The following is a 144,179-nucleotide window of genomic DNA, read 5'->3' on the forward strand; positions in this document are numbered from 1 at the left end:
TCTTTGACTGATCTATTTTGAAGTCTTTCAAAAACATGTCAAGGTGTGCGTTCTTTGAAAGTATCATCAGGCGTCTTGATCTATTTCTACATATCTTGATGCCCAATATGTAAGCAGCTTTATCCAGGTATTCCTTTGAAAATCACTCTTCAAACAACTGTTTATGCTTTCCAGAAATTCTACATCATTTCGAATCAACAATATGTCATCCACATATACTTATCAGAAATGTTGTAGTGCTCCCACTCACTTTCTTGTAAATACAAGTTTCTAGCAAACATTGTATAAACCTAAAAGCTTTGATCACTCCATCAAAACATATATTCCGATTCCGAGATGCTTGCTCTAGTCCATAGAAGGATTGCTGGAGCCAGCATACCTTTTAGCATCCTTAGGATTGACAAAACCTTTTATTGTATCACATACAACTTTTCTTACGAAAACTGGTAAGAAAACTTGTTTTGACATCCATCTGTAAGATTTCATAATCGAAAAATACAGCTAATGCTAACATGATTCCGATGGACTTAAGATCGCTACGGGTGAGAAATTCTCATCGTAGTCAACTCCTTGAAATTGTGAAAAGACTCTTTCCCACAAGTCGAGCTTCATAGACGGTAACATTACCGCCCACGTCCATCTTCTTCTTAAAGATCCATTTATCTCAATGGCTTGCTGATCATCGGGCAAGTCCACCAAAGTCCATACTTTGTTCTGAAATATGGATCCTATCTCGGATTTCATGGCTTCTAACCATTTGACGGAATACGGGCCCACCATCGCTTCTCCATAGCTGGTAGGTTCATTGTTGTCTAACAACATGATATCTAAGAGAGAATTACCGTACCACTCAGGTGTAGTACATATCCTTGTCGACCTACGAGGTTCGATAGCAACTTGATCCGAAGCTTCATGATCACTATCATTAACTTCCTATTCAACAGACGTAGGTGCCACAGAAAACATCTTTCTGTGTTGCATCACTTTCTGGTTGAAATAAAGGTTCGACAACCTCATCAAGTTCTATCTTCCTCCCACTCAATTCTTTCGAGAGAAACTCCTTCTCGAGAAAGGACTCGTTCTTAGCGACAAACAATTTGCCCTCGGATCTGTGATAGAAGGTGTACCCAAGTATCACCTTTGGGTATCCTATGAAGATGTGTTTGTCCGCTTTGGGTTCGAGCTTCTCCGGCTGAAGCCTTAAGCATCGCAGCCCCAAACATTAAGAAGTGACAACTTTGGTTTCTTGCCAAACCAATGTTCACACGACGTCATTTCAACGGACTTAAATGGTGTCCTATCTAAAGTGAATGCAGCTGTCTCTAACACATAACCTCAAAATGAAAACGGTAGATTGGTAAGAGACATCATAGATCGCACCGTATCTCATAGGGTTCGATTACGACGTCCGGACACACCATTACCTTGTGGTGTTCCAGGTGGCTTCAACTGTGAAACAATTCCACAATGTCTTAAGTGATTGCCAAACTCATAACTCAGAAAATCCCCTTTTGATCAGATCGTAGGAACATGATCTTATTGTTATGATGATTCTTAACTTCACTCTGAAATCGCTTGAACTTTTCAAACGTTTCAGACTTGTGCTTCATTAAGTAGATATACCTATATCTACCCAAATCGTCAGTGAAGATGAGAAAATAGCGATATCCACCGCACGCTTCAATTCTCATTGGATCACACGCATCAGCATGCATGATTTCCAACAAGTCACTTGTCCGTTTGATTGTACCTGAAAACGGGGTCTTAGTCATCCTGCCCATGAGGCATGGCTCGGATGTGTCAAGTGATTCAAAAATCAAGTGACTCCGAGCATCCATCGACATGGAGTTTCTTCATGCATCTTACGCCAATATGACCTAAGCGGCAGTGCCACGAGAAAGTGGTACTATCATTATTAACTCTACATCTTTTGGCATGAACATGTGTATTACCACGACCGAGATTCAATGAACCATTCACATAGGGTGCATGACCATGAAAGGTATCATTCATCTAAACAGAATAACCATTATTCTCTAACTTAAATGAATGACCGTATTGCAATGAACATGATCTAATCATATTCATGCTCAACGTAGACACCTGATAACATTTATCTATGTTCAATACTAATCCCGAAGGCAGATGGAGCGTGCGATGGTGATCTCATCAACTTTGGAAACACTTCCAACACACATCGTCACCTTGCCCTTAGCTAGTCTCCATTTAGTCCGTAGCTTTTGCTTCAAGTCACCAATAATAGTAACTAAACCGGTTCCAATACCCAGGTGCTACCAGGAGTACTAGTGAGGTACACATTAATAACACGTATATACTTTGAAGTTGCCAGCCTTCTAATCTACCATGCATTTGGGGTAATTCCGCTACCAGTGACCGTTCCCCTTACAATAGAAGCACCTAGTCTCGGGTTTGGGTTCAACCTTGGGTTCCTTCACTGGAGCGGCAACTGGTTTGCCATCCATGAAGTTTCCCTTCTAGCCCTTGCCCTTCTTGAAACCAGTGGTCTTGTTAAACCATCAACACTTGATGCTCCTTCTTGATTTCTACCTTTTGCGGTCTTAAGCACCACGAACAGCTCCGGGATCAACTCCATCCCTTGCATGTCATAGTTCATCACGAAGATCTAGTAGCTTAGTGATAGTGGCTAGAGAACTCTATCAATCACTATCTTATCTGGAAGTTTAACTCCCACTTGATTTAAGTGATTGTAGCACCCAGACATTCTGAGCACATGCTCACTAGCTGAGCTATTCTCCTCCATCTTGTTGGCAAAAGAACTTGTCAGAGGTCTCACACCTCTCAACACGGGCATGAGCCTGAAATCCCAATTTCAGCTCTTGGAACATCTCATATGTTCTATGGTGTTCAAAACGTCATTGGAATCCCGATTCTAAGCCGTAAAGTATGGTGCACTAAACTATCAAGTAGTCATCAGGATGTGTCTGTCAGGTGTTCACAACATCCACAGGCGACGTTGTAGGGGTTTGCACATTGAGCGGTGCATCAAAGACGTAAGCCTTCTGTGTAGCAGTGAGGACACTCCTCGGACTATGGACCTAGTCCGCATCATTGCTTACGATATCTTTCAACTTAATCTTTCTCTAGGAACATATTGAAACAGGGAGCTACAACGTGAGCTATTTATCTACAACATATTTGCAAATATAATTTAGACTATGTTCATGATAATTGAGTTCATTTACTGAACTCCCACTCAGATAGACATCCCTCTAGTCATCTAAGTGAAACATGATCCGAGTCAACTAGGTCGTGTCCGATCATCACGTGAGACGAACTAGTCAACATCGGTGAACATCTTCATGTTGATCGTATCTTCTATACGACTCATGCTCGACCTTTCGGTCTTCCGTGTTCCGAGGCCATGTCTGTACATGCTAGGCTCATCAAGTCAACCTAAGTGTATTGCGTGTGTAAATCTGGCTTACACTCGTTGTATTCGAACGTTAGAATCTATCACACCCGATCATCACGTGGTGCTTCGAAACGACGAACCTTCGCAACGGTGCACAGTTAGGGGGAACACTTTTCTTGAAATTTTAGTGAGGGATCATCTTATTTAAGCTACCGTCATTCTAAGCAAATAAGATGTAAAACATGATAAACATCACATGCAATCAAATAGTGACATGATATGGCCAATATCATTTTGCTCCATTTGATCTCCATCTTCGGGGCTCCATGATCATCGTTGTCACCGGCATGACACCATGATCTCCATCATCATGATCTCCATCATCGTGTCTTCTTGAAGTTGTCTCGTCATCTATTACTTCTACTACTATGGCTAATGCTTTAGCAATAAAGTAAAGTAATTACATGACGTTTATGTTGACACGCAGGTCATAAATAAATTAAGACAACTCCTATGGCTCCTGCCGGTTGTCATACTCATCGACATGCAAGTCATGATTCCTATTACAAGAACATGATCAATCTCATACATCACATATATCATTCATCACATCCTTTTGGCCATATCACATCACACGACATATGCTGCAAAAACAAGTTAGACATCCTCTAATTGTTGTTGCAAGTTTCTATGTGGCTGCTATAGGTTTCTAGCAAGAACGTTTCTTACCTGCGCCAAAACCACAACGTGATATGCCAATTTCTATTTACCCTTCATATGGACCCTTTTCATCGAATCCGATCCGACTAAAGTGGGAGAGACAGACACCCGCTAGCCACCTTATGCAACTAGTGCATGTCAGTCGGTGGAACCAGTCTCACGTAAGCGTACGTGTAAGGTCAGTCCGGGCCGCTTCATCCCACGATGCCGCCGAATCAAGATAAGACTAGTAACTGCAAGTAAATTGACAAAATCGACGCCCACAACTGCTTTGTGTTCTACTCATGCATAGAAACTACGCATAGACCTAGCTCATGATGCCATTGTTGGGGATCGTAGCAGAAATTCAAAATTTTCTAAGCATCACCAAGATCAATCAATGGAGTAATCTAGCAACGAGGGGAAGGGGAGTGCATCTACATACCCTTGTAGATCGCTAAGCGGAAGCGTTGCAAGCACGCGGATGAAGGAGTTGTACTCGTAGCGATTCAGATCGCGGTTGATTTCGATCTAAGCGCCGAACCACGGCGCCTCCGTGTTCAACACACATGCAGCCCGGTGATGTCTCCTACGCCTTGATCCAGCAAGGGGAGAAGGAGAGGTTGGGGAAGACTCCGTCCAGCAGCAGCACGATGGCATGGTGGTGGTGGAGGAGCGCGGAACTCCAACAGGGCTTCGCCAAGCACTATGAGAGACGAGGAGGGAGAGAGGTAGGGCCGCACCAACAGAGAAGAACTTCATCTATTGGGCTGCCCCTTTGCCTCCACTATATATAGGGGAGAGGGAGGTCTGCGCCCCCACCTAAGGTTTCCTCCCTAGGGGTGGCGGCAACCCTAGATCCCATCTTGGGTGGCGGCCACAAGGGGGAGAGGGGGAGGCGCACCTGAGTTGGGCCTTAGGGCCCATCTGCCCTAGGGTTTGCCCCCCTCCCCTCTTGGAGGCGCCTTGGGCCTTGGTGGGAGGCGCCCCAGCCCACCTAGGGGCTGGACCCTTCCCACTATTGGCCCATGTAGGCCTCCGGGGCTGGTGGCCCCACCTGGTGGTCCCCCGGACCCCTCCGGTGGTCCCGGTACACTACCGGTGATGCCCGGAACACTTCCAGTGGCCAAAACCATAATTCCTATATATCAATCTTTACCTCCGGACCATTCCATAACTCCTGGTGACATCCGGGATCTCGTCCGGGACTCCGAACAACATTCGGTAACCACGTACATACTTTCCCTATAACCCTAGCATCATCGAACCTTAAGTGTGTAGACCCTACGGGTTCGGGAGTCATGCAGACATGGCCGAGACAACTCTCCAGTCAATAACCAATAGAGGGATCTGGATACCGATGTTGGCTCCCACATGCTCCATGATGATCTCATCGGATGAACCACGATGTCAAGGATTTAATCAATCCTGTATACAATTCCCTTTGTCTATCGGTACGATACTTGCCCAAGATTCGATCTTCGGTATCCTGATACCTTGTTCAATCTCGTTACCGGCAAGTCTCTTTACTCGTTCCGTAACACATCATCCCATGATCAACTCCTTGATCACATTGTGCACATTATGATGATGTCCTACCGAGTGGGCCCAGAGATACCTCTCCATTTACACGGAGTGACAAATCCCGGTCTTGATTCCTGCCAACCCAACAGACACTTTCGGAGATACTTGTAGTGAACCTTTATAGCCACCCAGTTACGTTATGACGTTTGGCACACCCAAAGCACTCCTACGGTATCCGGGAGTTGCACAATCTCATGGTCTAAGGAAATGATACTTGACATTAGAAAAGCTTTAGCAAATGAACTACACGATCTTGTGCTAGGCTTAGGATTGGGTCTTGTCCATCAAATCATTCTTCTAATGATGTGATCCCATTATCAACGACATCCAATGTCCATGGTCAGGAAACCGTAACCATCTATTGATCAACGAGCTAGTCAACTAGAGGCTTACTAGGGACATGGTGTTGTCTATGTATCCACACATGTATCTGAGTTTCCTATCAATACAATTCTAGCATGGATAATAAACGATTATCATGAACAAGGAAATATAATAATAACCAATTTATTATTGCCTCTAGGGCATATTTCCAACAAAGTTATCCTGACAAAAGGTGGTCTTCACCTGCCAAAGGCTTTGGTGGTGACACCGTCATGGGCTCCGCGATAACCTCCGTCCTGCCGTCCTGCTGGTCTTGGTCTCGTTGCACCGATATGGAAACCTTTGCCTGATGCCTCGGGACTCCTAGCCTGTGCCTACCTCTTTAGCACCAAAGAGGCAATATGTACTCTGCACGCTGGCACTCGCCTGGCGCCCGCCTGGCCTTGGTCGTCATGGCTCATGTCACGGAAACCTCACGAGGTGCCCCTCGCCTTGATCTCTCCGCTCCTCGTTAGCCAGCCTAGTGAGGCTTCCCCTGAGGAGGTCTTGTGTCGTCCGCCTCGAGAGGCTTGGCCCCTTGCGAGGGTCTTGAGTATTTGGTGATGAAGATGGGTCGTACCAGGCCACTGGTGGAGCCATGCCCTGGGCCCTAGGCAGGCAAGTCTGGGTACCCCCATTCCGAGGATGCTGACAATATATTCTAACTTTATGTTAACGACACCTATTTTTATATTTTAGTTTTCCGATATCTTGCAAATCTATCCTCTTCATAGTCACAACATAGTTCTATTTCTCGTTTCTAGATGGAAGCAAACGTTCGGTGTACGTAGAGCTGTATCAGTGGCGGATAGGACTTGAGAGAATATTGATCTTACCTTTAGCTCCACGTGGGTTCGACACTCCATACTTATCACTTCCACATTTGAAAATTGCTACGATGATTCCTTGCACTTGGGGATTATCAAGCTCTTTTCTGGCGTCGTTGCCGAGGAGCAATAGCGTGGGGTTGATATTCTCGTGTGTGCTTGTTTGCTTTCTTCATGAAGTAGATTTTGTTTCTATTTTTTTTGTTTTGTTTTGTTGTGGGTGAAACAAAGAGACAAAATTTAAAGAATGCAAAATACAAAAAACATCACTTGCCTCTTTTGCCTAAAAACTTCTTTTCGGAAAGAGAAGTGATTGGAAGGTTATGCATTGGAGAAGTGATGGTCGACCTTGAACACTTGTGTTCATGCTCATGGGAACAATGTAGAATTTTTCATGGAATTTTCTCAGAAATAATTATCCCCTTGTAGGTATCCATTGTATTAAAAAAATAATGTACCAAGTTTTGCCTTTGGGATGATTAGATTGCTTGTTTGCTATGTCTGGTGCAAAAACAGAAACTTTGGCTATAGTGCTTGAATTTACATTTTTTACTAGAAAGTCAAAAGTTTCTGAAATTTTTACACAGTACTGCTATACAATTTTTTTAGTTTTTACTAATTATTTGGAATTTTGGGGCTAACATAAGTATACGAAGTATCTAGATTACTTCAGACTGTCCTGTTTTTGAAAGATTTTGTTTTCTATGTGTTGTTTACTTATTTTGATGAATCTGTGGGTAGTATTGGGGGGTATGAACCATGGTGAAATTGGAATACAGTAGATATAATGCTAATATGAAATTGGAATGAGTTTGCAATAGTACCTAAAGGTAGCGATTTGCTTTATTATACTAACGGATCTCACAAGGGTTTTGTTAAGTTTTGTGTGGATGAAGTGTTTGAAGAACGAGGAGTTACCAATATGAGAATAATAAGGAGAAGCGAGAGTTCAAGATTGGGGATGACCAAGTCACCCCAAGTAAATATTTCAAGGATGCTCAAGCATCTAAGCTTGGGTATGCCCCGGTTGGCAAAATATCTTTTCTTTTTCAACAATTATCGGTATACCTAGGTTTTTGTTTCGTTCACATGATATGTGTATTTGTGTTTTTATTTTCCTTTATTCACCATGCTAGTATGAGCTAGTCCTTCATTTTTTTATAGAATTCTCTTTGTGCTTCACATAAATCTTTTGAGCATGGCTTTATAGAATGCTCTTTGTGCTTCACTTAAATCTTTTGAGTATGGATTTATAGAATGCTTCATGTGCTTCACTTATACATTTTGAGCTTGGATATTGGTCAACTTGTATTAATTTTAGAATGATCTATGAACTTCACTTATATCTTTTAGAGTATGAATAAAATTATCACCGAAATTGGGCTTGGAAGAGTATCATTAGAATATCATGGCTAGCTCAAAGGCATTAAAGAAAAGCGCTTGTTGGGAGACAACCCAATATTTACCCCTATTGTTTTTGCGTGTTCACATGATTAAGCTACTGCAGTAATCATGTTTCATAGTTTTTGTTTCAATAAAGTGCCAAGTAAAGCCTTTGGGATAGTGCTGGTGATAGTTGACATTATTCTGTGCAAAAACAGAAACTTTTTCGCCAAGTAACAGAATTATTAAAAATCACTGGAGCGTCGAAAAATTCTGAAATTTTTACAGTTGATGGATATAAAAATTTCCTAAGTTTTCCTAATTTTTCAGAATTTTTTGAGTAATAGAAGTATGGTTGTTGTTCAGATCATTACAGACTATTCTGTTTCTCATAGACTCTGTTTTCAATGCATAGTTTGCTTGTTTTATAGTTTCTATGGCTTATATTGCTCAATATAAGTTGTAGAAATGATATGTCGCAGTAGGAATTGTGTGAGAACAATTATGAATCTTATCTTGACAGTACCAAAGTGAATGATCTGTCTTTATCGTACTAACCCATCTCACGAAGTTTCATTAAGTTTTGTGTGATTGAAGTTTTCATGTTTTTGGTGAGATATCGATATGAGGAGAATAAGGAGTGGAAAGACCCTAAGATTGGGGATGCCCAAGGCACTCCAAGGTAATATTCAAGGAAGACTCAAGCACATAAGCTTGGGGATGCCCCACAAGGCATCCCCTCTTTTGTCTTCAAAACTATCGGTATACCTTACTCGGAGCTATATTTTTATTCGTCACATGATATGTGTTTTCCTTGGAGCATATTTTCAATTTACTTGTTGTTTGAATAAAATCATTGGATCTGAAATTTTAAATGAGAGAGAATCCTCCCATGGTTATTTAACTATTTGACTACTCATTGATCTTCACATATATATTTCTGGAGTAGTTTTGTCATTAACTCTCGTGCTTCACGTATATCCTATGAGTAAATGGTTGAATGAATTGAATATCATAAATCTGAAATTATATATGTTTCATATGCTTATCCCGTGGGGAGTAATGACTTCACATATAAGAAGTATAGGTGGTAAAATTTATTTAAAGTTAGCAAACACAACATTGGTCACTTGAACAATTCATGAAAGAATATTGAAGGAAGAGAGATTTCACATATAAATATACTGTGCTGGACATCTTATACAATTGTGAGCCCCATTTATTATTTTAAAACTTGAGCAAATTAGTTGAAGTAGTACAAGGAAGACAACGTAATGAGTTATGTTCAGGTATATTTGTATAGAAGTTATATTGTTATGCATCCTCCAACATGTGGTGCTTGCTTAGGATCCTTTGCTAGCCAAAAATTTGTACTAAGTAGAGATACTAATTGTGCATCCAAAACCCTTAACCCAGTTTCTTGCCATGAGTGTCCACCATATCTACCTATGGATTGAATAAGATCCTTCAAGTAAGTTGTCATCGGTGCAAAAAGCAGTAAAATTTTCTCCTAAATATGTATGATCTTTTATTGTAAGGGAAAGTAAGCATTGTACGAACATGTGATGGTAAAGAAATAAAAGCGATGGAGGTTGCTATCACAAAGGGCAATACAATGTTATGTTCCTTTGCATTAAGGGTTTGCACATCCAAAAATAAAAAGCACATGACAACCTCTGCTTCCTTCTATGAAGGGCATATCTTTTACTTTCATGTATTTACTTTTATGCAAGAGTAGATAGTATTCCTTCTTAGTTCAACCTCAATTACTCTTTAGTTGGCAAGCATCATATGGCGGGGAAAGATCTGACCATATATGGCCATTCAAATATATCTGAACATGAATTATTATTCTTGACAATTATCTATATGATAAATAAGTTGGGAGGCGAAACATTGAGCCCCTATCTTTCTCTGTGTTCGACGGATGCTATTTGTTCTAAAAATATGCGTTGAATGTTAGCAATCATGGAAGACTATATGATAGTTGAGTATGTGGAATTTGCTAAATCAAAGCTCTTACAAAGAGCCTTCCTAAAAATAAGATGAATTACAATTGTTTGGTGACTGAAAGCATAGTTTGTTAGTTTTCAAGAAACTTCATGGTCTATACTTTAACATGTGAATAGCTTGTTACATGGTCATGAGAAGTTTTATGAGATGAGCTACTATTTATGATATATAACTATGCTAGAAAAAGTGTTTGGAATGATCATTGATCAAATTTATGCACTATGCTAGCATTCACACTTCATAAATTATTTCTTTTATCATTTACCTACTCAAGGACGAGCAGGAATTAAGCTTTGGGATGCTGATACGTCTCCAATGCATCTATAATTTATGAAGTATTCATGCCATGTTTACAACAATTTTATATGGTTTTGGTGTTATTTGATTAGAACTAACCCGGACTGACGTTGTTTTCAGCAGAACTACCGTCACTACAAAAAAACCACTTCCATGATGATACGTGTTTGTCACAGTAGGTCATGTTTTTTGTCATGCATGTACATCCATGAGGATTTTATGACAGAATCAAGATAGTCATACCTGTGTTGTCGTAGAAGTGTTCCATGACAATACCAAAATTATGATCATTGAAGTGTCCACTTCCATGACGATAAATGCCGCGTCATGGAAGTGCTTTCATCAAGGGTAACCGACATGTGGCATCCAGCGTAATGGGTCGCCGTTAAGCTATCCCGTCCGGTTTTGGATTCGATAACCCGCTAACAGCCACGACCAAAGGCGATTTTCCACGTGTAAAATTCTCATTGGCCGACGGAACCATGTGTCAGCTCCGCGTTGGCACATATGTCACTAATCCAATGGGCGAGATGCGCCTATGATACGTTGACGCGTGGACCGGCCCAAAAGTGACCCGTAAATATTAAATGGGCCGGCCTAGTTAAAGGTCCACAAGATATTGCAGACCATAATGGGCCGGCCCAGCTAAATGCCCACAAGATTTTGCAGACCATAATGGGCCGTCCCAGCTAAAGGCCCACAAGATTTTGAAGACACTAGTGGGCCGGCCTGTTAACAGGCTGCAATGTTTTGGGCCAAATGCGGGCCCATATTTGATCTTGTCCATTAATAGCCTGCCACAATCTGGGCCCACTAAGAGTCCATCACTACTGCAGGATGCTGCTAACGCGACACTACGTTCAGAGACCCATCGACGAAACTGTGTGTGATGCAATAATCGCAAACGGTAGTGTAAAAACCGTCAAAAAGGTGCAAAACGTTTATGATGGTGGATGATTCAAACACGGTTCAGATTTTAGTTGCGTGTGCAATGCAGGGCATATGGTTCAGTTCAATTAACTGTTTGCGATGAGGAGGATCAAAAGAAACAGGCATCCAGATGAAGGTGTGTGCGATATATACATCATACAGTTCACTCAGATGAACTGTTTGTGATTAGGCAACACAAAAGAAACGGTCAGCCAGATCAAGGTATGTGCGATATACGGTATGCGGTTCAGTTGGATGAACTGTTTGCTTTGAGCCTAGAGAACAGAAACAATTAAACATACCAAGATGTGTGTGATACGCGGCAAACAGGTCTGTAATCGGAAATGTGTGGGAAGACCTATAACAACACAAACGATTCCTGTTAACAAGCCGTATCTGTTGTGAGCAAATGATTACTGGTATACAATTGTGAGTGATTGGTGAAAACATCACCGACGGGTTCCATTGTTTAGTCCATGTGCGATGTGATTTTCTTTCTCCGCACAACATATATACTTAAAAAGACAGCATTACATTGCATAACCAAATTAAGCATACAATTACCCAAGTGACTAGACACATAACATTTCCACACACCAAAGAAAGCAATGACATGCATACTAAACTAGTAGAAACGAGGATCTAATCATCTACTTATTGTTGCGACGACGCCTGCCAAAGCTCTGCTTCCGGCTGGATCCCTGGCCGTTTTGGGGAAGGAGGCACTTCCTCATGACAACGATCCACATGTACATGTCGTAGTTCGTGTACGCCTCCTTGGCCGCGTACACGACGTGAGCTTTGTTGAGTATCTCCATCCAGGACGAGTGCCAGGCACGCTTGTCCTTGTTACAGGAATCCTTCATGTCTCTATAGTAGGGGTCGATGATGGCCTCGACTAGGTGAACCAGTGAGTTATTATCATTGTCCTTCCCCCCCCCCCAGATCTTGTATTGGCCATGGATGTCAACAAGATTCTGGCAGGCGATGCCTGAATTCTCGAGCACCTTTACATCATTGGTGATGTCCACCATAGCGAACATGTAGTGGGGGCTGTTAGGCCTTGTGGCCAGGCGGTAGTGGTATACGAGGACGTGGTGGCGCATGCACATCTGGGCGACGGTGACCTTGGGACGAGACCTGGCACGAGCGTGTGTGTACTCGCGGTCGAACCTGGCCACCTTGTACTTCTCCTCGGCAAGCAACAGCTCCATGATGTGGATGGAGTGCTCCACCCAAACTGGGTCCTTGGCGTACACCACCGAGAGGTTCGTGAAGCTTCTGTGCATGTCCACCACCGCATGCATGGTGAACAGCTGCTCATCATTGGCCTTCGCTCGGAGTGCCATTGGAGCCGCGTAGGATACCCTCTAAGAATTTCTCGTGGTGGGTGTGCTTCTTACCATGTTGGGGCGCGATCGAAAGGCTGAAGAGACACAAGTGTTAAATGGTCGCTGTAATAAATGGGGGCTAGCCATCCTATAATCTTCACGTCTTGTCACGACGTTCATAGCGGAGGATTCCAGTGCATGCTTGACAATACCACACCACACACGTTTCGTTTGACCACGTGTCGGTGTCAAAACCGGCCGATCTCGGGTAGGGGGTCCCGAACTATGCGTCTAGGCCAGATGGTAACAGGAGACAGGGGACACTTTGTTTTACCCAGGTTTGGGCCCTCTCGATGGAGGTACAACCCTACTCCTGCTTGATTAATATTGAAGATATGGGTAGTACAAGAGTAGATCTACCACGAGATCAAGGAGGATAAACCCTAGAAGCTAGCCTATGGTATGATTGTGTATGGAGTTGATCCTCTACGGACTACAACCCTCCGGTTTATATAGACACCGGATAGGGTTAGTGTTACACAGAGTCGGTTACAATGGTAGGAGATCTTAAATATCACATCACCAAGCTTGCCTTCCACGCCAAGGAAAGTCCCATCCGGACACGGGACGAAGTCTTCAATCTTATATCTTCATAATCCAGGAGTCCGACTGAAGGTATAGTCCGGCTACCCGAACACCCCCTAATCCAGGACTCCCTCAGTAGCCCCCGAACCAGGCTTCAATGACGACGAGTCCGGCGCGTAAATTGTTCGGCATTGCAAGGCGGGTTCTTCTCCAAATCTTGTGTACCTGTAGGAATAATGTCCTATTCTTGTAATGTAGTGCTCCTCGGCTTCCATGCCCAATAATGGCCGTCTCCTACGTGTAAAGCAGATGCGAAAAGCCGGGGCGTTTTTACATTCACACCCCTAGTCGTATAAACGAGCCGCTTATTTAACGGGATGGGGATTTAGTTCCAAACCACATCTCCTCCTTTCCGCGAGTGATCATCATAGCGCTTCCAGCAAAGGTCTATTCCAGCATGACCAGCCATCGTAGCTCCTCCCCTCGCCCCTCCAGTCCCAAACCCGGGGACTAGGAGAGCTGTACCATCCCGCATAGCAAGTTAGCGTCACTTCAAGCCCAGGGATTCCTTCCCCAGGCATGCATGGTCCCGGTCCGAGCCGGTCTTGCCACCTATAATGGCGGAAAACAAGCGGAGAGCACCCCCAATACTTCTAGGGGAGAGCGGGTGTGCCTCGTCTCCTATCTATTAAGGGGACTGGGATTTCCAATTCACCCATTTCTCCGCGGGCTTCTGGAGTTTTACGGCCTCCAACTGCACAATCTCACGCCCGCCTCCGTGTTGCATATTGCGGGTTTCGTCGCCCTTTGCGAGCTATTTTTAGGCGTTGAGGCTCATTTCGCACTGTGGAAGAGGTTATTCTGCCTGGTGCCCCATTCTCAAAAGGGGTCCATATACCAAGTGGGCGGAGCCGAAGTATGGCGCATCGCCGGGACTGGATACCTATCCGGAACCCCAAAGGAAGCGTCCGAGGACTGGCCTTCGGAATGGTTTTACATAGATGACGTCCCGCTACCGGACCCTATCCAGGTCGGTCTCCCTGAGTTCAACAGTGCTCCATTGAAGAAACGCTTGAGCTGGCGTGCGCGGAGCTCTCAGAGAGAAAGTGACAGAGACGTCCTTTACCTGATGGGCCGGATAAGACTGTTGGCTCATTCCGGACTAACCATGTTTGGAGTCATGGCCGCATGCATTATGCGGGGGGTGCAGCCGCTTCAATACATAGGCCACCCAATGTGGGAATTCAACAGGGAGGATGACACCACCCGTTATGGTCGTAAAGGGCTGGCCTCGGCTGCCGCTCTAGAAAAGATCTTATCCTCTTTGTACAAGGGAGAAAAGGAGAAATTCCTCCGCCTCAATCCGCGGGCCGGATTCAGTATGAACGATCCTCCAAGTTGGGTAAGTGAACAATTGCTCTTGCCCGTTTGTTTTACACTCCCGTGGTTAGATAGGTAGTCTAACGACTTCAATGCAGGAACTGCGACAGGAGGTAAAAAATATCAGTAGCCGCCCTCCACAGCCCGAGGACCTAGAACGGTCCCTCCATCCGGACTCCGAAGAGGATCCGGACATATCGGTGGAGCTTATCGACGGGGTGTTCTATCAGCTAAGCAAGGACAATACCTTGGTAGCCATCACGGCTGATTACCCAGGGTTAATCCCGGCCTCCCAGGTGACGGAAACCGGAGTCCCATTCGCTTGAGAGGGATTACACTCTCATGTATTTCGGTGTTTTTGACGGCAACCGCGTTTTGCGGGGGAGATTTCCACGGCAGGAGGCCGAACCTGCAACGGCTAGCCAACGAGGGGCCGCAGAGCCCCGTAGGGCAAAAAGGAATGAAGTCCGGACTGAAATGCCGGCGCAAAGGTATAGTGTACCCTCTGCTTCCCTGGAGTTATTCTGTCAGGGTCATATTAACGTTCGTGCTATCTTCAGGACGAAGAGACCTCGCCGGACTACATCCGGAGAGGTTGCCAATCGCGCCTCCACCAGCCAGGCTCCAACGTCTGGCCAGGAAGCGGAGGCGAGTACAAGGCGCGCACCGGATGCTCCTCCGATAGAGGATGCGGACAGGCTGTCCGCCACGAATTCAGAAGTGGAGAGTGCCATGAACCACAGGCGTCGCCGAACAACTCTACGCGACGGTTGTTTCTCCCAAGAGGCTTTAGATGCCTTTAATTCGGGAGATGCGTACCTCCGTGCCGCTCAAAATGGTTTGGCCAGAGCTACGGGGCAGTATGTGAAAGACATACGTGTAAGAAAATTTTGGTTAAATATATACATATGCCAGTAGCCCCCGAGACTTGAAACAGTTAGAGCAACTGAATTAAGGATCATTTAATATGCAGGTTCCTACAGAGAAGAATATTGTACTGTCCCAGGAGCTGGAGAAGTGCAAGGCCCAACTAGAGGCCGCACTAGCCGTAGCAGGGGAGCCCCGAGAGACCCCCTCAAGTAAAATACACTTTGAAAGATTAGTATTGTGCGGTGTGGGTGCAAATCTGACAAGTTAAATTGCATATGGCGCCGGACTCGATCCGGACAAGCAACAACTCTTACGCCAGCTAAAGGCTGGTGAGAGTATGTTGACAAGGGTGAGGCGAGAGAAGAATGATCTTCGGGATGCCAACACCAAGCTGGATGTCGAACTTAAAGATGTTCGTGGCCAGCTGTCGGACTCCACGAAGAAGAATCAGTGGCTTCGACGCGGCATTTTTAGTAAGTGCTTGAACAAACTTTTTAAAAAAAGTTCGGCGAGGAAGTCAATTAACAGAATAATGTCTATAGGTATGCTCACAGGTCGTCCTGCAGAGGAGATGCCCGGTTCTACGGGTGACCTTCTTCCCAAACTCATGCAACTGCACGAGCGAATTCGGCAAGCGATGCGAGGTGTTGCCCAAGCCTTATGGCCTGCCCACTCCGTGCCCGAGAGCCTTGGAGAGCTTGCGGAGAAGCTGAAGTGAGTTCGGCGGCGCTTCCGGTTGTGGAAGATATCGGCCTGCCGACAAGGCGCTCGGGAAGCCTGGGCCATGGTGAAGACCCGTTTTATGAAGTCTGACCTGAACCACATGGCCGAGGTCGGACCAGTGGGGCCTGACGGGAAGGAGATCCATGTGAGCTTAGTGTACGACCAAGTAGAGTTGGCCGCAAAGTATTCCCAGTAGGACTATAAATTAGACAGCCTATTAGATGGTATAGAAGAGGAATACAATCAGTCATAATGACTATGCAATTTTGAATTGACATGTGTAATGCCTTCTAACCAGATTGTAGATCGTTTGTCATTGCCGACCTTTTCGCTTCAACCTCGAGACCTGGCGGTCTGGAGTGTGTCCGAATACCATAGTGGTTATATAAGAACCGTGGTATGCGTGGAGACCAGGCGTAGGGGTCATTAGTGCTTTATCAGACAAGTGCCCAATTAGTTATGTTATATTACATGGTTAGTAAGAAACATCTTCCAGAGAGAATAGTTTCGCTAGGGGTTCCTTTCGCTGGGAGGCATGCCCTAAAGTGCATGTCCAGACTGCGTAAAAAGACGCAGAAAAAGCATCTGGGGGCGCATAAAATGGGTAAAAGGATCATCTTTTATCTCACCGACCGAATATTCCCTTAAGAACGCTAGCTTTCGGCTTCACCCAGTCTGAGGTACACATCCGGCTGACCCGGCAGTAACAATCGCAGAGGTGCTCCCTTTACCACCTAGCCGAACAATCGGGAACGTAGGGGTAAGCACATCAGCCAGGCAACCTAGCTTGGCCAAAACTTAAGTCATATCGATGCATATAATGGTGAAGAAAAAGGTACATGCAGAAGTTTGACGCATGTGTTGGGCATGAAGCCCATATAAATAAGCTTCTGTTAAAGAAGCCCCCAGGTTCAATGAGCGCGAGTGGCGCATCACTTAGATGAGCCTTTAAGGGCGATAAAAGAAAAGAGGGGAAGGAGAGAAATGTAAGACAGAAAAATGCAAAAACTGGACAGAGGAAGGAGACGAACACAAAGTCCGGTGCTAGGCGTAGAATCTTCGGAGACGGGCGACGTTCCATGGGTTCGGCTCGAGTCGGTTATCCGACGCATCTCGCAGGCGGTACGCCCCGCCAGTCAGGACTTGGTCGATTATGAATGGACCTTCCCACTTGGGCTTGAGTTTGTCCTTTTTCTTGTCCGGCAGGCGTAGAACTAGTTCGCCGACATTGTAATTTTTGGCCCGTACTTCTCTTCTTTGATATCTTCGAGCCTGTTGTTGATAGAATGTGGAACGGGCTTTTGCCACGTCGCGCTCCTCCTCCAAAGCGTCCAAACTGTCCTGCCGATCGAGCTCGGCTTCTCTTTCTTCGTACATGCGCACTCGAGGTGAGTCATGAATTATGTCGCAGGGCAGAACTGCCTCTGCACCGTACACCATGAAGAATGGTGTGTATCCGGTGGTGCGATTCGGCGTGGTCTGCAGCCCCCAGAGTACGGAGTAGAGCTCCTCTACCCAGTGCGTATTAGATTCCTTAAGGGACCGCACTAGTCTGGGTTTAATGCCGCTCATGATGAGACCATTTGCACATTCGACCTGGCCGTTGGTTTGTGGGTGATAGACGGAAGCATAATCGAGCTTAATGCCCATGTTTTTGCACCAGAGTTTTACCTCATCGGCGGTAAAGTTTGTACCGTTATCGGTTATGATGCTGTGGGGGACGCCATAACGGTGTACAACCCCGGATATTAAGTCTATCACAGGTCCAGATTCAGCCGTTTTAACAGGCTTGGCTTCTATCCATTTGGTGAATTTGTCCACCATGACCAGTAAATATTTCTTTCTATCGGTCCCGCCTTTAAGGGGTCCGACCATGTCAAGCCCCCAGACCGCAAAAGGCCAGGTGATTGGTATAGTTTGGAGTGCGGTGGGTGGCATATGGCTTTGGTTGGCAAAAAGTTGGCAACCAGCGCATCGTTGGACTAAGTCCTGAGCGTCTGCCCGGGCCGTCGGCCAATAAAAGCCTGTACGGAAAGCCTTGCTAACAAGGGACCGAGCGGCAGCGTGGTGACCACCGAGTCCGGCATGAATTTCAGCCAGAAGGTTCCGCCCTTCCTCTTCGGAGATGCACCTTTGAAGAACTCCGGTAGTGCTTTTCTTATAAAGCTCTCCCTCATGGACTCTGTAGGCTTTAGATCACCGCACTATGCAGCGGGCCATGTTTTGGTCCTCCGGGAGTTCCTGCCTAGCAAGGTAGGCTAGGAATGGTTCCGTCCATGGGGCGATGACCGCCATTATTACGTGGGCTGAAGGTGTAATTTCATTGGCAGAGCCTCCAATTGTGTCAGATTGTTCGGCGTCGAGTGGTGCGGCTATGTCCGGGCTGTTATTTGCGGGCTCCCCCTCCCATGCTACAGATGGCTTGAACAATCTTTCCAAAAAGATGTTGGGGGGGGGGGCTACATCGCGTTTTGCTCCGATGCATGCCAGGACGTCCGCTGGTTGATTGTTTTCTCGGGCTATATGGTGAAACTCCAGCCCTTCGAACCGAGCTGACATTTTTAGGACGGCGTTTCGGTAAGCTGCCATTTTTGGGTCCTTGGCGTCGAAGTCGCCATGTATTTGGGATATCGCGAGGTTTGAATCCCCGCGTACCTCTAGGCGTTGAATGCCCATGGATACTTCCATCCGGAGGCCATGTAGAAGGGCCTCGTATTCGGCTGCGTTGTTGGAGTCCGTGTACATAATTTGTAGTACGTATTAGACTGTGTCTCCTGTGGGGGACGTCAACACGACATCAGCCCTCAGTCCGGCCAACATTTTCGAGCCGTCGAAATGCATGATCCAGTTTGAGTATGTGCCGTACTCTTTAGGGAGTTCGGCCTCCGTCCATTCTGCGACGAAGTCGGCCAAAACTTGCGATTTGGTAGCTCGCCGTGGCTTATAGGTTATATCGAACGGGAGGAGCTCGATGGCCCATTTCGCGATCTGGCCCGTTGCATCGCGATTGTTAATAATATCGTTAAGTGGTACTTCCGAGGCTACTGTTATGGAACACTCTTGAAAGTAGTGTTGTAGCTTTCGAGATGCCATGAATACCGTGTATGCAATTTTTTGATAATGCGGGTACCGTGATTTGCATGGAGTGAGGACAGTGGACACGTAGTAGACCGGTCTTTGAAGGGGGAATTTGTGTCCGTCCATTTCCCGCTCGACAACGAGCACCGCGCTGACAACTTGATGTGTTGCTGCAATGTACAATAACATTGGTTCGCCGGTGTTTGGCGCGGCCAGGACTGGGTTTTTTGCCAATGTGGCTTTTATTTCATAGAGTCCGGCCGTGGCGGCATCCGTCCACTCGAAGTGTTCGGTGCGCCGAAGGAGGCGATAAAGGGGCAGTGCCTTTTCTCCCAAGCGGGAGATGAAGCGGCTTAGAGCCGCCACGCATCCGGTTAATTTATGTATTTGTTTGAGGTCCTTTGGGATATCCAATTGTGACAAAGCTCAGATCTTGGCTGGATTTGCTTCAATTCCTCTACCGGATACAATGAAGCCCAAGAGCTTTCCGGCTGGAACGCCGAAGACGCATTTTTCCGGGTTGAGCTTGATGTCGTATTTTCGGAGGTTATCGAATGTGAGCCTCAAGTCGTCTACTAGAGATTCGACATATCTTGATTTGATGACCACATCATCCACATATGCCTCCACTGTTTTGCCGATCTGACTTGCCAGACATGTCTGGATCATGCGCTGATATGTTGCGCTGGCGTTTTTTAGCCCGAAGGGCATTGTGTTGAAGCAGAATGGGCCGTATGGTGTGATGAATGCTGTTGCAGCTTGGTCTGGTTTTGCCATCTTGATTTGATGGTAACCGGAGTATGCGTCGAGGAAACACAATGAATCGTGTCCTGTGGTGGCATCGATAATTTGATCGATACGGGGGAGTGGGAAGGGATCCTTTGGGCAAGCCTTGTTAAGGTCTTTAAAGTCGACGCACAGGCGCCAGGATTTGTCTTTCTTTGGTACCATCACCAGGTTTGCTAGCCAGTCCGGATGTTTTATGTCTCTAACGAATCCGTCCTCCAATAGCTTGGCTAGCTCTTCTCCCATAGCCTGTCTCTTAGGTTCGGAAAAACGCCGAAGGGCTTGTTTGACAGGTTTGAATCCTGTTAGGATATTTAAGCTGTGTTCGGCCAGCCTGCGTGGGATGGCATGTCTGAAGGGTGCCAGGCGAAAATGTCCCAATTCTCTCGTAGGAACTCTCGCAGTGCGGCGTCTACATCAGGGTTCAGTCGTGCCCCGATGGAAGCTGTTTTATTGGGGTCCGTTGGATGGACCTGGAATTTGACTATTTCGTCGGCTGGCTTGAAGGATGTGGATTTGGATCTTTTGTCGAGTATCACATCATCCCTGTTAACCGTGGAGCGCAGCGTAGTCAGTTCCTCGGCCGCAAAGGCTTCGGATAGTGCCTCGAGGGCTAATGCGGCCGTCTTGTTTTCGGGGCGGAGTGCTATGTCCGGATCACTAGCTAGAGTGATAATTCCATTCAGCCCGGGCATCTTAAGCTTCATGTACCCGTAATGGGGTATCGCTTGGAAGATTGTGAATGCTTCCCACCCTAGTAAGGCGTGATGCCCGCTTTTAAATGGGGCCACCTGAAATGTGACTTCTTCGGACCTGTAATTATCCGTGTGCCGAACACCACATCTAGAGTGATTTTTCCTGTGCAGCACGCTTCTTGACTGGGGATTATTCCTCTAAAGGTTGTGCTGCTTCGCTCGACGCGGTTCTAGTCTATTTCCATTTTTTGAAGGGTTTCCTCATAAATGAGGTTCAGTCCGCCGCCTCCATCCATGAGCACCTTGATGAGGTGAAAGCCGTCCACTATGGGACTGAGGACCAATGCGGCTGGTGCTCGGGCTGTTCGGAATATAGGTTCATCACTTGCATTGAAAGTGATAGCAGTGTCGCTCCATGGATTTATTGTTGCAACTTGATAGACTTCGGCGAGGCTGCGGAGTGTTCTTTTTCGCATATTGTTTGATGTGAAAGTCTCGAAGACTATGAGAACGGTACTGATGTCCTCGGGCTGGCTTTCTGCGGCCTACCGATTTAAGAGGTCCTCGCCAATTTTGGCTACCTGCGGGAGTATCCAACACGCTCTAAGGCTGTGAGTTGGTGTGGCGTCCTCTGTACTGTGAATTCTATAGGGTCCATCAAGCCACCTTTCCAGTACGGTTCCATGCCCTGTAGAGGATTTTGGTTTTTTGTTATTTACTCCGGATGTCTTATGATGATGCACCCTCTTAGTTCGGATGGGATTATTATTCAAGGTCGGATTGTCCCAAAATTTTATTTCGGTTTTCCAGGCTCTTTCCATCGCATAGTACTTTTGTACTATGAGCGCCAAGTCAGTGAAGCGCGTAATATCACGGCGACTTATGGCGTTATGGATTCCCTCGTCCGTGCAATTACTACAAAAGATTGATATTGTGTCTCCCTCGCGGCAATCTTTTATCATGTTCATAACCAGGAGGAATCTGGCCCAGTAATGATGTACTGTTTCGTCGGGCCTCTGCCTGACTTGGGAGAGATCGCTTATATTCGGGTGGGTGGGTGTTGTTGAATCTGAGACTTCACCCGATCCAAGATTCGGAGGCCGAAGAGTTCCCGAACTCTGAAGTTCGGATTCCTGGATGTTGTCCAGCGAGTCTGGCCCGTTGCCTGATCCTAAGCTCAGGTCTTGAGTTACATCCTCCTCTCCGCGGGTATCCGGCTTGGAGGGGTCGGGAATTCGGACGTAGCTGGTCCTTAAAATAGATGAAGGGTCGCCGCACTGCGCCTCTACCACGGCAACGTGGTGGGTGACTTGGGGAGAGTTAATTTCTCTTAGATCGGGTTTAAGCCCAACCTAGTCGTAATCCGTAGCGACCCCCAGGGCGGCGATGCGATCCAGGAGCCCGTTTACGGAAGAGAGCTCCATTGGATCTAGCTGCTCGACGAGCTCTGAGCTGACGTGTAGGTTGCTTTTGCTGACCCGAGAGGTCACCGTCGGCGCAACAGCCGAACAGGCGGTCATGAGGAAACCACCTAGCCAGAGGGTGTGGCCGACAGCCAAGGCTTCCTTAGCAACGGCACCGTCTTTGAAGACGGGAGAAGGCATCCTTCCTGATTGTGACAGCACAGAGGAACTCTCAATGAAAGCACCAATGTCGGTGTCAAAACCGGCGGATCTCGGGTAGGGGGTCCCGAACTGTGCGTCTAGGCTGGATGGTAACAGGAGACAGGGGACACTTTGTTTAACCCAGGTTTGGGCCCTCTCGATGGAGGTACAACCCTACTCCTGCTTGATTAATATTGAAGATATGGGTAGTACAAGAGTAGATCTACCACGAGATCAAGGAGGCTAAACCCTAGAAGCTAGCCTATGGTATGATTGTGTATGGAGTTGATCCTCTACGGACTACAACCCTTCGGTTTATATAGACATCGGATAGGGTTAGGTTTACACAGAGTCGGTTACAATGGTAGGAGATCTTGAATATCGCATCGCCAAGCTTGCCTTCCACGCCAAGGAAAGTCCCATCCGGACACGGGACGAAGTCTTCAATCTTATATCTTCATAGTCCAGGAGTCCGGCTGAAGGTATAGTCCGGCTACCCGAACACCCCCTAATCCAGGACTCCCTCACCAAGCGTGGGCTCGAAGAGGCGCCAAATGTATCGTCGGTGATCCTGTTCCCACGCTACCGTGCAGTTTACCATGCTAGCTTCTTGCCTGAGTAGTTTGGCCATGCCTCGGATAGAAGAGGGACAAATCATGGGCGTTTATTGGAAAAAAGCTTTGTAAAAACGAAGTGTGTGGAAGGACTTTAGTCATAATTTTACTCGTGGGTGATGATGTCAGAGTTACATAGAAGGGTGATGATGGACACTCGAGTGTGATAATTAATTCTGCGCTCTACAGGGCACAGGGTTGAACAAACCAACTGTGTGCAATAATATCAAAAATCGCAGTCGAGTTAGTTATACAGATCGTGTGATGTGAGACCGACAAGGTAAACATATTTGAGAATGGTTAATAAAATCTAAGACCATTGCATATTAAGGTCAAAATAGTGCTACCAATATACGAGTCTCATACGATGCCATTTCAACGATTGTACCACAAAAGCTCGAATTATTACAAGGTTCAAATTCCAGAGTTATATGGCTCAATTTCAAAGATTACAAGGTTCAAACTAATATTAGAAATGAAATTCAGCTCATCAGGTGCAAACGCTAGCGCTGATCCACTGAACATCGATATCAGAGAGGTTCAAACTAATATTACCACTTATAAGTCTGGTTTCGAAACCTCATAATTTTTGCAAAGGGGTCAGCCACTAAGAAGTCATGTATGGGCTGACACGATGACTTCCGATTACTCTGTCATCTGAAGTTCCAAATAGAAATTCAACATTTTTGGAGCCTATTCCATTCTGCTGCATGCGCGGGTATTGATCAACAAACCATTCATTTTTGCGAAATAAATGTAGGGCAAACCTCATTACATTCAGCACCTTTGCTCTCAAAACAAAGAACCTGGCGGATATAATCTCCGGTAAGGTCCCTCGATAGGAGTTCAAAGTAATTTCTGAGATATGTAGATCTAGGCATTCGATGTAATTGTTATATTGTATCACATTATCCACCACTGGGCCTAATCTTATCTGCAAAAGAAGAAAATGTGTTAGTGCGTACATGCAGTTTTGAACACTACTAAAGACCTATTTGGTTTGCAGGATTTGTAAAATGCACTAACATGCCATCTTCGATCTGACATGATTAACATGGGCATTTGATTACATTCTAAGAAAAATGTAGCCTTCTTCACAAGAGGTTGGAGTGCCTGAAAAGTTCCCTAAGAAAACTAGTACACATGAATCCAAATGAGAAATGCTTATGGATTGTAACCATATGGATCAAGCAACGAATATGGGGGGGACATGTATGTACTAAAATCCTCCAAAAGAATTCGTCATAAATCGTAGAACATTGTCATTGTAAACTTGGAAAAAGGTGTTACAAATTGAACTCCCTTATGGTTAACATTTAACAGGAAAGGAACATCACCTCGATATATATCTTCTCCAGGCACGGAAAGCATCTCAGGAAACTGACAACTTGCTCCAGGTTGGGGTTGATAGATTCTAGTGCCAAGACCTTCACTATGCGCAGTTTCGTGGTAAAGCTTGTCGGAATCATTTTCTGGATGAGAGACGAACAAACATCTTCAAAATTAGAAATAATGTTAATTTGTAGAAGGAGGGGTAGAAGGCGGCTGTTGTACCTGAATGGGTGTAGATCCAATAACAAGTTTGGAGTATTTGTCAGACAAGTAGCCTACCAGTGTCAATTTCGGCGCAGAAATGACATTGATTCTTGTTGGACCTTCTTGATCAACTACAAGTAATATCTCAAGTGCAGATGTGTCCTCAGTGACAATACCGTGGTACACATCTTTTGATGTCTTCCTGGTGCACCAGCAACACACATAAATAGTCCGGAGAGTCATGGAGGTGATGTGGAAGCTACTCAACCCATTGATTGCCTGAAGACAAAGGTACTCGAGTGCATTACAGCCACGGAGTAGGCGCTCCATGTCACCGTTTGGGAGGCAGACGGCGACGAGCTTGAGGTGCTTAAATCATCGTAGAATAAGAGCGGGCGCGTCACTAATGGGGGGATGGCAGTTCCTGAACTTGGCGACGCGCAGCATGGGTGCGAGGCGGAGCACGGACATTAGTAGCGAGCGCATACGCCCATCATCAAAAGTGAGCTCCTTGAGCTTATCTAGGGCGGGGGATCGGAACCAGTCGTCAATCTTGGCTCGGTCCTTGCCGTTGGAATGGAACTTGCCCATTCTAAGGCCTCTGGTTGGGCCAAGGTGATTGCCGAGGATCTTGGAGAATGCATCCAAGCTTTTGTGGTAGCCATGGCAGAGCTCATGGGTGTCGATGAGGTCGAGAGGGCTGGAGTTTCATAGGGGGCGCCACCGCCGGGAAAGGACGGTTGTCCGCGCCCCATATTTGACTGGGTGGAGGGAGATGATGATTGTCAACATATCATCTGGAATGTTACTGACGAAGGCTGGGCCTGCTGGAGTCGCTTGCGGTTCTTGCTCGCCTCGCCTCTGCTTGTTGGCAGCCCCATTTTCCACCTCCGGAGTCTCCTTGTCAGCAATGCTTTCTGATAGAAGTGGGAGTACAGGGAATATTTAGTTAAAATAGGGCAACAGAAAAGTGTATTGGTAACTAGAATTTATTAGGTAGGAATATAGTAAGAAAATGGAATAACACTTGGTTGCTTAAATACTACACAATTCATTTGATATTGTTGGGTAAGCAACATGCGGATACTTGAAAAGAAAACTTACTTCAAACAAAGTCTGGATGGATGATATCATGGGGGAAGTTAGCATATATCTCATGACCAGGCCCTTTTATGTGCAGTGCAATTATAATGCCAACTTTCAGTACATAGAACTTACAAATTTATTTCCTAAGGCCAATGACAAAATAGGAGTCACCACATTCATCAAGTCTTATAGTAGCAATGATTGTAAATCCATGGTTTGTCTTCAGTATGACTTCCCTGCAGTCTTGTTTTATGTAAAGGGAAAGATTGTGCACTACAGATTTTGTTGCATAGCAAGTGATGCACTACAGAAAATGGTAGGATTGTTAAAGAAAATATGGTACATGCAAATATGGGCTCAAATTGAAAGAACTCCACAACAGTTGAAATCGAAGGACAAAAATTTATAATTAAACAGATAGGGTAAACATGATGTCATGGAAATATGAGACTGATTGAAAGAACAATACATCATTAATTTTCCTAATATAGAAAGAAGAGTAGAAAATCCCCTTTAATGTATATGGTGCATGTGGCACCTTTTATCCAAATGTAGCAATATTTAGAATATGTTTTGGAAAGTAGGCCATGCCAACCGATTTAAGGTAAGATTGAACATATCGCATGCATCCTCAAGTCATCTAGTACGGTGAGATCGAATGTCTGGCGGAGGAAGTAAGGTCCTGAAGTGTCCGCACACTAGACACTCTATGAACAGAAGAAAACCATCAAATCAGCTCGAATAAAAATGAATTCACGGCGATTTTGGCCGGCTGATTAAAGAAGGCAGATGAACTGGGATAAGAGATGAGATAATATCTCATTAAATTAGTTAGCTTGTTGTCCATGAGAAAGAACCCTCAGTACAGAAGATTCCCCAACTGATCGGAGCTGGGTCGACTGCGAGCAGCGTCAAGAAACTCGATGGCGGCAAGCAGAAGTGGAGAAATGCGGTGGGCTTTACCGGTATCATGGCGGGGGCAGGCGTCGAGCTGACGCGGAGGAGCTTGTGCAGGTGTGAATTGGGACAGGAGGGGGTGGCGGGCGGGGTGAGGGTTTTTGTGATGTGGGGGTGGTGAGGGTTTTATTTTTTATTTTTTGAATTGGGTGGTGAGGGTTTTTTGTCTTACAAAGAATTTTGGAGGTGACAGTTTGCTAGAGCAAACCGTGTGTGATTGACGCAACAGGGAAAATGAAAGTCATTGCACACGACTCCAATTTTGGGAACGTGTGTGATCGACGTACTACCACCGTCCTGGTTTATTGGTCCCCTTTGTAATTTTTACCAAATTTTGACCAAATATTTAACTAAGAAATGTTTATGCATGTCACCAAAAATTATATCATTGAACACTATGATCAAATACCCATCCAACGATATAATTTTTGCTGACCTGCACTAACATTTTGTCAGTTAAACCTTTGGTCCAAATTTAACACAAATTACAAAGGGGACCTATAAACCAAGACGGAGGTAGATTCCATCAACCGAACTGATTGCATCCATATCCCGCGGTTAGACATAAGTAAACATAGATTAAACATACTCAGACATAGATAATAAGCGTACACGTACACAAGCATAGTTCAACCATAAGTACATAGTTCAACCATCATTAAGCATATTCAAACATACATAGTTCGATCCCACATCTCATCTCACATGTCGGCACGATCCTGAAGCTACTCCAGGTACTCGGCGTACGCACCGTGCTCCACCCTACGAGAATACTTCTGCTTGAAGGAGCCAACGGCCCATCCTCTTGCATGCGCCAGTACACTTAGATACATGTCATGAAGATTGTGGTTGCAAAATGGTCATCGATAGCCGCCATTCCAGGTCCTAATATGCCTGTTATGCACTCCCGCATAAAGCTCCCTCGGGATTTGCCACTTGTATCTCCTCTGGCCATCTTCATACTCGATGTCCACATCGTCAGACAACACCTATACAAATAGTAAAGCAAATTTGGCATCAGATCAATGTGAAGTAGAATTAGGAATTTATGGCTATTTATTTATACATATCCAGATATTGTGGTTCGATTTTTAAGCATTGTCGTCTATGTACAGACCAATCTTGAAGAAAATAATGGCACAAACATATGTAGGTTATTCAAAATCAATTTTCATGTCCTGGCTAGGAATTATTAGCAAGAACACTCACCCTAGTTGGATTAGTAGCAGAAATCATTTGCACATATGAAACAACTAATCACTTACCACTTGTACCATTCAAACAATCAATACACTACACGGATCTAATGAAACTTACTCAGATTTCATGGATTGGGAGAACATGACCATAGGATTTTATCAGATTCGGGATTCTGGCAATCCCTTGCGGCTCGAAATTTGGGGTGCGCACGAATATCTCTCTCTTCCTAGCTCGCTCCCGCGATGATCTCAAGGCCTAGCTCGCCGAACCCAAGGAACAAGAGACACGAGGGTTTATACTGGTTCAGGCCACCGTTATAGTGTAATACCCTACTCCAGTTTGGTGTGATGGATTGCCTCGTGGGCTAAGGATGAACCAATACAGTGGATGAATAGCCTCCTGAGGAGAGGTGTTCTTGCGCTCGATGAGCCGGTGAGATGGCCTTGCTGGAGTGGATCCGATCCGAGATGAGCTGATCCTTGACTACGATGGTGGCTAGTCCTATTTATAGAGGCCCTGGTCCTCTTCCCAAATGTTAGGCGGGAAGGGATCCCACAATCACCAATTTTGAAGGGAGACAACTAGTACAAGTTATCCTGACAAGAGGTGGTCTTCGCCTGCCAAAGGCTCTGATGGTGATGCAGCTGTGGGCTCCGCGGTCACCTCCGTCCTACCGTCCTGCTAGTCTTGGTCTTGTTGGACCGATATGGAAACCTTTGCCTGATGCCTCGGGACTCCTCGCCTGCGCCTACCTCTTTATCAGCAAAGAGGAAACTGGCACTCTGTGCTCAATGGTGCCCGCCTGGCTTCGGTCGTCACGGCTTACATCAGGCGAACCTTGCGAGGTCCCCCTGCCTTGACATCTCCGCTCCTCGGGAGCCAGCCTAGCGAGGTTTCCCCTGAGGAGGTCTTGTGTCGTCTGCCTCATGAGCCTTGGCCCCTCGTGAGGGCCTTGAGTGGTTGCTAATGAAGATGGGCCATACCGGGCCGCCGGTAGAGCCACGCCATGGGCCGCAAGCAGGCAAGTCTGGGTACCCCCGTTCCCAGGACACCGATAGTAACCCCAGGGCCCAAGGCGCGCTCGGACTTGGCTTCGAGGTGAAGCCGAAGGGCAAGTACGATGCGCCAGGGGCCCCAAGCGCCTGCGGCCTTGATTGACGCATGGAGATTGACAGGATGTGAGCGTCTCCGCTTCCCCATGCCACCTTGATATCCGCCTGGCTAGGTGTCCACCGTTGTCTACACAGCCCCACTTCATTGCTGGCAGCGCACTCCCTACTCCTCCGTCTTCCCGAAAGTAACGGTCTTGTCCTCCAACCCAACCAGGATCCCATCCTCTCCACCACCATGGCGCCAAGCCAGAAGAAGAAGGGAAGGAAGAAGCCGTAGGCTTCGGCCGAAGTACCGCCGGCCTTCGAGCCCGCCATCGAGCGGTCGGAGGTGCTCAACCAGGAGGCGATGGACAAGGATCGCCTAGCAATCGCCGCCGAATCCAATGAGTGGGGGAAGACGGTGGCTTGGCCCACATCCCGCGCTGCGGTCGACAGGACAGCCACCGAGATCCCTATTCATCTTCATGCCCTCTGGGCTGGCCTGATTCCCCCTTTCTCCGCCTTCTTCTATTTCGTGTTTTCTCACTACCAAATCAATATGCTGCACATGGATCCTGAGTCCATCGTCCTTATTGCCGTCTTCGCCTTTGTCTGCGAGCCCATGGTGGGCATTGCTCCTTCCGTGGCCTTACTTCGCCACTTCATCTCATTGCATCTGACTGACCCTCGAAAGTGCTCTCGAAGATTGAGCTTCCACGCCATGGCTGCAATGGCCAGCCCGGGGATTGACTTTGAGCTTTCATTGTTTGTGAGCGGGTTCCGGAGGCGATGGGTGTTCGTGGACGCCGGCGTGCTTAGCCCCCTACTCTTGCTTCCGACGGCACCAACTGCTCCCAGCTCTGGCTGGGGGCACGAGAAGCTCGCTGACCCGCGTCTTGCCCATGTCTGGTGCCAGCTGACTAGGCTGAAGGATCTCAGCATGATGGCGCCCATGGTGGTGAAGGAATTCATCCGGCGCCGCATTGCTCCGGTCCAGCACCATTCTCGTCCAATGTGGACCTTCTCTGGCAGCAAGGACCGCATAAGGCTTCACGAGCCCGGGCTTCCTCTTGAGGTGCAACAAACTATGCTTGAGCTCCTGACGGGTGACCCATCGCCAGCCAATATGCTGGAGGAGGGCTGCCTCTTGCACTACTGCTCGAACAAGGTGGAATTCATGAGGCAGATGCCCCCCTTCGATGAATGGGGACTACGCCTGGTTGGCCTTGAAGGGCCTCGTGAGATCCCCGTCTTCGTGGCCCCCTTGCCCGCTGCCAGCATGGTGCTCGTCCTAGAAGTGGGTGCAGGGGGGCGGTCGCTGTCGAACACTGGCGGCGTGGCTGCTGAGGAACCGGCGTCGCTCAGGGCTCCTGATGCGTCGTCCCCTCGGGATCGAGAGAGTCGTCCTGAGGAAGCGGCCAGGGGGAGGACGCAATCTGATACTCCTGAGGCTGAAGCCCCCGAGGCCCTGGCGAGTCGCCATGAGGCAGGGTCCAAGCACTCCATGCAGCCCAGCATTCCTGAGGTCGCCTTCTCAGGAGCCACATGAGCCGCGCCCGACACTGGTGACCGCACCCAGGGCTTCGGCCAGCTCCGACCGAACTTTGAAGCGCTCCGCAAGAGGAAGGGGTCTCCAAGCTGCAGCGGCGATGCCTTCCAGCGATTCAAGCAGAGGAAGTGCATTGACATAGAAGAGTGGGTACCTTATCTATAACATTTCTTAGGCGCTGCTTCTCCTCCTGGCCGCAGTTCCTTAGGGTCCCTTCTGCTAAGGCGACGAAATCTCCTGAGAAGCGACCTCTCCCTACTTTGGGCCCTCTGCTGACCCGGAGCGCCTCATGCCGGCCTGCCGCGCATGGCGCGAGGCCTACCGCGGAGGTGGATGTGCTGGCCTGGCATCATGACCTTGTGCTCTTGTTGTTCCTCCTTCGTAGTCCTTCCTGGGGTGCGGACAGTGTGCCAAGGGCCCCACCACTGGTCATTGCCTGCGGCTGGGCGACCTCGGCACTAGCCTCACCTTCGAGCAACGAGGCCCCGCCCCGCCGGGCCTCCGCCGAGGCCTGAAGGGTGGCCGGAAAGGCGCCAGCCTACAGCCCCCTGATGGGAGCAAGCGAGGCACTTCGAACTTCTCCAACAACCCCTGGTGCGGAGGACGGACCTGGCCACACGTTCAAGCTTGCGCGCAAGCGCGGCGCCGTCTATTATGAGATCCTCCGGGAGGCAATGGGCGCGCTGAGCCGGCTCGGGGAAGAGCTCATGGATGTTGATACTTGTCTTGAAACCGAAGGCCTTCGGCTGGCAGACGAATGGCATCAGCTGAAGGTGGCCATCGACTTCGGGCGTCTCAAGCGCAAACGCCGAGGCATCCCTTGCTACCTCGCGCGAGGCCAGCGCTTGAGCCTTGGAGGAGGCCAGGGAGGCCGACCACCACCATGAGGCCATAGAGAAGCGCGAAGGGGAGCTCCGGCTTTGAACGCCTCCCTGGAGCAGCAAGTTGAGGCGCGCAGGCCTGCCTTGGCGTCGACGAAGGGGGTGCCTTCCGAAGAGGAGGAGATCTTGAAGCGTGAGGAGGCACTAATGCTGGAGGCCATGGAGCGCAGCCTCGAGCTTGAACAGTTCAAGACGAGGGAGCGCCAGGTCGCCTAGGCGGAGGATGCCACCAGCATGCGCGAGGTCAGGATCCAGGAGGAAGTTGACCATAGGGTGGCGGAGGCTCGTGAAGATCTTGCCAACAGACACGACCTAAAGCTGAAGCTCGAGGAAGCCGAAGCTGAGGGCAGAACCACCGCCCAAAGCACAAGGCTGGATGAAGCGAAGCAGCACGAGAAGGCCGATGCGGCAGCCCTGATCTCTGTCCAGGCCGAGTTGGCCTCCGCCAGTGCGGAACTGCTCCCGCTTCAGCGGCGGGTTACCGATGTTGAGTCCCTCGTGCAGCAGACCAGGCAGGAAGCGCTCCGTCGGCAGACGTTATAGCATGAGTACACTCCCATGCTCTGGGCCCTCAGGGTGAGGGCCAACAGGTGCTGGGCGCCATCTATGACGAACACGCCCCTCATCCCCACGTAGAAGATTATGCCAGCCATCTCTGCTTCTTTACCGACGTCGTGACACGCCTGGAGGACCGAGCCGAGAGGGTTGGCAAGCTTGTTGAAGAAAAGAGCTGAGGCCTCCTCGGGCATGCATTTTCCCATATTTTCAGTCATCTCCAAAACAACGATCCCCACATCGATTTCAACACCGCCATCGCTACAGTGCCTGGAGCTATCCGGGACAACCTGGCGCGCTGGGTGGATGATAATGTGGATGCTTCGGTCAGGGCTTTCGCTTCCGAGGACGACGCAGTGGTGGTCGTGGCGGATGAAGGCAGCGCGGTTGATGATGGTGAAGACGATGCCAGCGACAGCGCCAGCAGCGTGTCTGGGAGCGATTCGGAAGATGTTGCGAGTGACATGTCCAATTGAGCCCGTGCTCCTTTGCTTTGAACCTGCACGGAAAAGCTTGGGCACGGCCCCTCAAGGTGTAAGAGCATTTTGGGGATGGGGGGCCCCTCATGTAATCAGACTACTGTTTTATTCCTTAAGCCAGAAGTGAAACGTGCCTTTGTGAGCCCACGAGTTCCTCCGCAGGCTTGCTGTTGTAACTTACCTCAGTCCAGGCAGGCCTCGAACTGGTCTTGTAGTTGCTGATATGCATTTCTCCCAAGGGAGTCCTCTGCGGGCTCTCGAGGGGAGTCCTTCGCGGGCTCGCAAGGTTTTGATCTTCTGAGGGGCCTACTACTCCGTCCGAGAGGGCCTCGCGAGAAACAAACACCAGACCATGGCAGGGTGTGTGTGTAGCGCGCGCATGCCACGCCAGCCCCCGCTCGTGAGGTGTTCGCAAGGGAAGGGGTAATAGGCGCGAGCCTCGAAACAAGGCACTGAACCAGAAAACTCAGAAAATCAACACGAACGAGAAAAGACGCCCCCGTACTTGCCAACGAAAATACGACTTCAAGTTCAAATCCAAAAGGCGGCAAACCGAGCTACAGAAAAGGGGTTGAAAACAAATGGTCGCATCCGGCACCTAGCTAGTCTTCTTGCATTCCCACCAGCGCGGAGCTAAGTGCTTTCACTGGCTATGAGCATAGTCATTGGGGGACAGTGTCGATGGCCAGCGCGGAGCATGGTGCTTCCACTAAGACGTGGGTGGGAGCCCCCGAGGCCCGAGGGTGGCACTCAGAGACTCCGGGGCGTGTACAGCCCCACTCATTATTACGTGAGAGTGTCACGAGCGGAGACCTTCACAGGAGTGAGCCTTACTTCCTATCACCGGGCGAGGGCCCAGCCCTGCGCCACCCTCAACCACCATCGAGGCGTTCGGAAAATAGGACGAGACGAAGGGGCAAAGAGGATGCTGGCGGCGCCCTTGGCGACCACGGGTCCTCTATCAGGGGAAAAGGCTTGCCGGCGCTTCCCTCGGCAGATGGCCTACCTCCGTGCAGCACCTTGCTCTGTGTGGAACGGGGGAGGGCCTGGCTCCGGCCCTCTCCCGTGCAGCCCCCAGAGCACCACTCCTGCCGCTGGCTGGGCCACTACCCTGAGGTCTCTAACTACTACCGCAGCATAGTTCTCCTACAGTTCGGGGTTAGCATAAGCTTGCTCCTGAGATATTGACCGTACCCCGCCATCGTCATCGCTGAAGGGGTCAGCGCAGCCTCTGGGCGGCTCCTGGAAGACCTGCCCCTCGGGCCCTCCAGCCTCCCATCCCGGTCTGGGGAACGGATTGGGGCCTTTCCCCGGCAAGTATTCCGGGTTCACCATGCGGGGCACGTAGGCGTCCGTGACCACCTCACTAGAACCGCCGCCCAGGTGCCCCATGCCTTCAGCCGCCAATCGCGGTGCTTGGCCCTGGTGGCTGTTGTGTGTTATCCTGGCGTGTCCTCACGGTGGGCCGTCGGCGCTTGTCCCTCCAAGCAATGGCATGGTCACGGCAGGATGGCCCATGCCAGGACCCGCGCCGGCATCGTCGGATCTCCCTGATGCCCCAGGGGTGCGCGGGCTCGCTCGTACTTCGCGGGCGCTTCCGTCACAACCTGGGGTGTGGTCAAGGAGCAGAAGGGCGGCGCACCCCTGCAGGCGGCGTCCAGTAGTTCGGTGACTCGCTCCAGTAGTGCATCACGGCCGCTCTCTGCCAGCCTACACCACAGCAGCTCCTATGCCACGATGAGCGCGGCTCTCATGTTCGCCTGCTCCCGTCGGGTATGTGGTGCCGCTGCCGTAGCGTAACCTGAGGATCGCGCGGCTGTGCACGTGTGCCGCGGCGCGAGGGCGGCGGGCACCAGCCCGCTCTGCCCGCGTTCGCAAGTGTTCGGCAGTGCGCGGGCCTCCTAGAGCGCGGAGTTGAGGTCTTCTAGAGCAGATCGTGGCGCCCGGGCAGGCTAGGCCGCCCAGTGGTTGGCTTGGGTCCTCGAACCGTCAGACATTGGAGTCGCGGGGCAACGGCGGGTGGGTCAACGAAGAAGAAGCTTCGGCGCACCCCTACCCAGCGCGACAATCTCAAGGCCTAGCTTGCCGAATCCAAGGAACAAGAGACACAATGGTTTATACTGGTTCGGGCCACCGTTGTGGTGTAATACCCTACTCAAGTGTGGTGTGGTAGATTTCCTCGTGGGCTATGGATTTACCAATACAGTGGATGAACAGCCTCCTGAGGAGAGGTGTTCTTGCGCTCGATGAGCTGGTGAGATGGCCTTGGTGGAGTGGATCTGATCCAAGATGAGTCGATCCTTGACTATGGTGTTGGCTAGTCCTATTTATAGAGGCCCTGGTCCTCTTCCCAAATTTTAGGCGGGAAGGGATCCCACAATGGCCAATTTTGAAGGGAGACAACTAGCACAAGTTATCCTAACAAAAGGTGGTCTTCGCCTGCCAAAGGTTATGGTCGTGATGCAGCTGTGGGCTCTGCGGTGACCTCCGTCCTGCCGTCCTGCTGGTCTTGGTCTTGTTGCACCGATATGGAAACCCTTTCCTGATGCCTCGAGACTCCTCGCCTGCGCCCTGCCTCTTTAGCACCAAAGAGGAAACTGACACTCTGAGCTCGTTGGCGCCCTCCTGGCTTCGGTCGTCACGACTTACGTCACGCGAACCTCGCGAGGTGCCCCCTGCCTTGATATCTCCGCTCCTCGGGAGCCAGCCTAGCGAGGCTGCCCCTGAGGAGGTCTTGTATCTTCCGTCTTATGAGGCTTGGCCCCTCGTGAGGGTCTTGAGTGGTTGCTGATGAAGATGGGCCGTACCGGGCCGCCGGTAGAGCCATGTCGTGCGCCGCAGGATGGAAAGTCTGGGTACCCCCATTCCCAGGACGTCGACAGATTTCTATTCCGAAAAGGGGGAGGCAGGAGTAAGCAGAGAAACCCGAGGATCTGTTTGACACATAAATGGGTATAGATGACTAACCAGTTCTCTGTAGTCGTCGGAGTCGTCGCCGGAGTGGTCGTCGGAGTCATCGTCGTGGTCGTCGTCTGAGTCATCAGCAGAGTCAATGTGGAACTCCGCCTCCGACTGTGGAAGCTCAGCATCGTCGATGACGTCAAGGTTCAGCGATAACTCACCGGCGGTGACGGCAACCTCTGTCTCCATCTCCACGCCATGCTCTGGTGCTTCAGCAGCCCCGGCATCGCCACTCCCTCCGATGGGGCACTTCGGCGGCATCCTCATAAAATGTCGGCTTTGAGGACTAAGAGCGGCATCTAGGATGCCAGAGGAGAGAGAGGATTGTGTGTGCGGCGAGGATCGGGGGTGGCCGCTGAGGCGCACCATTAATATGAAGTAGTGGGAGAGAGGCAGGCGGCGGTCAAACCGCTGGCTCGCCTCCCGGTGAGCCTACGCACCGGACTGCTGGAATGCCTACCGTCGTTTCACATAGCTACTCGCCAGCCTCACGATGACACTTCGCAGTGAGCACGCCTCCGTCGATTCAAACACCCGCACGCACGCCTCCAGGTCTGTCAGCACGGTGGACTGCTAGCATGCATCCTGTCAACATACATTATAATGTTTTTCTATTTGGATGATTAATGCTGCCGCTTTATTGCTTAATAGAAGCATGGCACGTATCCATTGTTGGTCTAATGCTCACGGTTCAAATAAATTAAATAATCCATTTGGGATATTGGTTCCCAATTATTAATAATCTTCCGTTTGTAATTAGATAAAGATTACATCAAAACTGGTCTCAAAATTGACAAAAATAAAGTACAATGCCACTTTCTATTGGTGTCCATATGACGACATGATAAGTTTCATGAACTTCAAATAAGTTTTGGATGTACTAGAATTTAAAAATCAAGATTCTCAATGTTTGAAATTTCTTGCATGGGGAGTAAAACATGCACCCAGTGAGACGCATGTGTTTTTGAAATCGATTTAGGTGCACTGTCATGTGTGCATGTAGCTCAAATTTGAATTTAGCACATTATACCCGTAGAAAATCAATCAATTAATGTACTAAAATGTCTTAATGATCTCTGTTTTTTTCGAAATTAAAACGTCCCTCCTTTGGTAACATATGTTCACGGCGGGATAATTTAGCATGCATTGTAGTTGCGGTGGATTCGCGGTGTGTGTGTGGGTGTGTGTGTCTAGGGGTGGCGCGTGGCTCACAGTACACTATGAGTTGTGAGCCATCGTGTGGGTTGGCCATTTTGTTAGGTAGGTGCCACATCAGAGTCATGAATTCGTTATTTGAAACATTACACAACCCTTTCATACATACATGTTTTGGCCACATGCAGTCCATAGTTGTCCTACACGACACTCGATACTCGCGTTGATGCTTTCTATGGGCCCGCGAGGTCGTCGTCCATCACTTTGACGAACAGCCGATAGTGAGGTTAATTTGACTAGCATGGTGGAATCTTTTTGTTTGTGTACTGGCGGTATATAATACGTGTCGAAGAGGTGGGAGGGGACTAGCATATATACTGTACATATGCGTCCGTGAACAAGTATAGCTCACTCAGTGTTGGGACTTTTCGGTTTCCGAGGCACATGCCACATTAAAGTTGTGGAATTGGCTATTCAAACATCACACAACACCTCTTTGTCCCACATCCATGTAGGCGGTGGTTATCCTAGCCAGGACACTCACGTGTGACGCTTCTATCTGTGGGCCCACGAGGCCATTGTTGATGCATGCATCACTTGGACCTACATCGGGAGAGGTTAATTAATTTCACCATCGAGGAGGATTCTTCTTGGGTTGTATTACGATAGGAGCATATAGTATGCGTGTAAGAGGGGGAAGGGGACCATCATATGTAGTGTGCTTCATGAACCTCGCTCTATGTGGGGGGTTTACGATTTTTTAGGCATGTGGCACATCAAATTTGTGCATTTTGGGTATTCAACATATGTTTGGCCCACATGCAAAGCGATGGTGGTTGTCCTCTCGCACCCACTTAAGCGGTCATCAGCGATATCGATGCTTTCCATCTGTGGGCGCACTTGGTCCATCACTACTTTTTGCCTGACAATGAGAGAGGTTAATTTGACTGAGGGATAATCTTTTTTCTTATAATACGGTATATATATAGGTCATGCTTTGGGATGACATGATATAGTTTGAGCACACACACATGCATGTGTACGCATGAATCCCTCCCATCGAGTCGAAGTGGCTAGTACAACGACACATCATGAACCGATCTCGCTCTATGTGGGGACTGTACGATTTTCGATGCACACGCCACATCAATGTTGTGAAATTGTATTCAAACATGCATGCATGCATCACCTCCATACATATGCATTTAGTGGTTGTCTTCGAATGGTACACTCCCTTGCATGGTTATGGGTGACAAGCCTATATATTCGTGGGCCCGTGTGGACATCCATGATCACCTTGACCGACAAAACATGAACACTGAGCTACGGCTTAATCACATTAGAACAGGTTCAAACAAGCATCAGAAAAGTGCAAAAGATATCAGCTTCATAGACTTACAGAAATTACTAACATGTCAAAAACAACATCAGGAAGCACTATTTAGAGGAAGCAAACAACATGCTACAGGCACATATCATAGTAAACCAAGGCATGGCATGATTGTACTAAAGGCATAGATAAAAATCTCTTACTGAACATGAGCCGAAAAGGCACAGAAGATATGATGGCACCCATTTAAACATAGCAAGTTTTATTAACAGTTTCAGACTTAGCAGAAAACTAAGCTTGGCATAAATAGAAATTTGAAGGCAACTTTGCGAGCTCAAATCACTCACGACAAAGCATTGCATGACAAAACAAGCATAGCAACAGCAAGATGACATGTTCATGAAGCTAACCATGGCATGAGAATGTTCATAGCATGCATGGAACACTAGCAACAATCATGGCAAAATTGATTAACATGTAAACAATCTCCCAGGAACATTTTATAGCAAAAGTAGAGCAAGAATAATACATGCTAGGGCACTCCATAATTTCAAACAGGGGCATGGATGGATAGAGCATAAACATATGTTAAAACATCCTTACTAAAGTATCTCAAATCAAGCATGGATATCACTTTAGGATCAAGTTTACATGGCATCAAAATAACAGCAGGAAAATGACTTAGCAAAATCCTAAGTCCCTGAAAACAGCAACATCACGAAGGCTACTTTGCATGCTTTTTCTAGTCACCACATTGATCACAAAAATACAAGGCAAGCGCCTATGTAACGATGGCATGACATAGTTCTAAACATATGTAGATCTGATGCCCATATGAAGCACACATCAAATGTGACAAAAATGACAAATCACCGTAAACTGATAAGTAGCAGCAACTAACATTTTATAGCACTCTTGTAGCACTGATTAGTGCATCAAGATGAACTCAAACAAGCATGAAACAATGGAAAGAAATGAAGAGCATCTCACAATGAATATTTTGATATATCATATGCAGGAAACGGTGGTACAGTCATGGAGTTACGACATGATGAACGGGAGCATAAATCATAGCAGAAAAAGACTTAGTGGGAAAATGGGGTCTACCCTTTTGGATCTAGGGTTGTGCGGGATCCGAGGTTCATCGGGGGAGCTCGCCGGAACATGGCCGGAAACCGTGGAGAAGGAGGCCGCAGATGATGGAGGAGATCGCCGGCGAGGGGGGCCGGCCGAATTCGGTGCCCAGCGCGGCGACCGGCGCTGGAGACGATGCGACGAGGTAGTGGCGGCCCGCGGCGGCGGAGGAGCGCGGCGGCGCGGCGAGCTCGCAGCGGCGCCGGCGAGGGTCGGCAGGGAAGGCGGCGGCCGGCGCGGGATCTGGTGCGGCGGCGGGGCGACGGGATCGGGCGGCGCGGGGCGACGGCGGGATACACATGGCGCACCGCGAGTGGCTGGGCGGTGGACGCGGGACGCGCCCGGCGGACACGGACGTGTCGGGCGGCGCGGGAGGAGCGGGGCTAGGGTTTTGGACCCGAAATTTCGGAGGAGTGCGCATATTTATAGGTAGGAGGAGGTAGGAGTGTCCAAATGAGGTGTAGTTTTCTCCCACACGATCGTGATCCGACGACGGAGGACACGGAAGTGGTTTGGATGGGTTATTGGGCCGTTTTGGAGGGGTGTTGGGCTGCAACACAAAAGAGGCCTGTGCGGTTACCCGGTTAACCGTTTGAGCATCAAACGGACTCCAAATGGAATGAAATTTGCCAGGCGGTCTACCGGTAGAATACCAAGGCCACTTGGGAAATCTCAATCCATTCCGAGAATGTTTAACACCCGCTCATGAAAAGAGAAAAGAGGGGTGCGCCGGTGCACGTGGGAGTGTCGGATTGCAAAACGGACAACGGGGAAAATGCTCGGATGCATGAGACGAACATGATTTCAAATGCGATGCACATGATGACATAATACGAGATGCATGACATGAATATAATGCAAAACAAAGACAAAACCCAACCACGAAGGGAATCTCATAACTTAAAGCGGAAATTGCCAAGAGTCGGAGTTACAAATATGGCAAGTTACATCCGGGGTGTTACACCTGCTCACAGCCAATAATCTGATTGGGCCAAACAAGGACTGAGACAATTTTGGCCTGTTAACGGCCCGTGATGTGATTGGAACAATCATGGGTTGGGGTCTATTTCGGCGTGCTGTCGGCCCGTGAGCTATTCGACGTGTTTCAAGCCTAACCTACTTTTTAGCCTACTAAAAGCCCATTGAATTTTCTTGCCAAAATAGGGCCGATGGTTTACTTGGCCTATTAAAGGCCCGAAACTACTAGTGGGCGATTTTATATTTAGGCATATTAATGGACCAAGATGAGTGGGCCCATGATGCGACCCATACATAGTGATTTGCATGACAGCCCAATTATGTACTGTAATTTTACGGTTTGGCCGGTTTACTTTTCTTGGAGCGAAGACAGGATATATATACATAATAAAATAATTGTAGCATCGTGAATATGAAAAAAATCTAGACTATACAATAAAGAAATTACGACATATTACATCCAGTGGGCATCAGAGTTCGCTACTATGATAAGAAAGAACAAGCAGCAATCTATTACATGCACTAGGCATCAAAGATCACCACCAGTGCAAATAAAAATGATGAAAAAATAATATACAAAACCGACAGCACTTCAATAGAGTTCAAGAAAGGTTTATCCCTTCTCGGGAGCGGCAGCGCAAACAGCTGGGCAAGCTAATGAGCATGCGCTTGTTTGACCCTTATATCCTCCTCACTCTGAAAGAGAAACAAGCAGGCAGCTGACAGGTTTTGCACATATAAGTATCAGTGCTGACAATTCATCACATTTTTTATTAGCGAATAAAGTAACACAGTTTAAAATAGCATTAACACAATATGGTATTGTTTAGGTTAAGAAATGGCAGGAAATGACATTCTGAAGGAGTTGGCAACTTCGCGGCACCATCGGATTACAGATCAAGAACTCATAAGTATCAATGGTTAGTGTGCTGTCAATTTATCCCATTTTAGATTGGCAAATAAAGGGACGGTTTAAATAATAGTAGAATCATATGACATTGTTCATAGTTAAGACACTGCAGAATATGACATTGTGTTGTAGTGGGTAGTTTCAGCACACCACTGGATTATGGATCAAGAACAGAAGCATACATGAAGTGCAAACTTGCTCTGTATAGTTTAATTTACATGGTATGAAGAAGGACAAGCACACTACAACTGAAAACTTAAATTGAGAAGGACAAGCTTTTGTTTATGAACTTCATAATAAACTTTAAACATGCAATTTGATGCAAAAACCAAAAATAAACAGCTATTGCAGTCATGCATAACCAAATATACACAAGAAAGTTTGAAGGCTTGAGAAGGACAAACTTACATTAGTGGTGAAGATCGGCTCTATAAAGCCCTTGTCTGATGGGGGGGCAATTCAAGAAGTTTACCATAGAATCTTCTTCATAAGCATTGCCTTTATTCTACATTTTGTTAAGAGTAAATATAGATGTGATAATATAAGAAAAGTGGAGAATATTTAAGATAAGGTGAAGAGTGATGCTATATAACCAAGTAGCTATAAATGCAAGTACAGTGATACAGGAAAAAGGTACAGCCAAGAGCAATCCAAAGCTAAACTTCTTCAGTACCATTGGTGTTATCCAATCTTATGGTAAGAGTAAATATATATATATATATATATATATATATATATATATATATATGTGTGTGTGTGTGTGTAGAATATGGAGGGCAAAGGAAAATAAGGTGCAGAGTGATGGTACATGAATAACTAGCTATCAATATAAGTACACTAATAAAGGACAGCAGGTACTTACAAGAACAATGCAGAGCTAAAAAATTTCATTGGCATTGGGTATATTCTACATTAATGTAACCAATAATATAGATCCGATAATTTGGAGCGAACAATTGATAAGAAAGCTAGCATGCATACTGCTGTTACATAATGAACCAGGTATGAATGCAAGTACAGTGATACAGGACAACATGTACTAACAAGAGCAAAGCAGCGGGCAGCATATTTGCGATATCCTGTTGTCCTTCTCAAAACAGAATTTTTCTTCGAGCTAATTTCCTACTAAAGAGATCCATAAGACACATGCGGAGAAGTAGAAGTTCAAATTGTCATGTGATATCATAGACAATACCTCATCCTAGGAACGAGACCAGTGCATACCAAGGTTTTTCCATTCAATGTCTTCTAAATTTAGCACAAGAGACTTCACCGGAAATTTTTTTATAGAATTGCCATCGAAGTGTGATTTCCTCAGGTAACACCGACGCTGCTGCAATGCTTCCTTGAAAAGCGCAAGCAAGCTTTGCTTGTCATGACTATCCAGATTGACCCTCGCCTACTTACAACAATGTCATGTAAATCATTGATGTGTTCAATCAGCAGAAAACAGGAAAATAATCACCATGAATAATAGCACTTACACGTAAGTGGGACAGGAAGATGTGAAAATGGTGTTTGTCTTCACTATAATCTTCCCATGATGGGAATATATGCACGTAGTCCCTAACAACATTGAAAGCATTGTCTTTTAAACTAGGAAATAACTGGAATGTGGCTCAAATCTACAGGAATTGGTTGTCTATGTAGTTGGGGTAGGTCTTCGACCAGTGGACTTGCTGTACTTTTTGCTAGAGTGGGATTTTTCTATGGTACAACTAGTGCTATGCAACAGAAATCGGCATACATTTTGCTGGAGTGCAGGTCATGTGGTGGGGCTAGTGGTGTGGCCAGTGAAGTATGGGTACAGTCTGCTGGAGTCGGTCCTACGTTTTGTGTCACTGGTTGTAGAGCCAAGTGGGGTGCTATCTGATTTCTCCGACACCACCACGTTTTACAAGGACTTTGCTGGTGCTCCTCCAGGTTCGGCAATCACCATCTTCCTTTTTGATGTCGAATGCACAAGAACAAGATTTGAGTGGGAAAACATGGTATGATGACATATGGAATATGTATTGATAATGGATGGGCATGGCATCTTGACATATATGATGAGTAAGTAGATGGCGGTGCAACAAAGTAGAAGAAATGCAAGACACCTTATGCAAGATAGGCGCAATCCATAAAACTTTGTCAAATCGGAATAGGCACCTTGATGGGTGAACAGGATAGGCCATCTGCCTTCGACTCCTCGAGGTCAGAATAGCCATTAGGATCATATTCTGAACAAGAATCTGTACGTGGGGATTGTATGAGTTTCATTGTATCCAGAATAGAATTCAAGGCCTTGGTGCTCACTTTGTTAGTCATTACAGTGTTCCACAATATTCTTCTGATGCACGCATTCTCATATTCATTGTGATTACATACAATATCTGAGAAGCATGAAAACATAAATAGTAGTGAGATTATCTTTGTAATGCGGAGGATATTCTAATATAGGAGCTCCCTGTAAACACTTGTGTGCTATCACTGGCTTCTGGTGAGAGAGCCCATGTGTGTTGTAATATGGTGCGTGCACTAATATAATCTGGCACAAGTACACAAAAAAATTAGGTTCCAGAAGTTAGGATAGTTGGCAGATCATAGGTTCATAATATATTATATAGAGAGTTTATTGCCAAACCATGATAATAAGAGCACACGGCAACTAGGAAGATTGTAGTGTACATAAAAGGGGTACACCATAACCAGCATATATAAATCGGAAAAGTCGAACTGGCTAGAAAATACGGTGCTGTATTGCCGCTACTAACTGAAAGCCTATCAATCACGTCTAGGCCAACTCTATCAGCTATTGACTACAGATGTCCCTGCTCCCCTTCCTAACAAGGAACGTATTGTACGTACTCAATACAGAATAACAAAAGAGGAACATGTGAAAGAACAGAACATGAACCATATTCTTGAGGCTCCGCTTCTTTCCATACAATATTGGTTTCCCACTCATGATGAATCACAGCACCCAAAGAATGCATTCCATGCTATCTCTCTATATGTGGCCACATGCATTTAGAAAATCAAGTGGGAGCATTAGCTGATCAATTAAATGTGTGTCTGTTAACTAATATCAGTATCATATCACAATTCATATTTGAAGAAGTAAGCTTTGGACTTATGATTGGTGTGTTGTTTAGCTTCAAGAGTGGATTGCTGCTAGTGCGACACAAAGCGGCTACACAGATCATAGTGCAGATATAACAGAAAAACTGTAAGCATCACAAGTAAAATCAGGAAAGTGGAACTTCCTAGAAAATATGGGCTACTATTGACGGTACGGCTAGAAAGGCTTCCGATACCAGTCTCTTCAACTGAAGTTGCGGTGATAATATCAGTGTAACTCTCAAAGGAGAAACAACTCCTCGCATTTCCTTGCTAATCTTATAGGATTCAAGTGGGCAGGCCACTACAATTCCTATTCCTATGTTTACAAAATCCTACAAATCAGAGAGGCCCAAAGTCTTGAAAGTGGCCATCACAACCGACCGAATAGACCTCTAGACGGCAAATGTCCCTGCTCCTCCTCACCACAAGGAACATATTGTACTACTATCATACTCCCTCTGTTCCAAAATATAAGTCTTTGTAAAGATTTCCACTATGGATCACATACATATGTATACAGATACATTTTAGAGTGTAGATTCACTCATTTTGCGCCATATGTAGTCCATGGTGGAACCTATACAAAGACTTATATTTAGGAACAGAGAGAGTACTTATTAAAGAAGAACAGAAGAGGAACATGCTAAACAAGAGCAAGCAGATTTTGGATAATATAATGTTCATTGCGCAGTGCCCACACATGATGAACTAGAGTGCATTAAGAATGCAACTCCCTACTATCTCTATGTATGTGGTGCATGTGCTTTTCAAAAGTAAAGTAGGAACATTACCTGACCAATTAAACGTTATTTTTTCGTAATATCAGCATCATACCATAATCTTATTTGAGCAACAAGTTTGGAATTATGAGCGGCACGTTATTTAGCTTGATGGATTGAGGAGCGGTGCTAAGCAGCTACGATGATGGTACTGGATATAAAGGAATGTCTGTATGCAAGTCGCGTGACTTTCGTCATTTGGATCAGCCGACCATTTTAGGCAGTTGGATGAAGATCCTACATATCCTATCCTTCTTCCTCCTCGTCTCTGATTCTTCCCCTACAGAACACCGCAAGGGCTGCCGGCCGAACCACCGGCCGCGACCCGCCCGCCCTCCCCTGAACCGCCCCCACCGCCAATGTTCCTCCGCCACCCTGCCCCCCACCCACGCCCCCACCCATGTCGAATTTTTTTCATTCGGTGAGGCCCCACCACCGCTAGGCCATCGCCCCCACAACCACCATCACCACCTGAGCTCCTTCCTTCCCTCTGGCGAACTCTCAAAAATCGACTGACCCAATTTTGCAACCAATAAAAGGGGAAAACCATAAGCATTGCAAGTATAGTGTTGAGCATGCCATGGCGGATCTGAAGGTGCAAACCGGACAAAGGCAACTTTGCAACCAATGCTTGCTTTCAACTAACAAGAAAGATCCTAAGTGATGGACAAGAAATCATAGTAAAGAAGAGGCAATCTATTTTCTTGCTGTGGTAAATAATTTGAGCAGATACGAAAGAGTACCGCCTCTGGTGCAGCGCCGTGTATGCATCTGCTGAGATTTTGACTGTGCTCCAGTAGCGATGGTTGTCGGTGGCATGGAAGTAGATCTAAGAGGGTAGACGATGGCGGCGGGGGAAATATCCCGACGCGGTGGACAAGACGATCGTAGGAGCGGTGCCAGCAAGGTGGACTACGGTCGGGATGAAGTGAGAGGACGGGATGCAAGAATCCTTGTCCGAAGCCGTTGATGAGAGAGGTCAATCTCTTGTAATGGATGACGGCGTCAGGCTATCAACTCCGGCATGGTGGAGGAGGATGGCGGTGGATGGGTGGTGGGCGATGGAGGCTAGGGTGGAGAGGGTGTTTTGGCGCCCACGGAGTACAAATGGGGAAATGCAGGGAGAGAGGTAGGGGGACCATGTCTTTGGGGGGAGCTTGTCTCAAATGCGGGGAAGGTTACCAACTTATTCCCCGTTTAGAATTTCAGACATCACAGGAATGTTGGGCTACTGGGGATAGGACGATAATCTCGCATACACCAAATATTTGCCGACGGAGATTCCGGCCGAGAAGAGTTTGTTTTGGCGCCCACCGTGTATGAATCCGGGTGAGAGGCGATTTCAGCCGAGGAGACACCGTGTTTTGGCACCCATAGTGTATGAATCAGGGTGAGGGGCGGTTATGTCACATTTGAGTGTAATTACAAACCTGCCCCTATCAAGACCTATTGAAATCGAGCCGACATGTGTTGCATGTCAAGGACAGGCAGTAATTGTCATCTCCCATATTTTGGTTTTGAGCGGTTACTGCGAAGTTGGCCACTTCGTTCAAATTTTTGAGAAAAAGCTTGCACGTTTACCGTGCCAACCCAATTCCAATCCATTTTGTATTCTTTCTTTTCAGGCAGGATCCATTTTCGATTCGAATAAAATTCTATATACATCATTTTTTATATGTACTTTCAAAAGCACAACAAAGAATTATCCTCCTTTATATATATAATATGATTTACAAATACAGTGATCTCAAAATCATAAGGTTGAATTCAATTTTTTTAAACCAAATTATGTTCTACTCAAATGTATGGATCAGTAATATCTAGATATTAAATAACATAGATGTGCGTGAATTCATATGTGTATGCATGTTTGATAGGTCAATTTTGGTTCGAGTATGAATTACATGTATCATCATATCAAATTCACATATTTGAATCCCTTTTATGTTGACATTTTCTATACACGCAACTAAATATTTGAATCTACTTTCACGCCCATTTCTCCCGCGTGCTCCTTCATGTAGCTATCAGTCTCTTTTCTCTAGCTCACCCGCATGCTCACTTCATGTTTCTCCTATTTTCGCAAACATTGTCTCTCGACGTCTCCCTTGATAAGTGTCACACTCTCCCTATCATTATACATTACACGGTTTTCATTATCTCTCACGTCTCTATCGTTCACTGGTATCACTAGGTACCTAAGCTTTCTTTTTCACCGCCACACACACACACTCTCACTCGTCTTTCACTTTGTCTTTCTCTCTAGGGTTCTCTCATGCACCCTATATCTTTCTAGATATGAGTCCTACCACTAAAATTACTCTCTCCCGCACACACAAAGTTTGTTGGGGTCTCCTTTCTATCTTCATCTCAGTAATAAAACTGACATTATTCATTTGTTTACCGATCAGACAAACTCTCCGCCCCCCCTTCTCTCTCTCTCTCACACACACACACACACAACTCCTGCTTCCACTCCCCCTCCTGACTACTGTCTCTCTCACACACACACACAAAACTCTCACTTTTGCACCCCAGACTCGTATTTCTCTCACAAACATTGATCGACTAGCCTCCAGATAGGTTTATAAATCCGCACACTCTTGCTTCCACTATCTCGTACATGTCTCTCTCCCGCTCCTTGTATCTATGTAGATTTTTCGTCCCTTCTTGAGACACGCCCTCTCGATCGTGCACATACACACTATCGCCTCATTTTATGGTGATACCTCTCACACACACACACTCTTTGTGTCTTTGTCACACACGCACTTCATCCTCCTCCTCTCTCCCTCTCTCTCTCTCACACACACCACACACACATGGGCTTTTTGCAACAATATACCACTTCTCGAACCTTGAAACCAGAAACATTCCTCCATTATCTCATCAAAACTGCCAAAGGAATATATTTTGAGTGAAACATAACATAGTTTTAGTGATATACTTATTTGAAAACTAGAATTTTTTCTATCAAATCGGTGAATATGTATTAATCTACTTTTAACATGTGGCAACACATTGGCATATTGCTAGTTATTACTACTGTATAATTTTTTGGACACCAGACAAATGGTGCAGTACATATACGAAGAGAAGAGGCGCACGCACGCAGTCGGTGTCTCGCTGTCTCACACACATGAGAGTTACGTAAAGGCACCATAAACAAATAAACCCTAAAACCCTATGTGCATGATTGTTGCATGCGCGGGTACTGGGTATGTGGTGGAGCGCACCTTTGTAGGAATAGTCAGCTCGCGTGATAATTTGATCCATAGGAGTTGATGGTCGGGACCACAGGTGAACGACCTGGAGGCGGTGGCTCGCCAGTCACCACTGATTGAGTAGCCACGTTTAAAATATCATTTTTTAGCGGGGTAAGAGTTCCGATTTTCAATGGCGTGTTATACTAGTTTTCAGAATGAATGGTATGGAGCGAAAATGGAATTCATAACTACTACCTCCGTCATGGTTTACTAGTCCCCATCGTATTTTGGGTCAAAGTTTGTCCATGATTTTTACTTGTAAAATGTAAATGGAAAATGAGATTTTGTTATACCCAAACAAAAAAGGACAGGAGGGAGTGATTTCTCTGACACGGACGCGACCTCTCATAGCGCAGGCATGGAACCGGCACGCCAGCCAAGAGGGCCCCACTCGGTGCAAGCCAGGCTGAACACGCCTCCTCGCTGCATGGAACCGGCTTTAGACTGCCCCGCCTGCCTCCATTGAATCTGCGCGTGTGCCCGCAACACGTCCTTCCACGAGCCGGCCTTCATTTTAGAACACAAAGTCGGCTGGCTCCTCTCGTCTACCCGCTATTTAAACGAGGCCAGACGCCTGGCAAGAACCGCACCACACTGTCGCTCCCCATATCCTCCTTGCACCATTTTCTCTACACTCTCCATAGTATCCGGTGAGCAGCAAGACAAGTTCTCCGGCATAAAAGCCGGTGGGTGCCCCGACGAGCTAGGCGGCTCGCTGCCCCACCTCCCTCCCCGCCCCAGGCCGTCAGTACCATGTGTGAGGCTGCAGGCGGGCAGGCGGAGGAGCAAGCCACGCCATCCAACACAAATGTCGGCGGAACCACGACATGGTGGCAGAGGTGCCCAACATGTCTACGGCCACCACCGACACTGAGGAATAGTACACCACGAGAGCTGCCGTCACTCCGAACCCGCGAATGCTACGACCAGAGCATCGCCCTCCGACACCCGGTGTGTTGCCCGGTTTCCCTCAAAACATTATGGACCCCAGCCACAGCCGGCATTAGAAATTATACCTGCTTCTAGAAGTTATTCATGTTTAGTCAAACAATGTCCAAAATATAATTAATTATGTATGGTCTTGACTTGTTGTGCTCACACTACTAGTATGAACTAGAGATTTATCATTATTTATAACTCTCCTCACTTTTTTGGCTTTGAAGTAAATCATGGTTGTGGACATTATCTATGAATGTGCAGATATCTGTGAACATGAGTTTGATGTGGAAGTTGAACTTGGAATGTTGGGCTTGCGTGTGAACTATACCATGTCCAATGCTTCGTCCTTATTGTTTCAAAAGTAATTGTTGTTATTACATGGCACAAAAAAATTTATTTTGTGCCACATCAGTAGAAGTACGGACATCACAACAGGCATGCTGAGTGGATAAACATTTGAACCTAGCTATTATGAAGGAAATTTTGCATTGACAACAGTTTTAGAAAGCAGGAGACGCCTAGCCTGCTCTGCCTCTGCTAGCTTCTTTCTTGCTTCTTCCATCTCTTCTTTGGCTTGGGTGAAGAGAGAATCTGATTGCTCTTTTCGCTTCTTCAGGAACTCAACTACGCTTTCTTTCAGCATTTACTAGAGCCACGAGGACACGAACAGTTGACGACTCCACCTAGCTTGTGTGTAATCCAACATCATCTAGGAATTTGCACCTTGTGTCTAATCCAACATCATTAGGGAACGGGCACCTTGTGTGTAATCCAGCCTCATTTTGGAAACATGATCTCGAGGTTTACCATACTTACCTCCTCGCAGGAACTGCACCCTGACATGAAGTTACTTCTTTTGTAGATCAATACTCAGAGCAAACCAGATCCATTTAGTAGAAGCCAGATAAACAGGACTCGGAGAAGTGAATTCAAAAGGAGAAATATAAAAATAGACTCCATCGTTAGAACACCCACTTCCTACATCAAGCTAAAAACGAAAGCATTAGGACGATTAAGACTCTTCTTATTACACATCAAAGAACACGAGGCTAAGAGAAGAAGAAACTACAACATATACACAATGAAGAACACGAGGCTAAACGAAAGTAATTGAAAGGGTGTTACTTACCAAAGCTCATTTTACAGGTTCGGTGCAGCTCCTCTTTAACTTGCCACGTTCCTTGAATCTCAACATGGCAAGAAAAATATCGCGTGTTTGGTCTTCATTGATCCTCTGCATGTTCGCACTTATGGTTTTAAAATCTCAACATGGCAAGAATAATATAGTAATACTAACGCATCTTATTGGCAACATTAAAGCACTCATCTGCCATGTTAGAGCATCTCCAACAGAAGTGCAACGTGCAACGTGTTAAAAAAGCATTTACAGCGCCATAATAGCCATTTTTTGCTTCAATAGACATTTGTTTTCTTAGTAATGGAATTAATCATTTGTTGTAATCATGAAATAAATATATTAGGCTACTGACTTCGAATGTAATGGTTTATACAATCCAATAGTTAGAATCATTGTTGGATTCCAAGATGTATACGAGGTCTATAGTACTTCACAATATGCTCAGACTCACATAATCCTAGTCAAATGAAATCTAAATGCATTTCATAGTTATTACTTTGTAGGATGCAACAAAACCAACCATAACTCTACATGATTCATTATAAAGCAACATTTTGAGCACATCCCAATGTGTGAATGAAACATGTAGAGAGAGCTTGCAAAGATGGAGCAAGTAGGGTGGGAAAGATTGTATGTATGTGGGCGAGAGAGTAGGGTCAAAGCAATACCGTGCGCTTTGCGAGATAGGTGCCGACACGAGGGGGGTCAAAGCAATACCGTGCGCTTTGCGAGATAGGTGCCACATCAAAGTTGCATTTGGTATTTGAACATCAAACCACCCTTTTCATACATAAATTTGGTCCACATGCAAGCGTGTCCATGTTCTGACCCTCTCCCACGTCATTTTTTGCCAAATTTATGAACATTAGACAAGTCAGATAATGCAACAGACATGGTTCACTCAAACTAACTGTGTGCCATGCCGGTTCCCATGTCACGCACACATCCGCACAGTACATTGGGCTCCACGAGGGCACGAGGCTTCCCCTCTCAAAAATATCTATCTGCCTGTAGCTTGTTTCTATTTGATAACACACGGTTATTATATTTTAACCTTGTGTGATGTTTCTTGTTCCCAATCCCGCCTGCATCCCTTGAAAATATCTACCCCGATGATTTTTCTGTTACATAACACATGGTTGTTATCTCCGGACCGTGTGTGATGTTTCTTGTTCCCAATCTCGCCTGCATCCCTGGAAAATATCTGCCCGCCTCAAGGGTTTTTCTGTTTCATAACACACAGTTGTTATCTTCGGACCGTGTGTGATGCACCATCATCAAAATTTTCATTAGCCCCGGCATTTCAATCCTGCGTTTGACTCCCGTGTAGTAAAATTTCCAGTACTCGCATCATTTCCTCAAACACCCCCCTCCACACACACACACCAAAACCTCCTCGCCCCCCACACACACCCTCCCTCACTTGAAACCCTAGGAAGGTCCCCGCCGCCACCGCCGTCGCAAGGCCTCCATTGTCAACATCTGCCGGTTTGCCCATGGAGCTTACCCACCGATCTCGATACCCAAGCCACCGTGAGTTTCTTAGATGACGCCTACCAAACACCGCCTTTCCCATAGATCCCCATCCCCATCCTGATCCCCCACTCCAGAGCATCGCAACCTAAGCTCGGCTACGCTTCTCATGGAGCTCGAGGAGCGACTGGCCCAAAAGAGGTGTATTAAAGTCTCTTCACCCAACATCGCCGAGGAAGCTGACGACCCTTACTGGCAGCAGGCACTCAAGCAGCGGGCTAGGGTATGTGGGTATGTCGTGGACGCCGGCTACGACATCGAGGTCATCGACAGCAACGACCTGAGGCGGGCTATGTCATAGGTTAAGTGGCCCACCCCCAACACCTTGGGTTCAACCACCATCGATCTCATCCATGGCCCCGCTGCTGATCTCCTCTAGCACGATGTTAACAATTTTCCATCCTACATCACCATCGAGCCCCTTCTGTTATTTCTGAAGGACACGTTTTGCGATGCTGTCTTGGGATCCACAGCTTCCAAGTCAGACCTCATCGACAGAGACCACGAGGAGGGCAGTCTCTCCGGCTCTTCCAAGGGGAAAGAGCCCATCTGCTCTTCCAAAGGGAAAGAGCTCGTCTGTGACATCAGGGAAGGCACCCCTACAGTCGTGCTCTTCCAAGGGGAAGGATCCCATCTGCGACAACATGGAGCGCATCCAGGGTCCCTGCTCTTCCCATGGGAACGAGCCCATCTGTGAAAAGTGAGGAAACCCATGATTTGTTTTGTCGTGCCTCTTCACAGGGGGAAACCCATGATTTGTTTTGTTGAGTCCCTTTTTTAGTGTAGTGAGAATATGTATAGTTTTAATTGCTATATTTGGTTATTTGCAGTATGCCTTGTTTATTTTAGTTGTTCACAATGTGATGCTCTATATGTGCAATTATTTACTGTGCGGTACATTTCATCCATCCATTTTTAAACATACCGATAGGAATGCATATATTTGCTTGCTGTTAGGCCTATTATAGCTAGCATATGCCTCTTTTAAAGTTTTTTGTTTGTTCAGTTGTTTGTAGTTAGCATATGTCCAGTTTCAAATGCTATATTTGGTTGTTTGTAATATGCCTTGTTTATTCCAGTTATTCACAATGTGATGTTCTATATGTGCAAGTATGAATTGTGCAGTTCAATTTCATCAGTACCAGTTTGATAAATACCACTATGAATTACTAGATTTGGTTGGTGCATCTTGTAGTTAACACACCTTTCCATTTTTGTTTAACAATAACCAGTGTACTTAGACTGGCACAATACCAGTTTGAATGACTATGTTTGCTTGTTGTTAAATGTTAGGCTTGTTGCAGTTAACACACCTTTCCACTTTGTTTTGCTTTACTAGCGTGGTTAAACCTGCACACTGAAGCTATATTTTGGAGATTATTTTGTCTGCCATAGATAATTTTGGTTGATGTTTAGCCGGTTGTGCTTAACATGCCTCTCGATGTACCTACACAGGACAATTTTGGGAATGACTGATGTTTTCCATCGAGGTTAGTTTCATCCCATGGCTTATATATACTCATTGTTCAGGATATCGGTAGCTGGTACCATAAGGGACTAATCGGTGAATCAAACTTTTAACTAAATATATTTGTAACCCATTTATCATTAGGTTAACTAGGGCCATATGTAATATATCTGAGGCTACATAGCAACAAGCACTGTACTTAATGTCTAAATATGCAATCCTAGGCAACATAGCAACAAGGAAGAGTGTTACCTTAATGTTCTGATGATGTCTAGATATACGTAGAAGAGCAGCAGCAACAACAACAACAACAACACATCCCTGTTTGGATATTCAACTTAGAGGTTAGAGGTAGTTTCTAGCTCATGACTAACCCTGAACTAACTCCATCCAAAGAGGTGTTTGGATGACAGGGTTAGATTGACAATAAATGCACTAGGAGAACTAGCTCCAATTAGCACCTCTTGGGTTCGATATTTTTTGGGTGGGTTAGATGCAACTAGCTCAAACTAGCCCTCATATTTGGATATACTTTAGGGCTATTTGAGCCCGAACTAGCTCAAACTAACTCTAACCCATGGATACAATAGTGGTTAATCAGCCGATAATTTGTAAGAATGCAATAAACTCCTTCTGGCCCATAATATAAGATGTTAATTCATCTCATATCTGAGTATATTGGATGTTATAAGATATTATAAAACAATGGTGTACTACATCATTGTGCAATTTCTGTTTAGCTTCTAATATTAAATTGGTGCTTTTAGGTACATATGTCATTGGTAAAGATCCGCGCTTTGACCATTTCTGCGTGTGGGGCAATGAGATATCGATGAACCAGCATCAAGTCAGGAAACTGATAAAGATTTTTAGTAAAATGGGTCAAAAGATTAAATTATTTGTTTACACTTTATCCAGGACAACAATGTACTATATGATGGTAAGTAAGAACTCTGCAGCCTTGTTTTTACTGCCCATAATGAGTTGTGTTAGATGACATTGTCTGAATCTTTTTCCTTTGCAGTTGTTGCCAAAGAAATTTACTCAAGATTACCTCTCAAACTACATGATTGGTGGGCATGCAAAGGTTTAAGTATTTCTACCAGAACACGATGATTATCTAGATGTTTTCATGAAGACCATGAAGGATGGGCGGTCGGCCATCACAAGGGGCTGGACTAGAGTCGTGCGTGCCTTTCTGCATGGAGGAGCGCACAATATGGGCATTTCGCTTCACCTTGTTCAACAACCAGAATGTATTTTGCATGTTTCTTTACCGTCTTTAATACTACAAGTATACAACTGTGGTTCATCATTCTTTATTTGGTTCCTATGTAATTCTTGAACATATCTACCTATGAATCGAATAATGCATTGGTTGTTTCAACCTGATGGATATGAATAAAGCTACAACATACATTCAAATTCAAATTCAAATTCAAATATGATAAAATTTGAAATAGCAGCAATTAAATTACTGTGAAATTGCACCCTCCAGGTCGTTACGTCACACACGGTTGGTAAAACACAAACATTTGTGATATACACCATAATCTGACATGGCTTACAGAGAGGAAATGCGTGCAAGCATGCACACAGTTGTCGTTAGCAAAGCGTGTGCGATGTCAGACATTATCACAAACGGTGCGGGCAAACTAAACGTTTGTGTTAGTTTGCCTTATCATACACGATTCGCAACCATGAATTGTTTCTGATGAAGTATGCATCGTAAATGTTGCACGACAGAATAGCGTGTGCGATAGTTGTCGTGTACGACGATGTTATGATGGACCGACATTTCGTAATCCTGTTTGAGCTAATCTTCTTAATTAGTTATCGCATGCGGTTTGGGAAAAGCAAATGTGTGTGATTGTATGCTTATCATACACGTTCTATAATAGTGAAACGTTTGTGATGGGCCGCGCATCACAAACGTAGCACCACAGAATACCGACTACGATGGCAATGCGAGCACAAACGACTAGGAGTACGATATGCTCCCTATCCCTGACGGTTTATGGGTCGTGTGGGAAGGACCCCCTATCGCCCACACTCATTTGGCGATGGTTCCAAATGTCATCACAGAAAGGGTTTAAAAACCGTTTGTATAGCACCGACGCGTACCAGTGCATATGAGATCCGGCCCGTTAATAGCCTACCATGTTCCGGGGCATGTTACGGCCCATATCAGATTTGGCCCTTTAAGAGCCATTCATTCTTTGGGCTAAATTATGGCCCATATTAGATTTGGCCCATCAACTCGATGGTGTGCTTTTGGGCCCACTTGAGGCCCGGTTTGGATTTCTATTTGCTAAAGTCCCATTTAATAGTATGGCCTGATATTAGTTTCGGCCTGTTAAAGGCATGTTTAACATTTCGGCCCTATATTTATTTCGGCCAGTTAAAAGCCCGTCATATAGTTGGGCCTAATTATGGCCCGCTTTGTATCTGGCTTGCTGTAACACCCACAATGCGGCTATATCTCCCACGTGTTGGGGCACGACTTAGAGGCATAGCCGCATGGTAGGCATGTCACAAGAGGGGTAATCTTTACACATCCCATGTACTGAATAAGAAAGGGATAAAGAGTCGGCTTACAATCGCCACTTCACACAATACATAAATAATCCATACATCATCCAAAGTACAATCAAAGGTCTGATTACGGAACCAAAGTAAAGAAAGACAACCCCAAACGCTAGATCCCCAATCGCCCCAACTGGGCTCCTCTACTGATCATCCGGAAAAGAAACATAGTAACAGCCTGAATCCTCGTCGAACTCCCACTTGAGTTCCGCAGCGTCCCCTGCACTGGCATCATCCACACCTGCATCTTTTTGGAAGTAATCGTGAGTCACGAGGACTCAGCAATCTCACACCCGCGAGATGAAGACTATTTAAGCTTAAGGGTAGGAAAGGGTAGTGAGGTGGAGCTGCAGCAAAGCACTAAGTATATATGGTGGCTAACTTACGCAAAAGAGAGCGAGAAGAGAAGCAACGCATGGTCGAGAAGCTAATAATTATCAAGAAGTGACCCTGAAGCTACTTACACTCAAGCATAACACAAGGCCGTGTTCACCTCACACACTCCGCCGAAAAGAGACCATCACGGCTACACACGCGGTTGATTCATTTTTAATTAAGTGTCAAGTTCTCTACAACCGGATATTAACAAATTCCCATCTGCCACATAACCGCGGGCATGGCTCTCGAAAGTTTATACCCTACAGGGGTGTCCCAACTTAGCCCATCACAAGCTCTCACGGTCAATGAAGGATATTCCTTCTCGCGGGAAGACCCGATCAATCTCGGAATCCCGGTTACAAGACATTTCGACAATGGTAAAACAAGACCAGCAAAGCCGCCCGATGTGCAAACATATCCTGATAGGACTCGCACATATCTCGTTCTCATGGCACACCGGATAGGTCAAGCTACGTGTAAAACCAACCCTCAAGTTGCCCCAAGGTGGCCCCGCAGGTTTCCCGTTTCGGACCAACACTTAGAGGAGTACTGGCCCGGGGGGGTTAAAATAAATATGACCCTTGAGTCTGCAGAACCCAAGGGAAAGGTATATGGTGGTAGGTAGGCAAATGTTAAAACCAAGGTTGGGCCTTGCTGGAGGAGTTTTATTCAAAGCGAACTATCAAGGGGTTACCATAACACCCAACCGCGTAAGGAACGCAAAATCAAGGAACATAACACCGGTATGACAGAAACTAGGGCGGCAAGAGTGGAACAAAACACCAGGCATAAGGCCGAGCCTTCCACCCTTTACCAAGTATATAGATGCATTAAAGTAAATAAGATATAATAATGATATCCCAACAATATCCATGTTTCAACATAGAACAAGCTTCATCTTCACCTACAACTAGCAATGCTATAAGAGGGGCTGAGCAAAAGCGGTAACATAGCCAAACAACGGTTTGCTAGGAAAGGTGGTTTAGAGGCTTGACATGGCAATATGGGAGGCATGATATAGCAAGTGGTAGGTAACGCAGCATAGCAATAGAGCGAACAACTAGCAAGCAAAGATAGAAGTGATTTCGAGGGTATGGTCATCTTGCCTGCAATGTTCTCAGAGTTGTCAAAAGCTTGATCCTTGTAAGCATACTCAACAGGTTCCTCGACCACGTACTCGTCTCCCAGCTCTACCCAAAGCAAGAACACAAGCAAAGGACCAACAATCAATCACGGTGCAATGCACAAGCAACATGATGCAAAACATGGCATGATATGCAAGCCATGATATGCAATGCATATGCGTGCTCCGGAAGAGAAAGAATGATAAATGCATCAACTTGGCAAACCAAGTGTTCCGCTGGAAAGATGAGATGATTTTGGTCGAAATCGATATAAAGATCACCGGAAACGGATGCACAGTTTGCAAATGGCAAGCAAAAGAAGAATGGCACAATTCTGCGATTAACAGCACGGTGCCACTTAGAATGCAACAAGAAACTAAGCTATTGCACCCCAACATAACAACAAAATATATGACAGTGATGTACACATGATGCTGGACAAAACATGAACACTGAGCTACGTTTTAATCACATTAGAACAGGTTCAAACAAGCATCGCAAAAGTGCAAAAGATATCAGCTTCATAGACTTACAGAAATTACTAACATGTCAAAAACAACATCAGGAAGCACTATTTAGAGCAAGCAAACAACATGCTACAGGCACATACCATAGTAAAACAGGGCATGGAATGATTTTACTAAATGCATAAATCAAAAATATCTTACTGAACATGAGCCAAAAAGGCACAGAAGATATGATGGCACCCATGTAAACATAGCAAGTTTTATTAACAGTTTCCAGACTTGGCAGAAAACAGAGCATGACATAAACAGAAATGTGAAGGCAACTTTCTGATCTCAAATCACTCACCACAAAGCATTGCATGACAAAACAAGCATAGAAACAACAAGATGACATGTTTATGAAGCTAACCATGGCAACGGCAAGTTCATAGCATCCATGGAACACTAGCAACAACCATGGCAAAATTGATTAACATGTAAACAATCTGCAAAGAACATTTTATAGCAAAAGTAGAGCAAGAACAATACATGCTAGGGCACTCCATAATTGCTAAAAGGTGCATGGATGGATAGATAATAACCATATGTTAAAAACAACCCTACTGAAGTATCTCAAAACAAGCAAGTATATCACTGTAGCATCAAGTTTACATGGCATGCAAAGTGGCCTTCGTGATGTTGCTGCTTTCAGGTATTTTGCTAAGTCCTTTTCCTGCTATTTCTAGTGTTCCATGGATGCCCATATGAAGCACACATAAAATGTGACAAAAATGACAAATCACCATAAACTGATAAGTAGCAGCACCTAACATTTTATAGCACTCTTGCATCACTGACTAGGGCATCAAGATGAACTCAAACAAGCATGCCACAATGTAATTTAATGAAGAGCATCTCACAATGAACATTTTGATATATCATATGCAGGAAACGGAGCTACGGCCATGGAGTTACGACATGATGAACAGGAGCATAAATCATAGCAGAAAAAGACTTGGTGGGAAACCGGGGTCAACCCTTTTGGATCTAGGGTTGCGCAGGATCCAAGGTTCATCGGGGGAGCTCGTCGGAACACGGCCGGAAACAGTGGAGAAGGAGGCCGGAGACGATGGAGGAGCTCGCCGGCGAGGGGGGCTGGCCGGATCCGGTGCCCGGCGCGGCGACCAACGCCGAAGACGATGCGACGAGGCAATGGCGGCCTGCGGCAGCGGAGGAGCATGGCGGAGCGGCGAGCTCACGGCGGCGCCGGCGAGGGTAGGCGGGGAAGGCGGGAGCTAGAGCGGGATCTGGTGCGGCGGCGGGGCGACGGGATCGGGCGGCGAGGACGAGATGGGCTCGGGGGGCCGATCCGGGCCTCGCCGGGCCGGCGGCGCGGGGCGGCGGCGGGAGATACGTGGCGCACCGCGAGTGGCCGAGCGGTGGAGGCGGACGCGTCCGGCGGACACGGACGTGTCCGGCGGCGCGGGAGGAGCGGGGCTAGGGTTTTGGACCCGAAATTTCAGAGGAGTCCACGTATTTATAGGTAGGATGAGGTAGGAGTGTCCAAATGAGGTGTAGTTTTCGCCCACACGATCGTGATCCGACGATGGAGGACATGGAAGTGGTTTGGATGGGTCATTGGGCCGTTTTGGAGGGGTGTTGGGCCGCAACACAAAAGAGGCCTTCGCGGATACCCGGTTAACCGTTTGAGCATCAAACGGACTCCAAATAGAATGAAATTTGACACGCGGTCTACCGGTAGAGTACCAAGGCCACTTGGCAAATCTCGGTCCATTCCGAGAATGTTTAACACCCGCTCAGGAAAAGAGACAAGAGGGGTGCGCCGGTGCACGTGGGAGTGTCGGATTGCAAAACGGACAACGGGGAAAATGCTCGGATGCATGAGACGAACATGAATGCAAATGCGATGCACATGATCAAATAATATGATATGCATGACATGAACAAAATGCAAAACGGAGACAAAACCCAACCATGAAGGGAATCTCAGAACTTAAAGCCGAAAGTGGCAAGAGTCGGAGTTATAAATATGGCAAGTTACATCCGGGTTGTTACAACACTCCACCACTACAAGAGGATCTCGTCCCGAGATCTAGGACTGAAAGAACTCCGGATATTCGGAACGGAGGTGGTCCTCGTGTTCCCAGGTGGCTTCTCGGTCGGAATGGTGTGACCACTTCACTTTCAGGAATTTGATTGACTTGTTGCGAGTCTTGCGCTCGGTTTCTTCATGAATAGCAACGGGATGCGCATGATAAGACAAATCTTCTTGGAGATGAATCTCCTCGAAGTTGATGGTGCGCTCAGGAGTCTTGAAGCACTTGCGAAGGTGTGAGACGTGAAACACATCGTGCACATTTGCGAAGTTGGACAGAAGTTCAAGTTGATAGGCGAGGTCGCCTCTTTTGCCAATGATCTTGAAAGGACCCACGTATCTAGGGGCAAACTTCCCTTTGATACTGAAGCGACGAGTGCCTTTCATTGGAGAGACGCGGAGGTAGACATGGTCTCCGATCTCGAAAGCCAAGTCACGGTGCTTTCTATCATAGTAACTCTTCTGGCGCGATTGCGCGGCTTTGAGATTTTCACGGATGACTTTACACATTTCTTCAGCTTCTGTGATTAAATCATTGCCAAGAAGTTGGCTTGCACCAGTCTCTGACCAATTGAGAGGAGTATGACACTTTCTGCCATATAGAATTTCGAATGGGGCCTTGCCCAAACTCTCTTGGAAGTTGTTGTTGTAGGAGAACTCGGCATATGGAAGAGAATCTTCCCACTTCATACCAAAGGAAATGACAAAAGCCCTGAGCATATCATCAAGGATTTGATTGACTCCCTCGACTTGTCCACTAGTTTGAGGATGGAAAGCTGTGCTGAAGCGAATGTTGGTGCCCATGGCCTTCTGGAAGGAGTCCCAGAACTTAGAAGTGAAGATGCTTCCACGATCTGAAGATATCAATTGCGGAATGCCATGCAAAGAGACAATCCTGGAGGTGTATAGCTCTGCAAACTGAGCTGTTGTGATAGATACTTTGATTGGAAGGAAATGAGCCACTTTAGTAAACTTGTCGATGACAATGAAGATAGCATCATTTCCACGTTTGGACTTGCGAAATCCAGTCACGAAGTCCATCTCAATATGGTCAAACTTCCATTCTGGAATAGCAAGAGGTTGGAGGAGACCAGCTGGTCGTTGGTGTTCTGCTTTCACCCTTCTGCAGACATCACATTCTTTCACGAATTGAGCAATTTCTCGCTTCATTCGAGTCCACCAATACGACTGCTTGAGGTCATGGTACATCTTCGTACTTCCAGGATGAATGGATAGAAGGGAATTGTGCGCCTCGTTCATAATGACTTTCCTTAGATCACATTTAGGAACCACAATCCGGTCCTCGAAGAATAGAGTGTCTTTGTCATCAATGCGATAGCACTTGTATTTGGGTTAGCTCCTGGCAATCCCATTTTTCACCTTCTTCACCATAGAATACAGGAGTTGTGCCTCACGAATTTGATCTTCCAAAGTAGGAGAGACTTGGAGGTTGGCAAGAAAGCCTTGAGGAACAACTTGGAGATTAAGTTTGCGGAAAGCTTCACAAAGGTCCGGTTGGAAGGGCTTGAGAATTAAGCTGTTGCAGTAAGCCTTCCTGCTCAAAGCATCTGCAATGACATTGGCCTTGCCTGGAGTATATTCAATACTCAGATTGTATTCTTGAATCATTTCGACCCAACAAGTCTGCCTGAGGTTGAGGTTGGGTTGAGTGAAGATGTACTTGAGGCTCTTATGATCTATGAAGATGTCGACTTTCCTTCCCAACAAGAGATGTCTCCACATTAATAATGCATGGACAACTGCCGCAAACTCAAGATCATGAGTGGGGTAGTTCCTTTCGTTGGGCTTCAACTGGCGAGAGGTATAAGCCACAACTTTCTTCTCTTGCATTAACACAGCACCGAGACCTTGTAAGGAGGCATCACAGAAAATTTCAAATGCCTTGGATTCATCAGGAAGAGTCAAGACAGGAGCTGTGACTAACTTCTCTTTGAGGCTGTTGAAAGAAACTTCACACTCAGGCGTCCAGACATACTTGACATGCTTCTGGAGGAGGTTGGAAAGAGGCTTTGCAATCTTAGAGAAATTCTCAACGAATCTTCGACAATAGCTTGCAAGCCTAAGAAAACTGCGGAGCTGCTTGACATTCTGAGGAGGCTCCCAATTCACAATTGCAGACACCTTCTCGGGATTAACAGTGATGCCCTTGGCGGAGATGATATGACCAAGGTAAAGAACTTTATCAAGCCAGAACTCACACTTGGAAAACTTCGCATAGAATTGATGCTCTCTGAGTTTGTCGAGTACCAATCTCAAATGCTTGGCATGATCCTCCTCATTCTTGGAAAAGACCAATATATCATCGAGATACACCAGGACGAAATCATTTGTGTAAGGGTTGAAGATGAAGTTCATCATGCGAGAGAATGTTGGAGGAGCATTGACAAGGACGAAAGACATGACAGTATATTCATAAGAACCGTAGCTTGTTCTGAATGCTATTTTGGGAATATCTTGTTCATGAATGCGAATCTGATGATAACCCATACGGAGGTCAAGCTTGGAGAATACTTGGGCACCTTGAAGTTGCTCGAAAAGCTCATTGATGTTGGGAAGTGGATACTTGTTCTTTATTGTCTTCTTATTCAATGGGCGGTAGTCGACGCAGAGTCGTTCCGTTCCATCCTTCTTCTTGACAAAAAGGACACCACAACCCCATGGAGATGAACTCAGTCTGATTAGACCCATACGCTCTTGTTCATCGAGTTGTTTCTTCAACTCCTTCAACTCCTCTGGTCCAAGCTTATAAGGACATTTGCAAACAGGTTCCGTGCCAGGCTTAAGATCGATAACGAATTCAACTGGCCAGTGAGGAGGCATTCCTGGAAGCTCTTCTGGAAAGACGTCTTGATATTCACAAATGACTGGAATCTGAGAGATGGCATTCAACTCGCCCTTCTCGTTGAGAGAAAATAGTCGAATGGTATCATCACAATAGATGATCACATCCTCAGAAGAGTGTGTCAATTAAATCTGCCTGGCAACACAATCAAGCTAAGCCTTGTGCTTAGAAATCCAGTCCATGCCGAGAATTAGATCAATATCCGAGTCACCAAGAACAATTGGAGAGGACAGAAATTTATAGTTGCCCATCTCGATTGACACATCAGGAGCTATCAAACTAGAGCTCAAACGTTTACCTGGAGAAATGACAGCCATGGGTTTAACCAAAAGTGAAGTAGTGAAGTCATGCTTGGCAAAAAACGGTCTTGACATGAAACAATGCGATGCACCAGTGTCAAAAAGAACTTTTGCAGGAATAGAGTTAACTGGAACGTTACCCATGATCTCTTCGGAAGAATCCTCTGCCTAAGTTGTGTTCATCATGTTCACCTTAGCATGCTTGGGATTATGCTTGACCACTACATTGCTGGCAGATCTCACAGGAGGAGGAGGCGGAAGGAACCTTTGGTTGAAGAATTTGTTTGCATAGTGCCCTTTCTGCTGACACTTGTTGCAAGTAACCTCTAAGAGAGGACGGTGATAAGGAGCACTTGACCTTGGAGTGTGAGACTGAGCTTTGTTCTGATAGCCTAGGTTGGGTGGGTGGGAAGATCCATTGCCACCTTTGCTCTTCTACTGATAAGGATCACAAAATGGAGGAGGAGGAGGCAACCAGAACATCTATTGCTTAGCTGCCACTTGTGATGAAGAAGAAGATCGAACTACATCCCTGACTCTCTTCCTAGACGCCTCACACTTGAGCTGAGCAGCTTCTTACTTTAGTGCCATGTTGTAGAATTCATTGGACTTAGTCAGTTCAAGAAGCACGACAGCTAATTGCAGATCTTCACTGAGGCTGCCTCTGAATTGATAAATCATACTTTTTTCATCAGGGACGTCTTGTTTAGCGAAGTGAGCGAGTTTCTGAAACTGGATATTGTATTGATACACGGAGATACTGCCTTGCTTGAGATTGCGGAACTCCTCAAGAATCACTTGGTGGGATGTGATGAGCTTTGAAGTTTTGGCGGAAATCATCCCAGGTAATCACTCGACCTCCTCTAGAATCTCTGTATTGTTGATACCACTCAGCAGCTTGGTCCTTGAGTTGAAACGAAGAAAACTTGACAAAGTCCTCAGGCCTGACATTGCTACACTCAAAATGTTTGCAGATATCCACGAGCCAGTCTGTGGCCTCGACACAGTTGCTGAAGGACTTCGGCTGGTTTGCGAGGAACTGGTTGAGGGTAGCAAACTGAGGCTGATTGTTCCCTTGGCCTTGATTTCCTTGGTTTCCTTGCCCTTGGTTGCGCTCTTGCAAGAGTTGCAAAAGCATCTGAGTGTTGGCGTTGGTGGCTGCCATGACAGCTTGCCATGCCTCCGGTGGTGGAGGTGGTGGCGGAGGGTTCGACTGATCCCCATCATTGCGGTCCTAATTCTGGTGCGTTGGAGGAGCCATCCTGAAGAGGTTGACATCCGTTAGCATCTTGAAAGACATATATTCAAGCTGAATCAATGGATCGAAATTGCAACATATAGTCTTAACATTCGAACAAGGATGAACAAATGAATTCCAAAGTAAATCATCACAAGTCCATAAAGTTGAGAAGCCACTTACATAAAGGTAGATGAATAAAGCAACAAGGTACGGATATGAAAAAATAAGTGGTATGGATTACCCAATCACAAACCAAATATCTACGGGAAGAAATACTAGAGCTACTTGAATTCCCACCTATAAAACTCCCGAAAATTTCTGGTTATGCAATCAGGTGTTGGGGATATAGGGGAAGCATAATATCTCACCCAAAACTAGCAAATCCTACATCTAGTTGTATCCATCCTTCAACACATAACCAAGAAACCTTCGGAAATCATGTACCTCAACCTTCGAAAAGCATCCGTTATACGAGTTATGACAATACTCCCGAACTCCCGCCCCAGTACTGGGTGGCGTCGAGGTTATCTTACCAACAATTGCATAAAAGAGATTTTCGATGTCGGCGAACTCAGGTATTCCAGAACTGCAACAATAAAATTGTGATGACAACACCTCGGAGCTCAACTCCCCGGGACACTTCCACAACCCCTAAATGTCAGGAGGCACCAAGAATAATGTTCTCGTCACAAAACCATCGGAACAATTCCAAGATACCCGCGTGATCCTAATTTTTTTTAGTGAAATTTGAGGAGAGAAGAGTCAAAACTCTACGTCAGGAGGCCTGACCAGAGCGACAAAGGGACTGAGGAGTAAAAAGAATCCTACTCTCCGATATATATAATCCTAAGACTCAAAACATTTTGTTCTAGACTCAACAATGCCAGAGATTTGATAAAGCAGGGGGCTCCTAAGTCGGGGAAGGCTCTGATTACCAACTTGTAACACCCACGATGCGGCTATATCTCCCATGTGTCGGGGCACGACTTAGAGGCATAGTCGCATGGTAGGCATGTCGCAAGAGGGGTAATCTTTACACATCCCATGTACAGAATAAGGAAGGGATAAAGAGTCGGCTTACAATCGCCACTTCACACAATACATAAAATAATCCATATATCATCCAAAGTACAACCAAAGGTCCGACTATGGAACCAAAATAAAGAAAGACAACCCCAAATGTTAGTTCCCCGATCGCCCCAACTGGGCTCCTCTACTGATCATCCAGAAAATAAACATAGTAACGGCCTGAATCCTCGTCAAACTCCCACTTGAGTTCGGTAGCGTCCCCTGCACTGGCATCATCGGCACCTGCATATGTTTGGAAGTAACCGTGAGTTACGAGGACTCAGGAATCTCACACCCGCGAGATCAAGACTATTTAAGCTTAAGGGTAGGAAAGGGTATTGAGGTGGAGCTGCAACAAAGCACTAAGCATATATGGTGGCTAACTTACGCAAAAGAGAGCGAGAAGAGAAGCAAAGCACGGTCGAGAAGCTAATAATTATTAAGAAGTGATCCTGAAAATACTTATGCTCAAGCATTACACAAGGTCATGTTCACTTCCCGGACTCCGCTGAAAAGAGACAATCACAGCTACACAGGCGGTTGATTCATTTTTAATTAACTTAAGTGTCAAGTTCTCTACAACCGGATATTAACAAATTCCCATCTGCCACATAACCGCGGGCAAGGCTCTTGAAAGTTTATACCCTGCAGGGGTGTCCCAACTTAGCCCATCACAAGCTCTCACGGTCAATGAAGGATATTCCTTCTCGCGAGAAGACCCGATCAGTCTCGGAATCCCGGTTACAAGACATTTCGACAATGGGAAAACAAGACCAGCAAAGCCGCCCGATGTGCCGACAAATCCCGATTGGAGTCACATGTATCTCGTCCTCAGGGCACACCGGATAGGTCAAGCTACGAGTAAAACCAACCCTCAAGTTGCCCCAAGGTGGCCCCGTAGGTTGCCCGTTTCGGACCAACACATAGAGGAGCACTGGCCCGGGGGGGGGGGGTTAAAATAAAGATGACCCTTGAGTCTGCAGAACCCAAAGGAAAGGTATATGGTGGTAGGTAGGCAAATGGTAAAACCAATGTTGGACCTTGCTGGATGAGCTTTATTCAAATCAAGCTGTCAAGGGGTTCCCATAACACCCAACCGCGTAAGGAACACAAAATCAAGGAACATAACACCGGTATGACGGAAACTAGGGCGGCAAGAGTGGAACAAAACACCAGGCATAAGGCCGAGCCTTCCACCCTTTACCAAGTATATAGATGCTTTAAAGTAAATAAGAGATAATAATGATATGCCAACAATATCGATGTTCCAACATGGAACATGCTTCATCTTCACCTGCAACTAGCAACGCTATAAGAGGGGCTGAGCAAAAGCGGTAACATAGCCAAACAACAGTTTGCTAGGAAAGGTGGGTTAGAGGCTTGACATGGAAATATGGGAGGAATGATATACCAAGTGGTAGGTAACGCGGCATAGCAATAGAGCGAACAACTAGCAAGCAAAAGATAGAAGTGATTTCAAGGGGATGGTCATCTTGCCTGCAATGTTCTTAGAGTTGTCGAAAGCTTGATCCTCGTTAGCGTACTCAACAGGTTCCTCGATCACGTACTCGTCTCCCAGCTCTACCCAAAGCAAGAACACAAGCAAAGGACCAACAATCAACCACGGTGCAATGCACAAGCAACATGATGGAAAACATGGCATGATATGCAAGCCATGATATGCAATGCATATGCGTGCTCTGGAAGAGAAAGAATGATCAAGGCATCAACTTGGCAAACTAAGTGTTCCGCTGGAAAGATGAGATGATTTCAGTCGAAATCGATATAAAGATCACCGGAAACGGATGCACGGTTTGCAAATGGCAAGCAAAACAAGAATGGCACAATTCTGCGATTAACAGCACGGTGCCACTTAGAACGCAACAAGAAACTAAGCTACTGCACCCCAATATAACAACAAAATATATGACAGTGATGTACACATGATGCTGGACAAAACATGAACACTGAGCTACAGCTTAATCGCATTAGAACAGGTTCAAACAAGCATCACAAAAGTGCAAAAGATATCAGCTTTATAGACTTACAAAAATTACTAACATGTCAAAAACAACATCAGGAAGCACTATTTAGAGGAAGCAAACAACATGCTACAGGCACATATCATAGTAAACCAAGGCATGGCATGATTGTACTAAAGGCATAGATAAAAAATCTCTTACTAAACATGAGCCGAAAAGGCACAGAAGATATGATGGCACCCATTTAAACATAGCAAGTTTTATTAACAGTTTCAGACTTAGCAGAAAACTAAGCTTGGCATAAATAGAAATTTGAAGGCAACTTTGTGAGCTCAAATCACTCACGACAAAGCATTGCATGACAAAACAAGCATAGAAACAGCAAGATGACATGTTCATGAAGCTAACCATGGCATGAGAATGTTCATAGCATGCATAGAACACTAGCAACAACCATGGCAAAATTGATTAACATGTAAACAATCTTCCAGGAACATTTTATAGCAAAAGTAGAGCAAGAATAATACATGCTAGGGCACTCCATAATTGCAAACAGGGGCATGGATGGATAGAGCATAAACATATGTTAAAACATCCTTAATGAAGTATCTCAAATCAAGCATGGATATCACTTTAGGATCAAGTTTACATGGCATCAAAATAACAGCAGGAAAACGACTTAGCAAAATCCTAAGTCCCTGAAAACAGCAACATCACGAAGGCTACTTTGCATGCTTTTTCTAGTCACCACATTGATCACAAAAATACAAGGCAAACACCTATGTAACGATGGCATGACATAGGTCTAAACATATGTAGATCTGATGCCCATATGAAGCACACATCAAATGTGACAAAAATGACAAATCACCGTAAACTGATAAGTAGCAGCACCTAACATTTTATAGCACTATTGTAGCACTGATTAGTGCATCAAGATGAACTCAAACAAGCATGAAACAATGGGAAGAAATGAAGAGCATCTCACAATGAATATTTTGATATATCATATGCAGGAAACGGAGCTACAGTCATGGAGTTACGACATGATGAACGGGAGCATAAATCATAGCAGAAAAAGACTTAGTGGGAAAACGGGGTCTACCCTTTTGGATCTACGGTTGTGCGGGATCCGAGGTTCGTCGGGGGAGCTCGCCGGAACATGGCCGGAAACCGTGGAGAAGGAGGCCGGAGATGATGGAGGAGCTCGCCAGCGAGGGGGGCCGGCCGAATTCGGTGCCCGGCGCGGCGACCGGCGCTGGAGATGATGCGACGAGGCAGTGGCGGCCCGCGGCGGCGGAGGAGCGCGGCGGCGCGGCGAGCTCGCAGCGGCGCCGGCGAGGGTCGGCAGGGAAGGCCGCGGCCGGCGCGGGATCTGGTGCGGCGGCGGGGCGACGGGATCGGGCGGCGCGGGGCGGCGGCGGGATACACATGGCGCACCGCGAGTGGCTGGGCGATGGACGCGGGACGCGCCCGGCGGACACGGACGTGTCGGGCGGCGCGGGAGGAGCGGGGCTAGGGTTTTGGACCCGAAATTTCGGAGGAGTGCACATATTTATAGGTAGGAGGAGGTAGGAGTGTCCAAATGAGGTGTAGTTTTCACCCACACGATCGTGATCCGACGACGGAGGACACGGAAGTGGTTTGGATGGGTTATTGGGCCATTTTGGAGGGGTGTTGGGCTGCAACACAAAAGAGGCCTGTGTGGTTACCCGGTTAACCGTTTGAGCATCAAACGGACTCCAAATGGAATGAAATTTGCCAGGTAGTCTACCGGTAGAATACCAAGGCCACTTGGGAAATCTCAGTCCATTCCGAGAATGTTTAATACCCGCTCATGAAAAGAGAAAAGAGGGGTGTGCCGGTGCACGTGGGAGTGTCGGATTGCAAAACGGACAACGGGGAAAATGCTCGGATGCATGAGACGAACATGATTTCAAATGCGATGCACATGATGACATGATACGAGATGCATGACATGAATATAATGCAAAACGAAGACAAAACCCAACCACGAAGAGAATCTCATAACTTAAAGCGGAAATTGCCAAGAGTCGGAGTTACAAATATGGCAAGTTACATCCGGGGTGTTACACCTGCTCATAGCCAATAATCTGATTGGGCCAAACAAGGACTGAGTCCATTTTTGCCTGTTAACGGCCCGTGATGTGATTGGCACAATCATGGGTTGGGGTCTATTTCGGCCTGCTGTCGGCCCGTGAGCTGTTCGACGCGTTTCAAGCCTAACCTACTTTTTAGCCTACTAAAAGCCCATTGAATTTTCTTGCCAAAATAGGGCCGGTGGTTTACTTGGCCTATTAAAGGCCCGAAACTACTAGTGGGCAATTTTACATTTAGGCATATTAACGGACCAAGATGATTGGGCCCATGATGCGACCCATACATAGTGATTTGCATGACAGCCCAATTATGTACTGTAATTTTACGGTTTGGCCGGTTTACTTTTCATGGAGCGAAGACAGGATATATATACATAATAAAATAACTGTAGCATCGTGAATATGAAAAAAATCTAGACTATACAATAAAGAAATTATGGCATATTACATCCAGTGGGCATCAGAGTTCGCTACTATGATAATAAAGAACAAGCAGACAACCTATTACATGCACTAGGCATCAAAGATCACCACCAGTGCAAATAAAAATGACGACAAAATAATATACAAAACCGACAGCACTTCAATAGAGTTCAAGAAAGGTTTAGCCCTGCTCGGGAGCTGCAGCGCAAGTAGCTGGGCAAGCTAATGAGCATGCGCTTGTTTGACGCTTATATCCTCCTCACTCTGAAAGAGAAACAAGCAGGCAGATGACAGGTTTTGCACATATAAGTATCAGTGCTGACAATTCATCACATTTTTTATTAGTGAATAAAGTGACACAGTTTAAAATAGTATTAACACAATATGGTATTGTTTAGGTTAAGACATGGCAGGAAATGACATTCTGAAGGAGTTGGCAGCTTCGCGGCACCATCAGATTACAGATCAAGAACTCATAAGTATCAATGGTTAGTGTGCTGTCAATTTATCCCATTTTAGATTGGCAAATAAAGGGACGGTTTAAATAATAGTAGAATCATATGACATTGTTCATAGTTAAGACACTGCAGAATATGACATTGTGTTGTAGTGGGTAGTTTCAGCACACCACTGGATTATGGATCAAGAACAGAAGCATACATGAAGTGCAAACTTTCTCTGTATAGTTTAATTTACATGGTATGAAGAAGGAACTTGGTTGTACAACTGAAAACTTAAATTGAGAAGGACAAGCTTTTGTTTATGAACTTCATAATAAACTTTAAACATGCAATTTGATGCAAAAACCAAAAATAAACAACTATTGCAGTCATGCATAACCAAATATACACAAGAAAGTTTGAAGGCTTGAGAAGGACAAACTTACATTAGTGGTGAAGATCGGGTCTATAAAGCCCTTGTCTGATGGGGGGGCAATTCAAGAAGTTTACCATAGAATCTTCTTCATAAGCATTGCCTTTATTCTACATTTTGTTAAGAGTAAATATAGATGTGATAATATAAGAAAAGTGGAGAATATTTAAGATAAGGTGAAGAGTGATGCTATACAACCAAGTAGCTATAAATGTAAGTACAACGATACAGGCAAAAGGTACAGCCAAGAGCAATCCAAAGCTAAACTTCTTCAGTACCATTGGTGTTATCCAATCTTATGGTAAGAGTAAATATATATATATATATATATATATATATATATATATATATATATATATATATATATATATATATATATATATATATATGTAGAAAATGGAGGGCAAAGGAAAATAAGGTGCAGAGTGATGGTACATGAATAACTAGCTATCAATATAAGTACACTGATAAAGGACAGCAGGTACTTACAAGAACAATGCAGAGCTAAACTTTTTCATTGGCATTGGGTATATTCTACATTAATGTAACCAATAATATAGATCCGATAATTTGGAGCGAACAATTGATAAGAAAGCTAGCATGCATACTGCTGTTACATAATGAACCAGGTATGAATGCAAGTACAGTGATACAGGACAACAGGTACTAACAAGAGCAAAGCAGCGGGATGCATATTTGTGATATCCTGTCGTCCTTCTCAAAACGGAATTTTTCTTCGAGCTGATTTCCTACTAAAGAGATCCATAAGACACATGCGGAGAAGTAGAAGTTCAAATTGTCATGTGATATCATAAACAGTACCTCATCCTAGGAACGAGACCAGTGCATACCAAGGTTTTTCCATTCAATGTCTTCTAAATTTAGCACAAGAGACTTCACCGAAAATTTGTTTATAGAATTGCCATCGAAGTGTGATTTCCTCAGGTAACACCGACACTGCTGCAATGCTTCCTTGAAAAGCGCAAGCAAGCTTTGCGTGTCATGGCTATCCGGATTGACCCTCGCCTACTTACAACAATGTCATGTAAATCATTGATGTGTTCAATCAGCACAACACGGGAAAATAATCACCATGAATAATAGCACTTACACGTAAGTGGGACAGGAAGATGTGAAAATGGTGTTTGTCTTCACTATAATCTTCCCATGATGGGAATATATGCACGTAGTCCCTAACAACATTGAAAGCATTGTCTTTTAAACTAGGAAATAACTGGAATGGGGTTCAAATCTACAGGAATTGGTTGTCTATGTAGTTGGGGTAGGTCTTCGGCCAGTGGACTTGTTGTACTTTTTGTTGGAGTGGGATTTTTCTATGGTACAACTAGTGTTATGCAACAGAAATCGGCATACATTTTGCTGGAGTGCAGGTCATGTGGTGCGGCTAGTGGTGTGGCCAGTGAAGTATGGGTACAGTCTGCTGGAGTCGGTCCTACGTTTTGTGTCACTGGTTGTAGAGCCAAGTGGGGTGATATCTGATTTCAACGACACCACCACGTTTTTCAAGGACTTTGCTGGTGCTCCTCCAGGTTCGGCAATCACCCTCTTCCTTTTTGATGTCTAATGCACAAGAACAAGATTTGAGTGGGAAAACATGGTATGATGACATATGGAATATGTATTGATAATGGATGGGCATGGCATCTTGACATATATGATGAGTAAGTAGATGGCGGTGCAACAAAGTAGAAGAAATGCAAGACACCTTATGCAAGATAGGCGCAATCCATAAAACTTTGTCAAATCAGAATAGGCGCCTTGATGGGTGAACAGGATAGGCCATCTGCCTTCGACTCCTCGAGGTCAGAATAGCCATTAGGATCATATCCTGAACAAGAATCTGTACGTGGGGAGCGTATGAGTTTCATTGTATCCAGAATAGAATTCAATGCCTTGGTGCTCACTTTGTTAGTCATTGCAGTGTTCCACAATATTCTTCTGATGCACGCATTCTCATATTCATTGTGATTACATACAATATCTGAGAAGCATGAAAACATAAATAGTAGTGAGATTATCTTTGTAATGCAGAGGATATTCTAATATAGGGGTTCCTTGTAAACACTTGTGTGCTATCACTGGATTCTGATGAGAGAGCCCATGTGTGCTGTAATATGGTGCGTGCACTAATATAATCTGGCACAAGTACACAAAAAAATTAGGCTCCAGAAGTAAGGATAGTTGGCAGATGATAGGTTCATAATATATTATATAGAGAGTTTATTGCCAAACCATGATAATAAGAGCACACGGCAACTAGGAAGATTGTAGTGTACATAAAAGGGGTACACCATAACTAGCATATATAAATCGGGAAAGTTGAACTGGCTAGAAAATACGGTGCTGTATTGCCGCTACTAACTGAAAGCCTATCGATCACGTCTAGGCCAACTCTATCAGCTATTGACTACAGATGTCCCTGCTCCCCTTCCTAACAAGGAACGTATTGTACGTACTCAATACAGAATAACAAAAGAGGAACATGTGAAAGAACAGAACATGAACCATATTCTTGAGGTTCCGCTTCTTTCCATACAATGTTGGTTTCCCACTCATGATGAATCATAGCGCCCAAAGAAATGCATTCCATGCTATCTCTCTATATGTGGCCACATGCATTTAGAAAATCAAGTGGGAGCATTAGCTGATCAATTAAATGTGTGTCTGTTAACTAATATCAGTATCATATCACAATTCGTATTTGAAGAAGTAAGCTTTGGACTTATGATTGGTGTGTTGTTTAGCTTCAAGAGTGGATTGCTGCTAGTGCGACACAAAGCGGCTACACAGATCATAGTGCAGATATAACGGAAAAACCGTAAGCATCACAAGTAAAATCAGGAAAGTGGAACTTCCTGGAAAATATGGGCTACTATTGACGGTACGGCTAGAAAGGCTTCCGATACCAGCTCTCTTCAACTGAAGTTGTGGTAATAATTTCAGTGTAACTCTCAAAGGCGAAACAACTCCTCGCATTTCCTTGCTAATCTTATAGGATTCAAGTGGGCAGGCCACTTCCTATGTTTACAAAATCCTACAAATCAGAGAGGCCCGAAGAGTTAAAAGTGGCCATCACAACCGACCGAATTGACCTCTAGACGGCAAATGTCCCTGCTCCTCCTCACCACAAGGAACATATTGTACTACTATCATACTCCCTCTGTTCCAAAATATAAGTCTTTGTAAAGATTTACACTATGGATCACATACATATGTATACAGATACATTTTAGAGTGTAGATTCACTAATTTTGCGCCATATGTAGTCCATGGTGGAATCTATACAAAGACTTATATTTAGGAACAGAGAGAGTACTTATTAAAGAAGAACAGAAGAGGAACATGCTAAACAAGAGCAAGCAGATTTTGGATAATATAATGTTCATTGCGCAGTGCCCACACATGATGAACTAGAGCGCATTAAGAATGCAACTCCCTACTATCTCTATGTATGTGGTGCATGTGCTTTTCAAAAGTAAAGAAGGAACATTACCTGACCAATTAAACGTTATTTTTTAGTAATATCAGCATCATACCATAATCGTATTTGAGCAACAAGTTTGGAATTATGAGCGGCACGTTATTTAGCTTGATGGATTGAGGAGCGGTGCTAAGCAGCTACGATGATGGTACTGGATATAAAGGAATGTCTGTATGCAAGTCGCGTGACTTTCGTCATTTGGATCAGTCGACCATTTTAGGCAGTTGGATGAAGATCCTACATATCCTATCCTTCTTCTTCCTCGTCTCTGATTCTTCCCCTACAGAACACCGCAAGGGCCGCCGGCCGAACCACCGGTCGCGAACCGCCCGCCCTCCCCTGAACCGCCCCCACCGCCAATGTTCCTCCACCACCCCGCCCCCCACCCACGCCCCCACCCGTGTCGAGTTTTTTCATTTGGTGAGGCCCCACCACCGCTAGGCCATCGCCCCCACAACCATCGTCCCCACCTGAGCTCCTTCCTTCCCTCTGGCGAACTCTCAAAAATCGACTAACCCAATTTTGCAACCAATAAAAGGGGAAAACCATAAGCATTGCAAGTATAGTGTTGAGCATGCCATGGCGGATCTGAAGGTGCAAACCGGACAAAGTCAACTTTGCAACCAATGCTTGCTTTCAACTAACAAGAAAGATCCTAAGTGATGGACAAGAAATCATAGTAAATAAGTTGCAATCTATTTTCTTGTTGTGGTAAATAATTTGAGCAGATACGAAAGAGTACCGCCTCTGGTGTGGTGCCGTGTATGCATCTGCTGAGATTTTGACTGTGTTGTGGTAGCGATGGTTGTCGGTGGCGTGGAAGCAGATCTAAGAGGGTAGATGATGGCGGCGGGGGAAATATCCCGGTGCGGTGGACAAGACGATCGTAGGAGCGGTGCCAACAAGGTGGACTACGGTCGGGATGAAGTGAGAGGACGGGATGCAAGAATCCTTGTCCGAACCATGGATGAGAGAGGTCAATCTCTTGTAATGGATGACAGCGTCGGGCTATCAACTCCGGCATGGTGGAGGAGGACGGCGGTGGATGGGTGGTGGGCGATGGAGGCTAGGGTGGAGAGGGTGTTTTGGCGCCCACGGAGTACAAATGGGGAAATGCAGGGAGAGAGGTAGGGGGGCCATGTCTTTGGGGCGCGCTTGTCTCAAATGCGGGGAAGGTTACCAACTTATTCCCTGTTTAGAATTTCAGACATCACAGGAATGTTGGGCTGCTGGGGATAGGACGATAATCTCGCATACACCAAATATTTGCCGACGGAGATTCCGGCCGAGAAGAGTTTGTTTTGGCGCCCACCGTGTATGAATCCGGGTGAGAGGCGATTTCAGCCGAGGAGACACCGTGTTTTGGCACCCACAGTGTATGAATCAGGGTGAGGGGCGGTTATGTCACGTTTGAGTGTAATTACAAACCTACCCCTATCAAGATCTATTGAAATCGAGCCGACATGTGTTGCATGTCATGGACAGGCAGTAATTGTCGTCTCCCATATTTTGGTTTCGAGCGATTACTGCGAGGTTGGCCACTTCGTTCAAATTTTTGAGAAAAAGCTTGCATGTTTACCGTGCCAACCCAATTCCAATCCATTTTGTATTCTTTCTTTTCAGGCAGGATCCATTTTCGATTCGAATAAAATTCTATATACATCATTTGTTATATGTACTTTCAAAAGCACAACAAAGAATTATCCTCCTTTATATATATAATATGATTTACAAATACAATGATCTCAAAATCATAAGGTTGAATTCAAATTTTTTAAACCAAATTATGTTCTACTCAAATGTATGGATCAGTAATATCTAGATATTAAATAACATAGATGTGCGTGAATTCATATGAGTATGCATGTTTGATAGATCAATTTTGGTTCGAGTATGAATTACATGTATCATCATACCAAATTCACATATTTGAATCCCTTTTATGTTGACATTTTCTTTACACGCAACTAAATATTTGAATCTACTTTCACGCCGATCTCTCTCGCGTGCTCCTTCATGTAGCTATCAGTCTCTTTTCTCTAGCTCACCCGCATGCTCACTTCATGTTTCTCCTATTTTCGCAAACATTGTCTCTCGACGTCTCCCTTGAGAAGTGTCACACTCTCCCTATCATTATACATTACACGGTTTTCATTATCTCTCACGTCTCTATCGTTCTCTGGTATCACTAGGTACCTAAGCTTTCTTTTTCACCGCCACACACACACTCTAACTCGTCTTTCACTTTGTCTTTCTCTCTAGGGTTCTCTCATGCACCCTATATCTTTCTAGATATGAGTCCTACCACTAAAATTACTCTATCCCGCACACACAAAGTTTGTTGGGGTCTCCTTTCTGTCTTCATCTCAGTAATAAAACTGACATTATTCATTTGTTTACCGATCAGACAAACTCTCCACCCCCCTTTCTCTCTCTCTCTCTCTCAAACACACACACACAACTCCTGCTTCCACTCCCCCTCCCGACTACTGTCTCTCTCACACACACACAAAACTCTCACTTTTGCACCCCAGACTCATATTTCTCTCACAAACATTGATTGACTAGCCTCCAGATAGGTTTATAAATCCGCACATTCTTGCTTCCACTATCTTGTACATGTCTCTCTCCCGCTCCTTGTATCTATGTAGATTTTTCGTCCCTTCTTGAGACACGCCCTCTCGATCGTGCACATACACACTATCGCCTCATTTTATGGTGATACCTCTCACACGCACACACTCTTTGTGTCTTTGTCACACACGCACTTCGTCCTCCTCCTCTCTCCCTCTCTCTCACACACACACCACACACACATGGGCTTTTTGGAACAATATACCACTTCTCGAACCTTGAAACCAGAAACATTCCTCCATTATCTCATCAAAACTGCCAAAGGAATATATTTTGTGTGAAACATAACATAGTTTTAGTGATATACTTATTTGAAAACTAGAATTTTTTCTATCAAATCGGTGAATATGTATTAATCTACTTTTAACATGTGGCAACGCATTGGCATATTGCTAGTTATTACTACTGTATAATTTTTTGGACACCAGACAAATGGTGGAGTACATATACGAAGAGAAGAGGCGCACGCACGCTGTCGGTGTCTTGCTGTCTCGCACACATGAGAGTTACGTAAAGGCACCATAAACAAATAAACCCTAAAACCCTATGTGCATGATTGTTGCATGCGCGGGTACTGGGTATGTGGTGGAGCGCACATTTGTAGGAATAGTCAGCTCGCGTGATAATTTGATCCATAGGAGTTGATGGTTGGGACCACATGTGAACGACCTGGAGGCGGTGGCTCGCCAGTCACCACTGATTGAGTAGCCACGTTTTAAATATCATTTTTTTAGCGGGGTAAGAGTTCCGATTTTCAATGGCGTGTTATACTAGTTTTTAGAATGAATGGTATGGAGCGAAAATGGAATTCATAACTACTACCTCCGTCCTGGTTTACTAGTCCCCATCGTATTTTGGGTCAAAGTTTGTCCACGATTTTTACTTGTAAAATGTAAATGGAAATTGAGATTTTGTTATACCCAAACAAAAAAGGACAGGAGGGAGTGATTTCTCTGACACGGACGCGACCTCTCATAGCGCAGGCATTGAACCCGCACGCCAGCCAAGAGGGCCCCACTCGGTGCAAGCCAGGCTGAACACGCCTCCTTGCCGCATGGAACCGGCTTCAGACTGCCCCGCCTGCCTCCATTGAATCTGCGCGTGTGCCCGCAACACGTCCTTCCACGAGCCGACCTTCATTTTAGAACACAAAGTCGGCTGGCTCCTCTTGTCTACCCGCTATTTAAACGAGGCCAGACGCCTGGCAAGAACCGCACCACACTGCCACTCCCCATATCCTCCTTGCACCATTTTCTCTACACTCTCCATAGTATCCGGTGAGCAGCAAGACAAGTTCTCCCGCATAAAATCTGGTGGGTGCCCCAACGAACTAGGCGACTCGCTGCCCCACCTCCCTCCCCGCCCCAGGCCGTCAGTACCATGTGTGAGGCTGCAGGCGAGCAGGCGGAGGAGCAAGCCACGCCATCCGACACAAATGTCGGCGGAACCACGGCATGGTGGCAGAGGTGGCCAACATGTCTACGGCCACCACCGACTCTGAGGAATAGTACACCACGAGAGCCGCCGTCACTCCGAACCCATGAATGCTACGATCAGAGCGTCGCCCGCCGACACCCGGTGTGTTGCCCGGTTTCGCTCAAAACATTGTGGACCCCAGCCACAGCCGGCATTAGAAATTATACCTGCTTCTAGAAGTTATTCATGTTTAGTCAAACAATGTCCAAAATATAATTAATTGTGTATGGTCTTGACTTGTTGTGCTCACACTACTAGTATGAACTAGAGATTTATCATTATTTATAACTCTCCTCACTTTTTTGGCTATGAAGTACTTCATGGTTGTGGACATTATCTATGAATGTGCAGATATCTGTGAACATGAGCTTGATGTGGAAGTTGAACTTGGAATGTTGGGCTTGTGTGTGAACTATACCATGTCCAATGCTTCGTCCTTATTGTTTCAAAAGTAATTGTTGTTATTACATGACACAAAAAAATTTATTTTGTGCTACATCTGTAGAAGTACGGACATCACAACAGGCATGCTGAGTGGATAAACATTTGAACCTAGCTATTATGAAGGAAATTTTGCATTGACAACAGTTTTAGAAAGCAGGAGACGCCTAGCCTGCTCTGCCTCTGCTAGCTTCTTTCTCGCTTCTTCCATCTCTTCTTTGGCTTGGGTGAAGAGAGAATTTGATTGCTCTTTTCGCTTCTTCAGGAACTCAACTACATTCTCAACTATGTACGGACATCACAAAAGAGAATCTGAGTGCACGCTTTCTTTCAGCATTTACTAGAGCCACGAGGACACAAACAGTTGACGACTCCACCTGGCTTGTGTGTAATCCAGCATCATCTGGGAATTTGCACCTTGTGTCTAATCCAGCATCATTAGGGAACGGGCACCTTGTGTGTAATCCAGCCTCATTTTGGAAACATGATCTCGAGGTTTACCATACTTACCTCCTCGCAGGAACTGCACCCTGACATGAAGTTACTTCTTTTTTAGATCAATACTCAGAGCAACCCAGATCCATTTAGTAGAAGCCAGATAAACAGGACTCGGAGAAGTGAATTCAAAAGGAGAAATATAAAAATAGACTCCATCTTTAGAACACCCACTTCCTACATCAAGCTAAAAACGAAAGCACTAGGACGATTAAGACTCTTCTTATTACACATCGAAGAACACGAGGCTAAGAGAAAAAGAAACTACAACATATACACAATGAAGAACATGAGGCTAAACGAAAGTAATTGAAAGGGTGTTACTTACCAAAGCTCATTTTACAGGTTCGGTGCAGCTCCTCTTTAACTTACCACGTTCCTTGAATCTCAACATGGCAAGAAAAATATCGCGTGTTTGGTCTTCATTGCTCCTCTGCATGTTCGCACTTATGGTTTTAAATCTCAACATGGAAAGAATAATATAGTAATACTAATGCATCTTGTTGGCAACATTAAAGCACTCATCTGCCATGTTAGAGCATCTCCAACAGAAGTGCAACGTGCAACGTGTTAAAAAAGCATTTACAGCGCCATAATAGCCATTTTTGGCTTCAATAGACATTTGTTTTCTTAGTAATGGAATTAATCATTTGTTGTAATCATGAAATAAATATATTAGGCTACTGACTTCGAATGTAATGGTTTATACAATCCAATAGTTAGAATCATTGTTGGATTCCAAGATGTATACGAGGTCTATAGTACTTCACAATATGCTCAGACTCACATAATCCTAGTCAAATGAAATCTAAATGCATTTCATAGTTATTACTTTGTAGGATGCAACAAAACCAACCACAACTCTACATGATTCATTATAAAGAAACATTTTGAGCACATCCCAATGTGTGAATGAAACATGTAGAGAGAGCTTGCAAAGATGGAGCAAGTAGGGTGGGAAAGATTGTATGTATGTGGGTGAGAGAGTAGGAGACAAACCTAATGAGAGAGAGAGGAAGGAGTTAGGTCTGTGAGAAAGATGGAGACATGTAATATACGTGAGATGCGTGTGCATCCGGATTTTGTACATGTGGAAGGAGAAGAGACAACAGGTTTGATGAGAGAGCTAGAAAAACGTGGACGAGAGGGGAAGGATCTCGTTGGTTGAGGGATTGATAATTTTGTGCGGGAGAGAGAGAGGGGAGAGGAGCCAGACACCCGTCGTCACATCATCCTGCTTCCAAATGGCCCCGCATTCTCTAGTGCAGTTTGGTCGCCCTCTTCGAGCTCCTCGATGCCCTCTTTGAAGATTGAGGTGGTGTGCATGCTGGGGTGCAGAAAAGCACAAGCGAGAGTGGTCGCCATATAACCTTGGATGGGGATGAATTGTGTGCTTGGGGGAAGGGGGAGTGTGTATGCACTGTGTGTGTGTGTCAAATATTGAGAGAAATCAAACCTATGGAGAGAATGTGTGTATGTGACGGAAAGCTACATGCTAAATAGGGTTTTCACGAAGAGATTGTGCATGCAAGATAGAGAGCGATGTGCGAGCCTTGAGGCAAGCAGGGGCTGGGTGAGGGTGTCAAAATGTGTGCGTTGATGCATGTGTTACATGCGATCATGCGAGGGACGGACGAATCAAGAGAGATGGTTGTTGTGTTACGAATGGTCCTCTCTCTCACACACCCATAGAAGTACAAATAGAAGACTATTCTCTCATGTATACACAACATATTGGCATCTCTCTATGTCTCACTCATGCATGATCATTTGCACATTCACACCTCTCTATGTCTCTATCACACGCACACTCCAGGGGATGTCCTTCGAGCGTGACATTGTGATGCACCATTCGATCGACCGCGTGGCCGCGGTGAACGCGCTTGCACAAGATTCTGTATCAATGATGTGCTAAATGATGTGGTAGTATAAGTGCTGCCTCAGTCTAATGTTTACGTGTACTAGTACGGTGTTCTTTTAAGTTTGACCAAACCTATATAAAACTAAACTAAGCTCCCCTACGCGCACTCATCAATATGCTGCCACCGCTGTTGCGTATGCCAACGCTCGCCTGATCCTTCCGACCATTTCTCGCCCATCAGCATCGTGTCCCCGCCATCCATGTGCCATGAAGCCAAAGGCTCGCCCGCTCAGGTCGTCTGTAGTCCCTCCTCGCGATGCCGCTGCGCTGCCATGCACGCGAGCAGGTGGATCCGTGTCTATGCCCGCAGTGTATGAAGAGGAGGACGAGTGTGTGCTCCAGCTTGCCGATGAGAAGGAGCTAGCGTGACATTGTTATCTCTGCCCGCGCGGAGGACACGCGCATGGTGGCTGTCACGGTGGAAACCGGTCGCGCCCGCGCCAAGCCCGCAAACCGGGTGCGGACGTGGAATCTACCTTCGAGACCTTGAATGCTACGTGGATCATGCAATCTGAAGGAACAATTTGGGTTAGTCGACTCTTGTGAGCTGTTGGATGCAACATGGACGGCCAGAAGGGCTTCTTCAACCTCCAAAAATGATGCACTGTTCATCTTCTCTCTCAGGCATCGAGCCGCCAGCCCACCACAGGCCAAACCGCCTACCACCGCCGGCCCGACCTCCCCTGAACCGCCTGCCACCGCCATGCTCCCCCCGCCCCCGCCATCCGTTTAACCCCGGGCACGATCCATTTTTTCCGGCGAACTGCATTCCACACCTAACACTCATAACATAGATCATCGACACCCTGCCACCCTAATATAGATACTGGGGTAGCTTCTCTACCATCTTCTTCCTTCGCTCCGTCCAACTTATTTCACAAATCGACTGACCCAAATAATACTACTAGTATGTATTAAGTAAAGTAGGAATGCAAAGATACAAGTAGTAGTACCAACTACGAGAAGAACAATAGTAAGACATACTAGTACTACTCTACATACTAAAGAGTTTAAATAATGAGAAAGAATATAACATAGTTCTGCTGGGGGCTCAGCACAACACACCCCTGAAATAATACTAAGCAACTAGTCCGCTTGACACTACAGTAGAACCAACATGAGCAACGGCACTGCCACCTTACTCGAAGTCTGAGTCCATGTCCTTGACTTCGTCCTCGTCCCTCTTCCTCTTCACCGACACTTCTTTGCTTGAACCGGACACTGGGCTCTGCTTCTTCATCCAACCCTTGTAGATATTTAAACAAAGGTAGGCATTTGTTGCTGTGTACACGATGTGATCTTCATCTATTGTCTTTGACTCCCATGCATGATGAAACTCTGGGTGAGGTTTCTTCAGTTGAGCGTACGAAGGATGAATCATGGTTGCTGCCATGGTCAGCATTGAAGGCTGAGTGGAGATCGAACGGCTGGCCTACAACAAGGCCTATCCGACCCAGGACTCTCCTGTCATTCGTAAAGTCTACATTAATGAATTTCGCTCTTTTGTCCTTCAAGATGAACTCGAAATCCTGGAACCTAACGTCGGCATGGCATATGTGGTAGACCAAGCACACGTTATGTACGCAAACCTGGATCACGGCGGGCTTCTTCATCTCTGCCACCTTTAGAAGCTTCTCCCTTTACAGGACTGTGGTGTACTCAACATCTAGCCCAGTGACCCACTCATCCTTTGAACTTTTGAACATGTGTAGGAAGCGACCAAGGCATGCTTCCATCGTCGCGGATCTACGGCTGTAGATGACGATGAACTCATCGCCGGTGATGGTTCTAACCTTGTACTCACCGTCGATCATGGAGATTTGGGAGGCCATGGATTTTGGAGGCGGGTTAGGAGAAGTGGAACTGGTGTAATGTGAAAGGACGGGGCGACTGGGAGCGAACTGTTGTAAGGTAGAAGACGGGGACGAGTAGGGCGTGCAAACGGTGTGGGCTGGTGGCTTGCCCGGTGGATAAACGGCTGCATGCCCCCAAAGAGTTCTCGAGTACTATGCAGGACACACTAGATGTCATGTCTACTAGACCCATATCGTAGGCCTGATGGTATAGCTTCTGCGTGTTCGCACACCATGCTGGCTCGTGCATGTAACTTCACTTAATTTTGTCAACCGTCGCGCCTCCCACGACCTTCACATCCCTCACGCGGTCATGCCCTTTGAGACTTTGGACGGCTATAAATGAGCAATTTTTTTGCCTACTCCGCATGCATGATACTCCCTCTGGTCGTTTTTACTCCACGTAAGATTTGTGTCAAGTCAAAGTTTGCAAAGTTTGACAAATTTATACTAAAAATATCAATATCTACAATGCCAAATATATATTTTATGAAACTACATTTCATAATGAGTATAAAAATATTGATTTCACATTGTGAATGTTGATACATTTTTTTATAAGTTAGTCAAAGTAGAGGTACATTGACTTCAGATAAAACTTATATGCACAATGCAGACCAGTTCCTCCATCCAGGTGTGTGCCATGTACTATCTAGTCATCACAACAAAGTTAGATATTAGAGTACTACTACCTCCCTTCTAGTTTAAAGGGCTCGATTCAAAATTTTCACCTACTCTTACCAAGATAGAGGTGGTGGAATAGTTTTTGTAGTCTGCAAAAGTACTCAATTAATGCTCTCGTTCTTCACAAAAAAATGTGTTTACCAATGCATTATCGCATTGCATGCATGAATGCATGAACAATAGTAAATGACAAAGATTTTTACATGCATTAGTCAATATTCTCTTTAGGCTAATCATAGTGGAAAGTATTATATACTAGTATCATGTGCATGATACTAGTGTATGATACGGGACTACCTTTATAGTGCCATGCATGACACGAAGTAGCATAGTATTTAACATGATATGGTATCTACCTCTGTTACTCTAACCCCCCCCCCTCTTCATTAATTCTTTGCCACATCAGGATGTTTGCTATTCCCGTGTGCATGATACCAACTAAGATACCACCACTATGGCCAGACTTAATCATCACATGCAATAATTTAGTGCACCTTGAAATCTGAACATGTGTGGGGCGTGCATGTTTTTAATGACTTGAGACTATACCTAGCCCGGCATGCAATTGTTAGATCATTGCATGTAATATGACTTATTATGCACCATTCCCCATACTTGCAGGAAGCCCATTCGTCTCCAAATCTTTTCCTCTCCATGTGTGAAAACAATATGCCTGCTTGACTCTCCTTCTCCCTCCGGCAGTCCCACCACTCCACCCCGTGTGGAAAAAAATCTGCATGCATGACTCTCCTCCCCCCGCGCTCGTCGAATTAGTTGTGACCAGCAATATTTCCACCCCTTCCCTCCCTCGTAATTTACTCCAACAAATATGCCCACATAGTTTTTACTTTAATCACGATATATATCTTACATAGGTGTGCCATTGCTCGCTATAAATACTACGCCACACACGGCATTCGGAAGAATGCTCACGTTCATCACTATCTCCTCTCCCTCCCTCTCACGTCGACCACCATGGCATCGCCCCTCCCAAGCCCTAGGCACCCATCGCTGCACCGCGTGGAGGGTCACGCATCGCCGTTCCGTTCCTCGCCTCCACTAGTCGAGGAGGACGCGTTGGCGTTCCGCTTCTTGCCGCGTCGCAACGAGGACTGTGACGCGTCGAGGTGGACGCGTCGGCGTTCCCAGTCTAGCTAGCATGCGCGCGGAGGATGCATCAGCTCCCCGCTACAAGGAGAACGTCGCGCTACCCGCCGAGCCCCCAGCCTTGAGGAGCTATGGAAAGAAATGGAGGTCACCTTGTGGGAGGCTTTGCCTCCGATAGAGCGCGCCAAAATAGAGGCAGAGAAGAACGCCTTGGAAGAGAAGAGCGCCGCGAGGCATGCTACCTGGCAGGCCTATGTCACGTACGAGAGGGTCAGGCAATATGCTTTTGGCAGAAGGCTCGTGCGAGGGCCGTGAGTGTGGCGTTGGACGCCCGTGCCAAAGCGCTGAGTGCAGTCGGGACCAAGTGCCTCATCTAAGCTTGGTGGTACGTGGACCGGGTGCACACTTCCAGCGAGGAGGAGTACCTGTTGGCGCCGATCACCACACCGGTGAGATGGCGCTCGCCCGCCGGCAAGCCACCAAACAACACCTCGCGAGTTGCGAGGCTCAGGAAGAGGCGTTATGTCAGCATGCTGGGAAACGACCGTGCACTAGGGCACTTGTGGCGTGCCGCAAGCACTCCTACGAGCGTCGTGGCTTTTATTAGGAATAATTTAGTTTCGTAAGGCGATCTCATTAGTTTTGGGATGCAAACGATAAATCCTGAACGTTCGGGAATTATTAGTGTCCTTAATTAAGTTTGTAAAAGGAAAAGTTTGGAAACCTTGTGTATCCATACACATTTTGTAAGTACGTGCATATAGAACAAACTTAACTATATATCGTACTACGCGTCTCTCTGTATATATGCTTGTAGACTGTGCTACTACTATTACTTATGTATGTGCAAATGCACGTTTTAACATTACAATGTGGTTTTTGTAAAAGTAGAGAAACAACACTAGTCAAGCTTGTGAAATGATTCAATGCAAAATAAATGCCAAAATTCTCGTTTGATTATTTACTTTTAGCTTCCTTCTTTGTGGTTATTTCTCTATCATACTTTGTACGGAGTATCTCACTGGTCGGTAAGGCATGCAAATTCCCAAACCGCTTCGTACACCCTGTATCGAACTTTTTGCCTGGCAAGTTGTGTCATGCAATTGGAATTCCAACTTGAGGACTACTACTAGGAGTACCAGGGGACAGTTCTTTTAGGCATCTAGATTAGTAATCCCATAACTACTACCTCCGTCCTGGTTTATTGGTCCCCATTGTAATCTATGTCAAATTTTGACCATGAATTTAACTAATCAAATGTTTATGCATGTCACCAAAATTACATAACTTTTGTTGACATGCACTAACATTTTATCAGTTAAATATTTGGTCAAGATTTAGCACAAATTACAATGGTGACTAATAAACCAGGACGGTGGTAGTAGTTTAGAAGCCCAATGAATGAGTGAGGCGCCTTATGTTACTCTCCACTATGACTAGTCTTATCGGAAAAGCTGGGGAAGAGAAGACTTATTTTTTAAGCCGCCAAAAGAACTGGCCACAGGAGTAGTAGCTAGGGAAACTAGGACTAGTAGCTAGGGGTCAAGTGTATGAGATGAACCGGACAAAGAAAATGCAGAGAGATGAAATGAAAAAGGACGAAGGGATGTGATGGTTGCTTGTCCGTTTATTTTACTAGGCCACTTATTACTGGGAGTGATGGGGTTTTGTGATATGACGGCTTTACTGCCGCCCCACGAGCAGGGTTAGACTCCCGTGCAGCGCCGCCCTCTACACTAGTACTACCTCCATCGTGGTTTATTAGTCCCACATGTAATTTGACTAAATATTTAACTGAAAAAATGTTAGTGCATGTCAACAAAAACTATATCGTTGGATTCATATTTGAACATAGTTGTGAATGATATAATTTTTGGTGACATGCATGAGCATTTATCGTACTATATATAATGCTAGTTAAATTTATGGTCGTACTATATATAGTAAGGTGCCCATGCATTGCACGGAACAGTGAAATGCATTGGTCGGGGAGTTGTTTATTTTGACAAAGTATGTGGGGGTCATCTCATGTGTGATGAGTATCGATAGGTTTCTTCGGATATTATTTCTTCTCTAGAGCTCACAAGCATCTGGTTGAATAGTAAATGTAGGATAAATAGATAAAAAGGTATCTTTTACATAAAAAAGTGTTCAACTATTCAACCTACATCGAAAACTTGTGAAGAAATAACACTTATTGTGCTTTGCAAGAAATGATCTTTAAGAATTAGTTTTTGAGTATCGATTTTGTTTATTTTTTCTAGACCACCATGATTGTAAATTAGCATGACTTGGAAGGGGGTAGAGCAGATGTAAGAAATGGTTCATTGTAAGTCTTTCACCATTATTTTAGTAAAAATTCTCAATTAATCACATAAATGGCAAGCGAGAAGTCTAACGGAGCAAAAGCATACATGGAAGATTCTAGACTAAACCATAAATGGATACGCTTTTATTCAAGCGCGATACTCTAATAGGGCAAGATCATGCATGGAAGGTTCTATACTATATAAATAAGAAATCTCCACATGCTTAGACTGCGGCTTACATTGAGCGAAGACTAATGATGAACATTTAACTTGGTAATGCATATGACCAAGTGAACCTCCTTGGAGTCCCCATGCATCATCTTGAGGTGAAAATCATACGAGACTTCTTCCATGTCCACATTGCCGGGAATAGAGCAGCTCGGCACAGTCCCGGTCAGCGTGAGGGAGGCGGCGTGGGTGCCCTCGTACTTCAGAGGGGAAGTAACAATCAGCACACAACCGTACAGCGGCCTCGTGTCAGCGTCAGCCGCGTTTCCCCTAACGCACACTATAGAGACGGGGCGGCGGCCTACGCATGCCTTGCCGGTGCCCATGGCCAAGAGGAAGAGCCGTCGTCCTCTTTCGCGACTAGCGGGCGGCGGTGATCCTCTAGCGACTTTGGCACGGCGAACGGGTAGCACGTCTCGTACTTGATGTTCACGGCCGCGGGCCAGTAGTGATTGAAGGACGGTGTCGTGAGGTGGTGCACGGGGCTCGCCGGCGAGCCCTCAAATGGCGGCGTTCACTCATAGCAATAGAAGGCGCATGTGCGCATCTGGAACTCTTGTAGCTGAAACTCTTGTAGACGCAGGGCACCTTGCAGGCATCGACCAAGCCTGCATGAAACGGGAGTGGCTATAGTGGACGTTGTGCCCGCCGAATGGAGCACAGGAGGGAGTGGTTGTAGGGGATGTTGTGCCCGCCGAATGGAGCGTAAGAGTAGCACACGAAGCAGTAGATGGTGTCCTTACTAGTACTCCCTAGATAAAAAACAGAGTTGGTGATGATTGTGTGCCTGCCATCCTGCAATATAGGCTGTCTGATCTATATCTGACGGATATGAAGGAAACTATGGCAATTTTGCAAAAAAGATACCCACACTCCTCTCCACATTTGCAAATAAGGCCTTGCCTCATTCATCCTTATCTCCCACAACCTCATTGCTGAGAAATTAAAAAAGGAAGTCTTTTGAACAATCTCGCATGGTGGTTGCTACCGGCGCCGTCCATCCCCATACCTCCGCCCAGTCCGACCACCAGTCACCACCATGCCCCACTACTCCTCACCTTATCTCTCATCTTTCTCGAGATATTACTTTTTTGATGAAATTCTCGAGATACCATTTTTCCGACGAAATTCTGGAGATATCATTAGTTTTTACACATGGGATTACTCCTGCATGGGTGATACGTCAATTTTGCATCATGTTTTCTTACTATCATTTATGATGTTTTCATCCATAATAATGCTTTTGGAGTAATTCTGATGCATTTTCTCTCATAATTTGCAAGGTACACAACAAGAGGCAGAATTCCAGCAGTTGGAAATCTGGACCTGGGAAAGCTGCGTCAGGATACCTATTCTGCACAACTCCAAATAAGTAGAAACTTGACGGAGATTTTTTATGGAATATTTAAGAATTATTGGAGCAAATAACTACCAGAGGGGGCCCACCAGGTGGGCAAAACCCACCTGGGTGCACCAGGGAGCCCACGCGCGCCCTGGTGGGTTGTGCTCTCCTCGGCCCACCTCCGGTTCCCATCTTTTGGTATATAAGTCGTTTTGACCTAGAAAAAATAAGGAGAGGACTTTCAGGATGAAGCGCCGCCGCCTCGAAGCGGAACTTGGGCAGGAGCAATTTTTCCCTCCGGCGGAGCGATTCCGCCGGGGGAACGTCCCTCCCGGAGGAGGAAATCATCGTCATCATCATCACCAACAACTGTCCCATCTTGGGGAGGGCAATCTCCATCAACATCTTCAATAGCACCATCTCCTCTCAAACCCTAGTTCATCTCTTGTGTTCAATCTTGTTACCGGAACTATAGATTGGTACTTGTGGGTGACTAGTAGTATTGATTACATCTTGTAGTTGATTACTATATGGTTTATTTGGTGGAAGATTATATGTTAAGATCCAATATGCTATTTAATACCCATCTGATCATGAACATGTTTATCATTTGTGAATGTTGACTACATGGCACTTCACCATATTTGGGCCTAAGGGGATGCATTGTGGAGTAGCAATTAGATGATGGGTTGCAAGAGTGACAGAAGCTTAAACCCCAGTTTATGCACCCCAAATTTTAATGCTATGGTTAGAATTTATTCTTAATACTTTTCTCGTAGTTGCGGATGCTTGCGGGAGGGTTAATCATAAGTAGAAGGTTTGTTCAAGTAAGAACAACACCTAAGCACTGGTCCACCCACATATCAAATTATCAAAGTAGCAAACACAAATCGAACCAACATGATGAAAGTGACTAGATGAAATTCCCGTGTACCCTCAAGAATGCTTCGCTTATCATAAGAGACCGTTTAGGCCTGTCCTTTGCCTCAAAAGGATTGGGCTACCTTGCTGCACTTTTGTTACTACTATTGTTACTTGCTCGTTACAAATTATCTTGCTATCAAACTACTATGCTACATAAAATTTCAGCACTTGCAGACATTATCTTACTGAAAACTACTTGTCATTTCCTTCTGATCCTCGTTGGGTTCGACACTCTTACTTGTCAAAAAGAACTACAATTGATCCCCTATACTTGTGGGTCATCAATGGGTCAATCACAACAGGTATTTTTCCAAAAAAAATGCATCTTGATGTTTCGTGCAATGCATGGCATCTTGCTAGTTTGCATATGATTCCAAACACCACGTAGACACATTCTTTGACCATTTTACAACTATGTTAGTATCATTGTTAGTGGTCAGCCAGTGCAAGATATAGCCCTGGCTGTTTTAAAGTTTTTTCAGTAATGATATCTAGCGATTGTTCGCCACGAGCCCAATCATGGCAAATCCCACATAACCGTCAGATTTCCATCCGATGGTGGCCTCTTTTTAAGCTATAGTATTTGACAAAACCGCCACCCTTACACACGTACTATAACTATGTCACGGGCATTTATAATTACCATGTCTTCCAGTGAATGTTTGCTTGGGATTGGACTTAGCACCGATGGCGGTTCGTAGTTGTTCCACGCTCGGGCATAGTAGTAGGTAGAGCAGAGTCCTACTCCACTATAGGCAAACTAGGGCATACTAGTAGGTACAGTAGTTTATTGTACTAGTACTGTGATCACTCAAGCAAGTTGTTTGGGATCGATATGACCCTATGTTGCTGGGATGTGTCTCATAAGTCAAGCAGTGTGCTATTGTCATCATCACCTGTCCACTTCCCGCAGCACATATTCGCTTCTCCATCCTCGTCCGCACATAATCGTCTCTCCATGTGTCGCCACGCTCTGCAGCCCAAAGTAGGAGAGAGGGTCGCAAGTATCAGACTTCGACCTACTGGCTGGAGTTTCCCCCATCAGGCACCCATCTGGTTCAAGCCGTCAGCCAATCTCCACAGCTTAATAAATAGTAACATCTAACTGAGCCAGTTAGTTAGATGCGTACACTTGGTGTAGTAGGATCTTTATTTAGTTTGATGCATACACTTGTTGTTTTTTGGTAGCCCTTTTGTAATGATGGCTGTTGTTTGGTTTGGAAGAGAGAGTTGCGTCTTTACTCTTCTACCCTGCTTACTGCTTTTGTTACACCCCCAGCCCTGGTTGTTGTTGATGTTGTTTTCAATGTACAATCAGTAGTATAGTTTGTCTGTTGGTTGAACAAATGTGTTGTTAGAATGACAAATACAATGTTTTGGAAGTCGTTGCATGGTCCGATCCTTTAGTGCCCCATACATAGCACATACTATTTTTGGTACGGAACATATTTTCCACTTGTCGATAACATGCAACCCACTAATGAAGGCCCAATAGAGGAGCCCATAATTAACTGGAAGGGAGGCTCTCACATGAATCCGGCCTGGGTACATGATTATCGTCCCCTAAAAATAAATAAGTAAATAATAGATAAATAAATAAATAAATAAAGCTAAATGCTCATGCTCCAGTTCTTTAAATTTACGATTTGAAAGGTAAAATTTTAACAGGAGGATATTATTTCCTATGAGAGTCTCATTACATTCAGTCGATATTATTCTTAGGAAAAGATAGCGACCAGTCTTTTTTCTCCCACCATTTTCTTCCTGCAACTAGCGGACCCATGCAAATCGTAGTCAACGTCGTAAATAGTTTCGGTCCATTATTATTTTTTGAAAGAATGCCTAACCCAGTCCAACACATTGGCAACACCACTTTATCCAGGGCTTCTGAATGTGCTGGCTTCACACCTCAAGAAGAAAAGTGTCTCAAAAAAACCACAAGAATAAAAAGGTGCTCCGCAACATTTTGCAATAAGTTTTAGCCATATAAAATTAATTCTTATAATCCAGCATAATGAGTTTTTGGGTTTGACTGGTCCAGCCGCCAAAACCAAACCTGCACTGGCGGGAGCACCTGTTCCCGCCTTCTACGGCTGGTTATGCTGTCATGCATGCATCGCTGCCCTATCGTACCCTGAAATGATAGCCAGGCCATCCCTTTACTCCCCCCGACATTCTATTCTTCTCCGGCGACGGTAGCCTACCCCACACTAGAACCAGTGAAGCCTGGTACTCCCCTCCACCTACGGCCATACTGCCGCATGTTCCCTGACTCGTATTCATTCCCTTCCGAGGCCTCGCCATCGTCCTCCGCCTTACTATGCTCGCCGCGGCGCCGCCATCCGGCCCTGTCAACATAGTGAATCGGGAGAGGACTGTAGTTGTGAGTATGACAGTACGGACCCACCAGGTCCTCTCCCGAACACAAGCAAGCGCCTCTTTTAGTACTTAGATGCACCCCTCGTTTTTTAGTCTAATCCACCCTACTGATATCTAGGACCCACATCATTGTCAATGTATAGTCAATTAACGACATAATTGCACAACTTTTGTTTGAGTATTTGTTGAGAGGAGCAAGCTATAAACTAGGTTGTGCGATCTCTGTGGCCCGTCTAACAACATGACCAGCCCAGCAGTATTTTCTTTGGGAAAATAGGTAGCCCACTATTCATTTTTGAAGAATACCCAAGCTAGGCCTATTTGTTTTCTCTGACTTAGTGGGCTGCAAATCTTTCAAGACGAGGAGGGATGCATTCCGGCCTGGCCAAGGAGTATGGGCAGTATATCTTAAAAGTAATGTGAAAGGGGTTGCAAATTCCAAAAAAATTAGCAAATGGGCAATTAGTTTCGTTTTTTGTTTTTGCTCTTCACTGATATTTTATATTTCATTGGATTTTAGCATGACATAGTACTACCTTATTTTTAAATTAGTTTTAGTATGGCTACTAATTTCTGGACTAAGAATATTTTGTTCCCCAGCAAAAATATGCAAATTTTTTAAATTTTGCATATTTTTTAGTTCAAAATTTTAACCCTGGCACTAACCAGAAAATGGGAAGCAATCCTAAAAATGGAAAATGGGCTGCAACAGATTCCATATGAATTAGCAAATGGGGTTGTTAATTATAAAAATAATAGCAAATTGGTTGCACACGCCACAAATTTCGATATTGACTTGTTTACGCAATGCTTTCTCAGTCAACACACGATTCTAGGAGCAGTGACTGTTGGATGTTCATCCAACGGCCGACGTGCTTCTTCAATCTCTGATCTTCCTGTCGAGCCGCCTAAACCAGCGCCAATGGGACTGCCTGCTCCCTCCTCTTGTGGCCGGCTGTGATGCCGTGCAGGCTTCACCGGCCCACCCTACTCCCTCCGCTGGCCTGGCCATCCCTCTACCCACCCGCACCACCTGTTATTCTCCGATGACGGTAGCCTCACGCCGCAGCCGAACCAGTCAACCGTCATACTCTCCTCAGTGTGGGCATCCACTGTTGTGTCTTCATCGGCTATGGTTCTTTCCATTTCTAGGCCTCACCGTCGTCCACCACATTGGTGATCTAGGCGTGGCGTGCTCAACATTCAACAAATGACAGCCATCGGAATAGGGATGTACATGGAGAGGCTGACAGTAGGGACCCCCATGGTCCATTGCCGCACGCAAGCAACTACCTCCTTATTACGCGAAAGAATGATTCCTCCCACTGACATCTGGGGCGCACCGGTTCGGAGGCTGACCTGTGGGCCTACTAAGTTGACGTGTACACAGGGCTTTGTCAACTTAGTCAACAAATGATTCTAGCAGCAGTGACCATTGGATTTTAATCGAATGGTCCTCCTGGTTCTTCAATCGCTGCTCTTCTTGCACCAGCCACCCAAACCAGGGCCGGCGAGACCGCCTGCTCCTGCCTCCAGTGGCTGACTGTTCTGCTGCCTCACTGCCCCAACCTACTCCCACCGCTGGCCAGGCCATCCCTCAACTCACCCACAACATGTGTTATTCAGCAGCGACGGTAGCCTCACACCGCAGTCGAACCAGTCAACCCTCATACTCCTCTCTGTGTGGGCATCCACTGTCACGTCTTCCCCAGCTCTGCGTCGTCCCCTTCCTAGGCCTTGCCGTCGTCCATCGCCTTGGTGCTCTCGACGTGGCGTGGTCAACGTGGTCAAGGAACGACTTCTATCAGAAGAGGACTATACGTGGTGCTTTATGCCACATATTATGATCCAATGATGTGTTGCCATCCTATGATATTTTGAGTAGTTTCTTTTGTCTTTTGGGTTGATCGATGATCTAGATTGGTTTGAGTTGTATGTTGTATTTTGTTGCTATCCTATGGTGCCTTCCTTGCCGCACACACGTGAAGGATTCCCGTTGTAAGGTGTTGCAATACATTCATGATTCGCTTATAGTGGTTTGCTAGAGTGACAGAAGCTTAAACCCGAGTAAGGGGGTTGTTGCGTATGGGATAAAGGGGACTTGATACTTTAATGCTATGGTTGGGTCTTACCCTAATGATCTTTAGTAGTTTCAGATGCTTGCTAGAGTTCCAATCATAAGTGCACATGATCCAAGTAGAGAAAGTATGTTAGCTTATGCCTCTCCCTCATATAAAATTGCAATAATGATTACTGATCTTGTGAACAATTGCCTAGGATAATTCCACACACCGATCCATCATTATTCCACACTCGCTATTTGTAATCTATTATAATATATTCTAAATTTATGTTAATAGCGCCTATTTTTATATTTTAGTTCTCCGATATCATGCAAAGTTATCCTCTTCATACCCACAACGTAGTTTTGTTTCTCGTTTCTAGATGGAAGCAAACGTTTGATGTACGTAGAGTTGTATCAGTGGCAGATAGGACTTGCGAGAATAGTGATCTTACCTTTAGCTCCTTATGGGTTTGACACTCCATACTTATCACTTCCACCTTTGGAAATTGGTACGATGACTCCTTGCACTTGGGGATTATCAGGGATCACGGAAGAACAGAAGCTTGCGGCGGTGGAAAAATTGTTTCGGGTGGCTCTCTGGGGTTTCCCCAATATTTGACCATTTATAGAAGTGGAATTAGGTCACACAGAGCAACATGGGTCCCACAAGGTAATAGGGCGCGCCTACCCCTACGGTGCACTCCGTTGCCTTGTCGTCTCCCTATTTTGCGTCTAGTCTCCTCCAGATGCTTCCAGGGTCTCCTATGTCTAGAACAGAATCTTCAAAATGTTTGGTAACGTTTGGTACATATTTTCTGGAGAACCAAAAACAAGCAGAAAACAACAACTCGCACTAGGCACTTAGTCCCCAAAAATGATATAAAATTGTATAAAAATTATCCAATATTGGTAACATAATACCATGAAACGATCAAAAATTATAGATATGTTGGGGAAGTATCACATGTCTTTCCTACCATCTTTTGTACATGTGCACGTGTACTTAGTAGAAAAATGTGGTGCCCCCCAGGCCTACATAAGGGGATGGCTATGGTCAGTAGAAGGACAAGAAAACAAACATCAACAACCAGACTACAAAGTCCCTCGGGAAAGCCCAAGACAAGAAAGATAGAAGGAGTTTAGATTTAAGAGTGTTTGGGCACTCTAGCTAGTACACCGACCACTACTAGTCTCACCCTGACCACCTCCACCGTAACACCAAAGAACTTGTATTCCTCTCGTTTATATCAGTACCAAAAGGAAGTAGGGTTTTATGCTTAGATAGCATGAACCTGTATAAAATCCCCCTACATTCATGTGTTCTTGTGTGACCTTGCTCATTGATTGACAAAGCGTTTAGCCCCTGACCGCACTCAAAATTACAGGGTATCCTCGATCCCTGGTCTCCTAAGTAAACACTCGACACTCATGATACATCAAGATTGGAATCCATCAAGAAAATGTGTGAGAGATCAAACACATAGCTACTAGTACAAAACCCCAGCCCCCGAGGATGAACTACTCACACATCAGCATGGAGGCACCAAGGTTGATGAAGAGGCCTCTAGTGGTGACTTCCCTCTCTGGTAGGACACGGAAAAAGTTCTTGAGATGAGATCGCTTCAGAAAATAAAGGATTGCGGCGGTGATAAAATTGTTTCGTGTCTCGCACCGAGGGTTTTGGAATATTAGGGAATTTATAGGCTTGGAATTATGTCAAATAGAGCCCTCGAGGGCCCCACAAGCCTTGGTGGCATGACCTAGGGGCGTCGTGCCCTGGGCTAGTGGGCCCCTCGGGCCTCTTCTGGCTTCCTATCGAAGCTTTGGGTGTTTCTTATTTTCCACAAAAAATCCTCGTGAATTTTCATCATGTTTGGATTTTCCTAAATATGGGTTTCATGTGAAACAAAAAACCTTTAAATAATAGGAACTGACACTGGGCACTAGATTAATAAGTTAGTCTACAAAAATAATATAAAAGTGCACTTTGGAGACATACCAACATCCCGAAGCTTAATTCCTTCTCATCCTCGAGTAGGTAAATAATAAAATAATAAAATTATGAAGTGTGAATACTAGAATAGTGCATAAGTTTAATCAATGATAATTCTAATCAAATTTTCTAGCATCATTACGTATCGTAAACAATAGCTCTTTTCTCATAAAACTTCTCATGATCAAGTAGCATGTTATTCGCATGTTAAAGTATGGATCATAAACTCTCTTGAAACTGAACAAACTATGTTGTCAATCATTCAACAATTACAATTCATCTTATTTTCCATAGGAGTCTTTGTAAGAACTTTTGTTTAACAAACTTCACATACTTAACTATCATATAGTCTTCTAATGATTGCTGGCACCGAAAGCATAATTTTAGAGCAAATAGTTTCCATTGGACTCAAAGGAAGATGGGGCTTTAGTGTTCCACCTCCCAACTTACTTATCACAAAGATAATTTTCAATAGTAATAACTCATGATCATATATATTCAACTGGATATATGTGCCTGGATCTTTCCCCAACCACTACTGCAGGATGCTCCAAACGTGAAACTACAATCAGAGACCCTTCAATGAAACTATGTGCGATGCATTAATCGCAAACGACGATGTAAAAGAAACTGTCAAAAATGATACAAAATGTTTGCGATGACAGACACATCAAACATGGTTCATATTATAGTTGCATGTGAGATGCGTGGCATATGGTTAATCCATAAGAACTGTTTGTGATGAGGCAGAACAATAGAAACGGGAGGCTATAGCAAGGCGTGTGCGGTACACGACAGACAGTTTGCTCGGATGAACTATTTTCTATTAGGGAATGCAACAGAAACGATCAGCCAGATCAGGGTTTGTGCGATAGGGGCATACCGTTTACTCGGACGAACTGTTTTTGATTAGGGAACACAACAGAAATGGTTCAGTTTAACAAGATGTGTGTGATATGCGACAAACATGTTCCTAATCAGAAATGTGTGCGAATGTCGGATTTCGGGTTCCAGCAAAACCCTTAAGGTTCGAACACCGGGGTGCGCACGAAGATCTTTCCTTCCCCCTCATGCCCTTGCAACAATCTAAAAACCTAGCTCGCCGAACTCGAAGAACAAGGGACACAAGAGTTTATACTGGTTCGGGCCACCGATGTGGTGTAATACCCTACTCCAGTGTGGTGTGGTGGATTGCCTTGTAGGCCGAGGGTGAACAAGTACAAGGGAAGAACAGCCTCGTGAGGAGAGGTATTCTTGAGCTCGATGAGCTTGTCCGTATGAGGGTGGAATGGATCTCTCTCCCCAACCTATGGTGATGGCTAGTGCTATTTATAGAGGCCCTGGTCCTCTTCCCAAATATTTGGCGGGAAGGGATCCCACAATAGCCAATTTGAAGGGGGACAGCTAGTACAAGCTATCCTAACAAAACGTGGTCTTCTCCTACCAAAGGCTCTAGTGGTGACGCCGCCGTGGGCTCCGCGATGACCTCCGTCCTGCTAGTCTTGGTCTTGTTGCACCGATATGGAAACATTTGCCTGATGCCTCGGGACTCCTCACCTGCGCCTGCTCCTTTAGCACCAAAGAGACAACTGGTGCTCTGCACCCGCTGGAGCCCGCCTGGCACCCGCCTGGCCTTGGTCATCATGGGTCACGTCACGGGAACCTCACGAGGTGCCCCTCGCTTTGATCTCTCCGCTCCTCACGAGCTAGCCTAGCGAGGCTGCCCCTGAGGAGGTCTGGTATCATCCGCCTCGCGAGGCCTGGCCCCTCACAAGGGTCTTGGGTGTTTTGCTAGTGAAGATGGGTTGTACCAGGCCGCTGGAGGAGCCACGCCGTGGGCCGCAGGCAGGCAAGTCTGGGGACCCCCGTTCCCAGAATGCCGACAGTAGCCCCCGGGCCCCAACCGCCTGCTGCCTTGATTGACGTGTGGCAACTAGCGAGACGTGGGCATCCCCGCTTCCCCACACAGCCTTGATATCCGCCTGGCTAAGCGGCCACCGCGACCTACACCGTTATTCCCTTGTCGCTAGTGATGTACTCCTCCAACTCTTCTGCCTCCCCACAATGACAACTTCTTCTTCCAATATGTCCTGGGCTCCGTCCTCTTCATCGCCATGGTGCCGAGCGGGACAAGGGAAGGGAAGAAGAAGCCCCAGCCCTCAGCCGAACCTCCTCCAGCCTTCGGGCCAGCCGTCAGACGGTAGCTGGTGCTCAACCAGGAAGCCATGGACAAGGTCCACCTTGCACTCGCTGCCGATTTCAATGAGTAGGGGAAGATGGTGGCCTGGCCGGCATCCCGTGCCTCCGTTGACAGGATAGTCACTGAGGTCCATATTTTCCTTGATGCCCGATGGGCCGGTCTGATCCCCCCTTTCTCCACCTTCTTCAATGATGTGCTTTCTCATTACCAGGTCCATATGCTTCACCTAGATCCTCAATCCATCGCCCTCCTTGCTGTCTTTGCCTTCTTCTGCGAGTCCATGGTGGGCATTTTTCCTTCCGTGGCCCTACTTCGCCACTTCTTCTCACTGCACCTAACCGACCCTCAGTAGTGCTCAGGATGCCTGAGCTTCCAAGCCGTGGCTGCGACGGCCAGCTCGGGGATTGCCTTTGAGCTCCTGCCACCAACAAGCGGGTTCCGGAAGCGGTGGGTATTCGTGGACGTCGGTGTGCTCAGCCCCCTACAATCGCTTCTTTTGACACCCGCCGTTCCCAGCTCTGGATGGGGCCATGTGAAGCTCACTAACCTGCGTCTTGCCTATGTCTGGCTCCCGTTGAAGAGGCTGAAGGATCTTGGCGTGTCTGCACCCATGGTGGTGAAGGAGTTCGTCCGGCGTCGTGTTGCCCCGTTTCAGCGCCATTCTCGACCAATGTGGAACTTGTCTAGCAGCAGGGACTGCATAAGTTTTCATGAGTTCGGGCTTCCCCTTGAGGCGCAGCAAACCGTGCTTGAGATCTTGACGGGTGACCCGTCGCCAGCCAGCATGCCTGAGGAGGGTTGTCTCTTGTATTGTTGCTCGAACAAGATGGATTTCGCGAGGCAAATGCCCTCCTTCGATGAGTGGGGGCTGCGAGGGCCTCGCGAGAACCCGGTCCCCGTGCCTCCCTTGCCCGCAACCAGCGAGGCGATCTCCCCGGAAGTGGGCGTAGGGGGGCGACCACCGTTAGCCGCTGGCGTCACGACTCCTGAGAAATCGGCACTGCTCGAGGGTCCCGGAGGGCCGCCCCAAGGCCCTCCAGAGAGCCGTCTTGAAGAAGCGGCCAGAGGGGCGTCGCAGCCTGATACTCCTGAGGCTACAGCCCACGAGGCCCCGGCGGGTCGCCGCGAGGCGGAGCATGGCACCCCCGAGGTAGCCTCCCCAGAAGTTACCCCAGCTGCACCCGGAGCTGCTGATCGTGCCCTGGGCTTCGGCTGGCTCCGACTAAACTTTGATGCGCTCTGGAAGAGGACGGGGTCTCCAAGCTGCAGCGGTGATGCCTTCCGGCCATTGAAATAGAGGAAGTATATCGCCATAGACGAGTGAGTACCATATCTTTGAAGTTTCACGAGTGTTGCTTCCCCTCCTGACTATGGTTCCTGAGGGTCCCTTCTATTAGGGCGGCGAAATCTCCCGAGAAGCCATGATACGTCTCCAACATATCTATAATTTTTGATTGCTCCATGCTATATTATATAATGTTTTAGGCAATATTGGGCTTTATTATCCACTTTTATATTACTTTTAGGACTAACCTATTAACCGGAGGCCCAGCCCAGATTTGTTGTTTTATGCCTATTTCAGTGATTCGAAGAAAAGGAATATCAGACGGAGTCGAAACGGAACGAAATCAACTGGAGAAGTTATTTTTGGAAGGAAACGCACCTGATGGACTTGGACCCCACATCAGAAGATACGGGAGTTGCCCACGAGGGTGGGGGCCGCGCCCACCCCCTAGGGCGTGCCCCTGCCTCGTGGGGCCCCCGTGGCTCCCCTGACGTGCTTCTTCTGCCTATATAACTCCATATACCCTAAAACTTCTAGAACGCACAATAGATCAGGAGTTCCGCTGCCAGAAGCCTCCGTAGCCACCGAAAACCAATCTAGACCCGTTTCGGCACCCTACCGGAGGGGGGCAATCCTTCTCCGGTGGCCATCTTCATCATCCCGGTACTCTCCATGATGAGGAGGGAGTAGTTCTCCCTCGGGGCTGAGGGTATGTACCAGTAGCTATGTGTTTGATCTCTCCCTCTCTCGTGTTCTTGATTTGGCACGATCTTGATCTATCGCGAGCTTTGCTATTATAGTTGGCTCTTATGTTTCTCCTCCCCCTCTTCTCTCTTGTAATTAATTGAGTTTCCCCTTTGAAGTTATCTTATCGGATTGAGTCTTTAAAGACTTGAGAACACTTGATGTATGTCTTGCCGTGGATATCTGTGGTAACAATGGGATACCACGTGCCACTTGATGTATGTTTTGGTGATCAACTTGCGGGTTCCTCCCATGAACCTATGCATAGGGATTGGCACACGTTTTCGTTGTGATTCTCCGGTAAAAACTTTGGGGCAATCTTTGAGGTTCTATGTGTTGGTTGAATAGATAAATCTGAGATTGTGTGATGCATATCGTATAATCATACCCACGGGTACTTGAGGTGACATTGGAGTATCTAGGTGACATTAGAGTTTTGGTTGATTTGTGTCTTAAGGTGTTATTCTAGTACGAACTCTAGGGTTGTTTGTGACACTTATAGGAATAGCCCAACGGATTGATTGGAAAGAATAAATTTGAGGTGGTTTCGTACCCTACCATAATCTCTTCGTTCGTTCTCCGCTATTAGTGACTTTGGAGTGACTCTTTGTTGCATGTTGAGGGATAGTTATGTGATCCAATTATGATATTATTGTTGAGAGGACTTACACTAGTGAAAGTATGAACCCTAGGCCTTATTTCCACACATTGCAATACCGTTTACGCTCACTTTTATTACTTGCTACCTTGCAGTTTTTATAATTTCAGATTACAAATACCCATATCTACTATCCATTTACCACTTGTATCACCATCTCTTCGCCGAACTAGTGCACCTATACAATTTACCATTGTATTGGGTGTGTTGGGGACACAAGAGACTCTTTGTTATTTGGTTGCAGGGTTGCTTGAGAGAGACCATCTTCATCCTACGCCTCCTACGGATTGATAAACCTTAGGTCATCCACTTGAGGGAAATTTGCTACTGTCCTACAAACCTCTGCACTTGGAGGCCCAACAACATCTACAAGAAGAAGGTTGTGTAGTAGACATCAAGCTCTTTTCTGGTGTCGTTGCCGGGGAGGTGAGTTCTTGAAGGTATATCTTTAGATCTTGCAATCGAGTATTTTAGTTTCTTGTTTTATCACTAGTTTAGTTTATAAAAGAAAACTATAAAAATGGAATTGAGTTTGTCTCATACGCTTCACCTTTTTAATATCTTTCGTGAGTATGATGGAAAGAATAATTGTGCTCAAGTGCTAGAAGAAGAAATCTATAAAATGTTTGGCACTAAATATTTGAATGATGAGCATGATTGCAATGTTGTTAGTATCAATTCCTTGAATATCCATGATGGTAATGATATGCAAAGCTATAATCTTGGGGAAGCTATGTTTGATGAAGATGATATTTTTTGTCCCCCAAGTTTTGATGAGCAAATTTATTATGATGAAAGCATGCCTCCTATTTATGATAATTATATTGATGAAAGTGGATTTGGAGAGGTCATGACTTTATTTAGTAATGATTCCACTATTTCGGAAGAGGTTCCAGTTGATTATGAGAACGAAGTTGCTATCTATGATGATTATTGTGATGACTTGTATTCTATAAAGAATAATGATATCCATGAAACTTGTCATCATGATTTTAGTTTTCAATTGGATTATGCTTCACATGATAATTATTTTGTTGAGTTTACTCCCACTATCCCGAATGAGAAGAATGTTGCTTATGTGGAGAGTAATAAAATTTCTATGCTTGTAGATCATGAAAAGAATGCTTTAGGTGCTGGTTATATTGTTGAATTCATTCATGATCCTACTGAAAATTATGACGAGGGAGGAATATATGCTTGTAGGAATTTCAATAATATCAAGTTTCCTCTCTATGTGCTTAAAATTTTGAAGTTATGCTTGTTTTACCTTCCTATGCAAGTTGATTCTTATTCGCACAAGTTGTTTGCTCACAAAATTCCTATGCATAGGAAGTGGGTTACACTTAAATGTGCTAGTAATATTCTTCATGATGCTCTCTTTATGTTTCAATGTTTATCTTTTATATGAGCATCATTGAAATCATCATGCCTACGTAGGGGCGTTAAACGATAGCGCTTGTTGGGAGGCAACCCAATTTTATTTTAGTTCCTTGTTTTTTGTTCCTGTTTAGTAATAAATAATTCATCTAGCCTCTGTTTAGATGTGTTTTTAGTTTTTTAATTAGTGTTTGTGCCAAGTAGAACCTTCGGGAAGACTTGGGGAAAGTCTTGTTGATCATGCTGTCAAAAACAGAAACTTTAGCGCTCACGAGAATTGCTGCCATTTTTATTTGGAGAGTGATATTTAGTTAATTATTTTTGAAGATGATTAAAAGATAAATTCCTCAGGTCTATCAATTTATTTGATAATTTTATGAGTTCCAGAAGTATACGTTTGATCCAGATTACTACAGAATGTTCTGTTTTTGATAGATTCTGTTTTTCATGTGTTGTTTACTTATTTTGATGAATCTACGGCTAGTAAAATAGTTTATAAACCATAGAGAAGTTGGAATGCGGTAGGTTTAACACCAATATAAATAAATAATGAGTTCATTACAGTAATTTGAAGTGGTGATTTATCTTCTTATACTAACGGAGCTTACGAGTTTTCTGTTAAGTTTTGTGTTGTGAAGTTTTCAAGTTTTGGGTAAAGATTCGATGGACTATGGAATAAGGAGTGGAAAGATCCTAAGCTTGGGGATGCCCAAGTCACCCCAAGGTAATATTCAAGGACAACCAAGAGCCTAAGCTTGGGGATGCCCCGGAAGGCATCCCCTCTTTCGTCTTCGTTCATCGGTAACTTTACTTGGAGCTATATTTTTATTCGCCACATGATATGTGTTTTGCTTGGAGCGTCAATTTATTCTGTTAGGATTTGCTTGCTGTTATTTACAACAATGTTTTGCATCTTTTATTTCAATAGAAGTGGCATTAATAGTCTTTACTATGCCTATGATACAAGTATATATGTTGCTGTTTGAAAACAGAAAGTTTACCGCTGTTGCAATAATTCCCTAGAAAAGTCAGAATGTGATAAAATGTTGAAACCTTTTTAATATTAAGCTCTGATAAATTTACTACAGTGGTAATTTTCTTTCATAATTTTTGGAGCTAGGTAAGTATGGATGTTGCAGAATTCTTTACAGACTATCCTGTTTAGGGAGATTGCTGTTATGTTTGCATTGTTTGCATATGTTTGCTTCTTTAATGATTCTATTTGAGGATAGGACTATTAAATATGCAGATGCATTTAGTATGCAATGTTGAATAATAATTTTAGTGATTTTCTACTGTAGAGTATGATAAGGTTTTGGCAATGGTTTAACTTATCTCACGAGTCCTTGTTGAGTTTTGTGTGGATGAAGCTTTTGAGAATTAGGAAGACCGTGATATGAGAGGAATTAAGGAGACACAAAAGCTCAAGCTTGGGGATGCCCAAGGCACCCCAATATAATATTTCAAGAAGTCTCAAGCATCTAATCTTGGGGATGCCCCGGTTGGCATCCCACCTTTCTTCTTCAACAATTATCGGTTACTTTCGGTTGATCCTAAGTTTTTGCTTCTTCACATGATGTTTGCTATTATTAGATGTCATTTTATTTTTCTTTGCTTGCTGTTTTAATAAAGCACCAAGATCTGAAATTATTAAATGTTAGAGAGTCTTCACATAGTTGCATAATTATTTAACTACTCATTGATCTTCACTTAAATCTTTCGGAGTAGTTTGTCATTTGCTCTAGTACTTCACTTATATCCTTTTAGAGCACGGTGGTGGTTTTATTTTATAGAAATAGATGAACTCTGATGCTTCACTTAGATTATTTTGAGAGTCTAAATAGCATGGTAATTTTCTTAAAATCCTAATATGCTAGGTATTCAAGAATAATAAAATTCTCTTATGAGTGTGTTGAATACTAAGAGAAGTTTGATACTTGATGATTTTTTTGAGATATGGAGATGGTGATATTAGAGTCATGCTAGTTGAGTAGTTGTGAATTTGAGAAATACTTGTGTTGAAGTTTGTGATTCCCGTAGCATGCACGTATGGTGAACCGTTATGTGATGAAGTCGGAGCATGATTTGTTTATTGATTGTCTTCCTTATGAGTGGCAGTCGGGGACGAGCGATGGTCTTTTCCTACCAATCTATCCCCCTAGGAGCATGCGCATAGTACTTTGTTTCGATAACTAATAGATTTTTGCAATAAGTATGTGAGTTCCTTATGACTAATGTTGAGTCCATGGATTATACGCACTCTCACCCTTCCACCATTGCTAGTGTAACACCCTCGATGCGACTATATCTCCCACGTGTCGAGGAACGACTTAGAGGCATAATCGCATTGAAGGCATATGTCGCAAGTTAGGCAATCTTCACAACATCCCATGTAGTATAGATAATAAAAGGGGAGATAACATAGTTGGCTTACACTCGCCATGTCAATCAAGGTACATAAATAACATTACATCATCCAAACACTCATGGCCCGACTACGACGCCAAAATAAAAGAGAACCCAACATGCGACACGGTCCCGATCACCCCCAACTGGCCACCACTACTGATCATCAGGAAAGGAAACATAGTAACATTGAGAGTCCTCGTCGAACTCCCACTTGAGCTCAAGCGCGTCACCTGGAGTGGAATCATCAGGCCCTGCATATGGTGTAATAGTAATCTGTGAGCCACAGGGAATCAGCAATCTCGCACCCTCGCGATCAAGACTATTTAAGCTTATAGGTAAGGCAAGATAAATATATGTGGAGCTGCAGCAAGCGACTAGCAAGTATGGTGGCTAACTTATTCGCAAAAGAGAGCGGGAAGAGGAGGCAAAGCGCGAGCGAGAAACTAGAGACCAACCTGCGCAAACATTACTCCAACACCGTGTCCGCTTCCCGGACTCCGCCGAGAAGAGGCCATCACGGTAACACACTCAGTTGATTCATTTTAATTAAGTTAAGGTTCAAGTTATCTACAACCGGACATTAACAAATTCCCATCTGCCCATAACCGCGGGCACAGCTTTCTAAAGTTCAAATCCCTACAGGGGAGTCCCAACTTAGCCCATGACAAGCTCTCACGGTCAACGAAGGAATAGACCTCCTCCCAAGACGATCCGATCAGACTCGGTATCTCGGTTCTTCAAGACACTTCGACAGGTTAAAACAAGACCAGCAACACCGCCCGAATGTGCCGACAAATCCCGATAGGAGCTGCACATATCTCGTTCTCAGGGCACACTCAGATGAGACATCCTACGAGTAAAACCAACCCTCTAGTTTCCCCGAGGTGGCCCCGCAGTCTACTCGGTCGGACCAACACTCGCAGGAGCACTGGCCCGGGGGGGTTAAATAAGATGACCCTCGGGCTCTGGAAACCCAAGGGAAAAGAGGCTAGGTGGCAAATGGTAAAATCAAGGTTGGGCATTGCTGGAAAAACTTTAATCAAGGCGAACTATCAAGGGGTTCCCATTATAACCCAACCGCGTAAGGAACACAAAATCCGGGAACATAACACCGATATGACGGAAACTAGGGCGGCAAGAGTGGAACAAAACACTAGGCGAGAGGCCGAGCCTTCCACCCTTTACCAAGTATATAGATGCATTAAGATAACATGGAAATATAATGATATCCCAACAAGTAAATAATTGTTCCAACAAGGAACGGCCTTCAATCTTCACCTGCAACAAGCAACGCTATAAGAGGGGCTGAGCAAAGCGGTAACATAGCCAATCAATGGTTTCCTAGGACATGGTGGGTTAGAGGTTTGACATGGCAATTTGGGAGGCTTGAAAGCAAGTGGTAGGCATCGTAGCATTGGCATAGCAAAAGAGCGAGCAAACTAGCATAGCAAAGATAGTAGTGATTTCGAGGGTACGATCATCTTGCCTGCACAGTTGTCAGAGTTGAATGGATCCTCGAAAGCAAACTCAACGGGCTCCTCGTTAGCAAACTCGTCTGCCGGCTCTACCCAAACAAGACAAACAAGCAACAAGGACACAATCAACCACGTGCAACTCAAACAACATGATTCGAAGATGGTATGCTATGCGGGATGCGATGCGGGATGCAAAATGCAAGATATGACAAGAAATGCAAGATCCTGGCCTCAACATGGAAATCCAAGTGTGCCACTGGAAAGATGAGATTAAATCGCTTGAAAACGATATAAAGAACACCAGAATCGGAGTTACGGTTTGGAAATGGCAAGCGATTCAAATATGACACCGGTCTGCGATTTACAGCAAGTAGTCATCTAAATGCAATGAGATGAACATGCTACAACACCCAAACAAGGCAGCAAAATACATGGCAGGGATGCATTCAAGATGCTTAACAAAAGTCTAGCACTGAGCTACGGCCAATTCATCCATTAACAGGTTCAAACAAGCATGGCAAAAATGCATATGACAAACAGATCTCAGACTTAGTGAAATTAACACTTGTCTGGAATTTCAGATCAGGTAGCACTCTTCGGAGCAACAAAACTACATGCTACAGGACCTGAACATGGCAAAGTATAGCATGGCATGGAGTTACTCAAAGAGCTTAACAAAAGTCCCTTAGTGACCTTGAGCCAAAAGGGAGTAGAAAATACAATTGCAAGCATGTGAACATAGCAAAAACATAATCAGTTTTCAGACTTAGTGAAAACTGGAACATGCTGAAACATAACTCAAGTAGGCATGTTTACGAGCTCGATGCACTCACTATAGAGCAAGTCATGATAATCTAGGCATACATATATCAAGAACACACAAAATGCAAGCTAGACATGGCAAGAACAATAACATAGCATGCACGGATCGACTACAACATCATCGGCAAAATTGCAAACAAGTTGACAATCTGCCTAGATTCACAAAGTAGCAAAAGTAGAGCTCAATTGACTCAAGCTAGGGTGCTCCATAATTGCAAACAAAGACATGGATGGATAGAGCACTACAAGATTAACAAAACATCCTTACTGATCATCCTCAAAAGAGGCACGGATCACTAGGAAACAACATGGACATATGACAACATGAGATAAACAACTCAAGGACTTGGTAGAATTGCTAAGTCCCTGAAAACAGAATTACCAAGTGCCTCACTTTGCAAGTTTGTGCTAGTCACCACACACATCACAAAAATACATGGGTTGCACCTCTGGAAAGATGGCAAAACCCTTAACAAAACATATGTAGAACTCATGGGCATATCATGCACACATTAATCATGGAAAAAATGACAAAAAGCTAAACGGAGCAGCAGATCTGACAATTATCTCAAGTAGCCCTCTTCTAACAGTATTTGGGGTATCAAGATGAACTCAAATGAAAATGATGCAATGGAACAAAATGATGTACTCTCTGAGATGAACATTTTGATATGCTATATGCATGAATCGGAGCTACGGATGCAAAGTTATAGCATGATGAAGATGGGCACATGGATTAGGGTTAGGAGGGAAAAAGTCAACCGGACGAGATATTTTCAGATCTGGATCGCACGCTTCCCGAGGAACGACGGGCACTGTTCACCGGCGGCTGAGAGAGCTCGCCGGAGCCGGCGTGACGGCGGAGAGGCGGCGGGGTCTCCGGGAGCCGAGCTCGCCGGCACAGGGAGGCTTGGCGGCGGCCGGAGGGCGTGGTGGAGGCGGCGCGGCCGCGGCGGCGGGGTGGCAAGGGCGGCACGGCCGAGGCGGAGGCGGACGCCGGCGATGGCGGGCGGCGGCGCTCGAGCGGCGGAAGGACGAGGGAGGCGCGGGGCGACGATGGGGCCGGGCGGCTGGCGGCGGAGGTGCCACATGGCGGCACAGGAGTGGGCGCGGCGGTGTGTCCGGCACGGTGCGGTCATTGTCCGGCCGCGCGGAGACAATTTTTAGGGTTTCGGGGAGGGGGATCCAAGATTTTGAGGACCTATTTATAGGCATAGAGGGAGTTAGGAGAGTCCAAATGAGGTGCGGTTTTCGGCCATGAGATCGTGATCGAACGCTCTAGATGATGGAGAGGGTTTTGGTGGGTTTTGGGCCACATTGGAGGGGTGTTGGGCTGCAACACACACGAGGCCTTTTCGGTCCCTCGGTTAAACATTGGAGTATCAAACGAAGTCCAAATGATACGAAACTTGACAAGCGGTCTATCGGTAGTAAACCAAGGCCGCTTGGCAAGTCTCGGTCCAATCCGGAAATGTTTAATCCCCACACACGAAAGAAAGGTAGAATTGACCACCGGAGGAGAATGAAGTGCCGGAATGCAAAACGGACAACGGGGAAAAAGCTCGAATGCATGAGACAAACACGTATGCAAATGCAATGCACATGATGACATGATATGAGATGCATGACAACGATAACAACACACGGAGACAAAGACCCAAACCCGAGAAAATAAAATAACTTAACGCCGGAAATGGCAAGAGTTGGAGTACAAATTGGGAAAGTTACATCCGAGGTGTTACAGCTAGCCTCTCTAGTACCGCGCAACTTTCGCCGGTACCTTAAACCCACCATATACCTTCCTCAAAACAGCCACCATACCTACCTATCATGGCATTTCCATAGCCATTCCGAGATATATTGCCATGCAACTTTCCATCGTTCCTTTTATTATGACACGCTTCATCATTGTCATATTGCTTTGCATGATCACGTAGTTGACATCGTATTTGTGGCCAAGCCACCGTTCATAATTCTTTCATACATGTCACTCATGCATTATTGCACATCCCGGTACACCGCCGGAGGCATTCATATAGAGTCATATCTTGTTCTAAATATTGAGTTGTAATTCTTGAGTTGTAAGTAAATAAAAGTGTGATGATCATCATTATTAGAGCATTGTCCCAGTGAGGAAAGGATGATGGAGACTATGATTCCCCCACAAGTCGGGATGAGACTCCGGACAAAAAAAGAAAAGAGAAAGGCCATAAAAAAGAGAAAGGCCAAATAAAAAAATAAAGGCCAAATAAAAAAAGGGGGGACAATGCTACTATCTTTTTACCACACTTGTGCTTCAAAGTAGCACCATGATCTTCATGATAGAGAGTCTCCTATGTTGTCACTTTCATATACTAGTGGGAATCTTTCATTATAGAACTTGGCTTGTATATTCCAATGATGGGCTTCCTCAAAATGCCCTAGGTCTTCGTGAGCAAGTGAGTTGGATGCACACTCACTAGTTTCTTTTGTTGAGCTTTCATATACTTATAGCTCTAGTGCATCCGTTGCATGGCAATCCTTACTCACTCACATTGATATCTATTGATGGGCATCTCCGTAGCCCGTTGATACACCTAGTCGATGTGAGACTATCTTCTCCCTTTTTCTCCTCTCCACAACCACCATTCTATTCCACCTATAGTGCTATGTCCATGGCTCACGCTCATGTATTGTGTGAAGATTTAAAAAGTTTGAGAACATTAAAAGTATGAAACAATTGCTTGGCTTGTCATCGCGGTTGTGCATGATTTAAATATTTTGTATGGTGAAGATGGAGCATAGACAGACTATATGATTTTGTAGGGATATCTCTCTTTGGCCATGTTATTTTGAGAAGAAATGATTGCTTAGTCAGTATGCTTGAAGTATTGTTGTTTTTATGTCAATATTGAACTTTTGTCTTGAATCTTATGTATCTGAATATTCATATCACAAGTAAGAAGAATTACATTGAAATTATGCCAACTAGCATTCCACATCAAAAATTATCTTTTTATCATTTACCTACTCGAGGACGAGCAGGAATTAAGCTTGGGGATGCTTGATACGTCTCCAACGTATATATAATTTTTGATTGCTCCATGCTATATTATCTACTGTTTTAGGCAACATTGGGCTTTATTATCCACTTCTATATTACTTTTGGGACTAACCTATTAACCGGAGGCCCAGCCCAGATTTGTTGTTTTATGCCTATTTCAGTTTTTCGAAGAAAAGGAATATCATACTGAGTCGAAACAGAACGAAATCAACTGGAGAAGTTATTTTTGGAAGGAAACACACCTGATGGACTTGGACCCCACGTTAGAAGATACGGGAGCTGCCCACAAGGGTGGGGGGCGCGCCCACCCCCCTAGGGCGCGCCCTCCTGCCTCGTGGGGCCCCCGTGGCTCCCCTGACGTGCTTCTTCTGCCTATATAACTCCATATACCTTAAAACTTCCAGAACACACAATAGATCAGGAGTTCCGCCGCCAGAAGCCTCCGTAGCCACCGAAAACCAATCTAGACCCGTTCCGGCACCCTGCCGGAGGGGGCAATCCTTCTCCGGTGGCCATCTTCATCATCCCAGTGCTGTCCATGATGAGGAGGGAGTAGTTCTCCCTCGGGGCTGAGGGTATGTACTAGTAGCTATGTGTTTGATCTCTCTGTCTCTCTCGTGTTCTTGATTTGGCACGATCTTGATGTATCGCGAGCTTTGCTATTATAGTTGGATCTTATGTTTCTCCTCCCCCTCTTCTCTCTTGTAATGAATTGAGTTTCCCCTTTGAAGTTATCTTATCGGATTGAGTCTTTAAAGACTTGAGAACACTTGATGTATGTCTTGCCGTGGATATATGTGGTGACAGTGGGATACCATGTGCCACTTGATGTCTGTTTTGGTGATCAACTTGCGGGTTCTGCCCATCAACCTATGCATAGGGGTTGGCACACGTTTTCGTCGTGATTCTCCAGTAGAAACTTTGGGGCACTCTTTGAGGTTCTATGTGTTGGTTGAATAGATGAATCTGAGATTTTGTGATGCATATCGTATAATCATACCCACGGATACTTGAGGTGACATTGGAGTATCTAGGTGACATTAGGGTTTTGGTTGATTTGTGTCTTAAGGTGTTATTCTAGTATGAACTCTAGGGCTGTTTGTGACACTTATAGGAATAGACCAACGGATTGATTGGAAAGAATAACTTTGAGGTGGTTGCGTACCCTACCATAATATCTTCGTTCGTTCTCCGCTATTAGTGACTTTGGAGTGACTCTTTGTTGCATGTTGAGGGATAGTTATGTGATCCAATTATGATATTATTGTTGAGAGGACTTACACTAGTGAAATTATGAACCCTAGGACTTATTTCCACACATTGCAATACCGTTTACGCTCACTTTTATCACTTGCTACCTTGCTGTTTTTATAATTTCAGATTACAAATACCCATATCTACTATCCATATACCACTTGTATCACCATCTCTTCGCCGAACTAGTGCACCTATACAATTTACCATTGTATTGGGCGTGTTGGGGACACAAGAGACTCTTTGTTATTTGGTTGCAGGGTTGCTTGAGAGAGACCATCTTCATCCTACGCCTCCTACGGATTGATAAACCTTAGGTCATCCACTTGAGGGAAATTTGCTACTGTCCTACAAACCTCTGTACTTAGAGGCCCAACAACGTCTACAAGAAGAAGGTTGTGTAATAGACATCAAGCCACTTTCTCCTGCTTCGAGTCCCCCGCCGGTCTTGAGCTCTCCCAGCCAGCATGTCGCACTTGGCGCAAGGTCGGCCGGAGAGGCAAGCTTGCCCGCCTGGCACCTTGAACCTGTGTTCCTTCCGTTCCATCTTCGTGGCCTTGCCTGGGGGAAGGACGTGTGCCATGGGCTCCTCCCCTAGTTATTGATGGCGGCCTGATCACCTTGGTCCTGGCCTCTTCTTCGAGCGATGAGCCCTCGCCCCTCCGGGCCTCCGGTGAGGCCCGAAGGGCGACCGAGAAGGCGCTAGCCCCCAGCCCCCTGCTGGGAGGAAGCGAGCCTCTTCGGACCCCTTCGACACCCTCTGGCGTGGAGAACGGACCCGGTCGCGCGCTCGAGCTTGCAAGCAAGCGGGGTGCCGTCCGCCACGAGCTCTTCTGGGAGGCGATGGGCGCGCTGAGCAGGCTCGGGGAGGAGCGTGGCTGGTGGACGAATGGCATCAATTGAAGGTGGCCATCAGCCTCGGACGCCTCCAGCATGAGCATGCTAGTGCGGACACTGAGGTAATCCCCCCGCAACCTCGCGCGAGGCCAGCGCCCGAGCCTTGGACGAGGCTAGGGAGGCAGATCACCGCCGCGAGGTCGCCGAGGAGCGTAGGCGGGAGGTCCAGGCCCTGAATGCCTCCCTGGAGCAGCAAGTGGAGGCGCGTAGAGCTTCCTTGGCATGGATCATGAGATCTGAGATAATCCTTATGCTTCCTCCCCCATCGATTGGTTATAGGTTTTTCTCCAAGTGCTAGTGCCTACATACACATGAAGATTGAAAATAGTTAATGTCTAAAATAGAGTATGTCGAAGGAGCGACAACTGGACGGTTAATTCTAGTACATTATATATGGCCTTTCAATGTGCGTGAAATCGTCACCTTTATATAAAAATTCTCCAGAGATGGAAAGCATCACAGCAAGCCAATACTCTGGTTCAGATCAAGACACCACATACTGATATTTAAGGTCTTGACAGAATTCCGCACCCCTGATAGGCCATCCATATCTCATCATTCAGCATAGAACATAATATTAGCACCGAAAGTGTACTCCAAGATGAATTTTAACTTGTCCGCACAAACGAAAAATGCAGATTACAAAAGGGCACATGAATAATATACAGTGCCTGAGTAAGTGTGGAGCCAAACGCCATCTCGAACGATTTAAACGGATCATCAATTGCACCCAAGGTCTCCAGTTTAGGCGCAGAGACCATAGTTATTTATGAAGTTGCATAACACCAATCCAGGAGAAACCTTTGAAGTGAAGGGGCATCTTCGATGATGAGCTCATGTCCTTCAAAACAAATTCCAATGCTTACAAGGTGAGGCGATTTTATTTTGAGACAAGGGACATGGATTCCATTTACAAAAACAAGCAACAAGCGCTCCAGGGCAGGGCAGCTGGAGTGGATAACGTTGTGCAGTGAGGCCTCCAACAGATCAACCAACATAAGCGCAAGTTTTTTCAGCAATGGGAGTCATAGCATTTGTACCAGATTGTCTGCTAGATGGCACCGAGTAAAGGTAGCGCTCTGGAGAGAGGAGGAAAACCATGAGATGAACATTTGTGATGAGGGCACAGATACATCGATTGGTAGTAAGTTATTTTCGTAGTAATGGTATAACTCAAGCTGCTGGAGTTTTTCGAATTGATGGGATGTCAGCTAGGCGGCCACCGTGTAGGGTACGTCCAGGAGGTAGCATGCCGGGATGCAGATGCATTGAACGAAGCCCTGGTGGGAGGAGATGATGGCTCCGGGGAGTTCAGAATCATCATCATCAACAGATAGGTGACGACAGTCAAGATTAAGAGGCATGGCACGCCACTGAGTGTGCCACCGAGATGCAAGGACTTGTGTGCGGAAGCCATCCTTGGTGGGGTGAAGGGAGATGATCGTCCCAAGGATGGCATCTGGGAGATCACTGATGCGGTCCGCCAGAGATTCTACTGGTTCCTCAAATACAGGGGCGTGGCCGCTTCTAGTCGGGCTGTCGGGTCCAAGATCTATGTGTTGTAGCCTCATTTGTGAATCTAAAAAAACAATGGTAGAAACATATATGTAGGACATTCATAATCGACTCTCAAGATCTAGAAGAAAAAAGGCACAAACATATATTTAGGACATTCGAAATCAATTCTCAAGATCCGGCCACAAATTATTAGCACGCACGCTAACCCTAGTCAAAATATTAGCAAAAATCATCTGTACATAACAAAAAAATAATCACTAACCCTAAACGGATACCACTCCAAAAATCAATACACTACATGCATCTAACAGATCTTAATTACTCTGATTTCATGGACTGAGAGAACATAACCATAGGATTTGTATTCCATAAAAGTTAGAGGGGGTGGGGGAGTAACCAGAGAAAACACATGATATGTTTGCCGCATAACTGGGTATAGATGACTAACCGGTTTTCTGCCAGAGTCGCAGTCATTGCCGGAGTTGCTGTTGACCTCCTGCTTCGGCTGGAGAGGGGGCACGATGGCGTCAACAAAGTCAAGGTTGTGCTGATGCCCGCGCGAGACCTTGTCGGCAGCGACGGCAACCTCTATGCCCAGCTTCACGCGTTGCGCGGGTGCTTCACCGGCCCCACCGTCGCCCTCCCTCCGATGGTGCGCTTCGGAGGCATCCTCATACACTCCAGAGTCCAGACGTTGGTGACCACTATGGACCGTGGGTGCGACTGCCTATTATGTCCAGTGGCTCGGGCTGTAGGAACGAAGTATGTCTACTAGAGGGGTGAATGGGAGTTTTAAATTTTCTTCGAAAAACTTAAATCTCTCAGAACCCAGCAGCGGAATGAATGAAAAATAGACTATGGTGAACTAAGGTAGAGTATTGAGGGGAAACTAAGGCAAGCATCGATTATAATCATATGAATGAAAATGCATTGAAGTTATACATGGGTGATAGAGCTAAATGATGATGCTCGATGGCGACAAGGTATTTGTTTGACCAGTTCGTCCTTCTACACAAGGACTACGTCTGGTTGGAGGGGTTTTGACTTAACATGGAAGATAAACTCTCTTCAACCTATTATCCTTGACAATCGATTCGACAACCGATGTCGATTACTCGTGGTAGATACTTGAACATGATCTCCGAACCTTAACAGACTTCTTCTTCAAGAACCACAATCACTCTTGGTCTTTGAAGAAATTGACACCTAACCGTCTAGATAGTTTGCAGCTCTCAAGAGTAATAGGCAGAGCATACTAAACTTAGATTCCAGTGATGCTGAACCACTATCTAATTTTTCGGCTCTAGGGTTTTTCTCTTGATGGATTTTAAACTCATATCGCTCAGAGAGTGGGTTTCTCAACAATCTTCTCAGAAATCAAATGGAGCAGCTACCGGACAAAGCCGACGCGGGGTGGCTATTTATAGTCGCAGCCTTCCGAGATGGGAAATGACCATTTTGGACACGAGGTCTAGCCAATGGCCAACCGACACATTCACAACGGTCGGATTTTGGAGCAATGGTAACATTACTTGAGGAACAAGTAATGCTAACTCCTCGGTCCGAGGCAAATCTATCGCAGCGAAGAAGATCACAGTCTCTTGCTAGCAAGTATTTTCTCGGAGCATAAAGAGATTTCTCTCGCAGCTTTCATAGGATTTGGGTTTAGCATCAGAGAATAAAAGCATCGAACGCTACACCCCTCTTAATAGTACGGTGGTCATATGACTCGACGAAAGAAGAATGAAACAAATGCTATGTATTCATCTCGTCTTCATTCTTTATCGAGTGTCGTCATTTACTTCTAACAGACATCAAACCAACTTCTTGTACTTCAGCAATTTTTTAGGGGTCACTCTTGTTAGCTTCATCTTCGGTTATAACCTTCGATGCCTCGCAGGGAGATTATCTTCATCGTTTGCATCAAACTCCTCGATACTCCTGGGACCTGTTACTCTATGTGCACTAGCAAACACATAAGTCCCGTACTGTTTATGTCAACAAACTCCAAAACATAAGGACCCCTTAATCTAGGACTCCCTCAACGGTGCCAGAAATAGCTTGATGTCTACTACACAAGTTTATTCTTGTAGACTTCGTTGGGCCTCCAAGTGCAGAGTTTTGTAGGACAGTAGCAAATTTCCCTTAAGTGGATGACATAAGGTATATCAACCCTCAAGAGTTCTCTCTCAAACATGAAGGTGGTTCTATCTCAAACATTAAGGTGGTTCTCTCTCAAACAACCGAGAAATCAAATACAAGTAATCTCTTATGTCCCCAATACACCCAATACAATTATCAGTTGTATAGGTGCACTAGTTCGGTGAATAGGTGATGATAGTTGTGTAATATGGATGGTACAAATAGGTTTTTGTAATCTGATAAAAATAAAAACAGCAAGGTAGAAAGTAGCAACGGTAAGTAAAAATGGTGTCTCAATGCTTGGAAACAATTCCTAGGGTTCATACTTTCACTAGTGCAATCTCTCAACTTCATTAACATAACTGAACCACATGATAATCCCTCAAAATGCAGTAAAGAATCACTCCAAAGCTCCTATGTATTGGAGAAAGTAGGACCAAACTGTGTAGGTAGCAAAACCACCTCAAAGTTGTATTTCCAATCAATCTTATGAACCACCCCCAAAGTGTCAAAAATAACCCTAGAGTTCGTACTACAACAACACCATATGATACATATCGTTCAACCTTTATGTCACCTAGTACCCAATGTCACCATGGGTACTCGCAAGTTAATAATAGACATGCATCATGTAATCTCACGTACAAATTATTCAATCCATCAAGAAGAAACCTCAAAGAGAAAGACTCGGTTCACCATAAAAGGAGATAGAGGGAGATGAATAACATAAGATTCAACTATATTAATAAATCTCATGATAAATCAAGATTGGAATCCACCAAGAACATGGGCGGGAGAGATCAAACACATAGCTACTAGTACAAACCCTCATCCCCAAGGTAAACTACTCACGCAACACATGGAGGCAGCAAGGTTGATGAAGAGGCCCCCCATGGTGGCTTCCCCCTCTGACAGGGTGCCAAAAAAGGGATCCATATGAGATCACTTCAGAATAGAGGCTTGCGGTGCAGATAAAATTGTTTCGGGTGTGGCATGGATTAGAATTAAGTTAAATAGAGCCTCGAGGGCCCCACAAGCTTGGGTGGCATGGCCTAGGGGGGCACATCCCTAGGCTTGTGGGCCCCTCAGGCCTCTTCGGTTGCCTCCTGAAGTTTCGGGTGTTTATCATTTTCCACAAAAAATCGTCGTAAATTTTCATCATGTTTGGATCTTCCTAGATATGGATTTTCTGGAAAACAAAAACATGCGAAAAAATGAAAATGACACTGAGCACTAGATTAATAAGTTATTCCATCAAAATAATATAGAAGTGCACCAAAACCATATATAATTGATGTAAGTATAGCATGAATATTTCATAAATTATAGATACCTTGGAGACATATCAATTGATATATGTAAAAGACATTCAATTATGCATGCATTCAAATTGGAATGAAGTTTCTCATGTATTAGCTATTGCAATAATTAAATTATAGAATCTAATACCCTGGTGTAGGACATAACGTTTCCCACTATTCTTGACGAAAGGTCATGAGCCTTGAACTCGTTCAATGCAAATGATCGTTTAAATAGATCAACTATGATAGATAAATTCCTTGCTTCGTACAAAGAAAATCATCTACTATTTGCGGACTAATTACACACAATTTGTCCTACCAAACTATTTATGAACTACGACAACATAGAACACAATTGATACCAAGATTGCCTGCGATGAATCTTCTTCCGCAAATGATCCTAATTTATATAGCAAGTTCAAACCTTGCAGGAATTGCATGCAATTACGCTTTGCAAGCCGATTGGAAAATCCCGTCGTACCGCATACGTTTTCTCATTGGTCAGTGATAGCCCCCTATACCTAACCCACTAGAGGCACGATTCCGGAAACTGTGTGCGATTGAGGGTCCGAACCATGTGAATATCCCTAACGGGTACTAGTGATGGAGGGTAATCTGGACTCCCTGAGAATGCCTTAGCCCTATTGGTTCCAACCACCGTCATTTCACACCTATGCACTTTTATTTTAATCTTGCAATATATCACAGTGTTCACAACTCGCAATATTTCAATTTTTTCGTTTCCACTTTTCCTTGGATTGCAACCACCTTGTAAGCACAATATTATAAATCTCCACAAGAGACAAAGACCATTTCCTGGGCTCCCTATGAGATTGATACTATTACTCCTAAAAAGGTGTAACTAAACCATGTGCACTTTCAGGATATCAATAATCCAGGGGATGCACTCCTAACAACTCACCTTGGAGAACTGAGGATTGATGTTCATGAAAAAGGTGATGAATTTCCCCTTCAGCAGCGTGTCAGAATAGGCTACCAAAGTGATTGCCTCGGATTATGAAGTGGTGGCGGCGGAAATATACATGATAAACATGATGAAGGGTTTTGAGGTATATATTAGCCAGGGGCCCAGAGACAAGGCTCTATGAACCCTAGTGACCCGAGGAGCATTAGGGCTTTAGGCACCTGGGCCTCCCTAGGTGCTATGGTTCCCCCAGTTCCATCTTAACTTCAAACCTAGGTGGGGAGAGGTGTAAAATTTTGTGCGGGTATACGGTGCAGGGTTGGCGAAAGACTAGGTGGGGAGACGGTGATAATGTGATAGCAAAAAGAAGGATGGGCTAGTTTTTTAGCGAATAGGCTGCACTTGTGGTGCAAAAAATATCAAGAATGGTGCGTTCGTGTCTTTCTGGACCCAAAATATCTGATTTTCTGATATTTCCTTTTTTTGTTTCCCTCCTTTTTCTTCTTGTTTTGTCTTTGTCTTTTTTCTATTTTTACTTGTTTGTTTTATTTTATAACTTTTTCATTATTATTTTTTTCTAGGGGGGTTACATACAAATATAGGTGAATACCATTTAAGAAAAAATATGTAAAAACATTCTTTTTCAGTAATAAGACGTATCTTGTGCAAGACACTAAATAGAGTTGGGGTTATAGTCAAAGCAGCCAGTAGAAAATCCAAACCCGAATAGAGAAGAGATGGTAATCTTGAGAATTAGGAAGAAAATTATTCTTATTTTAATACAAGAATAATCAGAAGGGACGGTTTCATTTTTGTGGGATGGTCTGGCCTATTGCTCTTCCTTTTGCTTATTCGCTTTACAGGGTTAGTTTACAGGGATAACTTTTGGTGGAAGAAGGGTGGAGGATCTCGAACCATAACTTATAGTTGTATGGCATTCACTAGGCCTTGTCACTGCGACCCCCTTTTGCAGACTCGTCTATTTCTCAAGAACACTATCTAAGGGTTTCAACCATCTCGGTTCGAATATGAGTGGCGGCATTCTTGAAAAAGGACAAAATAGATTCTATAATTAGGATTCTAAATAATTTGATCCATGGATGACCCATTATGTCTTTTTGATTCCGTCGAGAATCAATCCTAGGGTGATGCTTTGCTGCGTCTAGCTCTCATTTCCTTTTGTCGAAGTGGAATCATAGAATAGAATGTGATATGATGAGATGGAATGCAATGGAAATTAAATCCAAATAGGACTAAGAAAGAGGTAAATTGTTGTTAATATCCCATTTCAAAAATTGAAACAATCGGGACTTTTTGGAGATTGGATGCGTTGAAGCAGAGTAAAATAACTTAACAAAATTTCATTGAGGGAGCATCTACCTTCTTAGATTTATTTTCCATCTAGGATTAGAACCATATACTTGCCCCTACCCGAACTACATTTTCTTAGAAGCCTTTCAACCAATCAATGTGACCCCATAGGGCACCTTTTGCTAAAACCCGAGCAGTTTCTTCAAAACTTACTTTAGATATGAAATCTTGGGTATTCAAGGAAACCCTTAGTATTCCCAATAAGAGAAACAAATAGAATAAAAAAAGGGAATGACAAAGCATCATTTTGTTCTTTAGGATGGATACACATAAACATATTTTTAAATGTTACATTAACATATACTTTAATATATTTGAATATCTATTCTCAATTGTCTGATTTTTCTAAAAGTGATTCCTATTTTTTGTAGGTAGTGAACATTTTAAATTTTAGATGAACTTTTTGTAAACAAAGGAACATTTATTTTTAGGTACATAAATGTGTATTCTTAAATACATGAACATCTTTATTTCTCAATGGCGGATTTTCTTGATTATTAAACTATTTTTAAAACCCTTTTAATACTACTTGAAAAATATAGTGTTTCTGAACACAACTTTTTTGCAATCACTTTTTGAAAACATTACTACGTTTGTGTTGTTAACTTGATTTGCAATAACAATTTATGAGATTTTCAAAAGTGGAAAGAAAAATGTAGGGAATGAGATCACGCCCATAGAACCAGTGCAAGGAGAAGATTTGATTTGCCTACACATTCAAAGCCTGACCAACAAATCGGTTCATAGTGGGTGAGGGAGTCCTGGATTAAGGGGTCCTAGGGTGTCCGACCCGTGTGTTGTGGGCCGAACTGATGGGCCGTGAAGATAGAAAGTAGAAGGCCTTCCCCCATGTCCGGATGGGACTCTCATTTGCGTGGATGGCAAGATTGGCGTGCGGATGTATAGATTCCTTCTTCTATAAACCGACTCTGTACAACCCTAGGCCCCTCCAATGTCTATATAAACCGGAGGGTTTAGTCCGAAGATACAAGAAAAAAGTCATATAGGCTAGACAACTAGGGTTTAGCCGTTACGATCTCGAGGTAGATCAACTCTTGTAACCCCTGTACTCATCAAAGTCAATCCAGCAGGAAGTAGGGTTTTACCTCCATTAAGAGGGCCCGAACATGGGTAAACATCATGTCCCCTTCATCTCATGTTACCTTTGATCCTCAGACGCACAGTTCGGGACCCCCTACCCAAGATCGACCAGTTTTGACACCGACATTGGTGCTATCATCGAGAGTTCGACTGTGTCATCGACAGAAGGTTCGATGGCTCGTTCAATCATCAACAACGATGCTATTTCCGGGGAATCCTACCCGGTCAACTTTGCGTGCCAATTCGATTGGTCACCGCGAATAGATTGACAGCTACACCCCTGGTCATCAGATTAGATTTGGGAGCCTGAATTACGTCGCCGACAGCCGAGGAGACTTGATCTTCGAAGGGTTCATGACCTCGACCACTGTTCCTCTACTCCAAGAAAAAACCTGTCAGACCCATCATCAAGCACCACTCAAGGACCAATTATCATCCCTGCCCTGGGCTTAGATCCAGGGCAGACTACTTGATCTGAAGATGGGTATCTGAAACCCACCGGACTCTCTCCTACTATGGAACTTTTCTCCGGAGACCTGGAGGCAACTATGTCTTTGGTAATCGTGGAATCAAGCAGGACCCTCCCTATCATCGGGGAGCCAAACCCGCCTCAGGATGCAAACTCCGAACTATCAAGGTCTGCATCTAGTGAGCACAGCTTGGCAGAATCTGCCGTGCCTAGCCCTATAGGTCCTCGGTTCCCCGTGTGGCCTTCGCTCTTAAACGAGGCCTTGGACTTAATGCGATCCCTCGCCATTACGGAAGTATCACCTTAGAACTATGCCCAGCCCGGACTAGGGGCTGAGAGCGGGGAATTTTACATCCCACCCACCACCCACTTAACAGCCACTGTCGAGGATTTGACTAACATGCTAGACTACGCCTCCGAAGGCATCGACGGTATGGACGACGATGCTGGAGACAAACAAAGCCAAGACCCGCCATTCACCGGGCGCTGGACCTCCACATATGATGTATACATGGTGGATACACCCAAAGAGGACGACGACGAAGGCAGGAAAGATCTGATCGAGGACAAGCCCGCTGAGGCACCACCAAAGCGTTGACGTCAGAGGCGCCACTCAAAATCGTGTCGCGAAAAGGAAAGCAACACTAGCATCGGAGACAATAACACCCCGAGCGATGCCGAAAATCCCGAAGACCCGGTCGAGCCTGCATCCGAGCAGGATGAATGGGAGGAGGGACAAATCAACCCCGACGAGCCGATCAGGAATGAGGACTCGAAAGATAGTAACTCTCTACCAATCTCCGAGGATGATGTTAGCCTCGGCAACGAAGACTTCATTGTGCCAGAGGTACCCCTCGAGCAAGATCGCTTTAAGCGTTAGCTAATCGCAACTGCGCGAAGCCAAAAGAAGAAGCAGCACCGGCTCCAAGCCGAACATGATACCCTCAATGACGGATGGACCCAAGTCCTAGCTGCCGAAGAATACGACCTCAAGCACCCAACAAAGAGTTATCTGAAGCGTCGGCTACTACCACAATTTGATGACGAGGCCCTTAAGCCAATACCGTTGAGATATGACTGTGCTGATGAACCCGACCGACCACCACGTGGGCGAGATAAAGTGGTTGCTTATGCCGAACACCAGCCCCTACCAACTTGTCGTCGAGGCAAAGAGGTAGCGGCTCTGGGCTATACCTACGACTTACGCTAGGACCTAGACAATAGAGCCGGTCAGAATAGATCAATCTATGGATCAAGGGGGCATGCCCCAACGTGAGACGGTGGCCATCAAGCCTGGCATGACAGGCATAACCTCACACGGGACGAAAACCAAATACGGATGTCATTCGAACTCCGTCGTGACATTGCCCGATACAGAGGCGCCGCACACCCCTTATACTTTACCAATGAGGTAATGCAGCACCAGTTCCCAGAAGGGTTTAAACCCGTAAACATTGAAGCATACGATGGAACGATTGATCCCGCGGTATGGATTGAAGACTTTCTTCAACATATTCACATGGCTCGTGGCGATGATCTCCACGCCATCAAATACCTCCCCTTAAAGTTGAAAGGACCAGCATGACACTGGTTAAACAGCCTCCCAAAGAACTCCATTGGTAGCTGGGAAGATCTAGAGGATGCCTTTAGAGACAACTTTCAAGGTACCTATGTCCCGCCTCCGAACGCCAATAACCTTAGTCATATAGTCCAGCAACCCGGAGAGTCAGCTCACAAACTCTGGACTAGGTTCCTAATTAAAAAGAACCAAATCATTGATTGTCCAGACACCGAAGCCCTCGCGGCCTTTAAACATAGCGTCTGTGACGAATGGCTCACCCGACACCTTGGCCAAGAAAAGCCGAAGTCCATGGCAGCCCTTACTGCACTCATGACCCGCTTTTCCGCAGGAGAAGACAGCTGGTTAGCTCGTAGGAGCAACAGTACTAGAGACCATGGCACCTCCGAAGCCAGAGATGGCAACGGCAGGCCACGACGCAACAAACACAAGCGTCGAAGCAACAATGAAGATTCCGAAGACACGGCGGTCAACGCCGGATTCAGTGGCTCTAAACCCGGTCAGCGGAAGAAGCCATTAAAACGAAACAGGGATGGCCCATCCAATTTAGACAAGATACTTGATCGGCCTTGCCAGATTCATGGTACCCCTGACAAGCCTGCAAACCACTCCAATAGAAATTGTTGTGTCTTCAAACAGGCTGGTAAGTTAAATACCGAACATAAGGGGAAAGGGCCACCAGGCGAGGACAATGATGAGCCCCGCCCACCGAACACAGGGGGCAGAAGAAATGTCCCCCTGAGGTAAAAACTATGAATATGATATATGTCACTCATATCCCCGAGAGGGAAAGCAAGCGTGCACTCAGGGACGTCTACGCCGTAGAGCCGGTCTCCCCAAAATTCAACCCCTGGTCGGCTTGTCCGACCACCTTCGATCGTAAGGACCACCCAACCAATATCTGTCATGGAGGTTCGGCAGCCTTGGTCCTTGATCCAATCATTGACGGATTCCATCTCACCCGAGTCCTCATACGGCGGAAGCAGTCTTAACTTGATTTATCAAGACACGGTCCGCAAAATGGGTATTGACCCATCAAGAATCAAGCCTACTAACACCACCTTTAAAGGAGTGATACCCGGCGTAGAAGCCTGCTGCACGGGCTTAATAACATTAGAACTAGTCTTTGGTTCACCAGATAACTTCTGAAGAGAAGAATTGATCTTCGACATCGTCCCCTTCCGCAGTGGTTATCACGTACTGCTCGAACGAACTGCCTTCGCTCCCTTCAATGCAGTCCCGCATTATGCTTACTTAAAGCTCAAAATGCCCGGACCCCACGGCATTATCACAGTCAATGGAAACACGGAGCGCTCCCTCTGCACTAAGGAACATACCGCGACCCTTGCGGCTGAAGTGCGGAGTGGCCTCCTTAGCTTGAACACCTCATCGGCCATCAAGCCCCCAAACACTCTTAAACGTGTCCGGTCTACTCTGCATGATGACGGCTCGGTGACTCCAGAGCTAGACTAGCAGTTTCGCCTCCGTCGATCGCCACACACATCCGCGGCATATGTACCGCGTGTGCATAATTACGCACTCAAAATACCCTGGGCAACGACGGAGGCACAATACGGATAGGTCTATAGTGCGGCTCGACCCTATGTGACCTTGACCTTTTTCCTTTGATCTTTTTTCAATACCACAGGTGCATTAAGACCTACCTACTCCACGGTCGTGCAAGGACTCTTTCCGGGCCCGTTTTCGTATAAGCGACCGTGGACCGCTCCTCTCAAGGAATCTTTTTCACAAAGGCGAAAGCGGCGCAGACGTGCGGCAGGGCATCAATGAGATCTTCAAGACCATTTTTTAGGCCCCATATAGAGCTTTCCCTTGTGTCCAAATTTCGGCATGTAAAATAGCCTTGGCATTATCTGTAATAGCACGTCTTGACGTATCAAACAGATTATAATGAACACAGTTTTTTACCAACCCTTGTTCAGTCTTGGTTTGTTTCATAATATGCATTCCTCTTTTGTGCTAAGATTGCCACATATACATTCTGGTATAGTTTCAATACCAGGGGCTCTATTCGGCCACACATATTTTCAAAAAAAAACATCTGAATACATTTAGAGTACACTTCCGCGTCCCGAACATTGCCTTATATGCATCAGCTCCGAATCATGTCTTTGGTCAATAGTTGGATTGCCCGGCTCCTGTGGTTGCTACCTTATGTTCCGATTGTTCGGCTAAGGTGTTAAAGGGAGAACTACTGTGACTGTGTTTCTGGTTCGTCCGGTCAAGCACCTCAGTAGAGAAATCCGAAAACTGACTGTCATGATACGGCAAGAGCTAGTCAGCAATTCGGCGACTTACCATAAATCTCTTGCGATTTCTTCCGTATTATACAAAGGACTGGCATTCATCCAGTCACGCGCCTAAGGCACCCAAGTTCGGATAGCCACACACGCACCAGGGACAAGTTCCTAGTACCATTGTCAAACTCGTATGGCTAATTGAGAGCGATAAAGCCGCATAGTCTGATTGCCTAGTTTGCTGTGCAGACACCTCCTTTATGAACCAAGACGTTGGGTCAAGTGTGATCATGTGCTATTCCGAATACCCCCGTAGCATCTACGCGAGGGCTGAAGCCGACGACTGGTAAACTCTTAGAATTAAAAACGGCCGCACAGGAGGCAAATAATTTCAGAATAAAGGCATAAATATATCACAAAGCCTTGGTTCACAAAATAAGGGCGGGACTACCCGGATACATTCATTTGAACACAATATGCTTCGACCAATGGCCCTCTAATATCCGAGAACCCTCCAGGACATCGTTAAAATATCGCTCCGGCTTGCGGTGATCCTTGACTTCGGGCGAGCCCTCGGTCGCCACGACGGTGGCCTTCATCTTAGCCTGATGCATCTTGACACGGGCAAAGGTAATCCGCGCACCCTCTATGCATGCGGAGCGCTTTATAGCTTGGACTCGTGACAGGGCATCGGCGAGTCACTTTACCAGGCTGAAGTAGCTGCTAGGAATGGGTTCGGCTGGCCACAACTGGACTATGACGTCCTTCATGGCCAAGCCAGACATCCTATGCAGCTCCGCCAGCTACATCATCTGGTTCTTCAATAGCGCCGGACGCTCCGGTGCTAGGTACTGTGACCAGAAGAGCTTCTCCATCGTGTTCCCCTATTGGGCCTGGAAAAACCGCCCGGCAGCGCTCTTCGGAAGATCCGCAAAGGTGTATGGAGAACTCCATAGTCGAGTGAGCAAGGCATATTTCTGACTGCCAAATTTACTCTGCAAAAGAAAGGGCTTGCCAAGCGCTATCTATTCGGCCTGCTTGATCTCCTCGCGAGCCACCCGAGACTCAGTCCGCGCCTCCTTGGCCTCCTGGAGAGCCTTGGCGAGATCGACCACTTGGGCCTTATTCTTCTCCTCCAAAGCATCGCACTTGCCAGCGGCATCCTTGAGCTCTTGCTCCACTTCGATCACCCGCTCCTCATACTAGCGGCGGGCGACCTGCTCGACCTTTAAATCTGTGGCCGCTTTATCAGCGCCCGCTTTGCTCACCCGTGCGCTCCTTGTCTTGGGCGAGGGAGCTCTTCAGGGTCTCAACCTCGGCCGCACTACCTGCAATAATGATCGGGGTAACACATGAGCTTAGACTCCGCATTGGCATATCACTTCAGGTGTGTAAATAATTTTTCAAACATACCTTGTGCTTCATCGAACCGCTTGTTAATGCGAACGATATCATCATTGGCTAGCTACAGCTTCCGCTTGAGATCGGAAACATCAGCGGCCTGGGCGGTCGCCGCTAACAGGGAAGCATGTTTACCAATAGACAAGTACGTTACCTCCTCCGATTATTATTTGACCCTTTGTTCGGCCGTTTTTCAAAACCGAACAGAGTCTCAGGGGATACTATCTATACATAGACATATTTTTCATATGAAAAGCAGCTAAGAATATTACATCGCATACCTCGAAGCATGTTAGTAAGCTGGTGAAGGCTTCATTCAGCCCGCTCTTGGCAGACTGAACCTTCTCAACCACCACACCCATCAGGGTGCGGTGCTCCTCCACGATGGAAGCACGTCGCAGTGCCTCCATCAAAGTGTTCGGCGCCTTTGGATTAGTGGAGGTCGCCGCCGGAGTTGGCGCTCCCCCTCCTTTGAAGGGGGTTGCTCACTCGATTTCGGATCCACATGGGTCCTCCTCCTCTTCATCTTCATCTCCCTCCGGTCTCTCCGGACACAACATCTGAAGTACCTTTACGGCGGAGGCCACCTTTGGCCTCCTTGCTCTTCTTCTTGGCCTTCTTCTCCGGCCACCAGATACAGCACCGGGACCAGCATCCTCGTTAGCAGAGGAATGGTTGGGTCTTCGGGTAGCGGAGCCGGACAGTTGATCCGCTCCGCCTTCTTTGTCCAGCCCTGATTGAAGGATTGAAGGCTTAGCATACCCTTTGATTTGTGAACTAAAGTTATGTTCGGGAACTAAATGCTTACCGGGGTGGCCGAATGCGCGCTGTCGAGGCCGATGTCGTCGGTCGTCTCCGGCCACGTCTTCTGGGCCATGAAGAGCAGCTTCCAGATCTCTTCGTGTGTTGTGCCCAAGAATCGCTGCAGGGTTTGCAGCCCTTCCGGATTGAACTCCCACATATGGAGATGTCGGCGCTGGCAGGGGAGGATCCGGTGGAAAAGGATCACTTGAATCACATCAGTGAGACTGGTGTTCTTCTCTATCATATGTTTGATGCGCTTTTGCAGCATCATCACTTCATCGGTCGACCCCTAGTCCAGACCTTTGTTGGTCCACGACGCGAGCCACATTGGGGGTCCAGATCTAAACTCACGAGTGGTTGCCCATGTGGTGTCGTGAGGTTTGGTGATGTAGAACCACTCCTATTGCCATATCTTGACAGTCCCTGCGTAGGCCCCTTTGGGCCAGGTGATGTTGGGGAGCTTGCTCACCTAAGGCAAAGTTGCAAGATACATCTCGGACTAGACCCAAACATGTTATACGAAACTAAATGTGGATGCGAAATTAGATTATGATCATTTAGAAGGAATAGTCGATGTTATCCTCTAAGATCATAATGGCAAGTTTATTGATGTAGTGAATGAACAAATAAGAGGGGATGAGCAAAAGCAGTAACATAGCCAAACAACGGTTTGCTGGGAAAGGTGGGTTAGAGGCTTGACATGGCAATATGAGAGGCATGATATAGCAAGTGGTAGGTATCGCAGCATAGCAAAAGAACGAGCAATTAGCATGCAAAGATAGAAGTGATTTCGAGGGTATGGTCATCTTGCCTGAGATCCTGCAAGGAAGAAGAACGAGTCCATGAAGAAGACAAACAGAAGTAGTCGAACGAATCCTCACAAATGCGACGTTATCGGAACTAACCCAAAGAAGCAACACCGGAAAGAAACAAACAACACAGTAAACAACCATCACATAATCACGGCATGATGCACAATCAAGTATGGTGCATGTCCGGTTTAATGAGGCATGGCATGGCAAAATGCACAAGCAATCCTACAAATTAAATGGAGCTCAATATGCAACTCTGTTGCATGTTCACGAAACACCACGTCAATTATTTAGTTCTCTCTCGTTTATGTACCCAACAATATTAGATGTTGATTAACATGGCAAGAGGTGAAGCACAAGAAAACTACCTACCTAGCCAAGTTTAAATGAGGACGGAAATAACAAACAACCCTTCCGGAAAATCCTCATGAGCATATATTAGATTTGGTTCTGATCTGTCCTAAACCATATTTTAGAGTTGTTTAACATGCAAAGCAAGTACACCATGTTAAACTAGGCATTTTTCTACCCCATTTACATATAAAGTTTATTAAAAACCGAGCTACGGTTATTTAGTTATGAAATAAATCATGTTAACACCGCATTTAAGCAAGTTAATGCAAACAACAATTTACACATTTCAAACATGCATGAAAGTTGGATATTGTGAAACTAGATTTAATTCTAGTCATATTTCATATATAAAGTTTTTACATGTGATGCATAGTTTGTGAGATATTAAATGTATGAACACGAGGGTCTTTTCTATAAAACTGACATCTCTGGATAAATAGGAAAAACATCCAAAACTAAAAAAACGTAATGGGCCGAATCCGCTAGACCACCAGAGGAAAAAAGGCGCTGGGGAGTGGCCTCACATTGGGCCACTGGGCCAGAAGCGAAGAAGCGGTGACGGGCCAAGGGGAGGCACCACTAGGCCTTGGCGGCAGAGGGAGCTGGCTGTAGCGGGAGCAGAGGTGGCCTAGCACAGGCGAGTGGCGCTCGTCCACGTTGGCGCTGGACCGGTCAACACGGAGCGGTGCTGGAACGGGCGAGGCTCGGCGATACAGAGGCGGCAGCAGACTTGATGCGCGTGCGTTCCAGGCAGTCGAGGAGTGGCGGCGCTGGTGCTTCCAGCGACAAACGACGGCGGGACAACCAACAGAGGTGGGGCGAGGTCAGCAGGAACCGATTCCCAGCAGTGGGAGGAGGATCCGGTGAGGCAGGGTCTTGGCGGCGGCGAACTTGCCGCACGGCTCCAGGATCCGGGCGCGAGCGAGGCTGGCGACGCGACAAAGGAGGCAGCGAAGACAGACCCGGGCGTGGGATGGCACCATGAGACCAGGACGGGGCACCGGCGAGGCAGAGCTCCATTCAGCGGCCATGGGTGTCCCTGTTCAACGAGCAAGGAGAGAGAGACAGCATGAGAGAGAGGGAGACCAAGGAGGAAAAGGAAGAAGAAGAAGAGGTCGGTGTTGCTGATGCTATCGCCGACGGCAAGCTCCGGCGCGGGCGGAGGCCATCGGGCACGAGAGTGGCTCGGGGCTGTGCTCGTGGAGGCGGAAATGCGGGGATGCAGGCAGGGGAGCTGTGGATCTCGTAGAACGAGGGGAGGAGGCTGTTGGACCGGTGGATTTTTGGATCGGGAGGTGGCTTGGGATTGGTTCGGTGCTGAAAACGAGGGGAGGTGGTGGATCGGGAGGGATCCCGATGGAGAGAGTGGCGGAGGCGAGGAGGATTGGTGGATTGGACAGGATAGGCTAGGGTTTGACTGGTTATTTGTAGCATTGGATTTATGTTAGGGGCTAACTCGTCCCTCCGATCGCAATTGGACGATCACGAATAAAATAGCTAGGGAGTCCAGATAAGAAAACAGTGATGTTTTGTAGATGCTTGGGGATGATCCGAACACAACGGTGACGACTGCCCGGGTCGGGTCCGGGGAAGTTTCGGACGCGCACGTGAGGGGTCCGTGCACTGTGCAAAAAGGGGTTTTCGGACCGTGCGATCGCATCGGACGGCTCCGGATGTGAAGAGGGGTAGGTGGATGGACTAGGTGGGCTGTGGCGAGGCTAAGAGGAGAGAAGAGAGAGAGGGGGCCCGGCAGCAGTTTTCGGAGACCAAAAACGCCGATGTTAGACCAGCAGCGGTGCCGCTATAGTTATACGTTGGGGCTTCAAACGGACTCCGAACGCGATGAAATTTGACAGGCGGTCTACCTACACTAAAATAAGACCGCACGCCAACTTTCATCCCATTCCAAGAACATTTTCCGTCCACTTATAAAATAATATTTTGGACATGCCGCGGGCGCGTGCAAGTGTGTTTGGGGTCAAAACAGACAACAGAGAGAACTAGGAGACCCGGACGAATGCAAGTTTTGAAAACAAGATGATGCAATGCACATTATGACATGACAAGATGCAACCGCAAGCGAATGACATGGCAACGACAGCGAATAACTGAAAGACACCTGGCGCAACGGTCTCGGGGCGTCACAACACTCCACCACTACGAGAGCATCTCGTCCCGAGTTCTAGCATGGCACCGGAGGGAAACGAAAGAGGAAGAGAAGAGGTAAAACTAAATTGCTTCTTTGACAAATGAGTGAAACCAAAGAACCTTGCGAGGTTGAACAAATTTAAAGAAAGAATGCAACAAAGATGAACAAAGTTGAAAACACTCCGTTAGAAAAGAGGAACAAGGAACATTACAAGAACCTTGCAGGTTGAAAGACAAAAGCTTCGGTAGAACGAGATGCACAAGGAACGATAAAGATCAATTACGACAACACTCCGGTTGGAAATGGAAGGCAATAATATGAACTTGGCAAAATGAAAGTACTTGGATGAGAGTCTGGTTAGAAGAGGAAAGATAGACACAACACTCCGATTAAACAAGATAGAGAAGGGCTAATGATGATATAATTGGGGCAGCACTCCGACTGAAATTGGAAGGAATTAACAAGAACATGACAAGATTGGATGATACTTGACGAAATCAACAACACACTGCCTCCAGAACTATTGAAAGAATAGCACAATGGGTAAGAAAGATTTCACACAACAAATCGGTTGAGAAGGGAGGTAAAACTTGACAAAATGGGAAGAACTTAAAAAGAGGGCACGACACTCCGGTTGAATGGATAAGCACGAAAAGAACACGGTCCTCACAATCCGAGATGATGAGCGAAGAGAGCAATCTCACAATGCCTCCAAAAAGAAGAATAGAAGTTATATCATTGGAATAACAGACTGGAGAAGGAAAATGCCAACTTCTGCCACAAAAGAGCTTGGAGAGCACCCTTCCAAGAAGGTTATAACGGAGTTGTTGGAAAACCAACAACGAAACGAATAAACTTGTAGTGGGCTTATGGAAAACTTCTCAAAATTGAGGCGAAATTCTGCCACTAATGGAAACAATAGATTGGATTGATATGAACAAGGAGACGAGAAACTTATTTCACCGGGAGGATAAATGAAGAACTTGGGTCATCTATGAGCACCATAAATAGCAACAATCCCTAGGGCAAGCTTTAGGTGAAATATAACCCAAGATAATTCCAATGAAGAGATTGATGGGTTGGAAAGGATCTCATGAACGAATTGAAAATGATGGGTTTACAATATGTCATCCCGGACAACTTGTGAATCATGAAACACCAAGCAATTGTCAAAAATGACATAACACCACCTCAAACGATAAGGTAGAACGAATTGCACTTCAGAATGCAAGATGAAGAATACATGAGCTAAGAATCTCGATGAACGCTTCGAGAAGGAATTAAATCCTTGATGAGCCACCATGAAGAAACTCTCGAAGAACTCCGGTAATAAAAGGATGATAAAAAGAAAGTTAAGTTGAAAACACAAGGTGAAGCCTTGCGATGATTTAGATGGAGCTTCGCGACGAGATAATGCGGAAAACTTGGAACTCTGGAAAAGAAAGATGACTCACTTGAACCGAGAATTTACTCATCGTGAACAAACTCCGGAAGAATGAATCACTCACTTGGATGAATCAAGAATAAGAGTTATGTTATGTGTATCCTTCACCAATTAAATTGATGACAAGCAATGGATTGCATACAACTTATTCTCGTAGACAGGATTAAGAGAGATATAGCGTAAACTTGAGAAGGTCTTCGAGGAACCACCAGCAGGATTGGAAAGAACGAATGAATTTATATGATAACCAAGGAAGAGAAATCTTGACCGAACCACCGTAAGAATTGAAAAATGAACGAAGTAAATGGATGAATCACCGGTAAGAATTTGAAAATGAACAAAGATACTTGGGGAAATTTAGATACAAGAGAATGAAGAGATCACGAGCTGATTAGATAATACTTGAATGAAGCACTGGTAAAATTTGGAGAACAATAGCTGAAAGCTGGAATGAATAATATTTGAAAAGATGGCCTTTGGAGGAAAGAAATGGAAACAACTCATGAAATGCTCCGGATGGGTGAAAAGAATTCTCACGATCGAAAACAATTATGAGAGGATGGCATAAGGCTAGCACCATGAATCTTGAAGAGAATGGAGCAAGATTAAAGAGAACTCTTCTTCGGTCTTCAAATGTTGAGAATGATGATAAGAACCACTGTTCACACACGAACACATCACGTGTACCCTCGACGTCGGGGGTGATGCACCGCAACTCACGTCGAAGGAGCCTCATCGGAAGCATGATTCGCAAGTCGACCGGCGAGAGCTTTTGAGGACCCGAAACCCTACACTCCTGGGAGGGACGCCGTCGGGGAGTGCGGCGGCTATGGATTGCCCTAGGTCAGTCAAGCCGCCCTTAGAGCCTCGGTATTCGCAGTAATCCAACATGAAGAATGACAAAGAACGAGGGAGCAAGAACGAGGGAGAGACAAAATGTAGATGAAAAAGTTGTAGATGCGTTTGCGATTGTGTGTTGTTGTTCAATCGGTCGTCACCTCTCGTCTATATAAGAGGCGGATGGACTTCCCGTACAAGAAAAGGACTTGCCTTGTCGTCCAAATCATCAAAATCTGGCCAAATTCGGACTTCTCACGACTTCCGGCCCGGATGATCCGGCCTAGCACAGTTTTCTAACAACATCTTACCATTTTGGCTCTAGAATCCACATACGACCTCGGATTTGGACGATTTTTATATAAAAATCAACCGCCTGACGAGACGCAGAACTTTAATGTTGAACACTTTTCGATCTGAGGCCATCTTGGGGGTGTTTCGGGTCGTTTTCTAAAGTCTGCAGCAGAAAAGCTTATCCGGACGTCCGGATTCATGTCCGGATTATCCGGGCTTTACCCGGATGATCTGGGTGCCATCCGGATGATCTGGCTTCACGGGGCCCGAAATTTATTATTCTGTTGATTTACCCGGATGATAGGATGTTTGGGTCATTCATCCGGCCGAAAGCCGGATGGTCCGGATCCCGGCCCGGATGATCCGGCCAAATACTGCTGCAGCCCACTGTTTTTGTCTGTAACTTTTGCATACGACCTCGGATGAGGACATTTTTTATATCAAAATCGTCCGTTTCGACGAGGCGAAGAACTTTGTAGTTGAAATTTTTTCCATACAAAGCCACCTTAATTAGGTTTCATGCCATTTTCTAATCTGATGTCAACACGGGTATCTCCAAAATTGTCATAATTTCTGCATCCGAGCTCCGTTTTGGGCCATCTCTATATTTATTTCGATCGGCTTGAAGATAGTCATCAAATGGTGACATGACATCTTGAATTTGAACTCATCTTGCTACAGTCTCAAGTCACTATTTGCGATCATGCCATTTTCGAGCGTCAACAACCACCACTGAGAATTTTCTAGGCACTCCGAAATGAAAATTGGAAAGGCTGAGCCAACGATGAAAAGAATTTGAAAGATCATGAAGAAAAATATATGACTGATGACAATTCATTCTTACGTCAAACTTTTAAAGAATTTTAGCATTGCGCCGGAAAAAGAAGAGTCAGGTAAGATCCTGGGAAAAGACCTATGGGTTAGGGCCCTGTAATGCCCCGAGACCGTTGTGCCAGGTGTCATCCAGGTATTCGCTGTTGTTGCCTTGTTTTTTGCTTGCATGTCATGCATTTCATATCATGTCATCATGTGCGTCGCATTTGCATACATGTTCGTCTCATGCATCCAAGCTTTTTCCCCGTTGTCCGTTTTGCAATCCGGCGCTCCTACGTCATCCGGTGTCCCCTTTTGCCTCTTTTCGTGTGCGGGTATTAAACATTCTCAGATTAGACCGAGACTTGCCAGGCGGCCTTGGTTTATTACTGGTAGACCGCCTGTCAAGTTTCATACCATTTGGACTTCGTTTGATACTCCAACGGTTAACCGAGGAACCGAAAAGGCCTCATGTGTGTTGCAGCCCAACACCCCTCCAAAGTGGACCAAAACCCACCTAAACCCCCTCCATCATCTCGGTCGTTCGATCACGATCGCGTGGCCGAAAACCGCACCTTATTTGGAGTCTCCTAGCTCCCTCTACCTATATATATATATATATATGTGATCCCCTCCAAAAATTCGCGGACTAAACCCTACCCTAACCTTCCCCGCCGCTGCCGGACATGTCCGCCGCCCAGCCACGTCGCTCCGCCCAATCCGGAGGCGACATGCCATCACCACCGTCCATCGCGCCCAATCCCGCAGCGCCGCACGTCCCGGTGACCCACCGCTCCACCGCGCGGCCCGCCGAGCCCATCGCGGGCCCAACCGCGCCGCCGCTAGCCGCGGGCTCCCCGAGCCCTACGCGCGTCGTCCATTCACCGGCGACCCTGACCACCGCCGCCACTTCTCCGCCACCGGCGAGCCTTGCCGCGCTAGCTGCCGACGCCACCCGCTCCTGCTTCGCCGGCGCCCACGCCAAGATCCGCCGCCGCCATGGCGTTCGACCCCGTCCTCCGCCTTGGATCCCGACGAGGATGCTCTTTCGGTCGCCCTGGCCCTTCGCCAGAGTGCCGGCCCGCCTTGCCGGAGGAGCGCCGCCACCCCTGCCTCCCACGATCCAAGCGGGATCAAGGAGGACGACGCCTTGCGCCCTGGGCCTCCTCCCTCGTCTGTGGGCCGCCGTGCCAGATCCGGCCCACTGCACTGCTGCCACGTCTACTAGGCCAAGCCCACTTGGTGAGCTACCCTAAGCCTTGCCATGAGCACGTTTACTCTATTCCCCACTCGTCTCTGTTTTTTTTCAGACATCGACTAAGTCCCCAGATCTGCTACATTTTCATGCATACTTCATCATGCCATAACTTTGCACCCGTGGCTCCGTTTTGGGCGTGTAGCATACCAAATTGTTCGTCTCGATGAGTACTTCATTACATTCCACTGCACCACGTTCATTTGAGCTCATCTTGATGCCCTAAATGCTGTTGCAAGAGTGCTATGTGATGTTAGTTTCAGATTCTTATCAGTAATTGGACATTTGTCATTTTTGCCATGATTACTGTGTGCCTCCTATGAACTTGAGCCCTACATGTGTTTTGAAATAGGCCATGCCATCTTTACAGGGGTGTATGCCATGTATTTTTTTGATCTTTGTGGTGACTAGCACAAGCATGCAAAGTAGCTCTTGTGATGTTGCTGATTTCAGGGACTTAGAAATCTTCTAAGTCATTTTCCTGATTATATTTTTATGCCATGTATTCTTGTTGCTACAGAGTGATCCATGACTCTTTTGAGTATGTTCAGTAAGGATGTTTTGTAGGTCTTGTTATGCTCTATCTATCCATGTATTTGTTTGCAATTATGGAGCACCCTATCTTGAGTCAATCGAGCTCTACTTTTGCTATAAAATGTTCCTGGCAGAATGTTTACGTGTTAAGCATTTTTGCCGAGCTTGTTGTAGTTGATCCATGCATGATATGATGTTGTTCTTGCCATGTTTAGCTTCTATGCCATGTCTACTTGCTGGGTGTATGCTTAGTTTGTCATGCAATGCCTTGTGGTGAGTGCATCGAGCTCGTAAACATGCCTACGTGAATCTGTTTTGCCATGTTCCAGTTTTCTGCTAAGTCTGAATCTGTTAACGAAACTTGCTATGTTCACATGGTTGCCATTGTATTTTCTGATCCCTTTTGTCTTATGGTCAGTAAGGGACTTTTGTTGTATGCTTTGAGTAGCTTCATGCCAAGCCTTGCTTTGCCATGATATGTTCCTGTAGCATGTAGGTATCGTGCTCTAAACATTGCTTCCTGATGTTAAATTCCTGACATGTTGTTAATTTCACCAAGTCTATAACCTGATATCTTTTGCACTTTTGCCATGCTTGTTTGAACCTGCTATTGATTGAACTATCCATAGCTCAGTGTTCATCTTTTGTCAAGCATCTTGAGTGGATCACTGTCATGTACTTAGTTGCTATGTTAGAGGGCAGTAGCTTGTTGATCATGATGCATCTAGATGGCCTCGTGCTGTTAATCACAGTTTAGTGCCATTCTTGTTTTGCTCGCCATTTGCAAACCGTGCATCCGATTCCGGTGATGTTTATATCGATTTCGACCGAAATCAACTCATATTTCCAGCGGCACTCTTGGTTTTCCAATTTGACACCTGATTCAATCTTTCCCTTCCGGAGCTTGCATATGCATTACATATCGCATCTCGCATATCATGCCATGTTTTGCATCATGTTGCTTGCGCATTGCACCGTGATTGATTGTTGGTTCCTTTGCTTATGTTCTTTCTTTGGGTAGAGCCAAGAGACGAGTTCGTGTTCGAGGTACCCGTTGAGTACGTTTTCGAGGATCAAGCTTTCGCCTTCTCGGAGAACTTTGTAGGCAAGATGACCATACCCTCGAAATCACTTCTATCTTTCCTTGCTAGTTGCTCGCTCTTTTTGCTATGCCTATGCTGCGATACCTACCACTTGCTATATCATGCCTCCCATATTGCTAAGCCAAGCTTCTAGCCCACCTTGTCCTAGCAAACCGTTGTTTGGCTATGTTACCGCTTTGCTCAGCCCCTCTTATAGCGTTATTAGTTGCAGGTGAAGTTTGGAGTTTGTTCCTTGTTGGAACATGTTTATTATTGGGATATCACAATATATCTTATTTACTTAATGCATCCATATACTTGGTAAAGGGTGGAAGGCTCGGCCTTATGCCTAGTGTTTTGTTCCACTCTTGCCGCCCTAGTTTCCGTCATACCGGTGTTATGTTCCTTGATTTTGTGTTCCTTACACAGTTGGGTTATAATGAGAACCCCTTGACAGTTCGCCTTGAATAAAACTCCTCCAGCAAGGCCCAACCTTGGTTTTACCATTTTCCACCTAGCCTTTTCCCTTGGGAGTCGCGCATCCCGAGGGTCATGTTTATTTTAACACCCCTCCCCCCCGGGCCAGTGCTACTTTGAGTGTTGGTCCGAAATGGGCAGCCTGTGGGGCCACCTCGGGGCAACTCGAGGGCTAGTTTTACTCGTAGCTTGACCTATCCGGTGTGCCCTGAGAACGAGATATTTGCAGCTCCTATCGGGATTCGTTGGCACATTCGGGTGGCTTTGCTGGTCTTGTTTTACCATTGTCGAAATGTCTTGTAACCGGGATTCCGAGCCTGATCGGGTCCTCCTGGGAGAAGGAATATCCTTTGTTGACCGTGAGAGCTTGTGATGGGCTAAGTTGGGACACCCCTGCAGGGTTTTGAACTTTCGAAAGTTGTGCCCGCGGTTATGGGAAGATGGGAATTTGTTAATGTCCGGTTGTAGAAAACTTGATGTTTGACTTAATAAAAATGCATCAACCGCGTGTGTAGCCGTGATGGTCTCTTCTCAGTGGTGTCCGGGAAGTGAACACGGTGTTGGAGTTATGCTTGAACGTAAGTAGTTCAGGATCACTTCTTGATCACTTGTAGTTCACGACCGTGCTTTGCCTTCTCTCCTCGCTCTCATTTGCGTATGTTAGCCACCATATATGCTAGTGCTTGCTGCAGCTCCACCTCATACCTTTTACCCTACCCATAAGCTTAAATAGTCTTGATCGCGAGGGTGTGCGATTGCTGAGTCCCCGTGACTCATAGATTACTTCCAAAACCAGTTTGCAGGTGCCGTGATACCGTGCAGGTGACGCAACTGAGCTCAAGGAGGAGCTCGATGAAGATCGTGTTCGTTGTGCTATTACGTTTCCAGTCGATCAGAAGTGGAGCCCAGTTGGGGACGATCGGGGATCTGTAGCATCGGGGGTAGTCCTCTTTTATTTTGGTTCCATAGTCGGACCTTGATTGTATCTTTATGATGTTATGCTTTATTCATGTATTGTGTGAAGTGGCGATTGTAAGCCAACTCTGTACCTCTTCCTTACTCAGTACATGGGATGTGTAAAGATTACCCATCTTGTGACATTGCCTTCAATGCGGTTATGCCTCTAAGTCGTGCTCCGACATGTGGGAGATATAGCCGCATCGAGGGTGTTACAAGTTGGTATCAGAGCCTTCCCCGACTTAGGAGCCCCCTGCTTGATCAAATCGTTGGCATTGTTGAGTCTAGAAAAATGTTTTGAGTCTTTTAGGATTATATATATCGGAGAGTAGGATTCTTTTACTCCTCAGTCCCTTCGTCGCTCTGGTGAGGCATCCTAACGTAGAGTTTTGACTCTTCTCTTCTCAAATTTCACTAAAAAATTCAGGATCACGCGGGTATCTTGGAATTGTTCCGATTGTTTTGTGACGAGAACATTGTTCTTGGTGCCTCCTAACATTTAGGGGTTGTGGCAGTGTCCCGAGGAGTTGAGCTCCGAGGTGTTGTTGTCACAATTTTATCGTTGCAGTTCTGGAATACCTGAGTTTTGCCGACATCGAAAATCTCTTTTATGCAGTTGTTGGTGAGATAACCTTGACGCCACCCAGTACTGGGCGGGAGTTCGGGAGTATTGCCATAACTCGTATAACGGATGATTTTCGAAGGTTGAGGTAAATGATTTCTGAAGGTTTCTTGGTTATGTGTTGAAGGATGGATACAGCTCGATGTAGGATTTGCTAGTTTGGGTGAGATATTATGCTCCCCCTGTATCCCCAACACCTGATTGCATAACCAAAAAGTTTCGGGAGTTTATAAGTGGGAATTCAAGTAGCTCTTAGGATATCTTTCCGACAGATGCATGATATGAAATTGGGGTTCGATGTCTAGTGGTCCGCCTATCCATGGTTGGTTTTACAGTGGTCTCATTGTGTATTAAAGAGTCCTTGGTTATGCTGACTCGGGGATGCTTCATATGTCATGTGCACTGCCTTGTACATGATGGTGTTGTACGATCGAGCCTGTGTAGGCCCCACCACGAAAACTTCGGACGAAATCTCTATCATATGTTTGTTCCGGCTTATTCTGCAAGCCAATCCTTTGTTTTGTTTTCGTTGTGGTATTCGAGTTGCTTCGATGTCAGGTGTTGATTCCATACCTTTCCTAATCGGTGTTCTCATATTTCGATGTGACTACTAATCGTTTGTCACAGCCCTAGAATACTTCTTGTAACTAGTTACACTTGAGAGCCTCATGCATCATGTTTAGTTTTTCAAGAAAGCTGAATTGAGGAAATTTGAAGCCTCAAAAACTTAAATAAAATAAGGGCAAAGAACCATGGAAATTCCATTCTTTGTTTCCAAGATGTCCTTATGCAATGTTTGAGAATTTTGGCAAGAGCTATATATCAAACCAAAATTTAGGAACATTTTTAAGGATTTATTTTTGGGACTTTGAATTTAAATCAATAGCTATTTGAATTTGAGTTATATTCATATAACTAGAATATAATCTCAAATATCTTTGAAACATTTTATGTGCATTAGGAAATGTCCATTCTGCAACATAAAATTATTTAGAGGGTACTTGGCACTGTTTTAAAATTGTTTTGAATTTTAAAGTAGTGGCAAAGTTAAAAAAAACAGAAAGAAAAATAGAAAGACAGAGAGAACTAACCTGGCTTACCTACAGCCCAGAGGCCCAGCACTGTAGCAGCCCAGTCCAGCAGGGGCAGAGGCGTCTTCCAGCTCCTGCCAGTAGGAGCAGCTGCGTGGTGGACGCATGCGCGTCAAAGCCAGCTCCTCCCTGCCTGCTTCCCCTCCTCCTCGAGCCTACCCGAAGCGTCTGGGAGACGCCCTCGACCCCCTCGTCCACTCCCCTCCCTCTCTGTACCTCCTCCCCTTCTCTGCTCTCTCTTCCGCAGCCGCCTGAGCACACCGCAGTGCGCAGCTCACCACCGACGTGGTCACTGGCCTCCCCTCGCCTCCCCACCTTGTGTGAGAGCTCCGCCTCGCCGTCCTCTTCGTCCACGCCGAGCCAATCCACCGGGGAACCATCGCATCACCGACGCTGCCGTTGTTTTCAACCCCGGCCGCCCGAGATCGCCACCGTCCATCCGTCGTCCCCGACGCCTCCCCGCGCCCGCTGAGACTGCCATATGACTCGCTGTGAGCCCCTGCCTCTAAAACCTCTCCTCCCCTGCTCGATTTGGTCCTCTAGTCGCCGCCCCACAAGCACCCGACGCCGTCGTCCGCCATTGACGATGAACTCGAGCATCCCGAGCTCGAGTTACTCTGTATTTCCGTCTAGAATGCATCTGGAGCACCGTAGCTTCCGCCTCGCTGCTTATCTTGCTCGCATGCGTGCTCTGCATCCCTCGCCCGCACTTGACCGAGCTCCGGCCGCCGCCCGGCTCATCGCCGCCGCAGTTATGCGCCGCCCCAGCTCCTACCGTTCGCACCCCTAGATGCGCGCGAGTCCCAGGCGCACGTAGATGCCCTCCGCCGCGAGTTTGGTCTCCCGTGGGCGAAACCCGAGCCGTTCCGCCGTCACTGACCTCGCCGGCGGCTACTCTGGCTGTGCCGACGTGGCACAACGATTAGCAGCTAATTGCGCCACTAATTAACCTCCGGTGAAACTGACAGCCGGGCATATTGCCATGTCATGATCATGCATCATATTGTTTCATCGCATTGATTGTGTTCTTCCTTGTTTGTCGGTAAATGTCCCCTCTCGGTAGACGCTGCTCCGACGCTGTGATCGTTGACACTGATGAAGACTCAATGTTATCTTCAGAAGTGCCAGGCAAGCAAAACCCCCTTGTTCATTCCGATACAAACCACTCTCTCGCTCCTGCTCTCTTTTACTGCATTAGGACAACAACGATTCAACTGTTACATGTTGCGGTAGTTGAACCCCTTTCCTCTACATGACCTGTCATTGCCACAGTAAATAGATGAAACCAACTAGCATCAGTAGGAGTTGTTTGAGCCCTGACGTGCCTACTCATTCATGCTTGTTTGTCATGCCTGCTATTGCATAGAGTCATGTCAGGCCTGGTTCATTGGGGATGAACCGGAGGTGTGTAAACATGTCCTACGGTGTGTGAGCTAAGTGTGTGAACACGATTTGGTAAAGGTAGCGGTGAGAGGCCATGTAGGAGTACATGGTGGGTTGTCTCATTGAAACCGTTCTTAGGAACTGAGTTCTGTGTTTGTGATCCATGAAACAGTTACTACCACGCATTGGGCCCGAAACCAATGGACCCTCTCGGCTTCTTGATCACCCTTGTCCTCTATCCAGGAGTTGCAGCTAGTTTCTGCTGTTTATAGGACATGTGTTGGCAGCCGTGAGTAGCGCTGACCCTAGGGGTGGGCTATGATGCGGTAGATACACCATGGCCGGGCATGTCGGGCGCCCGTTTGGTGTCTCGGAACCCTGTACACATCGTTCGGGCCGTATGTGGAAACCTCGGCTGGACTCCCTGCGGATGGAACCTGGATAGGCGATAAACCTGGACTAGAGACTTGAGTGTTTAGGTAGGCCGTGGCCGACACCCTCGTTGGGCTTCCGCTTGAAGGTTGCCGAGTACATGTCGTGTAAACGGCGGTAAGTGGTGAGAGCGTGTGTGAAGAAGTACACCCCTGCAGGGTTAACATCATCTATTCGAATAGCTGTGTCCGCGATAATGGACTTCTGGGTTGCCTATAACAGTTCATAGACAAGTGAAAGTGGATACTCTAAAATGCGCAAGATAAGCGTGAGTACTATGGATGGTGCTCTCGTAGGTAGACGAGGGCGGATCCATAGTAGTGTATTGAATGGTGAATATGTGGACTCGTGTGCGCCACCTCAAAAGAGTTGCTTGCAATCGTAGTTCAGGTTAGCCACTGAGTCAAAGCTGGCTTGCTGCAGTTAAACTCCACCCCCCCCCCTTGTTGATAACGATGCATATGTAGCTTAGTTCTGATGTAAGTCTTGCTGAGTACCTTTGTACTCACGTTTGCTTAATTCATGTTTTGCAGAGCGATTTTAGTCTCGCTAGTAGTTCCGCGTGGACTTCGATGTTTAGCTTGATACCTCAGCTACGATCTTGTGCCCTCAGCAGGATCTGGTAGATAGTCAGGCTTCTTAGCCTTCTTCATTTGCAGTTGTCTGTACTCAGACAAGTTAAGCTTCCACATGTGCTTGTTGCTTGTATGCTCTATATGTTGGGTCATGAGACCCATGTTTGTAATATCTTGCTCCTCGGAGCCTAATGAATAAATACTTTGAGTCGTAGAGTTATGTTGTGATGCCATGTTGTATTTACACATATCGAGCTTATTGTGTGTATGATTGAAATGCTTGGTATGTGTGGGATCCGACAATCTAGTTGTTTATCCTTGGCAGCCTCTCTTATGGGGAAATGTAGTCTAGTGCTTCCTTGAGCCATAGTAGTCCGCTATAGCCCGGTTCACCGGAGTCCTGCTAGCCCAGCTCTACTGCTCAGGACACTTGACTGGCTGGCATGTGTTTCACTTTGTTCCTGTGTCTGTCCCTTCGGGGAAATGTCACGCGGTGACATCCAGAGTCCTTCCTAGCCTGCTACAGCCCGGGTTACCGGAGTCCTGTTAGCCCAGTGCTACAGCCCGGATTCACACACTGTTGACCGACATGCTCGAAGTTGATTCATGTATGCCTGTCCCCATGGGTTAGTGCCGCTTTGGGTTCACGACTAGCCATGTCGGCCCGGGTTCTTTGTCATATGGATGCTAGCGACACTATCATATACGTGAGCCAAAAGGCGCAAACGGTCCCGGGCCAGGTAAGGTGGCACCCGTGGGAATACCGTGCGTGAGGCCGCAAAGTGATATGATCTGTTACATGCTAGATCGGTGTGACTTAGGATCGGGGTCCTGACAGCGTTGGTATCAGAGCCTGACTGCCTGTAGGATTACCAAGCCAAACTGGTCGAAGTCGAGTCTAGAAATGCTTTAGCTATGTAAGGGAATTGTTTGTGGAAGGGAATGTTAGGCTCTTTTTACTCCTTTACCTTATGTCCTTCTGATCTGAGTCAACCTCTTCTTTTCTAACGGGATTAAGAACTAGGCCTTCTCATCTATCTATCAGGATGACGTGTTACTGAACCGTAGTTGCCTAGGATTGTTGAGTTTAAGCCCGAGTTCGGTTCCTACTACTTCTGTGTGTTAGCAGTTCATCTCAGAACTTTGATATTGTGATGTTAAGTGGTTATGCCACCATTTTGCAGGATGTCTCAAATCATTTTGAGCATTTACAGCCGTTATGCTATCCGAGTCATCCCAGGTCTCTAAATAGTCTGATGCATTTGCAAATCCCTTCTTCCCGTTTCCGATGTCCTTTTGGGCCAGATTAAGCACACTAACAGTCTGTTAAGGTACTCTACTACCTCGACATATATGTTGGAGCTATTATTATGACCCTAGGTGTTTTAGAGAGTCACCTAGTAATCTAGCCATGTTTTGTGTTCCCAGTGTGATGATTCTGGCCACCATTCTTGAAAGCATCCCGTGATGCCATTTAGTAGTAGGTATTCTATTCCTGGGTTCTTGAACCCGAGATTCACCCTACTTACCTCCTATTGATAGTGTTTGCTCTTTCCTTTAGGATGTTAGTAACCTTTGCATTAGTCCTCGAGGTCCATGGCATTTCCTTCTTCCAAATACAATGAACCACTTATGGCAAAAGTTTGTTGGACCAAAAGATCACAACAAGAGTGCTCTCGATGAGTTTCCCATTCTATATTGTGATTCTGCCAACCCTACCTTCCTGCATGGGTTATCCGGAAGAAATATGTTGAACTTGTTTGACATACTAATCTATGCATCCACAACTCAGAAAGATATATGCTCCTTTGAGTTGTCCCTCTTTAGCTGTTATCTGACCTTCGTCTGTCAATTGTTGGTCGAGAGTAGTTGTGCATTGGTGTTATCGATGCCTATTATTCATGTGATCTGTCAAGCCATTCTATTCCGGAATGTCTAGGAGAAACAAACTCCAGTACCTCATCCATATCTAGGATTG

This window comes from Triticum dicoccoides, chromosome 6A (genome assembly GCF_002162155.2).
Source record: "Triticum dicoccoides isolate Atlit2015 ecotype Zavitan chromosome 6A, WEW_v2.0, whole genome shotgun sequence".
NCBI lineage: Eukaryota > Viridiplantae > Streptophyta > Magnoliopsida > Poales > Poaceae > Triticum > Triticum dicoccoides.